Source organism: Pongo abelii, chromosome 11 (genome assembly GCF_028885655.2).
Source record: "Pongo abelii isolate AG06213 chromosome 11, NHGRI_mPonAbe1-v2.0_pri, whole genome shotgun sequence".
Lineage (NCBI taxonomy): Eukaryota > Metazoa > Chordata > Mammalia > Primates > Hominidae > Pongo > Pongo abelii.
This window is the reverse complement of record NC_071996.2, coordinates 16,923,302-17,061,527: the sequence shown is the minus strand read 5'-3', so window position 1 is coordinate 17,061,527 and position 138,226 is coordinate 16,923,302. Positions and strand designations below refer to the sequence as shown.

The window sequence follows — 138,226 nt, the reverse complement described above, 5'->3', positions numbered from 1 at the left end:
TATATTTATGTGGTTATATATGTATTTACTTTTATCCCAGATATTGGGCAATATCCTATTTTCCCCTGATGAAGTTGGGACTTTGGTGCCCTTTCCAGTTATAGTAAAAATAATGGCTAACTTGTTTATAGCACTTATGAATCACAAGGCACTGTCCTAAGTATTTGACAAGTATTAATTCATTTAATTTATAACAGTCCTATTTTATTATCTTTTTTAATAGTTGAGAAATCTGAAGCACAGAGCGATTAAGTAGCATGTCCAATGTCAGCCAGGAAGTGATACAGCTGGGATTTACGCTGGTCAGGTTCTAACCACTCTGCGGAGCTGTGGGCTTAAAGCAATGCAGCTGAACTGCAGTGGAATACCCGAACACCACAGGCTTTCAAGTCAAATGACCCCTGTGATGAAATTCTGATCCAATCTATAGACCTTTCTGCAGCTGATTTTTCATCCATATAACATCAAGGATCTTGATCATTACTTCACAGATTTAATAAAGTAAAATAATAATATGTGTGCATAAACAACTATGACAGTTCCCTGAGCATGTGTACTCAGCACATGTGAGTTTCTGTCCTTATGAGAAGAAATCTTCAGAACAAAGAGAGTATTCTCTTTGCATTCTCTGGTCCCATATATCTAGGTGTTCTGTTCCATCCGTAGAGGCACTGTGGCTGAAGATGAGAACATCCCTTTTGTCCTGGGGCATCCTATGTTTGGAGGAGTTGTTATTCACACACATACACATTTTGCCTGAGTCACTAAAATTGCGCCTAAAAGAGACAAGAAGGAAGCTCTCAACTGAACTGAATTTTCCAGGATTTTCCTATGGCAGAGAGGCATGGTGACATTTTAACTTTTACCTTCCCCAGGCCCCAGTGAACCAAACCCAAAAACTTTTCAAAAGCTGCAAAGCAAAAAAAAAAAAAAAAAAGACAGGGCATCAAGATTCAGATGCATGCATGCTTCCAGGATGAGTTTCTGCCAGCCCACAACAACCCAGGAAGGAGATAAGCCTTGGTGAGTCCAAGCTCAGATGGAGTGGGAGGCTCCAAGGGCCATTGGCCAGCAACTCACCGTTGAATGCCCAGCGCCCTGGGCTCTGCGCGCTGCCCTGCCCCAATGCACTGCCTATCTCCTAGTAGACTTGGAGGCTTGCAGACTTTGCCTGAAAACGGTGGAAGGAAAACCAAGGTGGAATGGTACCCGCCTGTTGAAACATCTACATGATCCAGGGATGCTGTGCACAGGGCACCATTGCCACACTTGCCACTAGGGAGTGGTTCTAAGGAGAGCAGGTGAACTGAAAGGCATGATTTAGACTGCTTTGTCTGATGAAGTCAGGGCTTGCCTGTGTCACTGTTCTAATATGAGAGCTGATACTTCCTGGGGCACCGTTCTGAGAGTACTGTATGAAATGACTCTTTTATTCTTCACAATGGTCCTTATTATCATTTATTATGAGACAACTGAGACTCGGAGAGATTCATTGACCTGCCTGGTTTCCACAACCAGTAGCCCTCTCTTCAGGATCGTGCTCAGTCCTCTTTTTGCAAATCTTTAATGGCATCCCCCTGCTCTGTGAAGGAAATGCAATCTCCATCACAGCTGCAGGCAAGACCCTTCAGAATCCAGCTCCTGCATATCTCTCTAATGTAATTATGATTTTTTTTTGCCCCATTCTCATTCTGCATTTAGCTGTGGTGAATTGTGTTCACGTCTTCAACTGTATTATATTCTCTTTCACCTTAGGACTTTTGCATGTGTTTTCTCTGCCTGAAACCACCTCTTTCCTGTATCCCTGTCCAGGAAAGCCACTATTCAGACTGCAGGATAAACTGAGATCTAGTGTTCTCCCCAACAAGAAGTGGGTAGCTACTCGTATAATCTGCTATATATAGTACATTACTCTTTTCTTATCATATTTGCTTTATTGTATTAACTGGTGGAACCATTGGTTTCTTCACTAGACACAAGGCTCTATGTGGCCAGACTTTGTCCACAGAGCATGGAGCCTGCCTCCAAGTGGGTGATCAGTAAATATCTTTGGATGAAAGAAAACTCAAATTTCTTTTGCTTTGCTGTCTCCTTCCCACCACTATCCCTCCCCTGACTCCGAAAATCCTAAAGTTCTTGCTGATGATTAGCATCATCAATTTGACTTAAGACTTTATTGTCTCCATACTTACCTATCGAGAACAAAAATTCTTGTGTACAAAATCCTTAGAGAGTTCAAAAGAAGTTATAATAATGCCAAAAATAATGCAGAGCAGTATTTTTTTTTTTTTTTTGAGATGGAGTCTCGCTCTGTTGCCCAGGCTGGAGTGCAGTGCCGTGGTCTTGGCTCACTGCAACCTCCACCTCCTGGGTTCAAGAGATTCTCCTGCCTCAGCCTCCCGAGTAGCTGGGATTACAGGTGCCTGCCACCATGCTCGGCTAATTTTAGTATTCTTAGTAGAGACAGGGTTTCACCGTGTTGGCCAGGCTGGTCTCAAACTCCTGACCTCGTGATCTGCCTGCCTCGGCCTCCCAAAGCGCTGGGATTACAGGCGTGAGCCACCGTGCTCAGCTTAACTTTTTTTTTTTTTTTAAAAAACTCTTCTCTAGTTTCCCTTTAATCCACTGACACGCACGTAACCCCGGTCTTGCTGTACCTCACAGCCCAAGAAGCCACATATCATGTGCTTTGGCTCTCACGGGTCACTCAGAGGTAGGGCAAGAATGGAAAAAGCACTGATTTCAGGGTAAAAGAAAATGCAGGTCCTATTCCCAGCACAGCCTCTAGATGTGTGAATTTCTGCATGACTTTCAATCTCCCTGGGCCTCTATTTTCATTTATTTCATAGAGTGGTTATGAGGATTCAGTGAAGTAATATATGCCAGGTGCTTAGGCAAGGGCCAAACATGTAGCAAATAGTAGCTGATGCCAATTTTCTTCTTTCCTTTTCCTTTATCCTGGGGGATTTTAGCTTGGAAATTTTATAGCACCTTTGATGTTATAAGATGAGGAACCTGGGCCTCAGTGGATCTGTGAACACCTGAAAATTGCATGCAAAGTTGGGTATGTTTTCAAGAAATTTTATTTCTAGAGAAAGTGTCTCTGTTAGCTTCCTGGGACTGCTTTAACAAACTACCATAGACTGAGTGGCTTAAACAACATAAATTTATTGCCACACAGTTCTGAAGGCTAGAAGTCTGAAATCAAGTGTGGGCGGGACTGGTTCCTTCTGAGGGCTGTGAGGGAGAACCTGTTCCATGCTTCTCTCCTAGCTTCTGGTAGCGCCAAGCAACCTTCAATTATAGATAGTGATCTCCTTGTGTCTTCTCCATACATATTCATCTCTGTGTCCAAATTTCCTCTTTATATAAGGACATCAGTTATATTGAATTAGAGCCCAGTTGAATGACCTTATTTTAACTTAATCATCTGCAAAGATTCTATTTCCAAGTAAGGTCACTTTCATAGGCAGTGGGGTTAGAACTCCAACATCTCTTTTGGGGGGAAACAATTCAACCCGTAACAGAATCTAGCTTTCATTGGATTTGTAAAGGTGTCTGTGGCCCTTCCAAAGACTAAGAACTATTGACTGTAAAATCTTCTTAATGGCTTATCCTATACCAATCTAACCAACAAGCTGGTAGACTTGAGATGGGCCATGGTATGTCTTGAGTGCCAAATCATGGAGAAACACCAAAGCAATTCTGATGGGGTTGTTTAGGCATGTACTAACGGGAAGAAAGTACAGGAAGTCTTTTCTCCATCAAACTTTATTCCAGTAGGAAACTTTATTCCATTGCTGTTTAGTTAAAATCCTGCTGTGCTAAGAATGTCTCAAGTCTCACTCTAATAAAGTTTACAATCCAGTGGATGAGATATGCTCACCAAAAAACACATATGCACGCATAATTATAAATTGTGAAGAGTGCTAGGATAGAACGAAGCATGATTCTATAAAATTAAAGAATTTGGCTTGGCCAGACGTGGTGGCTCATGCCTATAATCCCAGCATTTTGGGAGGTCGAGGCAGGTGGGTTACCTGAGGTCAGGAGTTTGAGACCAGCCTGACCAACATGGTGAACCCCCATGTCTACTAAAAATACAAAAATTAGCCAAGGCTCTGTGGTAGGAGGGAACATGGCACATTGGGGAACGAAAAGAAAGTCAGTGATACAGGAACAGGGACTTAGTGGTGGGAGAATGAGAATGATGTGAGATAAGGTTGAAGGGCAATTTGGCCATTGTGAGATATTTAGGAACTTATCCTAGGAGAAATGGGGCACCATTGAAAGGCACCTCCCTCGTCCTCAACCTGTATATCAATCTATACTTCTAGCTTGCTAACCCTCCAACATCTTGACATTCTTAGACTTGATTCTTTAGAGATACTACTTTATTCTGGCTGTATTCCCATTACTCTCGCTATGCTTTTTCAATCTCGTTTTTCTCTGTCTGCTCCTGTTTTTTTTATTTTTTTTTCGAGATAGAGTTTTGCTCTTGTTGCCCAGGCTGGAGTGCAGTGACGCGATCTCAACTCACTGCAACCTCCGCCCCCTGGGTTCAAGCGATTCTCCTGCCTCAGCCTCCCAAGTAGCTGGGATTATAGGTGCCTACCACCATGCCCAGCTAATCTCCATCTGCTCCTTAAATATTGCTGTCCACTGAGTGATCTCACGCTGATCACTTTCCCTGAGTGATCTTACCTGTTGCACGGTTTCAGCTATCACCCTCTTGTAGATACCTCCAAAACTTTTCCCCTAGGTTGCAGTTGCCTTTTTCATCTGCTTACAAAATAAATGTTGCACAACTTTGGTCACATGAATATTTATATGGTCTGCTTAAGCCCTGTTTTGTAGCTCTATAGGTAACTGCTTTTTTGAGGATGTTTCCAAACTGGTATCATTTTAGCTATTAAGACAAATTTGCTACAGGGGAGAGGGGAATGAGTCACCTCTGAAGAGGCATGAACAGTGACTGGTGGGGTGCTGTCAGCAAGGCCTTCCCTGTTCACCCCTGGAAACAGTTGACCGATAGTCTGTCCTTGTGTGCTCTCCTGATATATGAAACACATGCTTTGAATTTGCTGAGGTTTCCACTCATCTTCCCTGAGGCACCCTGACTCAGGGCTCCAGTCGCCCTCTGCTTATGTCCATGTGGGCATAGAGCACCCCCCAGCTGAGACGGTGTGGAAGGAAACCAACAGATTAATGCACTTGAAGTTCACTGTGGCAATGTCAAAAAATCAGACTGCAGTGAACGGCTTAGTGGGTATGCTTCTCAGGTAGGGATGCTTCTAAAGTGTCTACTGTGGAAGATAAAGAGGAGAAATAGAAAAAGAAAGGGAGAAAGGGAAGAAAAGAGGCAGGGAGAAAAGATGCCAGCAAGTATTTGCTAAACACTGTGTGATTTACTTTCACAGGTATAGTTTGTTTGATCCTCACAGACAGCCTGGCAAGGTAGGTGTTTTCGTTTTGTTTTGTTTTGAGACAGAGTCTCGCTCTGTCTGTCACCCAGGCAGGAGTGCAACGGTGCGATCTCTCTCACTGCAACGTCCTCCTCCTGGGTTCAAGCAATTCTTCTGTCTCGGCCTCCCGAGTAGCTGGGACTACAGGTGCCTGCTACCGCGCCCAGCCAATTTTTGTATTTTAGTAGAGACAGGGTTTCACCGAGTTGCCCACACTGGTCTCGAACTCCTGAGCTCAGGCAATCCACCCACCTCGGCCTCCCATAGTGCTAGGATTACAGGCGTGAGCCACCATGCCTGGCCTAAGGTAGGTGTTTTTTACATTTTGATTTGAATAGGCTCAGAACCATGAAACAGGTCTCCTGAACTAAAAAAAAAAAAAAAAATAGTAATTTGTTCGACAAGTTGGGAATCAATCATTTTTGCTTTCTTATGAATTTGATGTTCTTTCGACTATATCACAAAGCCTTGGTCATTGATTCGGTGAATTAGCCAGAACTTTTGAATCATTCTGGGTTCTGTCACTCTCATGAGGACTCAGCTACCATTGAGTCCTCTGTGCTTTTTCTTTGCACAGCTTGTCCTGAACCTGTACGTTTAAATTGAACCAACACAGCCAGAAACCAAAACCAAATGGCCGACAGCAAATATGTTTAAGCCTGGGACCCATCAGCTTGACTGAGACAATCTCCTCTGTCCTATCCTCTGAATTCCTCCCATTTTATTACAATTCTTTTTTCTTTCTAGTCTAGGTTTCTCATCCTGATTTGGCTCAGCTCATACTCCTGGACATGTGAACTGATTTTTTACTGGCTTTAACTCATTAAGGATTTGCCTCCTGGGCCACCCTTTGGTCTCCCTGGACTTATTTCAGGTCCTTGAATGCTTTATGACCCTACCTTAAAGCAAAATCCTCATACTTGTCTACCTGGCCGGCACTCAGATGCTCCAATGCTGAAGCCCTCTAGGGAAGGGGAGAGTTCAGAGAGGACATGGAGAGGAGAATCCAATTACAGATCGGCCTTTGGGCACTTACAGCAATGGATCTCATAAGCAGGTTGTCCTTATCCTCTAGTAGGAATGTTATACTGAGGAATTTGAAGGAAAGTTTGTTTAGCAAGAACTATCTGCTCTAGTCATCATTAATGGACTATACTGGGCAAGCGGTCATTTGACCAAATTCTGGTATGTAGGGTGAATTCCTTTCTGTTTGACCCAATAAGTCATTCTATCCCGGGGGACTCCAAAATATTTTGTACAAACCTACATTAGCATACAGTAATCAGTCCCCAACAGTGAGTTTCTGTGTTGGGTAATTCCAATAAATGTATATCTGTACTTCTGGATTTTTTTCCCATAGTGCCCAGAATTTTGCCTCCATTACCCATGCACTGTGAATTATTGGAGAGGTTAACGTTCTCATAATCACCTCCTGCTGTGACTTCCAAACACTGCCGAATCATTCTCTGCTCCGTGCTTGCTGTTATTCCTTCTTATTCACACCTTGGCACTGCTTGAACATAGATCCAACCCCTTTGTATTATTTTTACAAAGAAACAAATTACTCAAGGTCTTTGCTGCAGTTTTAGGCAGGTAGAAGGAGCTTACAGGCAGCACAGAATGCACCAGAAGATTGGACAGAAACATTTAAGATTCTCATGGAAATTGTCTGCCTGTGGCTTTGGCATCTCTTTCAAAAAATCTCTTCTTTCTTTTATACTCTCTGGTTCCCATATTCCTGTGTTTTTCTAATTGAGAGCAGTTGAGCTCTTTCTTTTACGCCCTGTTCTTTTCTAACCAATGCTCTCAGTGACTCAGCTGCTAATCTCAAGTGGTTTGTTAAGATATTTTGCTAATTAAGTCAGTTGTTTCCATGAGAGCTGACTTCTAGTATGATTTTTTAATAGAACATAAACATAAAAGTATTTATTGTTACTAGGGTAGTCATTCACCCAAATAGATGTAACACAGATCTTTCTTTTACCCAACTCTGAAGGTATTTTGCTTTTTTTTTTTTTTGAGATGGAATCTCGCTCTGTCACCCAGGCTGGAGTGCAGTGGCAAGATCTCGGCTCATTGCAACCTCTGCCTCCTGGGTTTGAGTGATTCTCCTGCTTCAGCCTCTTGAGTGCTGGGATTACAGTTGCGTGCCACCACGCCCAGCTAATTTTTGTATTTTTAGTAGAGATGGGGTTTCACCATGTTGGTCAGGCTGGTTTCGATCTCCTGACCTCGTGATCCGCCAACCTCGGCCTCCCAAAGTGCTGGGATTACAGGCGTGAACCACTGCGCCCAGCCCCACCATTTTTTTTACTTTTTAGAAATATACTCCAGTCTGGGCATTCACCATCTCCTTGGCAGAAGCATATTTATAGGTCACCCCACACCTCCTTCCAGGCCCCGTGAGAGGGAGAACGCAAATGGACTCAGCTGAGCATCTCACATCTGGATCCTCAGTGATAAGCAGGAAAATTCCCCACTTGTCATCAGTGTCATCCTGTACCCTAGGGATTAGGCAGAGCTGTATATAAATTCATTAGCCTAATAAGCAAAACCAAGTTAACCAGTTATTAAAAGAGTCTTTTTTCTCACCCTCCACACCGACATTCAAGCCACTCTATGCCTCTGGAAACTCAGTGAAACACAGAGTTTAGTCAGAGGTAGTCATGAACTTGGAGTTTGGAAATAGGAAAAGCAGTGAACATTTTATTTTGGTTATTGTAAGTAATAAAAATATGCAGAGTTTAATAGGCATTTAGTTATTGGTTATTGTAAGTAATATTAATTATTGGTTATTGTAAGTAATAAAAATATGCAGAGTTTAATAGTTCAAAGCACCCTTGTGATTTATGCCTTTAAGCACTTAGTTTTTTTCCCCTTGAGTGTTTTGAGAAATCTGACCTTTATGATTGATGAGGGGCTGCTGTATCTTTCTGAATTATGATTCTTTCCAAGGCTTCCCTGGTCTGTTCTCGAAGCTTCTTTTTATTATTATTATATATATTTTTTGAGATGGAGTTTCACTCTTGTTGCCCAGGCTGTAGTACAATGGCCTGATCTTGGCTCACTGCAACCTCTGCCCCCCAGGTCCAAGCGATTCTCCTGCCTCAGCCTCCCAAGTAGCTGAGATTACAGGCACCCACCACTAGGCCCAGCTAATTTTTGTGTTTCTAGTAGAGAAGGGGTTTCACCATGTTGACCAGGCTGGTCTCGAACTCCTGACCTCAGGTGATCCACCTGCCTTGGCCTCCCAAAGTGCTGGGATTACAGGTGTGGGCCACCACGCCCAACCTCGAAGCTTCTTTAAGTGCTAGTGAATGTAGATCAAAGGAATGAATGGTAGGTAAACAAAAACATCTGAGAAAGAAGACAGAAGGAAAAAGGAAGAAGAGATAGAGGAAAATGGAGGAGACAGGCAGGGGGAGAGAGAGAGAGAGCTGATTGCTGTAATAATTTTATTAAAAAACATTATCTAGAATAATTAGTATCACCCAATAGAAATGTGTTATTTAAGGGGAACACTCAACCCATCAACAATGAAAAGCAGCTAGGACACTCAGATTGATATTCCATATCATAAACTAGGTCAATATATTTTATTAACATTATTTGATTGATAAGTAGCTTTTCTGTTTAGATTTTGGGGAGCTAGTGCAAAACAAATGCCACTGTTTACTGTCCGTTCAAGCCCTGTGCTCATATGTTTTAATTTTAGTGGGAAAAGGGAAAAATGATTCTGGATCATGACATTCCTCATTTCTATGACAACACTCTCTCAAAGTTCTCACAGTACAAATAATACTGTTTTAAAGACCCATTGATCAAATACTTTCATCTGAAACTGAACTAGAAAATATTTACAGAGAACTGGCAGCAGCCAAGATGGCTGAACAGGAACAGCTCCGGTCTACAGCTCCCAGAGTGAGCCACGCAGAAGACGGGTGATTTCTGCATTTCCATCTGAGGTAACAGGTTCATCTCACTAGGGAGTGCCAGAAAGTGGGCACAGGTCAGTGGGTGCAGTGCACCATGTGCGAGCCGAAGCAGGGCGAGGCATTGCCTCACTCGGGAAGTGCAAGGGGTCAGGAAGTTCCCTTTCCTGGTCAAGGAAAGGGGTGACAGACGGCACCTGGAAAATCGGGTCACTCCCACCCTAATACTGCGCTTTTCCGACGGGCTTAAAAAACGGGGCACCAGGAGACTATATCCCACACCTGGCTTGGAGGGTCCTACGCCCACGGAGTCTCGCTGATTGCTAGCACAGCAGTCTGAGATCAAACGGCAAGGCGGCAGCGAGGCTGGGGGAGGGGCGCCCACCATTGCCCAGGCTTGCTTAGGTAAACAAAGCAGCCAGCAAGCTCGAGCCCACCACAGCTCAAGGAGGCCTGCCTGCCTCTGTAGGCTCCACCTCTGGGGGCAGGGCACAGACAAACAAAAAGACAGCAGTAACCTCTGCAGACTTAAATGTCCCTGTCTGACAGCTTTGAAGAGAGCAGTGGTTCTCCCAGCACGCAGCTGGAGATCTGAGAAGGGGCAGACTGCCTCCTCAAGTGGGTCCCTGACCCCTGACCCCCGAGCAGCCTAACTGGGAGGCACCACCCAGTAGGGGCAGACTGACACCTCACACGGCCGGGTACTCCTCTGAGACAAAACTTCCAGAGGAACGATCTGACAGCAGCATTCACAGTTCACGAAAATCCGCTGTTCTGCAGCCACCGCTGCTGTTACCCAGGCAAACAGGGTCTGGAGTGGACCTCTAGCAAACTCCAACAGACCTGCAGCTGAGGGTCCTGTCTGTTAGAAGGAAAACTAACAAACAGAAACGACATCCACACCAAAAACCCATCTGTACATCACCATCATCAAAGACCAAAAGTAGATAAAACCACAAAGATGGAGAAAAAACAGTGCAGAAAAACTGGAAACTCTAAAAAGCAGAGCACCTCTCCTCCTCCAAAGGAGCGCAGTTCCCCACCAGCAACGGAACAAAGCTGGACGAAGAATGACTTTGACGAGTTGAGAGAAGAAGGCTTCAGACGATCAAACTACTCCGAGCTACAAGAGGATATTCAAACCAAAGGCAAAGAAGTTGAAAACTTTGAAAAAAATTTAGAAGAATGTATAACTAGAGTAACCAATACAGAGAAGTGCTTAAATGAGCTCATGGAGCTGAAAACCAAGGCTCTATGTGAAGAATGCAGAAGCCTCAGGAGCCCACGCGATCAACTGGAAGAAAGAGTATCAGCAATGGAAGATGAAATGAATGAAATGAAGTGAGAAGGGAAGTTTAGAGAAAAAAGAATAAAAAGAAATGAGTGAAGCCTCCAAGAAATATAGGACTATGTGAAAAGACCAAATCTACATCTGATTGGTGTACCTGAAAGTGACAGGGAGAATGGAACCAAGTTGGAAAACACTTTGAGGATATTATCCAGGAGAACTTCCCCAATCTAGCAAGGCAGGCCAACATTCAGAATCAGAAAATACAGAGAACGCCACAAAGATACTCCTCGAGAAGAGCAACTCCAAGACACATAATTGTCAGATTCACCAAAGTTGAAATGAAGGAAAAAATGTTAAGGGCAGCCAGAGAGAAAGGTCGGGTTATCCTCAAAGGGAAGCCCATCAGACTAACAGCGGATCTCTTGGCAGAAACTCTACAAGCCAGAAGAGAGTGGGGGCCAATATTCAACATTCTTAAAGAAGAGAATTTTCAACCCAGAATTTCATATCCAGCCAAACTAAGCTTCATAAGTGAAGGAGAAATAAAATACTTTACAGACAAGCAATGGCTGAGAGATTTTGTCACCACCAGGCCTGCCCTAAAAGAGCTCCTGAAGGAAGCACTAAACATGGAAAGGAACAACCAGTACCAGCCGCTGCAAAATCATGCCAAAATGTAAAGACCATCGAGACTAGGAGGAGACTGCATCAACTAACGAGCAAAACAACCAGCTAACATCATAATGACAGGATCAAATTCACACATAACAATATTAACTTTAAATGTAAATGGACTAAATGCTCCAATTAAAAGACAGACTGGCAAATTGGATAAAGAGTCAAGACCGATCAGTGTGCTGTATTCAGGAAACCCATCTCATGTGCAGAGACACACATAGGCTCAAAATAAAAGGATGGAGGAAGATCTACCAAGCAAACGGAAAGCAAAAAAAGGCAGGGGTTGCAATCCTAGTCTCTGATAAAACAGACTTTAAACCAACAAAGATCAAAAGAGACAAAGAAGGCCATTACATAATGGTAAAGGGATCAATTCAACAAGAAGAGCTAACTATCCTAAATATACATGCACCCAATACAGGAGCACCCAGATTCATAAAGCAAGTCCTGAGTGACCTACAAAGAGACTTAGACTCCCACACATTAATAATAGGAGACGTTAACACCCCACTGTCAACATTAGACAGATCAACGAGACAGAAAGTCAACAAGGATACCCAGGAATTGAACTCAGCTCTGCACCAAGCAGACCTAATAGACATCTACAGAACTCTCCACCCCAAATCAACAGAATATACATTTTTTTCAGCACCACACCACACCTATTCCAAAATTGACCACATAGTTGGAAGTAAAGCTCTCCTCAGCAAATGTAAAAGAACAGAAATTATAACAAACTATCTCTCAGATCACAGTGCAATCAAGCTAGAACTCAGGATTAAGAATCTCACTCAAAACTGCTCAACTACATGGATACTGAACAACCTGCTCCTGAATGACTACTGGGTACATAATGAAATGAAGGCAGAAATAAAGATGTTCTTTGAAACCAATGAGAACCAAGACACAACATACCAGAATCTCTGGGATGCATTCAAAGCAGTGTGTAGAGGGAAATTTATAGCACTAAATGCCCACAAGAGAAAGCAGGAAAGATCCAAAATTGACACCCTAACATCACAATTAAAAGAACTAGAAAAGCAAGAGCAAACACATTCAAAAGCTAGCAGAAGGTAAGAAATAACTAAAATCAGAGCAGAACTGAAGGAAATACAGACACAAAAAACCCTTCAAAAAATTAATGAATCCAGGAGCTGGTTTTTTGAAAGGATCAACAAAATTGATAGACTGCTAGCAAGACTAATAAAGAAAAAAAGAGAAGAATCAAATAGATGCAATAAAAAATGATAAAGGGGATATCACCACCGATCCCACAGAAATACAAACTACCATCAGATAATACGACAAACACCTCTACGCAAATAAAATAGAAAATCTAGAAGAAATGGATAAATTCCTTGACACATACACCCTCCCAAGACTAAACCAGGAAGAAGTTGAATCTCTGAATAGACCAATAACAGGCTCTGAAATTGTGGCAATAATCAATAGCTTACCAACCAAAAAGATTCCAGGACCAGATGGATTCACAGTCGTATTCTACCAGAGGTACAAGGAGGAACTGGTACCATTCCTTCTGAAACTATTCCAATCAATAGAAAAAGAGGGAATCCTCCCTAACTCCTTTTATGAGGCCAGCATCATCCTGATACCAAAGCCAGGCAGAGACACAACCGAAAAAGAGAATTTTAGACCAATATCCCTGATGAACATTGATGCAAAAATCCTCAATAAAATACTGGCAAACCGAATCCAGCAGCACATCAAAAAGCTTATCCACCACGATCAAGTGGGCTTCATCCATGGGATGCAAGGCTGATTCAATATACGCAAATCAATAAACGTAATCCAGCATATAAACAGAACCAAAGACAAAAACCACATGATTATCTCAATAGATGCAGAAAAGGCCTTTGACAAAATTCAACAACCTTCATGCTAAAAACTCTCAAGAAATTAGGTATTGATGGGATGTATCTCAAAATAATAAGAGCTATCTATGACAAACCCACAGCCAATATCATACTGAATGGGCAAAAACTGGAAGCATTCCCTTTGAAAACTGGCACAAGACAGGGATGCCCTTTGTCACCACTCCTATTCAACGTAGTGTTGGAAGTTCTGGCCAGGGCAATCAGGCGGGAGAAGGAAATAAAGGGTATTCAATTAGGAAAAGAGGAAGTCAAATTGTCCCTGTTTGCAGATGACATGATTGTATAACTAGAAAACCCCATTGTCTCAGCCCAAAATCTCCTTAAGCTGATAAACAACTTCAGCAAAGTCTCAGGATACAAAATCAGTGTACAAAAATCACAAGCATTCTTATACACCAATAACAGACAGACAGCCAGCCAAATCATGAGTGAACTCCCATTCACAATTGCTTCAAAGAGAATAAAATACGTAGGAATCCAACTTACAAGGGACGTGAAGGACCTCTTCAAGGAGAACGACAAACCACTGCTCAATGAAATAAAAGAGGATACAAAGAAATGGAAGAACATTCCATGCTCATGGGTAGGAAGAATCAATATCGTGAAAATGGCCATACTGCCCAAGGTAATTTATACACTCAATGCCATTCCCATCAAGCTACCAATGACTTTCTTCACAGAATTGGAAAAAACTACTTTAAAGTTCATATGGAACCAAAAAAGAGCCCGCATCACCAAGTCAATCCTAAGCCAAAAGAACAAAACTGGAGGCATCACGCTACCTGACTTCAAACTATACTACAAGGCTACAGTAACCAAAACAGCATGGTACTGGTACCAAAACAGAGATATAGATCAATGGAACAGAACAGAGCCCTCAGAAATAACAGCGCATATCTACAACTATCTGCTCTTTGACAAACCTGAGAAAAACAAGCAATGGGGAAAGGATTCCCTATTTAATAAATGGTGCTGGGAAAACTGGCTAGCCATATGCAGAAAGCTGAAACTTACATCTTATATAAAATTTCCTTACACCTTATACAAAAATCAATTCAAGATGGATTAAATACTTAAATGTTAGACCTAAAACCATAAAAACCCTAGAAGAAAACCTAGGCATTACCATTCAGGACATAGGCATGGGGAAGGACTTCATGTCTAAAACATCAAAAGCAATGGCAACAAAAGCCAAAATTGACAAATGGGATCTAATTAAAGAGCTTCTGCACAGTAAAAGAAACTACCATCAGAGTGAACAGGCAACCTACAAAACGGGAGAAAATTTTCACAACCTACTCATCTGACAAAGGGCTAATATCCAGAATCTACAATGAACTCAAACGAATTTACAAGAAAAAAACAAACAACCCCATCAAAAAGTGGGTGAAGGACATGAACAGACACTTCTCAAAAGAAGACATTTATGCAGCCAAAAGACACATGAAAAAATGCTCACCATCACTGGCCATCAGAGAAATGCAAATCAAAACCACAATGAGATACCATCTCACACCAGTTAGGATGGCAATCATTAAAAAGTTAGGAAACAGCAGATGCTGGAGAGGATGTGGAGAAATAGGAACACTTTTACACTGTTGGTGGGACTGTAAACTAGTTCAACCATTGGGGAAGTCAGTGTGGCAATTCCTCAGGGATCTAGAACTAGAAATACCATTTGACCCAGCCATCCCATTACTGGGTATATACGCAAAGGACTATAAATCATGCTGCTATAAAGACACATGCACACGTATGTTTATTGTGGCACTATTCACAATAGCAAAGACTTGGAACCAAGCCAAATGTCCAACAATGATAGACTGGATTAAGAAAATGTGGCACATATACACCATGGAATACTATGCAGCCATAAAAAATGATGAGTTCATGTCCTTTGTAGGGACATGGATGAAATTGGAAATCATCATTCTCAGTAAACTATCGCGAGGACAAAAAACCAAACACCACATGTTCTCACTCATAGGTGGAAATTGAACAATGAGAACACGTGGAAACAGGAAGGGGAACATCATGCTCTGGGGACTGTTGTGGGGTGGGGGGAGGGGGGAGGGATAGCATTAGGAGATATACCTAATGCTAAATGAGGAGTTAATGGGTGCAGCACACCAGCATGGCACATGTATACATATGTAACTAACCTGCACATTGTGCACATGTATCCTAAAACTTAAAAGTATAATAATAATAAAATTAAAAAAAAAAGAATTGATAACATTGATTGAGACCAGGAATGGAAGTTGGGGGTTGGAAACAGAGATACTTCATGATATTCCCTTATAAATTTTAACCATATGAAAATATTATCTTTTCAAAAAACAATCAATCAATGTAAATTCTACAAATATGGAATGAGCATAAATACATACTTCTTGCAAATCTTTGGTTTTATAACTGAAATAATTAACAGTGATTATTGAATTCTTACTACATGACAGAGACTAACTGCAAAAAGTAGGATGGAGAACAAGATAGTAAGTTTCTTGATTCTATAAAGACAGATGAAATTATCGATGAGCACATAAAAGTTATAAGAATATCCTAGTGTCATTTGCACAGGAGAGCAAAAAATTATCATTACTATATTGATTAAGCTAACCATTACTATTCACTATCAAAGCTTATTTTATATATTATATAAATTATATTTATATAAATATGTTTTATATAATAAAATATTCATATATTGTATGTAATATAGTTAATACCTACTGATAAGCAACATCTTGGTTATTTTAAGGGATTAATAACGTTTCTAAATATGTTCACTTTATAAGTACAAATAAAGTTTTGCATAATCTTTGTCAATCAAAAAAAAAAAAAGAAAATATTTACAGAGAACTAAGCCAACTGGTGGTTTTATCCTCATCATTTTCTTTTCCTTCATCCCTTCCTTTTTTCAAAACCCTACCAAACGGCATATGTAGAAAAGAACCATGTCTAACCACAGGTTTTAATTCAAGGAAGACAGAAATTTCCCTTCCCAAATAAACCCCAAAATAATGAAGCCAGTAATTCAATAAAGGAAAGAAAAATAACATTTTCTTGGAGGAAAGTTGCCTGCTAATGGGGCACCACAGTTTTCAATCTAAGCTGCCCCCAAGCCTTGATAGTGGCCAAGAGGATGGATTTCCCAGAGAGTTTCCAGAAGAGGAGTCACCAGGCACATTTTCTTTTTTCCCTGCTTTATGATTGTATCTCGTATGGTCACCAGGGAAAGTCAGGCCTTCAGCTAGTTTTGAACTGTGTGAGCTAAGCCCTGTTTCAGCTGAGACCAGCCTAGACAACATAGAGAAACCCTGTGTCTACAAAAAATAAATAAAAAAAAAATCAGGCTGGGCACAGTGGCTCACGCCTGTAATCCCAGCACTTTGGGAGGCTGAGGCAGGTGGATCACCTGAGGTCCGGAGTTTGAGACCAGCCTGACCAACAAGGAGAAACCCCGTCTCTACTAAAAATACAAAATTAGCCGGGCGTGGTGGCACATGCCTGTAATCTCAGCTACTTGGGAGGCTGAGGCAGGAGAATGGCTTGAACCCGGGAGGCAGAGGTTGCTGTGAGCTGAGATTGCACCATTGCATTCCAGCCTGGGCAACAAGAGTAAAACTCCGTCTCAAAAAAAAAAAAAAAAAAAAATCAGCTGGGTGTGGTGACACGTGCCTGTAGTCCCAGCTACTCAGTGGGTTGAGGTTGGGGGATCACTTGAGCCTGGGAGATTGAGGCTGCAGTGAGCCAAGATCGTGCCACTGCACTACAGCCTGGGTAACAGAGCGAGACCTTGTTTCAAAAAAAAAAAAAAAAAGACAAAAGAAGGGTCAGTGAGTTGTTGTTAATGGTTATACAGCTGATCATGACTAACTTAGATATTACTTATAATGGGTGTGATAGCTATTACTGATTATCATAGCCTAAATTGTGTCCCCTCTCCAAAAAATATTATGTTTGATATCCTAACTCTCAGTGTCTAAGAATGACTGCATTTCAAGATTGGGTCTTCAAAAAAATAAATAAGGTTAAATGAGTTTGTTGGAGTGAACTCTAATCTAATATAACTGGTGCTCTGATAAGTAGAGGAGATTAGGACACAGACAGGTACAGAGGAAGGACCATGTGAAGGTGCAAGGAGAAGATGGCCACCTACTAACCAAGAATAAAGGCCTCAAAACAAAACAAAACAAAAGGCCTCAAGGTGTCAGCCCTGCTGACACCTTGATCTTGGAGATCTGGCTTCCAGAATTGTGAGAAAATAGATTTCTGTTGCTGAAGCCACCCAGACTGTGGTACTTTGTAATGGCAGCCCTAGCAAAGTATACACTTGAGTAATAAATTAGTAGATTTGATGACATTGATATTTCCATTATTTATTTTATTCAACTAATACCTCTAATAACTATTATTATATTAAACACTTACTCTGGATTAAGTATAGCATGAAACATTCTACATACATTATCTGTTTTATTCTCTCAAGACAATTCTGTCATGTAGGTACTACTTTTTTCCACATTTTGTATATGAGAAAATGTCATCGTGGCTAGAAGGGTTTGAGAAACTTGCCTAAGTTGACCTGCAGGTGGGGGGCTGTGGTCTGATCCTCAGTCATCTGATTCCAGAATCAGCTTTCTGTCACCACCATCAAAGGTCACTAGGATATTTTGTAGTGTTTATTAAAATCAAGAAAGTTAAGAGAATATAAACATGGAGGTCCATGATGCCTGTCTTGAAGAGTTCACATTGAAGTTGACAAAACAAGAGAAGAAATAAGTATAATTCTAGAGAAGATAGGGTAAATGTCATGCAAAGTGCTCTGTCCGGAACTGATCTTTATAACTTGGATGAGGGAAATGATGGCACAATTATAAATGTTGCTGAGGATGCAGCTGGAAGAGGCAACATTATTCCTTGGATAACAGACTCAGAATGCTTAAAAAATGATTTAAAAAAAAAACCTACCTTGTCAGGCTGGAATGATTGACCAAATCTAGAGAAATGATGCGCGATGAACGAATAAACTTCCAAGTACAAAAAAAAGCTGGATCAGAACAATAACAAAATAACGTAGCCTGTTGTGTGAACAAAGGTCATTTTAGTTTTATATTAGTCAGCTGTGTCACTCATTGTGGACTGAATGATTCAATAAACATGTATAAGGTGGCTCCTAGGAGCAAGTGGAAGGAAGTCACTGCTCTCAAGGAGCTGTCAGTCCAGTAGGGAAAGAGACAAGAGGAAACCATGATAAAAGAATCTGACGGGGCTGGGCACGGTGGCTCACGCCTGTAATCCCAGCACTTAGGGAGGCTGAGGCGGGCGGATCGCAAGGTCAGGAGATCGAGACTATCCTGGCTAACACGGTGAAACCCGTCTCTACTAAAAATGCAAACAATTAGCCAGGCGTGGTGGCGGGCACCTGTAGTCCCAGCTACTCCGGAGGCTGAGGCAGGAGAATGGTGTGAACCCAGGAGGTGGAGCTTGCAGTGAGCCAAGATCATGCCACTGCACTCCAGCCTGGGCGACAGAGTGAGACTCCGTCTCAAAAAAAAAAAAAAAAAAAAGAATCTGACGGATGCTTTTAGATGAATCTGAATAAAGCACCTCGGTAAGTGAGAAAGCAAGTAACTTTTTATAGGGTCATGGTAGGAGTTGAGTTGGGAAGGAGTTTTTGCTGGGCAGAGAACGAAGTTCATGATAATCTAGGAGGAAGAACCAGTGAGTAAATATTCAACTGTATGAAAAAGCTCTGCCCTGTTTGAAACGGCTAACATTTAAGTTTAAACACTGGCAGAGGCATAGGTTGAGGCTAAAATTTTGACTGCGACTGGGTTTTGAAGGGCAGTCCAGTTAATGCTGCTGAGTTTGGCCCTCCTCTTGTATGCAACAACAGGATAATAAAGATTTCTAGGGAGAAAACATGACCACATTTGATTTTTTGGAAGGTAACTGTTGCAAACAATGTACAGAAAAGACTGGAGGGTGGAGAGAACAGTTTCAGGGAGATCAGTTAAGAGGCGGTTGCACTTTTCCAGTAAGAAAAGTTGCAGCCTGAGGAAGGTAGGCTCTGCTAAAAGTACTGATACTAATGGAACAGCTGTGGCTCTTTCCACTGTCCTGGCTCAAAGTGCAGTTTTGAACTGTTTTGGTTTTTGTTTTTTGTTTTTCCAAAACCACCCAAGTTGAGCTGCTGGTTCTCTCTGCACTACGCAGTCCCGTCGGGTGTCCACGGTTCTACCTTTTCTTTTAGGGGCCTTAAAAAGTGCTGGATTATTGAAAAATATTTATAGTAGAGTTGAGATGGGCTGACTGAAACATCAGGATGTATACGGGTCACATTTCTCCTGGGTGCTCATGGAGTGAGGTGCAAGCAGCGATCAGAGGAGGACCTTCACGGGGGGCAATGAAGGCAATGCTAGCAGTTCTTCTGGCAGGACGGGGAACAGCACTCCCCTGAACAGTGGTGGACAGACTTCAGCGTGGCTTGGTTCCATCACCTGCCCGACTGCCCTTGGTTTGGCCGTATTGGTCTTCTTTAGGGCAGAAACTGAGTTCTTTCCAAGTATGATCTCTGCTCTTCTCTGTGTGATCCCTCCAAGCCATGCAGGTCACCCTGACCTCGTTCTTGTCAGGTTCTCTATCATCCTATTGACTCTCTGGAAAACCGCAACCTTAATTGTTTATTTATAGGCTAATTTTATACCTTTATCTTTCAAATCTTTGCCTTTTGATTTTCAAAAATTGTTCTTTCAAAAATCTTGGTTCTTATAAACTAACAGCTTTCCAAACTATCATCTTTTATGTGGACTTCAAAAAATTGACTCTCTTTGTTTTTCTTTACTTTTTTTTTTTTTTTTTTTTTTTTGAGACGGAGTTTTGCTCTCGTTGCCCAGGCTGGAGTGCAATGGCACGATCTCTGCTCACTGCAACCTCTGCCTCCCAGGTTCAAGCAATTCTCCTGCCTCAGCCTCTCAAGTAGCTGGGATTATAGGCATGAGCCACCATGCCGGCTAATTTTTGAATTTTTAGTAGAGATGGAGTTTCACTATGTTGATCAGGCTGGTCTCTAAATTCTCACCTAGTGATCCACCCACCTCGGCCTCCCAAAGTGCTGGGATTACAGGCGTGAGCCACCGCACCCAGCCGACTCTCTTTTTCTTTGTGTTTGACTAAATAAAATTTAAACCTCTGTTCTCACATTCCCCTTAAAAATATCTCTCAACAATTTGCATTCTCTTTGTGTTTGAGCTAAATAAATTTTAAACTTCTGTTCTCTCATTTCCCTTAAACTAAAGATATCTCTAGCAGTTTGTATCCCTATATAGGGACATACATGATCAGACAGGTATGGAAAAGAAAAGCATACTAAATTATTTCCTAAATGTAATTTATTAGAATAATTATTTTAAAAGCTAACTAAAATTATGATATCCTAGGAGGATAAAAATTACTAAAATGGACACAAGAAGAAACAGAAAAAAGAAAAGGTTAATTCAAATGATAGAAAAAAAGCTGAGAAAGATGTCAAAGTACTCAACTATTTCATAATAGAGATGCCCAGTTTTATGCATGTAGCCTTTGAGGATTATATATAATGCCTATGATTATTTTTTAAATTGCTCTGAAGCATTAGTTTTCAAAATATTGGCTGGGCATGGTGGCGCACTCCTGTAATCCCAGCATTTTGGGGGAGGCCAAGGTGGGCAGATTACTTGAGATCAGGAATTCAAGACCAACCTGGCCAACGTGGTGAAAACCCATCTCTACTAAAAATACAAAATTCAGCTGGGTGTGGTGGTGCACGTCTGTAGTCTCAGCTACTTGGGACGCTGAGGCAGAAGAATTGCTTGAATCTGGAAAGTGGAGGTTGCAATGAGCTGAGATTGTGCCACTGTACTCCAGCCTGGGCAACAGAGCAAGACTCTGTCTCAAATAAATAAATATATATATGCACAATAATCACTTGGGGAGTTTATTACACATATGAATTCCTTTCTCCTCTCTCCCCATCTTCTCTTTGGGACTTTGACATAGTAGTTATGGGATGGGATCCGAGAATCTGAATTTTAAACAAACAGATGCTTAGAGAACCATACTGTCCTTAGAGAAACCTGTTCTAAAGCCTTAGTCTTTTTAAATATGAAGTTTGCACAAAAAATTCATTAGGATGGATTAAAGAAATAGAACTTTAGTTATTTTTCCTAATAAAATAATAAATTTCAGTTTCACTTTAATAGCATTTAACTGCTTGAGCTGGCCCCCTCTCTGAGTTCTTATGTCAAATGGCCAATTCACATGCATGGTCCAACAGATATTCTTTTTTTCATTATTATACTTTAAGTTTTAGGGTACATGTGCACAATGTGCACGTTAGTTACATATGTATACATGTGCCATGTTGGTGTGCTGCACCCATTAACTCGTCATTTAACATTAGGTATATCTCCTAATGCTATCCCTCCCCCCTCCCCCCACCCCACCACAGGCCCCGGTGTGTGATGTTCCCCTTCCCGTGTCCATGTGTTCTCATTGTTCAATTCCCACCTATGAGTGAGAACATGCGGTGTTTGGTTTTTTGTCCTTGCAATAGTTTGCTGAGAATGATGGTTTCCAGCTTCATCCATGTCCCTACAAAGGACATGAACTCATCATTTTTTATGGCTGCATAGTATTCCATAGTGTATATGTGCCACACTTTCTTAATCCAGTCTATCATTGTTGGACATTTGGCTTGGTTCCAAGTCTTTGCTATTGTGAATAGTGCCGCAATAAACATACATGTGCATGTGTCTTTATAGCAGCATGATTTATAGTCCTTTGGGTATATACCCAGTAATGGGATGGCTGGGTCAAATGGTATTTCTAGTTCAAGATCCCTGAGGAATCGCCACACTGACTTCCACAATGGTTGAACTAGTTTACAGTCCCACCAACAGTGTAAAAGTGTTCCTATTTCTCCACATCCTCTCCAGCACCTGTTGTTTCCAGACTTTTTAATGATTGCCATTCTAACTGGTGTGAGATGGTATCTCATTGTGGTTTTGATTTGCATTTCTCTGATGGCCAGTGATGATGAGCATTTTTTCATGTGTCTTTTGGTTGCATAAATGTCTTCTTTTGAGAAGTGTCTGTTCATATCCTTCGCCCACTTTTTGATGGGGCTGTTTGTTTTTTTCTTGTAAATTCGTTTGAGTTCATTGTAGATTCTGGATATTAGCCCTTTGTCAGATGAGTAGATTGCAAAAATTTTCTCCCATTCTGTAGGTTGCCTGCAACAGATATTCTTGAAAGAAAGTATAGGTGCCACCTGGTCCCCTCACCAGTGTGTTTGCTCTTTAAACACTGCATGGCAATTTCCAATTATGTGGGTTATACCATATAGTTGTCACTAAAGGAATCCTCATAAAATGAACAAGTGGCATGATTATATTCCTGAAGAGAAGCCACAGATTGAAGATAGAGCACTACTAGATGATGCTTTTCCTATTTGTAGTTCAAGGAAAAGATTTCATCAATCACATTATGAGTCAAACACAAGGATGATCTAATCAGATATGAAAAGCATTGGCTCAGTTATTTTAAGTGATCAGAAATGTTACCAGAAAATAGAGATCCATACACAGTATCAGCAACAGCAAACCTTTTCTTAATTGGATATTGTACCTGCGAATTAACTAATAAAAGGATGAGGTCGGCCGGGCGCGGTGGCTCAGGCCTGTAATCCCAGCACTTTGGGAGGCTGAAGCGGGCGGATCATGAGGTCAGGAGATCGAGACCGTCCTGGCTAATACGGTGAGACCCTGTCTCTACTGAAAATACAAAAAATTAGCCGGGCATGGTGGCAGGCACCTGTAGTCCCAGCTACTCGGGAGGCTGAGGCAGGAGAATGGCGTGAACCCGGGAGGCGGAGCTTGCAGTGAGCGGAGATCAGGCCACTGCACTCCAGCCTGGGCGACAGAGGGAGACATGAGACTCCATCTCAAAAAAAAAAAAAAAAAAAAAAGATGAGGTCTTTAGGATGCTGAGCACTTAAAATCTAAGCATCCAGAATATTATTAAAATAATTTTAATTAGAGATATGATTTGTAAATAAATGAAAATTCACATATTGTGGTAATATTTCAACAGCATTTTTTTGCTGATAAATGTGCATCATTAAACATATTAAGCGTCTTCTTTCAAGCAGCACTATTCAAAGTGTGGTCCGTGGGCTTCTGGTGGTCATGAACTATTTGTTACAAGTTCATGATAACTATGGCAATGAGAGTCAGCATTTAGTTAGCATTACAGCAATTTAGTGTCTATTGAATGCAATCATAAAGAAATTAAACTTTTATTTCGATTGTTTGTGGCTTCTTATTTTACTTTTCTACTAATTGCTTTTTGTTTTGTTTTATCCAAAATAGCAGTACATGATGGATGGGAAACTGCAAAAAAGGATTTCACACAGATAATTTGAAAAAGATTGTTTTAAAGCATAGAAATCCTAATTTTTGTATAATGTATAATATCCTAATTTATTTTATAAATTAGCTTAGCCCTGAAATAAAAACCTGACAAATATCCCACAAAAAAACCTACAATTACGTTATGAGTAAAATATTAGCAAATCCATCCAGTCTCAAATTAAAATACTAATATGCTATGACCAAGTTGAATTTCGTTTTTTTTTCTTTAACTTTTAAACTGCAGTGATGGATTAATTTTTAATAATGTGTTATTTATGTTACAGTATTGGCTTAAAAGAGACAATAATATAATTACATTGCTAAATATTCATGAAAAATTATTTCATCAACAAAACAGGATATTAAGCAGTAATGAGTACAACTTTTCATAATCATATACTTAGTAGAAAAAAATCTGAAATATTATAAACTAAAACATTTACAGTGGCTGTTTTTGTTTTGATTTATATTTTCTTCTTTTGTTTATTGCTATGTTCTAAACTTTCAATAATGCCTTTTTTTTTTTTTTTTTTGAGACGGAGTCTCACTCTGTCGCCAGGCTGGAGTGCAACGGTGCGATCTCGGCTCACTGCAACCTCCACCTCCCAGGTTCAAGCGATTCTCCTGCCTCAGCCTCCTGAGTAGCTGGGACTACAGTTGTGTGTCACCATGCCCAGAAAATTTTTGTATTTTGAGTAGAGACGGGGTTTCACCATGTTGAAGAGGTCAAGAGATCATGAGGTCTCCCAAAGTGCTGGGATTACAGGCTTGAGCCATTGCGCCTGACCAGTACTTTTTTTTTTTTTTAAGAGACAGGATCTTGCCCTGTCACCTAGGCTAGAGTACAATGGCATGATTATAGCTAACTGCAACCTTGAAGTCCTGGGCTCAAGTGATCCTCTTATCTCAGCCTCCCAAGTACCTGGGACTACAGTTGTGTACCACCACTCCTGGCTAATTTATTTATTTATTTTTTGTAGAGGTAGGGTCTTGCTATGTTGCCAAGTCTGATCTCAAAATCACAGCCTTAAGCGATCCTCCTGCCTTGACCTCCTAAAGTGCTGGGACTAGAAGTGTGAGCCACTGTGCCTGGACTATAACATATATAATTTTATGTAATAAGTTAAAAAATGTATAGTCATTATCGGTATAAAACATTGTGTGTGCCTGGAGTCTAAATTCCTATAAAACATGTCAGAATTTAATACTACTCACTTACAGGTTTACACGTTTTCCACCAGCTTGTTTTGGAAGTAATTTACTCAATGGCTCATTTTAGTTTCATCATCAGGAATGAGCAATTTGTAATTGACAAAGAAAAGCAATTAAAAAAACCCATTAGCATCTCTCAAACTACTGTGCATTACATGCATTTGCATTAACAAAGACAGACTTTTTGTTCTCTGAAAAGTATCAAGTCTTTTTTCCTTCCCACCCTGTGGCCTTACTTATTTCCCAGGTAACAGGGTGGTAGGTCCAGTCTTCTTCCCTTGAAATTTCCCTCCCCCGATGGGTCTGCCTTCTAGATAGTTCCTTTCTTTGTTTATGTGATTACTCTGAACTTCCCACCCATCTTTACTGCCTACCTGTCGAGTGCTTTTTCTAATAGTTCTAGTCATCGATAATCATCCTTGGGTTTGACTCACATTGTGATAGATGAAATATTTTTTTTGAACTACAAATAGGAAAAGCATCATCTTTTTTCTTTGAACACTTAAATCACATGATAGTATTATTTATTATAAAATCACTAATACTCTCTAAATGTCTTGCTGAAATAATTTAGTTCAGTAGTCCCTTTAATGTGTATTTAGACTAGATTCCTTAAAGAAGTCAAAACTTCTTTTAGAAGAATACTTGTCACACACACCAAAAAACAACTCAAAGCGATTGTGTTGAGTGAAAAGAACAAGGTGAGAAATTGTGAATGTATTCAATAGTATTGCATCTTCATTCATTCTCTCAAAAGAATATTTGCTGAATATTTACTATGTGACAGTTACTGCTCTAGGAGCTGGTGATATGACAAGGAACATACAAGATGGGATCTTTGCCATCAAGTTGCACGCATGTATACGTACATGCATATGTGCATATACATAGACATAGAATAAAACATCAGTCTGCAACAAAACAGATTAAGAGGACAGAGGGTGTATACTGGTTATTCTTCATCATCTATCTAGATCCATTCTCTGCCCTTTGCTGCCTGGCTCTTCATGGCTCCTGTTTTCTGTTGCTCATGAAGAGTGAATGCCCTGTTCTTTAGGAATACATTGTTGGGCTTTTAGACGGTGGGCCAGGAAGGCAGATCCCATTCTCTGTTATGTGACATTTCATCAGAAGTGAGTGGAGACTTGCAACTAATGGGACTTTTGCAGATTACTGACAGTTCTGGGGACTCAACAAAGATGGCAGTGGTGTGGCATGGTCCACGTTCAGGAGAGGGGTGCCACCTTTTAAACAAAGGAAACAGTCAAGGGAAGCTGAGATTTATGTTCAGTACAGAAGGCTTTCTGAGGAGGTGCCATGTAAATTGAAGTCTGATTGAATTGAGAAAGCGAGTCATTCAAATATCTGAGTGAAGAGTGTTCCAGACAGAGAAAACCACAGCGCGAAGGAAAGTGAGGAGCAGCAAGAAAGCCAATGTGGCTGATGAAGTGACTGAGGGGGTAGTGACAGGAGCTGAGGGTGGAGGGGTAGCCAGAAGCTTGCTACACAGAGTTTTTTAGGCCATATCTTGAAGACTTAACAAAAAATTATGAGTGAGATTGGAAGGCATTCAAAGGTTTCAACTTTGCGATTTGAAAGTGACAAACTATGACTTACATTTTAAAAAGATAACTGATGGCTGTGTGGCAAATAGACTGTCAAGGGCAGAAGTGAAAGCCAAGAGGCCTATGACACTAGAAGACTAGGTGACTCAGGACAGAAACTTGTACCAGGGTTGCAAGTGGTGAAGGTCGTGACTGGTCAGATTTAGGAAATATTTTGAAGGTAGAGCTTGTAGGATTTGGTGGATTGAATGTGGAATGTGAGAGAAAAGTGCGAAGTTCAGGATGGCTATAATGATTTTGATCTGAATAACTGGAAAAATGGAGTTGGTATTTATTGACATGGGGAAAACTATGGGAAGAATTTGGGTAGGAAATGAAAGTTCCATTTGGGACATATTGAGTGCATTTCATATATTCAGTGCACATGGAGAATAGAGAGTTGAATATTTGAATCTGAAGTAAAATGGAGAGATTGGTGTTGAAGGTAAGATGTGAAGCTTGTTGCCGAATGTGGCATCTAACGCCAATTGGGTTGGACGAGATCATTTACAGATGAGCACTGAGCAGGTGCTCTGCTGCATTCTGAGGATGGGAACAGGGCTTCATGGGCACAAGATCTTTGCAATCATGCAAGACCTCTTGCTTAGAAGGGTCCCATGTTTCGCTGAGTGCTCTGCTCTCACTATCTTGAAATTTTTAATAATTTTTGAATAAGAGTCCTGCATTTTCATTCTGCACTGCACCCTGCAAATTATGTAACAGGTTCTAGTTGGGAACATAAAGATCCAGCCAAAGAAAGAGCCAATGGAGTAGACTGAAAACCAAGCAAGTGTGAGGAGGTGTCATAAAAGCCAAGGGAGTAAATTGTGTGACAATGGACAGCAAGACCCACAGACTCAAAAAGATGCTGCAAGGTCAAATTACCTCAGGACTGAACATCAATCATTGGATTTAGCAACTTGGGTGTGCTTGTTGCCCATGTTGGAGTGGGTTGAAGAGAGAAGAAAAGAAAAAATGTTGAATGTGAACAACTATTTTTTTTTTTTACAATGGCCCTGCCTCCCACAGCTTTATTTCTTTCAGTTTTGAATGCAAAACAAAAAATTTTAAAGGAAAATGTGACTTCAAAGGAAAGGAACAAATTTCCAAAGACTTGGGGGAGTGAATGCAGAGCCTGGTGCGGATGGACGAGGTCTGCAGACAGAGGGCAGAGGTGATGGAAGGGGCCAGGGACCTGCAGGCCTCCCCCTGGAACTGCGGCTCATCTTGGTCTGCTGAAGTCAAGGTCAGCTCCCCCGCAGAGCTGACTTCAACAGCCCACAGCTGTGGGGCTTCAGCAGCCATGCCAGCCCAGCCCAGCTCTCGGTACCTTTGGTCTTTCATGCTGAAAAATAAATAATAAAGCCTGTCCCCTGTCTACTGCCTCCCCCAACTGCACAGACACCAGACTCTAGGCCTGACTGCCGGAGAGGTGGAAACACTGGCCACCAGCCCGGCAGCCCCTACAGGCCCCCCAGATGGGCTGCCTCATTCCTCCTCTGAGAGCTGCAGATCCTCCAACTCATCCTCCGGCCCCTGGGCCAGCCGCTGCAGCTCTCCAGGGGCCAGCCCCACCTCTGCGTCTGGGTCTCCATCCTCCGAGTTGCTGCTGTCCTCCTCGCCCTCCTCCTCGTCCTCTTCATCCTCTTCCACCCCATGCCGAGTGCTCAGGGGCCCCAGTATCCCTCTCTCCGAGAATCCCTCGGTGTCCTCCTCTTCAGAGCTGTTCAGGTCAAAGAGGTCTTTAAATTGCTTCCTGTCCTCATCCTTCCTGTCAGCCACTTTCCTTCGTTTGATCTCAGGGAAGTTCAGGTCTTCCAGCCGCTCTTTGCCACTGATGTCCAGCTGGATCTCCCGGTCACGCAGCTTGCATCAGTGGCTGTAGTACAAGGTCAGGGGGGTCCCCTCTTGCCGGGTCAGCTTCTCCCAGGCTTCCATGCCTGCTGGTCAGAGACACCAAAGGAAAGCCTCTGGCGGCGGCTGCAGTTGTGTTCTGAGTTCTCCTGAACCTTCCCAAGCAGCTGCTGCACCTGCCGGCAGTAGTTGGCCACTTTGCACTCCTGGAGGAACGACTTCAGCTGCAGGACCACAGGCAGCGCCAGCTCCGGGAAGCTGATGCAGTGTGCCTGGCTGTGCAGGTACTCCAGGGTGAGGTCGTACAGCTGCTCCACCAGGCCGTCCCGGTATGCCTTCTCCTGCAGGTTGACATTCGACAGCTTCAGGATCACAGAGAAGTTGATGGGCTTGGAGCTCATGCATCCCGGCTTCCTGTTCAAGTCGACCTGCTGCAACGTCTCCAGGATGAAAGGCAGCACTGGAATGAAGGCCCCTGAGATCCCCGAGAGCAGCGTCAGGGCACAGATGCAGTGCATTCGCAGTGGGTAGAAGCGGGCAGTGGGGATGAGCTTGATACAGCCAACGATGACCTGGGCAAGGGGGTAGACCAAGGGCTAGAGGGCTTCGCTGGGGCCCGCAGTGCTCAGGACCCGGCACCACAGGAAGAGGCAGTGCACGTACTGCCAGTTGTACGCAAACTGGTACGTTTCCTTCTTGCGGGTGGTCATGGTGTTGCGCAGGTGTATGGCGAGCTGGTGGATGTAGAGGAAGGCGTGCTGGTAGGCCACACCCGGCTCCAGGGCCAGCAGCTCCGTCAGGGTCCGCTGCATGAAACTGATGAAGGGGAGGGCACTAGGCGAGGTGAACTTGCAGTTCCTCACATACATGATGTACATTTGCTTGAGGACGGGGCCAAGGAAAGTGTCCTTCTTGTGCAGGCAGACTCTGCTGAGGACCAGGAAAGCCAGCACCCGCAGGGACTCCTCCCCTGTGCTCCATACGACCACCATTCTCTTGAGCAGCATGCAGCACTGCTTGGGGAAGGCCAGGAAGCAGGGCACCAGCACGCTGATGTGCCACAGCATGGCTGCCAACACTGTCGTCTCCGCCAGACAGGGCACCAGCTGTATGACCGAGGCCAGGTACGCCTTGATGTCCACACGGAGCTTCCCCCAGAGCAGGCTGCTGGACGGCTGCAGCATCCTGCTGCTGTCCTTTGCCGCCTTTCCAAACAGCAGCTTCTGGAGACAGCCAATAAGGTCTCTGATGCAGAAGGTGACCAGAGCATTGAACACAGCACTGTCTGTGACCTGGAATTTGTTGGCCTCAGCACTTTCCTGGTCCCCTTGGGTGGTGGCCACAGCTGCTCGGAACACGTGTACCACTTCATGGAACAGCTTTGGAATGAGGCGTTGCTTTGCTGCCTGCTTCCATCTCTCAACCATGGCAAGGGTCACAGGAACACAATTCTTCTTCCCCTTCAGCCCTCTGGGGACTCTGTCCCCATCTTCCCCCTCCTCCGCTCCATCCTCCTCCTCACTGGCTTCCTCCAGTACCTCTGGCAGGGAGTGGAACGGCTCCTCTTCCTGCTCAGAGCTGTCCGGGTAGCTGAAGTTTAGCAGGCTCTGGTCATTCTCCTGCAGGAACTTGCAGAGCTCGGGGTCTCTGTCCTTCAGCCGAGAGAACTGATCTTTGTGCTCAGAGGCACGGCCTTTACCCCGGCTGGCAGAGGGGCTCCCGCCCGGCTCATCCGGACTCCGGGCAGCCTCGCGTGCCTCCCGCGTCTCCGCTTCTGGGTAGTTTTCGGACTCGGAGTCAAAGCCAGAAGCTAGGAACTCGTCCACCGTCAGCTCCGCCAGGCCCTTCTTGCGGCTCCGCGTAGCTGCCATGACACCAGCCCGCAGCACGCGCCCCACTTCCGGCCCCAGAATGCCGCGCGGCTGCGCACTTCCACCGCCCAGGCCCCGCCCCAATCCCCGCCCCGGTCCTCGCCCCTCCGTGCCACGCCCAGCCGAGTGGCTCTATGGTTCTCCCACCGCAACGCCGGAGGCCTCCGGGCGGGAGGGCGCGTTCCAGTGCTCGGTGCGGGCAGCCCCAGTGGGGCCGAGATGCGACTCCCGCTCGGCGCCCGGCTCCGTAGGACGCGGCGACGCCGGTGTCCGCCCCGGGGAAGAGAGACCAGGAGTCCCGCTGCGCCCGCAGCCCACCCGGCGTTCCGAGGGTATGCGCCTGCGTGGTCGCCAGGCTGCGACGGCAGGGCCCCTATGCAAAGCGCTCCCACAAATCAACAATAAAAAGCAGAGGGTCCAGTAGAAAACGCGAGTGGCGGTGGGAACCGCACTGATGTCGCCAGCTCGACAAAAGACGGGCGACCTGAGGGCCAGGCTGGCTTCGCCTCCGATCCGCGGAGACCGGGCCAGCGCTACGAACACCATGCAGGGTGCTCCCCGTCCACGGCCCTCTGGGTGCCGACGGCGGCTCTTCCTCGGCCCTTCCCGGGGAAGCCACACCGGGCGAAGGCGGTGGGGAGGCCGGCGCCCTCCTTCCCGCTACCAGCCTGACACCGGAGGAGAAGGATGGCGGGGCCTGGGGAGCTTCTTGGAGGAGGAGGCGGACCCAGGGCACAGCGCTGGAAGGATCCGCGTCCAACGTCTAGTCCCCGAAGCCTCTCGGGAGGCGGGGCGGGCGGCGCCGAGCGAATGTGAACAACTCTTGCAGGCACTTTTCTTGGAAATGGGAAGCTTAAAATTGGGTAGGAGCTGAGAAAGATATAGGTTCAAGAGAGGGCTTTTTTAAGATGGAGGTATGTGTTATAAATGAGGGATTAAGTATCCCTCGTGGAGTCCTTAAGGAACATTCCAATAGGCTGTGTAGATGACATTGGGAAGGCATATGAATAAAGGATTTACTGTACTCACAGGTTCCAAAGAGGGAGGCACGACACACCTTGTGGGGATCACCTGGGCAGAGCACCAACAAAGCGGGCTCAGCCAAGCAGGTGGGGAGCCAAAGGCAAGCAGGTTCCTGTGGACAGTTGCCCTTATTGGGCATCAGGGTGGGGTTCACCAGCAAAGGCAGGAGGGGATATCACGGGTGTGCTTAGATGTCCCTAGGCCATGGTCAGGGGAGAGCAATAAGGGGGACTTGTGACAGGGACCAGCCTTGTCACATTGGTGTACCTGGTCATCTGGGAAAGGTGCCCACAGCTTGTTTGTGGAGATATTGAGGAATCAGGAAAATGGGAAGTTTTTAGAAGTTGCAATTCAAGATGTTACGGTGCATCGTTTTTCTTGGCAATGATTCATTAAAAAAGAAGAAAAAACTAATGAGGCAGGAATGGAAATAATTCCAGGAGCGAAGTCCTTTAGGAGGAGTGGGGAACAGGATCCAGTGCAAAGTTGGGGGTTGGCCCTAGGAGCCAGGGAAAGCCGAGTGCATGGAGACAGATGTCTGTGCCTGCTGCATTTTGTAGAATGATCCATTCTGATTTCACCTGTATCAAAATTGAAGCGTTCAGCTGAGAGTGAGAAGCAGAGAGGAAATGTTGAGGTTTGAAGAAGAGAAGAATATGGAACGGTCGTCTAGGAGGATGGGTAAGCAAGGAGACCAGAACTGGCAGGCAGCGCAAGGGCTGCTGCACAGCCTGAGCAGTGAAGTGGCTGAAATAGGAAAATCAGGTGTCTCTGGTGATTATTTCTTTTTTGTAGTTTTCTGATTTTCCAGATGTTCCCTAATAGGCATATCTTACTTCCACAGTTATCCTTTTTAGACTGTTATAGAGAGGTGAAAAATAGAACATATAATGTATGAGAGAGGACTTAGGATTTGGGGAGGTGAGTGGGGAATCAGAAGGAGATAGAAGACCTCATTCTGTTTGCCTATAAAAACAATGCCTGCAATAGATGAAGAGAAGTCCAGTTTTCTGCAGAAATGTACAAAATATTTTTGACCTTTTATTCAGGCCAACAGATTTACTCCATTTCTAGGTCTGAGCCACCAATTGGGTTTCTTCGTTGAGTCTGAGTGTTTGATAGGCCAAGTGGTGGAAACTGTTCCCAAGTTCTGAAACTAGGGGAGCCTCCATTCTGGGCTCTGCAGTGGTGAGGTGCACTCTCATCCCTGCCACATTTTAGTGGGAAACCTGATGAGGCTCATTCAGGGACTATGAAAACATCTCTTACACCAGAACCTCACTAATCTTGTAAAGTTTGCTTATTTGTTAAAATGATTAAAAGTAAACATTGGAAGTTGAGGTCCTTGATATCTGTTTTCAGAGTGTCTTAGCCACTCTCTATTTATTTTTTATTTTTATTTTATTTTTTCTTTTTTTTTTATGAAGTATTTATTGATGATTCTTGGGTGTTTCTCGGAGAGGGGGATATGGCAGGGTCATAGGATAATAGTGGAGAGAAGGTCAGGAGATAAACACATGAACAAAGGTCTCTAGTTTTCCTAGGCAGAGGTCCCTGCGGCCTTCTGCAGTGTTTGTGCCCCTGGGTACTTGAGATTAGGGAGTGGTGATGACTCTTAAAGAGCACGCTGCCTTCAGGCATCTGTTTAACAAAGCACATCTTGCACCGCCCTTAATCCATTTAACCCTGAGTTGACACAGCACATGTTTCAGAGAGCATGGGGCTGGGGGAAAGGCCATAGATCAACAGCATCCCAAGGCAGAAGAATTTCTCCTAGTCAGAACAAAATGGAGTCTCCTATGCCCACCTCTTTCTACACAGACACAGCAACAATCTGATTTCTCCTTCCTTTCCCCACACTTCCCCCCTTCTCTTCAACAAAACTGCCATCATCCTCATGGCCCGCTCCCGATGGTCGCTGTCTCTTAGGAGCTGTTGGGTACACCTCCCAGACAGGGCGGCCGGGCAGAGGCGCTCCTCACCTCCCAGACAGGGCGGCCGGGCAGAGGCGCTCCTCACTTCTCAGACGGGGCCGCTGGGCAGAGGCGCTCCTCACTTCCCAGATGGGGCGGCCGGGCAGAGACGCTCCTCACCTCCCAGACGGGGCGGCCGGGCAGAGGCGCTCCTCACTTCCTCCCAGACGGGGTGGCAGCCAGGCAGAGGTGCTCCTCACCTCCCAGCCCTGTCCCCAGACAGGGCGGCCGGGCAGAGGCCACTCTCTATTTATTATGTCTTAACAGATTTGCCTGATTTTTTTTAAAATTTCAAATCAAGGTCACTGTTGTGAAAGGGAATTTCAGAGATAATACATTGTTATGAAGGGCTGGGCGCAGTGGCTTACACCTGTAATCCCAACACCTTGGGAGGCTGAGTTGGGTGGATCATGAGGTCAGGAGTTTGAGACGAGCCTGGCCAACATAATGAAACCCCGTCTCCACTAAAAATACAAAATTTAGCTGGGTGTGGTTGTGCACACCTATAATCCCAGCTACTCGGGAGGCTGAGGCAGAAGAATCGCTTGAACCCCAGAGGTGGAGTTTGCAGTGAGCCGGGATCATGCCATAGCACTTCAGCCTGGGCGACAAAGCCAGACTGTGTCTCAAAAATGAATAAATAAATAAGTTCCTCTGAGTTATTTACCCTCATCTTTCTGTTGAAATCTTTATTGGAATTATAAATCTCAGCTTTCAGAACAAGATGTGGGAATTAAATCCTATGACTGTTAAAATACCACATGGAGCTCAGCTGTGTGGACGCAGAGTAACTCTGCATGGGGTGTGAGGTAGGGTGTGTGTTTGGAACTCTAAGGGTGGCAAGTTGAAGATTTCAGAGACAAGGACAGCTGCAGAAGTCCTGAGTTTTATACTAGGACAAAAGAGAATAGATTTTTCTCTTATGATGGAAAGACCATTTAACCCAGCAATATGTATTTAGATGATGTCATACTTTCTTCTTGAAATATACAAACCCTTTGATGAATTTCTTTCATCTTTAAACTCTTTCATAATGAATCTCTTAAATAATAAATCTTTCTAATACATTTTTCAGTCTTTGTATTCATACACCAATGTAAATTCTTTATTTTATTTTATTTTTTTTTTGAGACAGAGTCTCGCTCTGTCGCCCAGGCTGGAGTGCAGTGGCATGATCTCGGCTCACTGCAAGCTCCGCCTCCCGGGTTCAAGCAATTCTCCTGCCTCAGCTTCCTGAGTAGCTGGGACTACAGGTGCCCACCACCACACCCAGCTAATTTTTAGTAGAGTCAGGGTTTCACCATGTTGGCCAGGATGGTCTCGATCTTCTGACCTTGTGATCCACAGACCTTGGCCTCCCAAAGTGCTGGGATTACAGGCGTGAGCCACCACACCTGGCCATAAATTCTTAAAAAGACAGCATATTTATTCTAAGTTCATGTGTTATTACTATTGGAAACAAAGACACAGTAGATAAGGAGTATTGCATGAGCACTGGATCTGAGTTGAAAACTATGCTTGGAAGACACTAACAGAACTATCTTCAAGTCCGTTGAAGGGAATTATTTGCAGCCAGGCATTTTTTTTCCCTGAAGTAATATCTATGACTTCTTAGTAGATGGTCTGAAGTGGCAAGGTAGGAACTTCAGTTATTGTAGGTGAAAACCTCAAGCTATGGCTGGGCACGGTGGCACATGCCTGTAGCCTGTACTCAGGAGGTTGAGGCGGGAGGATCTCTTGAGTCAAGGAGTTTGATGCTATAGTGCGCTATGATCACTCCTGTGAATGGCCATGGCACTCCAGCCTGGGAAACATAGTGAGACCCCCATCTCTAAAAAAAATTGAAAATTAAAAAAAACTTTCAGATATGCTTAGAAGCAGATTTTTCAAATCCCATGGGGAAGGGCTTTAAGAACAGTATGATCAGTAACCAGCTAAACAATGATGAAAGCATCGTCTTTAGAAGATGATGAACTAAGGGAATCTAAATCTTATTGCCTGAAACTCTTTGCAGTCAGGCAGCTTAATTGGGTGTCTTTGAGAAAATTATTGTCTCATTTATCATATTTGTGCAATGAAAATAATACGTACATTGTACGCTTGTGGAATTTAAATAACAAAATATTTTACATATCTACGTATCTCCTGGATATAGTACAAGTTTAAAACATTGTAGTTTATTATCAGTTTCCTGAGAGATGGGACCAATGACAAAATGGTCACCAAAGCTATTCCTTTAGAATTAGAGGACAGTCCCCACTTCATGGACAACATGTGAGTCTAAGCACCCATAGCATCCGTCAGCCTGTCCTCTCTCCTTTTTTAAAGAGCAAAACAGGAATTCTGTTGTGATTGAAGGACTTTCTATCCATCCCTGGAATCCTAGATGCTTTGAGATACCTGTATAGAAGTTGCAGACTTTTTTCAAACACTGATGGAATAAAATACTGTCATTGCCTCTCTTTTTTCATAGCTAGCATAGAAGACTGATCTTTTGCGGGGGGTGGGGGGGGGATTGGGTGGGTGGCAACCTCATCCAAGGATGGAGCTACATAAGTCACAGAAGACCTTGCCAGTCCAGTCAGAGTGAGCTATACCTTGACAAACTGTCATTCTCCTGTCTAAGTTTGAATCAGCTTCCAACTATTTATTCTTTGTGCTTTCAATGTCATGAAATACCTCTGATAATTCCTTTAATGTGAGTTTTGTTTGTTTTGTTTTGTTTTGCCAGTGTCACTTTCCTGGGACATCTTTATCCTAAAATGAATGAACACATCTATTTTCATTTATGTTGTCAAGTCTGCCTTCCCTAAGTTCCTCTGGAATGCCTCAAACAGCGGCAAATTACCTCCGACAGCTATTTCTTCCATAACTCCATTTACACTCAATTTGAATTTCACTTTCAGAGTATATTAGTCAGCGTTCTCCAGAAAACAGTATACGCACACACACAGAGACATAAATATTTATTTTATCTTATATATATGAAGATTTATAAGATATATAAAGATTTATATAGGTATATATGAAGACTTATTTTATTATGGAAATTGGCTTACACAATTAGAGAGGCTGAGAAGTTCCACCATCTGCCTTCTGGAGAACCAAGAAAACCAGTGGAATAATTCAGTCCAAAGTCCAAGTCCAAGGCTGGAGAACCACAGTGCCAGTGTCCAAGTGCTGGAGAAGATGGATGTCCCAGCTCAAACAGGGGGAGTACATTTGCCCTTCCTCCACCTTCTTGTTCTATCAGATGATGCCCACATTGGTGAGAGTGATCTGATCTTTACTCAGTCTACTCATTTACATGGTAATGTCTTCTGCAAACACCCTCACAGACACACCAGAACTAATGTTTTACCAGCTGTCTGGACATCCCTTAGCTTAGCCAAGTTGATGCATAAAATTAACTAGCATTCAGAGTTCTCTCTTTTTGTTTATTTGCCGTGCTTTTATCTTTGTGACACTTCACTGTTGGCCAATTTTCTCTTTTGATTAGCCATTTTTGAAAATGTTATGCAGGTTTATCACTGGAAGGAAAGGAAAAAACACAGCCACGTGGTTTGCCGCCAGTGTGTGAATTAAATAAAAGATGTGGGGCCGGGCGCGGTGGCTCACACCTGTAACCCCACCACTTTGGGAGGCCGATGTGGGTGGATCACGAGGTCAAGAGATCGAGACCATCCTGGCCAACATGGTGAAACTCTGTCTCTACTAAAAATACAAAAATTAGCTGGGCATTGTGGCACCTGCCTGCAGTCCCAGCTACTCAGGAGGTTGAGGCAGGAGAATCACTTGAACCTGGGAGGCGGAGGTTGCAGTGAGCCGAGATCATGCCACTGCACTCCAGCCTGGCGACAGAGCAAGACACAAGACTCCGTCTCAAAAAAAAAAAAAAAGAAAAAATTGTGTGGTGACCAGTCACCAATAGATATTGAAAGAAGTGACATGATTGGTCACGGATCATAATGCGCCTCTGGTATACATGTAGCAATTTATGGGTTGAAGGTCTAGCAGTGAAGTTTCTCCTTTACGCAATTATTCATAGCTAATAGACCATAGCAACTGATACCAGAACTGTGTTGTTGGGAGACTGGTGTCATTGGACTTAACTGTGGTAACTGAAATCTGTGTAACATTGGAGCTGTGCTAAGCAAGGATGGACTGATTATTCCTAGGACAACTTTCTGGCTTCTCTTTTTATTTTTAGTGCATCTAATTCATCTGACATTTAATCAATCCAGATTTTCTTCCAGGATGACTAATACCTTAGTCATCTAACGACTCAAGGACCTCACAATATCTTACATGTAGTTTTCACCTAAACTAGGGTATAACAATTATAACCATCTTCCTAGTCATCCTAAGCATGTATACTGCAGTTATATCCTAAGATTTCATCTCTATTAAGCTCCAGGGAGTAATAGGTGTTCTTTAGCCTTCTGCAGGATTAGAGAATTGAGGCTGCTTTGTTATGTTGTTGCTCACAATAAACTTCCATAGGAAGTGAGTTACAAGACTCTAGACCTTTGTTAATCCTGAACTTTCTGGGCATCTTGTCTGAGTGATATATCTTCAGTAAAGTGTATCCTAAGAGCTGTCCTTTCTGTTTCCTTGGCCTTTTTCACAAGCTGGCTCTCCAAATATCCCCACATCTGGGAGACTGACTAGCTCCCAAGTTGGAACACAGAGTTCTCAAGCTTGTTGCTTTGTAGGTGACACCAACAGAAGAACTTCTGCCTGATGTTCTATCTGCTAACTCCCAAATCAGAGTCTGGAAAGAGTAATCTTGCCTTGCTTATTTAGTCAAGGATATCTCTCTTCTTCGTACTGCTATAGAGGGATGGAAATGCCTCTTCTTCACAGTTGACTTCGGTAGCTGGGAAATACGACAATATCTCTAAATTTTTATTTGTATGTAACACAAAACTCCTGCAAAAGAATAAGAGATAAACAGGCAGAGGCTGTTCTGCCTTTTTATTCTGAGCCCCCAAAGAAAAACCTGTAGTGTCATGCTGGGCAGAGTTTTGTAACTATTTTGACCAATAGAATATAATGGAAGTAATGCCATGGTGCCCTCCAAGCTGGTAAGAACGCCTTGCACTTCTGCCTTGCCTACTTAGGACATTTGTTCTTAGAACCCATCTGCTATACATGCTGTGAGGAGGACAGAATAACCCATGTGCAGAGGCAGTTTGGCCAGTAGTCCATCTGAGGTCCCAGCCAATAATCAGCATCAACTACCAGGCATGTGAATGAAGATACACACAGGTGATTCCTGTTCCCAGCTGCTGTCACACCTAAACTTTGAGTCTTGCAAGCAAACGCCCCAGATGTAGCATAGCAGACATTTAAGCAGTCTGCCCTGTGTCCAGACTTAAACTCCTGACCCATAAAATCTGTGAATACAAATGTTCTTATTTTAATACAATTGTATGGCACTGAGATTGGGGTGATTTGTTATGCAGCAATTATAACTGGAACAAGAACACTTGACCCTGTAAGACACTTGAAATTATATGAGTTATGACACCAGTAAAGTATCTTTTCTTATCTATACTTTCTATCGTAACCACAATGCATATGGATAATTTGTGAAGTCAATAAGGACATGATGAAGGACTGATTCCATGTGGCTGGGAGAGGGAAGGGTATGCTGCATAGATTTCATGTCCTTAGATGCTAGTGAGAAGAGGCTGTAACACATTAATCACTCCCCTTCTCTCACTCATATAATGGTAGCACTAGTAGCACATTATCTTTTCTTGTGAAAGTGTTGCATTAAGAAATTTCATTTGGAGTAGTCCCCAAACTGTAACAGAATGTGACATGATAATTTCCCACCGTCTTCAAGTACTGCCAAGATGTGGAAGTCTCCTTACTCCTTGTAAAAAAATGGTTGATCCTTGGAGGAGCCTATTTGAATTTTTTTTTGTTTTGTTAGTCATTTTTTTTTTAAGACGGGGTCTCACTCTGTTGCCCAGGCTGTAGTGCAGTGATGCAACCACAGCTCACTGATGCCTCCACCTTCCAGGCTCAGATCCTCTCACCTCAGCCTCCTGGGTAGCTGGGAATACAGGCATGCACCACAAAGTCTGGGTAATTTTTTGTGGTTTTTCATAGAGATGAGGTTTCCCCATGTTGCCCAGGCTGGTCTTGAACTCCTGGGCTCAAGCTGTCCACCCACTTCAGCCTCCCAAAGTGAGCCACCTTTCATCTTCCCATCTCATCTTATGACTCTGTGCTTGAACTGGTGTATTTAAAGATTAAGGACCTTTCTGACCAATGTCAAATGAGCCATCCAGATGGTTCTGGCTCTCAGAAAGATCAGGGGCAGTCTGAATAGCAAGTAAGGATCAAGTCAACCACCAGTTCACCAAACAAAGCCAAAACATTGGCATCAAGGAACAAGCCAATTGCTGACATAAGTACCTGCTGCGCCAGAAGTTACTTGTTTCAACTATTTGAGTTCAGCACATCATTGCAATTCTAAATACTTAAGTTATCTTCAGCAAGTGAATGCAACTTATAACTTATTCTTCCATCCTCGGGTAGATGGGGGAACCATTTGCCATTTTCAGAGTAAATTCATCTGAGTTAGAAGGAAGCCCCCATAACATCAACAGAAAGCAAATTCTATAGTCAAGTCTCTCTCAACCATTAAATTTTAGGATTATATTCTAGTGGTACTTCTTAGAAAAAAGAAAGAAGTAAAGTTTGACCTATGAGATAAATTAGAGGACAAAGTGTTACTTCCTGTCTTCTTGCAATCTTGGCCGGGCGCGGTGGCTCACGCCTGTAATCCCAGCCCTTTGAGAGGCCGAGGCGGGCGGATCACGAGGTCAGGAGATCGACATCATCCTGACTAACACGGTGAAACCCCGTTTCTACTAAAAATACAAAAAAATTAGCCGGGCGCGGTGGCAGGCGCCTGTAGTCCCAGCTACTCCAGAGGTTGAGGCAGGAGAATGGCGTGAACTCAGGAGGCGGAGCTTGCAGTGAGCCGAGATCGCGCCACGGCACTCCAGCGGGCGACAGCGAGACTCCGTCTCAAAAAAAATAATAATAAAAAATAAAAAATAAAAAAGTTGTCTTGACCATCTTGGGATGAAATAGCTGGAGATTAAAGGAAGAAATGGCCGCCGGGCACAGTGGCTCACGCCTGTAATCCCAGCACCTTGTGAGGCCGAGGCGGACAGATCCCGAGGTCAGGAGATTGAGACCATCCTGGCCAACATGGTGAAACCCCGTCTCTACTAAAAATACAAAAATTAGCTGGGCATGGTGGCGTGTGCCTGTAATCCCAGCTACTCGGGAGGCTGAGGCAGGAGAATCGCTTGAAGTAGGGAGTCAGAGGTTGCTCTGAGCCGAGATCGCACCACAGCACTCCAGCCTGGTGATAGAGCGACACTCCAAAAAAAAAAAAAAAAAAAAAAGCAGGGGCGGGGAAAGAAATGGCAAGGCTCTGGGAGGAATAAAAAGAAAAAAAAAACAAAACAAAAGAAAGAAAATAACCAGAATTATATCTTTGTTAAACGAGGGGCCAAAACCAGAAAGCTTTATACAAGGTTTTGTGTCTTGGCAGCAAGCATTGCCCTTACAACATAGCATGTCACTGCAATCATATGGTATCAGTAACAAATGAATTACGGCCAGAACACCTAGGACCTGTTCTTCTAGACTTTAGATGTGAGTTCTCCTTCTCACAAATCTCAAATGCATGTTCATTCTGAGCACTGGCTGGTTTTTTGACCCTTTTTGCTGACCTGAAAGGGTTATATAGCTAGAGTAAGACTGAAACTATTGCCTGGAACATCCCTCAGAGTGGCCAAAATATTTCCTTTATGACCATAAAGCAATTCCAATTCACATTGCTTTCTGTAATAGAGCTTTCCTTTTCTTCCTTCCTACCTTCTTTCCTTCGTTCCTTCCTTCCTTCCTTTCTTCCTTTCTTTGTTGACAGAGTCTCACTCTGTCGACTAGGCTTGAGTACAGTGGCGCTATCTCAGCTCACTGCAACCTCCGTCTCCCGGGTTTAAGTGATTCTCCTGCCTCAGCCTCCGCAGTAGCTGGGATTACAGGCGCACGCCACCATGCCGGGCTTGATTTTGGGGTTTTTAGTAGAGACGGGGTTTCACCATGTTGACAGGCTGGTCTCAAACTCCTGACTTCAGATGATCCACCTGCCTCAGCCACCCAAAGTGCTGGGATTACAGGCATGAGCCAGGCATAAGCCAGTGCCCGGCCTATAATAGAGCTTTCTGGACTACTGAGTTCTAAAGTATTTTCCTGTATGATTATTTTCAATTTCTGTCTCAAGACTTATGTTAGGCTCTTTCAATAAGGCCTAAACACACTACCAATTAATAGCATTATGCTGAGCTTCTGAATTAAACTTTGGTCCCAGAACTCAGAAATGGGAGCCCGTGTCTATTATCTATCTCATTTTTAGTGGTCTTTGTGGTCTGCATGGTGAAGATGTAAAAACTTTAAGAAGTAGGAATGGAGAAAAGAAAACCAGGAGAGGACTTGCTTACATTCTAAAAGTGGATTGTAGGGGAAGAGGAAGCAAAGCTGAGACTTCTGAGTAACTGGACTTACGCTAAGATGCCTAACTGAGGTGGGGGATGATTTAGTTTTGGATGATTACATGCTAAACTAAAGAAAAAAAGTATTGAAGTGAGACAAACATCTAAAAACTTTATAATATCTTAATTTGATTTTTAAAAAATTATACTTTAAGTTCTGGGATAAATGTGCAGAATGTGCAGGTTTGTTACATCGGTATACATGTGCCATGGTGGTTTGCTGCATCCATCAACCCATCATCTATATTAGGTATTTCTCCTAATGCTATCCCTCCCCTAGCCCCCCACCCCCTGGCAGGCCCCAGTGTGTGATGTTCCCCTCCCTGTGTCCATGTGTTCTCATTGTTCAACTCCCACTTATGAGTGAGAACATGCGGTATTTGGTTTCCTGTTCCTGTGTTAGTTTGCTGAGAATGATGCTTTCCAGCTTCATCCATGTCCCTGTAAAGGACATGAACTCATCCTTTTTAATAGCTGCATAGTATTCCAGGGTGTATATGTGCCACATTTTCTTTATCCAGTCTATCATTGATGGGCATTTGGGTTGGTTCCAAGTCTTTGCTATTGTGAATAGTGCTGCAATAAACAAACATGTGCATGTGTCTTTATAGTAGAATGATTTATAATGCTTTTGAAATTTAAATCCTTATAATCCCAGTAATGGGATTGCTGGGTCAAATGGTATTTCTTGTTCTAGATCCTTGAGGAATCGCCACACTGTCTTCTACAATGGTTGAACTAATTTACAGCCTCACCAACAGTGTAAAAGTGTTCCTATTTCTCCACATCCTCTCCAGCATCTGTTGTTTTCTGACTTTTTAATGATCGCCATTCTAACTGACGTGACATGGTATCTCATTGTGGTTTTGATTTTTTAAAGAATTCTACATTAAACATCTTAAAGAATTACTCAAGGAATTTCTGTTGGTAAGAGGAAAAGCATGACTACTTTCACTGAGAGTATTCAGTACTGTTCTGGTTTTATTCCCAGTGCAATATGACAAGAAAAATAAAATATACATATTAGAATTAAATATCAATTACACAGCCACTGATATAATTTTCAGAAAATGAAATTAAAAATTAATAAAAACAATGAGTTAAGAGGACAGATAAAAGATAAAATGAAACTCAAAAGAATTCTCATGAATCAAACTGAATCAAATTGAATTTGTACAAGCAAAAAGTTTCTATTCACATTGAGAATTCTAAAATATCTTGATACACACTTAGAAAAAGTGAGTATTCCCTATGCAGATAAATCTACAGAATGTTACTTGGACTACAAGAGTTAATTAATGGAGAGACATCATCTGACTAGATGAGAATATCCAGCATTATTTATATATTGATTATCTCAGCCTCCTCCAAACTAAATATGTTTAATAAAATTTTAATCAAATTATTGGTTTTTTTTTGGAACGTCAGTGCTTGACTTCAGATTTCTTTTGGAAGAAAAATGTATATGAATACCTTATATTCGATAAGAATGTGAAAAGATTTGCTCTACTATGTATCACAAAATGTAAAGCTAATCGAAACAAAATTAAGGGAAAAGCTATATTATAAATATTGATTAAAATCATTATAAAAAGCTTCTGCAATGGAATAGTAGGCAAAGCATTTCAACAGACAAGTCACAAAAAAAGAAAGAAAAGTAGGCTCTTCAAATGAAAAGCTGCTCAACTTTCTTCCCACAGCAAAGATGTGAAAAAGATAATTAGGGTTTGATCATTGGTTCTTTTGTTTTGTTTTGTTAGTTTTTCTTTTACATATAAGAGGTTTAACAATTTGACACCCAGTGTCTTTAAGACAGAAATGTCACTTATGTCAGTGGTAATGTAATTTTGGAGGAACAAATATTGGGCTGTATCTATAAAGTGTTCTTAGTTTTTTTGTTTGTTTGAGATGGAGTTTCACTCTTGTTGTCCAGGCTGGAGTGTAATGGCATGATCTCGGCTCACTACAACCTCCGCCTCCCGGGTTCAAGTGATTCTCCTGCCTCAGCCTCCCCAGTAGCTGGGATTATAGGCGTGCACCCTCACGCCTGGCTAATTTTTGTATTTTTAGTAGAGACGGTTTCACCATGTTGGCCAGGCTGGTCTCGAACTCCTGACCTCAAGGTGATCTGCCTGCCTCGGCCTCCCAAAGTGCTGGGATTACAGGCGTGAGCCACCGTGCCTGGCCAAAAGTGTTCTTAGTTTTTGACCTAGCAATTCCACCTGTAGAATTTTTTTTCTATAAAATAGACATATAAAAAGATAAAAGATAGGCTGGGCACAGTGGCTTATGCCTGTAATCCCAGCGCTTTGGGAGGCTGAGGTGGGCGGATCACCTGAGGTCAGGAGTTTGAGATCAGCCTGACCAACATGGAGAAACCCCATCTCTACTAAAAATACAAAATTAGCTGGAAGTGGTGGCGCATGCCTGCAATCCCAGCTACTTGGGAGGCTGAGGCAGGAGAATCGCCTGAACCCAGGAGGCGGAGGTTGCGGTGAGCCGAGATTGTGCCATTGCACTCCAGCCTGGACAACAAGAGCGAAACTCCACACACACACACACACACACACACACACACACACACACACACACACACACACACAAAAGATGCTTATGATCAGGCGGATCCTCCTGGGGAGGCGGGGCCGGGGAGAAGGCGCGGGCGCCGAGTGGCGGGGGCAGCGGGCGGGCGCGGCGACCAGGGCCGGGGCAGGGATCCGGGCCCGCCGCCCCCTTCCCTCTGGCGAGGGGAGCCGCTGCATGGGGCCGGTCTGGAGGCAGCCCTGCGGCGCAGAGCAGCGGCGACGGCGGCGGACCCCCCAGGCGGGCTGAGGCTGAGCCCGGGGCCGGGGCGGGAGCTCCGGGGGGACCATGCCCGGAGGCCGGCCGGCCGGCAGCAGCATGGCTCACCGGCCCGGCGCGCTGATGCTTTAAGTGCGTGGTGGTCGGCGACGGGGCGATGGGCAAGACGTGCCCACTCATGAGCTATGCCAGCGACGCCTTCCCGGAGGAGTGGGTGCCCACGGTCTTCGACCACTAGGCAGTCAGCGTCACCGTGGGGGGCAAGCAGTACCTCCTAGGACTCTATGACACGGCCGGACAGGAAGACTATGACTGTCTGAGGCCTTTGTCTTACCCAATGACCGACGTCTTCCTTATATGCTTCTCGGTGGTAAATCCAGCCTCATTTCAAAATGTGAAAGAGGAATGGGTACCGGAAATTAAGGAATACGCACCAAATGTACCCTTTTTATTAATAGGAACTCAGATTGATCTCCGAGATGACCCCAAAACTTTAGCAAGACTGAATGATATGAAAGAAAAACCTATATGTGTGGAATAAGGACAGAAACTAGCAAAAGAGATAGGAGCATGCTGCTATGTGGAATGTTCAGCTTTAACCCAGAAGGGATTGAAGACTGTTTTTGATGAGGCTATCATAGCCATTTTAACTCCAAAGAAACACACTGTAAAAAAAAGAATAGGATCAAGATGTATAAACTGTTGTTTAATTCCGTGAAAAACATCTTCAGTGGCCAAGGAAACTGTCCATTTCTCTCAGAAAGCAAATGAAATGCTACAGCTATACCCAGAACTTTTATAGGTAATGAAGCAGTTCAAAACTTGAAAGAAAACAAAACCTATCCTCAGAATTCTATAAAGTTTATTAAGAATGTTCCTTAAAGGTTTAAGAAGCAGTAAGCAGCATCTGAAGCCACAATCTATTATAAATACTTTATTTCAACTAGAAGGTACAATCTCTCAGGGGTTTCATAGTTTAAAAAGCTACAATCACATCATGTTGTAACTACATAAAAAACAGAGCTGTAAATGGAACTGCTTGGCTTTGACCATACACATTTCTGCACAGCCCTTACAGAATCTGCACAAAGAAATATCTCCCTTTGCTCCAGTTAGTTGTTCTTGTATGTAAGTTGCTTTCTATTCCAGTATATCCAGAGTGGTGAAATAACAAGGCCAACCACGTAGCCAAAGGTAGCTCCAAGCGTACAGGAGTTGGGCCATACCTCAGGAGAGAATGTATGAGATCAAAAAAGAACAAATGTTTTATTATTACTTAAGCACAAGTGTAACCTAAATATTTCTATATTAAAGCTTAATGTGCTTTCTTAGAGAATGCCAAAAGTGTAATAAGGTCATAACTGCATTTATCATGAACACTAAAAATGTACACATTTTTGTTAATGTGCATTAAACTGTAACAAGGCTTCTGGCAATTGTAGATTTAGTTTGATGCTCCCCAAAGTGCATGAGACACATGCTAAAATTACAAAATAAAATTTTGGGTCAGACTTTGCCATAATGCTGGACTCAATTTAGCTCTCTGAACTAGTTAGTAATTTTTTTTTTAATTCCCACTTTGGCTGTGTACATCAAATGAAATGAGAAGTGTGTATGCTGACCAAACCACAGGAAACTTTCTTTAAGTTGTGTTAAAGAGGAAAGACCTAGAATCCAAGCATGTTACATGAAAATTGTAACAGAGCAGCTGCTTCCACCTTTCAAATATAGATGCTGGAACCACAGCAGAAGTTATAGAGCGACAACTTATATACACACCTAGAATGTAAGTTAAACAAAATACTGGCTTCTGGAGACCCATTTTCTCCAGCCATAATACATTAGGCTAGAAGTAATTAATGTTGATTTATTTCATCTACAAGCAGTTGGTCCCTAAGTGAAAGGCTCTGCTTAAAAAAAAAAAAAAAAAAAAAAAAGTTGGAGAAAAATTTTCATGTTCTTCTTTGAAGTTTATTTGGTACACTGGAGCCATTTCTAATCTTTCTCTGGGGGGAACAGGCCGCAGAACTGTGTTAGAGGTGAAGCATCTTAATTACTAGTTCTATTACCTAATTCAGCTTCCTTGTTTGGTCTGCTGTGGATCTGCCTTATTGCATATGCCATGCATCAGATAATGGTGTTAGACAAAGCTTCATTGTGAACAACCTAATGCATTTTACAGAAGCAATCTCATCTACACATTTTTTTCTAGCCTTTCCTACATTTAAACTTGATGTTGCCTAAATTATAATTTTTTAAATGTCTTTGGTGGGCTTCTGTTAATTCACATGACTTGAGCTTATAGCTATGTCTACTGCACAGATTGGGTAATGGAACACTAAACTTTTATACTTGAAAATGACAGCCTTAAATGCTCATATCAGTCACGAATCTAGAATGTACTGTCTTGTTGTATGTGAGCTTTGTAGAGATTTTTAAAAATATAAGCATCACCTTCCCATTGAAGAGTGGAGAGAGTCTACTGGATGACTGGCCAGGAACTTTTTCTCTGAATCAGACATTTGGATGTCTTCTTTCTTCCAAGAAATGGTGGTTCACATTAAAGTATCATGGCTTTATGTATGCTCAAATGGAATCTTATGTAACTTTTTAATTTAATTTTGGTCTGCTATTTTTAGATAAAATTGAAAGGAATTGTATAAATCAATTAACATATTAGCTAAGTTGTCCAACACGTTATAAACGAATTACAACAGTAAACTATTATACATTTCCAAAAAGAAGATATATTGCACAATGTTCACTGCTATATAGTGTACAATATCAAAAACTGGAAACTAACTTGTATGTTATAATTTATTTCAGTTATGAGTGGTAGAAAAACCATTGTAGCTCTTGTCAAAACCTGGATAGGCAGTCTAAGGTAAATACAACACTTGATTTTATCAGGGCCCAGGTTCCTTCTGTCTTGTGGCCACTGTATGAGTCACAACCCCAAGGTGGAAGATGGCAGCATGTGTTTATACACAGCAATGAGGAAGGGAGATAGGAAAGCAAAGTGTGTCCCTTTAGGAAAGATCTTGGAATCTGCCATGCCGTATTTCTACTACATCCTGTCACTAAGAACTTAGGAACATGATTGCACCTTTATTGGTAGTCTTTATTCTGGGCAGCCATCGGCCTAGCTTAAAATGTGGAGGGCCCATTACTATAGAGGAAAGGGAGAATGAATTTTAGCAAACAACTAGTGGTTTCTGACACATGACTAAATGACCAACAGGGAAACATATTACAAGACATCATACAATTAAACTCTATTCAGTTGTTACAGACTCAAGCAACTCTACATGAATTGGCATGTGAACTTCTTGCAAAACAGGGTGTTTATTAAACAGTTTTTAAAAAGTGTGCAAAAAGCCTGCCTATGTCCACCGAAAGACATGTAAAAATGCTTATTCCTTTATTGTTTGTAATATGCCAAATTTTGAAATGCCACAAATATTCACCAGAAGTACAATGGATAAGTAAAGTGTAGCATATTTATCTAGTAAAATATCATAGGTTATGGGAATGAACAAAGTGTTGCCAGATACAGTAATGTGGATGACTCCTAATGTGCAGCAAAAGAAGACAGGCACAGAACATATAATTTACAATCCCACTTACATAAAGTTTAAAAACAAGTAAAATTAACCTACAGTGCTAGAAAGCAGAATAAAGTCAAGGAATGCTAGTGTCAGGAAAGGAGAAAGCAGCCTTCTGACGGGCTTCTGAGGGGCTGCTAATGTTCTATTTCTAGAACTGGGTGTTGGTTTTTGGGGCATATTCACTTTGTAAAAATTCACCAAGTTACATGCTTGTGATTTGTGCAATTTGTTGTATGGATGTTACACTTCAGTATGATTGCAGAAGCCTAGCTTATCTAACTGAGGTACTGACAGTAATTCTCAAAATGGAAGGTGGGCTCTCGTGCCTGGACAGATGTCCTCACTGCAAGCTGGCATGCAGGGACCAGGTGAGTGGCTTCTGGTCACCAAGGGCAGCTATGTCACCTGGACACGAGGGCAGACCCCAGGTGAGAGCATCAGTAGGACAACGCTGTGTTACTTCCTGTGGTTCTGTGCTTGCAGCCACAGAAATTGATGGGGACGCTTCCAGCTTCAGTGCTTGTGTTTCTTGCTCACTAGCTGAGCTGGTCTGTAATAACAAAGAAATGAATAGTGGGGTGAAGACATATTCCACAGGATTCAGACTCTACTTACAAGTTCTTTACTTAAGAAGTGCACTCTGGGCCAGGCGTGGTGGCTCATGCCTGTAATCCGAGCACTTTCGGAGGCTGAGGCAGGAGGATCATGAGGTCAGGAGCTCGAGACCATTCTGGCTAACACGGTGAAACCCCGTCTCTATTAAAAATACAAAAAATTAGCCGAGCATGGTGGCACGTGCCTGTGGTCCTAGCTACTCGGGAAGCTGAGGAAGGAAAATCACTTGAACCTGGGAGGCAGAGTGAGCCAAGATAGCGCCTCTGCACTCCTGCCTGGGCAACAGAGTGAGACTCTGTCTCAAAAGAAAAAAAAAAGTGCACTCGGTCTGGCCCAGAGGTTCCCGTGGTTCTTACTCCTGGATCCTATCACCCCTCCTGTCTGTACACAGACCCCCACTCCACTCCCAGCTGGCCGCCTACCCAAGCACCACTGCCCTTGGCATCCCTGGCTAAAGTGGTGACTGCATGGGCAGGTGGAGTCTGACAAGTCACAGTGACCACCAGCAGTGGGAGGTCACTTGGCCTCACCTGTAATTCACAGCCTTGACCACACACCCTCTGGCATGTGAGTTTATCCACAAGGAACAAAGCTGAGATGAGACAATTTCACTACGTAACTTATTCATGTGGCATCCTGTGGTATGCTGGCATTATTAACACTGGAAGTTCTTTTGAAGATTTTGAAAGTTTAATTGTCATGAGATTTTTCCAAACTAAGTTCATGATATGGATTTTTAAATTGTATCTAATTTAAGTGACATTTCAATTCAAATCTAAATCTAAAACTGATAGACCTAGTGATTTCAGGTAATTAATTCTTTTTTGTTTTTGTTTTTGTTTTGTTTTGTTCAAGATGGAGTCTCGCTTTGTCGCCCAGGCTGGAGTACAGTGGCGCAATCTTGGCTCACTGCAACCTCTGCCTCCCAGGTTCAAGTGATTCTCCTGCCTCAGCCTCCCAAGTAGCTAGGACTACAGACACCCACCACCAAGCCTGGCTAATTTTTGTATTTTTAGTAGAGACAAGTTTTCACCATGTTGGCCAGGCTGGTCTCAAACTCCTAACCTCAGGTGATCCACCTGCCTTGGCCTCCCAGAGTGCTGGGATTACAGGGGTGAGCCACCGGGCTGGCCTAATTAGCATCTTTTAACTGAATAAAAACATCCTATTTAAAAGACCAAATATATTACTTCATTTGAAAATTAAAATATAGGGTTGGGCATGGTGGCTGACGCCTGTAATCCCAGCACTTTGGGAGGCCGAGCCAGGTGGATCACCTGAGGTCAGGAGTTCTCATGAGATCTGGTTGTTTAAAGGTATGTAGCATCTCCCCGCTCTCTCTCTTCTCTGTAATCCCAGGCTGGAGTGCAGAGGCGCTATCTTGGCTCACTCTACCTCCCAGGTTCAAGTGATTTTCCTTCCTCAGCTTCCTGAGTAGCTAGGACCACAGGCACGTGCCACCATGCTCGGCTAATTTTTTTGTATTTTTAATAGAGACGGGGTTTCACCGTGTTAGCCAGAATGGTCTCGATCTCCTGACCTCGTGATCCTCCTGCCTCAGCCTCCGAAAGTGCTGGGATTACAGGCACATCTCTGGCCACGTAAGATGTGCCTGCTTCCCCTTCCACTATGATTGTTAAGTTTCCTGAGGCCTCCCCAGAAACAGAAGCCTGTATAGCCTGCAGAACTGTGAGCCAATTAAACCTGTTTTTTTTTTTAAATAAATTACCCAGTCTCATGTAGTTCTTTTTTTTTTTTTTTTTTTAAATGGAGTCTTGCTCTGTCACCCAGGCTGGAGTGCAGTAGCGCAATCTCGGCTCACCGCAACCTCCATCTCCCAGGTTCAAGCAATTCTTCTGCTTCAGCCTCCTGAGTAGCTGGGATTACAGGCGCCCACCACCACACCTGGTTAATTTTTGTATTTTTAATAGAGACGGGGTTTCACCATGTTGGCCAGGCTGGTCTCAAACTCCTGACCTCAGGTGATCCACCTGCCTTGGTCTCCCAAACTGCTAAGATTACAGGCGTCGGCCACCGCGCCCGGCCTCAGGTAGTTCTTTATAGTAGTGCGAGAATGGACCAATACACTTGGCTATCAAAATGAAAACAATCACTAAGGCAGGGTCCCTCCCCACCTCTCCACATCCCTGTCTTGTCTGGAACTGCCTTGGGTAATGCTCAGCCAGGACCAGCACATTATACAAGGCAATGTCCACGTGCTGGGATCAGCAAGGATGAGCTTTCTGTCTCAGGGGTAAGAGTAAAGACTCTAACCCAGCACCACCTCGAGGGCTTCAGGCTCACTTTCTGTTTGCTTGAAGTCCGCGATGTACTCACGAAGTCTGCACTCCTTTGAGGCCTCAGCAACAGTGTCCTTGAGCTGAGCTTCCAGCTACAAAATGAAGATGCACTTGTCATTAACACAAAGTAAGCACGGCCTTACCAGTTAGATCTTCCCCAAAGGACTTGTAAGAGAACAAGACCTTAAAGGACCTTTGTATTTTTTCACCCTTTATCAAATCTTATCACAAATTAAAGTTTCAGAAATACACGCAGGGCTCAGCTGAAGTGGTTGGTTAGTAATAAAACAAGTTTAAATTCGAATTTAAGCTGATATTTTGAGATGAGATTTCAAGAAAGGGTACTGATTTGTGAAAACAAGTACTTCTGATTTCTGTAGAACACTGATTCATTTTTTAAATGGACAATTTCAGACACACACAGAAGAACAGAAGAAGAGAGAGTAATGAACCTCCTGTGCCTGGCACCCAGCTTTGACAGTGAGGAGAGGACCCTTTTTTTTTTTTAGACAAGAGTCTTGCTCTGTCGCCCAGGCTGGAATGATGCAGTGGTGTAATCTCAGCTCACTGCAACCTCCACCTCCTGGATTCAAGCGAATCTTATGCCTCAGCCTCCAGTTTAGCTGGGATTACAGGCACACACCACCTCGCCCAGATAGTTTTTGTAATTTTTTTAGTAGAGATGGGGTTTCACCATTTTGGCCAGGCTAATCTCAAACTCCACCTCAGGTGATCCACCCACCTCAGCCTCCCAAAGTGCTGGGATTACAGGCAAGCCACTGTAGTCGGCTGACAGCGAGCAACTTGAGCTGAGCTCGCTTCATCTCTGCCTACGCACAAACCATTTGAGAGCAAATTCCAGGCAACGTATCACTGCATCCGATGTGGAATGAATCTTTAGTTAGGGGTTTCATTAACTTGAGTTGTAACTGGTTGCAACTACAAATATATTTAGGTTGCAAAATAAACTAAGAAGAAAACAAACAGATATCTTGTGGCTAAACAGCAAAGAGCCCTGAACTTGAGCATGTGCTTTCAGACCTTCTCATTTGTGGGATTCATTAAGTAAATTTTAATAGAATTTTTTTGAGACAGATTCTCACTCTGTCGCCCAGGCTGGCACAATCTCGGCTCACTGCAACCTCCACCTCCCAGGCTCAAGTGATCCTCCCACTAAGCCTCCTGAGTACTTCATACTAGATGTGCATGCCACCACACCCAGCTAATTTTTTGTATTTTTGGTAGAGATGGGGTTTCACTATGTTGCCCAGACTGGTCTTGAACTCCTGAGCTCAATTGATCGGCCCACCTCGGCCTCCCAAAGAGCTAGGATTAGAGGTGTGAGCCACTGCCCCTGGCCTTTAATCAAATTTTAAAGTAAGCATTGCTTAAAACATGTCACTTATCGACAGCAGAACATTCAGAATACCTAGGGCAGCAGTTCTCAAATTGTGGGCTGAGAACCTTGGGATCCTGAGACATTGTCAGAGAATGAATACCCTCTACTTACTGAAAAGGGAATTTTTAAAACTTAGTACCACAGGAACCTCTTTTAATAATTAATTAGCCATCTGTGGGAACCAGGAGTTCTTCATGTACTTCATCCGGAACAGTGTATCAAAACAGATTGAGTGCAGAAACAGACATGAGAACCCGAGCACATTCTATTAAGCCAGATATTAAAGAAACATTAAAAAATATAAAAATGCGGCTGGGTGCGGTGGCTCACGCCTGTAATCCCAGCACTTTGGGAGGCTGAGGAGGGCAGATCACCTGAGGTCGGGAGTTCGAGACCAGCCTGGCCAACATGGTGAAACCCCATCTCACTAAAAATACAAAAATTAGCCGCATATGGTGGTGCATGTCTGTAATCCCAGCTACTCAAGAGGCTGAGGCACGAGAATCGCTTGAATCTGGGAGGTAGAGGCTGCAGTGAGCGGAGATTGCGCCACTGCACTCTAGCCTGGGTGACAGAGCAAGACTCCATCTTAAAATAAAAAAAAATGTAAACATGCCATTCTTCTCACTAGATTTTTAAAGAAATAGTTACTTTTCATTACAAATGTTACGTTAACATGTAATGGATTTTTGTTGTATTGAAAGAATTCTCAGTTTTGATTTCTGCCATGGTGCATATTGAGAGCTGTAATCTACATAAGTAGAAGTTCTTTGGGATCCCCAATAATTTGTAAGAGTATAAAGGAGTGCTTAGGCCAAGACGCTTCAGAAGCACTGGTCTAAAGCAAGTGGCTTGAAGCATCCTAGACTATGATTTGCCTTTCTACTGCCACTGGCCCTTTATGGACTGCAGGTGCTCTTATTCAATTAAGCTGGGCCATATCACAGCTCAGCATAAATACCCTCTACTTACTTAAAAGGGAATTTTAAAAACTTAGGAATAGGAACCTCTTTTAATAATTTCACAAATAGATATTGAGGGATGAACACGAAATAAATGCTTGGCAGATCAACTTACTTGGGTTCACATAAAACTTAAGATGATTTTAAAGTAATTTATATAATGCAGCCTAAGTTTTCAAAGATGTTTTATTAAGGTCATACAAAAGTCCAATCAATGCTATCTCTGAAATATCTAAACAGCTTCCTCCCCTTTTTTTTTTTTTTTTTGAGACAGAGTTTTGCTCTTGTTGCTCATGCTGGAGTGCAGTGGCACGATCTTGGCTCACTGCAACCTCCGCCTCCCAGGTTCAAGCAATTCTCCTGTCTCAGCCTCCCACCACCATGCCTGGTTAATTTTTGTATTTTTAGTAGAGACGGGGTTTCACCATGTTGGCCAGGCTGGTCTCAAACTGCTGACCTCAGGCCATCCACCCACCTCGACCTCCCAAAGTTCTGGGATTACAGGCGTGAGCCACCACGCCTGGCTAAACAGCATCCTCTTTCTGAGCTTCTTGGATCTTCAGATCTCCTGCCTCATTGTGTCAACTTTCTGCATGGCTACTTCCATCTCCTCCTCCTTGTCCCACACCTTCTGCTTCTGGGAGTAGTGCTCTGCCATGAGCTCATTGAGCTCCAAGAACTCCTGCAGGGCCAGCTTTTGCTGCTGATGGGCATCGTTCAGTTCTTTGGCTTGGGATTTCAATATCTCTGAACCTTCAACCAGTTGCTGAAAAAAAAATGGATGTTTTATGTTTGCTTAACAAAGGTCTGGAAGGCTGGACATTTAGTCTTACACTATATTAAAGAGTTACAAGTGATAGCCAATGCTGGTTACGGATTAAAGCCACAGATGGGAGAAATCCCCTGCTTGGAAAAAACCCTGTGCTCACCTCACCCCAGCCAAACATTCAATGGGAAGACCACCTGGGCTCAGGTGCTGAGCAACAACCCCACACCAAGAAAGACCCTGCAACTGCATGGAGTAGCTTACAGCAGGACAGCTGGCTCTGTAACGCCAACCTCTGCCCGAGGTCTTCTACACAATTGCAAAGGTGAATAAAGCATTTGGGCACTCAATCTAGTTACTTAAACACAAGCAGAAGCAGAAAAAAATACATAGGCAAAGTGCTGAAGATTTAAATCAGGCCAGGCACTCATGCCTGTCATCCCAGCACTTTGGGGAGCTGAGGTGGGAGGATCACTTGAGCCCAGGAGTCCAAGACCAGCGCCTGGGCAAAATAGTGAGACCTCATCTCTTAAAAAACTAAAAAAGAAAGAAAAGAAAATTAAGAAGAAAGAGATTTAAATCAAAGACTCCCTGGGTGGAGGGCCACAAGTAGGACTTACCACAAGTTCAGCTGCACTGACAACCCAACCTTACCACTTGCTGCACTGATGACCCTGACCTCCCTGCAGCTGATCTGGCCAACAATCTGGCTGTTTAGTCACTGTCACACTTGCTGGACTAAGACTGGAAGTGACGAGACCTGGAGCAAGCTGGCAGGGCAGCTCCCACAGGGGGAGGAAAGGCCTCCCCAGGCCTCTCTGGGTCCAGCTCAGAGTCACTGTGACTGTGTTAAGCAATGAGACGCCGCCCAGCCCACACTGCACTCCCAGACAAGTCATGCAAGAAGATGATACCACAGATGATCTTAAGAAGCAATTTGGGTTTAAAATATGCCCCATTTTAGAGGACAGATCACAAACTACAGGTCCAAGGACTTCAGTGTATAAATGAATGTATTTTAGAAAACAGAGCCTATGCAGTGAACTGAGATTGCATGACTGCAGCCTGGTGACACAGAGAGACTCTGTCTCAAAAAAAAAAAAGAAAAAAGGAAAAGAAAAAAGAACCTAATTGTGTTATTACTATACTTAACGACATTTGAATATAAAGTTCATGCATCTTACTAAAAACCAAATTTAAAAGGAGTTATGGCCACATTTTAACATATGTCCTCTTTTGCAGTTCCCTGTCATTACTAAGATGCCCCTTCTAAGAGCAGGGGGCATGGTGTAGAGAGAAGGGCAAGGTCACTGGTGTCAGGCGCAGCGTGTCACTGCAGATAACACAGTGCCCTCTGGACATCGTTCCTCATTCAGAATGGGCGGGGTGGGGGAGTTGTTGCTTACTTTGCGGGGTTGAACTGGAGATGGCAGATGATGACTGTGAAATGGGTGCCTGCTGCAGGCAGCACGCTGAAAGGCACCCATGGCAGGGAGCCAAGCCCAGCTAGCTGACATGGGCTGTGTAGCAACTGGGCACAGCAGGGGCCCTAGAACCAGGCTTGGCCCTGGTGTCCTGCATGCAGCAGGGACAGTCCATGAGCGGGAGTCCCAAGGAGGTGTTTAAACATCTGTATGAACTGAACCTTACAAAACTCTGCAAAGCCTCTTAAGCCTTTCTCACCCAGAACCGAGCTGCCTACCTTGTGCAGGTCCTCCTCCTGCCACACCATGCAGTGCTGCTTCTCTGGCCCCCGTAGCTGCTGTGTGAAATCTTGTCAAGGTGCCGCCTTGTCCTCAAGTTGTCACTCAAGCCTGTTTGAATATGAGCAAAAGAGGAAATAATTTGTGTTCCTTTCTGTGTAGCAACTATACGTTAACGTTGTTAGCTGACTTATTGAAATGACTTAATAATTCACAGGACTCTTTTTTTAGTGCTGTATACTAAATAAAATACACAAGGCAGCAATACTTAGGGGCCAGAAACACTGTTTACTACAAGTCAGTTATGGAACCATAACTTACAGTAAAAATGGGCATGTCCAAGGCTCAATTTTTCTTTTGTCATTTACAGTAGAATAAACAGTTTGTTGCTAATTTTCTACACTCTCTACTGGGAATATGTGTTACTTTTATATTCAGAAAAATAAATATTGCAGTCATGTAGCATATAATGATGTTTCGGTCAACAACGGACAGCATATATATAACAGTGGTTCCATAAAGTTATAATACCGTATTTTTCCCATAGCTTTTCTGTGTTTAGATACATAAATCCTTGCTGCACAGGTCTGTAGCCAAGGGGCAATATGCTATACCATGTGGCCTAGGTGTGCAGTAGGCTGCACCACCTTGGTTGGTCTAAGAACACTCTGTGATGTTCTCACATCAATGAAATTACCTGCATTGTCGAGAACGTATCCCAGCCGCTGAAGGATGCATGGCTGGACTGAAGAGCACCGTGTGATGTGGGCTACAGCTGAGTTCTGTGCATGATGTGGTTGGAGCCCTGAGGAAGGGGGGGCTATGGACTGAATGGTGTACCCCCACTGCCAATATTAGACGCTGAAGCTCTAATCCCCAATGTGACTGTAGTTGGGGACAGGGCCTATAAGGAGATGATGAAGGTTAAGTGAGGTCATAAGGGTGGGCCCTGATCCAACAGGATTCGTGTCCTTTTAAGAGACCAGAGAGCTTGGGTGCTACCTCCCTGTGGGAGGACATGGTGAGAAGGTGGCTGCGTGCAAACCAGGAAGAGAGGCCTCTGGGGCTTTTAGCCTCCAGAACTGTGAGAAAATAAAACCCTGTTGTTTAAGCCACTCAGTCAGTGGTATTTTTTTAGGGTGCCTGGGGCTAATACAGAAGGATTACCTGCCTCCTGGGGAGAAGAGGCAGGGGGCCAGTGGCCGCCTCTGATTTTCCCGGCTGTCCGCAGAACTCTGTCCCTGCCCCTCCGCCTTTTGCCAAAGCATCTTTCTAAAGGAAGACCTGATTGCACTGTTCAGAGGTCCCCAAAGGCCACAGAAAAGTCTCAACTCCTGGACCTCGTGAGTCCTATCCCACCGGGGGAGCTCCCTCTCTCTTCTCTGCTCTCCGCTCAGGAGGGAAAGTTAAGGGCCTGCTGGCCACCCTCCAGGGAGATGCCATGATGGGATGCTGCATCCTGGTGATGAGCTGGGGGTAAGCCAGCACGTCTCCTCCAGGGCTTTTCCCAGAACTGAATACACACTAAGATGATCTTTAGGGATGGAAGAATCAAACTGGGAAGAATCACACACCTGTAGTCCCAGCCTACAAGGAAGGCTGAGGCTTGGGGATCACTTGAGCCCAGGAATTTGAGTCCAGCCTGGTCAACATAGTGAGAACCGATGTCAAAAAAATAAATAAATTAAAAGGAAGAATCAGGTGACTGTTCCAAACTCCTCCAAAATGGGTATTGGGTCCCGACTCTGCTCTTCCCGGGACAGGGGTGTGCCTTCCCCTTTCCTGTTGGCCATAAACCCACTCCCTCTCACTAAAGAAATAAGAAAAGAAAAAGTGTTCACAGCACTGTGAGTTATGTGAGGTGTGCAGAATTTATCAGGCCCAGAGAGACAGGAATATGGACTTCAGTCACACGCCTTGTACTCATGCCCTGGGGTGACTGTTTAAAGGCATTTTGTTCCTGACTAGCTCAACCCATTATCTTCCTGTTCCTGGAATTTGTGATATGAAAGACAATGTAGACAATGTAGAGACAATAAATAGCTTTTTTTTTTTTTTTTTTTTTGAGACAGAGTCTTGCTGTGTTGCCCAGGCTGGAGTGCAGTGTGCTATCTTGGCTCACTGCAAGCTCCACCTCCCGGGTTCATGCCATCCTCCTGCCTCAGCATCCAGAGTAGCTGGGACTACAGGCACCTACCATCACGCCCGGCTAATTTTTTGTATTTTTAGTAGAGACGAGGTTTCACCGTGTTAGCCAGGATGGTCTCGATCTCCTGACCTCGTGATCCGCCTGCCTTGGCCTCCCAAAGTGCTGGGATTACAGGCGTGAGCCACCATGCCCTGCCTTCTTTTTTTTTTTTTTTTTTTTTGAGATGGAGTTTCACTCTATTGCCCAGGCTGGAGTGCAATGGCATGATCTCGGCTCACTGCAAACTCTGCCTCCCAAGTTCAAGTGATTATCCTACCTCAGCCTCCCAAGTTGCTGGGACTACAGGTGCTCACCACCATGCCTGGCTAATTTTTGTATGTTTAGTAGAGACAAGGTTTCATCATGTTGGCCAGGCTGGTCTCGAACTCCTGACCTCAAGTGATCCACCTACCTTGGCCTCCCAAAGTGCTGGGATTACAGGCGTGAGCCACCACGCCTGACCCAATAAATAGCTTACGTTATTTTAATATAAATTCCTCAGGCTAGGCCAACTGAGGTGGGAGGATCCCTTCAGGTCAGGAGTTCAAGACTAGCCTGGACAACACAGCAAGACTTCCTCTCTAATTTCAAAATTCTTGGTAAACAACTTAGGAACTGCCTCTTCTTTTCCTTTAAAAACCCACTTATAACTGCTGCCAATATATTAAGACAACTTGCATCTCCAGGGTTGCAATTCTCAAACTTGGCCCAAATAAACTCTTTTTTTTTTTCAAGATGGAGTTTCGCTCTTGTCGCCCAGGGTTGAGTGCAGTGGCGTGATCTCAGCTCACTGCAACCTCTGCCTCCCGAGTTCAAGGGATTCTCCTGCCTCAGCCTCCTAAGTAGCTGGGATTACAGGCGCGCCCCACCATGCCTTGCTAATTTTATTTTTTGTATTTTTTGTAGAAACGGGCAAGGTGGGACTCACCACGTTGCCCAGGCTGGTCTCGCACTCCTGACCTGAAGCAATCCTCCTGCCGTGGCCTCCCAAAGCACTGGAATTACAGGCATGAGCCGGTGTGCCTGGCCCAACCTCTCCACTTACGTTAATTTTGCCTCCTTTCTTCTTCTTCTTCTTTTTTTTTTTTTTGAGACGGAGTCTGGCTCTGTTGCCCAGGCTGGAGTGTGCTGTGGCCCAATCTCGGCTCACTGCAACAACTGCCTCCCAGGTTCAAACGATTCTCCTACCTCAGCCTCCCGTGTAGCTGGGATTACAAGTGCCTACCACCAGCCCGGGTAATTTTTGTATTTTTAGTGGAGACGGGTTTTCACCATATTGGCCAGGCTGCTCTCGGGAACTCTTGACTTCAGGTGATCCACCCGCCTCGGCCTCCCAAAGTGCTGGGATTGCAGGCGTTAGCCATCGCGCCCGGCCCGTTTTCTCCTTTTGGGTCACAAAAGTGATTGAATCCTGCCACTTCCCGGGTGCTGGGTGGGAACAGGGAAGAGGGGGATAATTGCGGTGCTGCTGTGACTTGGGTAGATGGCGGGAAGGCCTCTCAGAGGCGGCCTTGTTTGCAAAGATCTGAATTAGGCAGGGAGAGGAGCAGGCCTGGGGCAATCAGGGAGGGGGCAGTGGCACACTGGGAGCAAGGCAATGTTCCGCAACCCACAGAGGCAGCGCAGTAGCAGTCCCAACCCTGGTCAGAAGACACCCCGGAAATGCCTCAGCAACCGCGCAGCCTTTGATGACCCCGCTGCCTTCCCGCCAATCCTGCATCCAATCAGAGAGCGTCCCCACTACACGTGTTGAGCAACGGCCAATCAGAACTGGGACCCGGCCCCCGGCCCGCCTCCGAGGAACTCTGAGCCAATAGCAGCCTCGCACCGGCAGGCCAATCCCTGTGCAGCGCGCGCGGGCAGGAGGTTGCAGTTGGGCGCTCAGCAGCTGTGGCAGCCGGTTGAGGTCAGGAAGTAGCGTTGGGCTGAAGCAGCGGAGTTCGCCATGGTAAGGCCCGGGTCACTCCCGCCCCGCAGATGCCCAGGCAGACGAAGTTGGCCTCGGGTGGACAGAGGGACGTTGTTGCGGGCCTGGGCGCTGAGAGGAGGCCAGAGAAGGACGCAGGGTCTAGTGCGAGACAGGAGGACACGGGATCGTCTCCTGGATCTGCGGGTCCCAGGGCAGGGACGGCGGCTTTTGTTTTAGATGAAGCTGCCGGCCTTTAGTGGACGGGGACCATTGACGGTGTCCCGTCCCCCAGAGAGCAAATAGTGGTGTCGCCTCCCGACGACGGGAGGGCGCTGCTCCTGCTTCACACGTCTTTGTGCTACTGGAAACGACTGAGGAGCCCCAGGAGCCTTCGCTGACGGGGTTGGGGCTGTGGACATTGGTCGGATGAGGAATTAAGGCTCAGACGCTGCTGCAACATTGCCTCGTCCACCTAAAGGCAACCGTTAGGCCAGGCGCGGCGGCTCACGCCTGGAATCCCAGCCCTTGGGGTGGTGGAGGCGGGCGGATCACCTGATGTCTGGAGTTCAAGATCAGCCCGACCAACATGGCGAAACACAGTCTCTACAAAAAAATACAAAAATTACCCGGGCATGGTGATGCAGGTCTGTGGTTCCAGCTACTCGGGAGGCTGAGGTGGGAGGATCAGCCAAGCCTGGAACTTTGAGGCTGCAGTGAGTCGTGATGGCGCCACTGCACTCCAGCCTGGGCCACAGATACCCTGCCTCAAAAAACCAAACAAGAAAAGCAACCCATTAACATAACAGATTCCCAAGTCCCAAGTCTGAATAGCTGTGGTTTGTCAGTTATCCTTTTTTCCTTTCTTTTTCTTTTCTTTTTTTTTTTGAAACAGCACTCAACAAATGCTCTGTTGCCCAGGCTGGAACACAGTTGCAGGATCACGGCTCCCTGCAGCCTTGAACCCCTGGCTTCCAGCAGTCCTCCCGGCCTAGCCTTCTGAGTAGCTGGTACTACAGGTGTGTGCCACCACACCTGGCTAATTTGTAAATTTTTCATAGGGACAGGGACTCACTGTGTTACCCAGGCTGGTCTCAAACTGGTCCCAAGCGATCCTCTCGCCTCAGCCTTCCAAAGTGCTGGGATTACAGGAATGAGCCACCACACCCGGCTTGGCAGGGTTTAAAGAAATCACCAAAGGGCAGTGCAGTGTCCCAGCACTGATGACGTCTGGGAGCCATTACACCCGTAGGCTTCAAGGGGTAGAGAGAGGGAGTGGTTACAAGAAATTGAGAGGGTAGTTTTATGAAGAGGGCAACCTGCCAAAAGTGTGGCCTTGAGAGGGATTCAGGTCACCCACAGCAGTTGAGCAGGAAGGGGCCAAGGAGGGAGTACCCTGGCGCTGCTTTCCTCCAGCTCCCCAGTATCCCACTGATGCCTGCCATTGACCAAACCAGCAAGAAGCCAGAGGGCGAGGAAGGCCTCTGATGCTGTTCTCAAGGGTCAGCCTTCTAGAGCACAGAGCAGGTGGTGAATGATGGAGGGGGTAGATCTGGGGGGCAGAGAGAGGACACACACTGAGCACCTGGGCTTGGACCATGGTGACCTGGGACCTACTCTGTATTTCCTTACCCAACCCAACTACCTTATCCTTTGATCAGGACATAATCAAAAACTGCTATATATTCTTCAAAGAATTACTGCGACTGGCTATAATGTGGGGTTGATTATTGACATTACATGGCTTCCAAGTTTTAAAATAACCTAATTTTTGTGTAGTGGCAAACAGGTTCTAGGGCTACCTCTAGAACTTAGTAGCTAGTATGGTTTACAGCAAGTTAGTTTTCACAGGGATAAAGGGATCAGTCACCTAACCCTCCTAGGAAATATCAATTGTGAAAGCGCCAGATACTGAAGCACTATATAAATATTAAATTAGAATATTTTGCATGCCATATAGTTTCAAGTTGCCTTGAAATGAATGGGTTCACATTTATGTTCCGGTTCACAGCGCGAGTGTATCTCTATCCACGTGGGGCAGGCGGGTGTCCAGATCGGCAATGCCTGCTGGGAACTCTACTGCCTTGAACATGGAATTCAGCCCGATGGTCAAATGCCAAGTGATAAAACCATTGGTGGCGGGGATGACTCCTTCAACACGTTCTTCAGTGAGACTGGAGCTGGCAAGCACGTGCCCAGAGCAGTGTTTGTGGACCTGGAGCCCACTGTGGTCGGTAGGTACCTGGGCACTGGATGGCAGCTTTCCTGAGAGGGTGGGAGAGCATTGGTAAAGCCCTGTGTGGGCTCCTTTGAATCCTGCTGAAAGGATGGGATAGACAGGCATACGCCCATGGCATTGTTAGGAGAGAAACTGAAAGGTTCGTGATGAAAGTGTCTGTGAGACTCGACTCCTCATTTAGGAAAACCTGACCTACAGGGAAAAGCTGCTTTGCCAGCAGTAAGATGGGCTGTGAAGAGATTCCCTTGTGGCTGCCTCAGCCCTGGCCAGGTGGCCCTGCCTGCAGGGTGCAGTGGCATTGGTTCCCTCCCGAATGCTGTGTACTCTCTTATGCTGGTGCACGAGAGTCTTGACCTCCATCTTAGGCATAGAAGGTAAGTACAGAACAGTCATTTGCTTCCTTCAGATTAGCAGCCTGAGTTAGTTTCCAAGGAGAGCTACAAAGAGGCAGCACCTTTCAGCGGCCCCCCAGGAGATGACAGCATCACCTGAAAGCCTGTGGGACCCAGGTCATCCATGGTGCCCTGATGGGACTGCCCTGCAGAAGTCACACTGACCTGGTGACTGCCCAGGTTGTAAGAGTTTTTAACTTATAGCCTTTGATGTAGCTACACGTAGGAAAGAATTATGTACCTGCGTAGGAGTGCAAGAGCTTATTTCCTTTCACTGGGAACTGGTCGTGCTGACATTTATACCACAAGCTGAGTTTAACTTCGTAGAGTCATAAATTGCATATGCAGTTTGGTTATCACACAGAGACATTTTCTACCAGACACTGCCACTGTTGACCTATGACATGTAGGTCATGTACTTTGAACAGCATGTACTCTGTAGAAGTGCACAGTCCTGGAATGTGTCCATCTTGGTGAGTACAGGCCTTAAAAATTCACAGCACACACTGTCTCTTTTGTAGATGAAGTGCGCACAGGGACCTACAGGCAGCTCTTCCACCCGGAGCAGCTGATCACCGGGAAGGAAGATGCAGCCAATAATTACGCCAGGGGCCATTACACCATCGGCAAGGAGATTGTTGACCTAGTCCTGGACCGGATCCGCAAACTGGTAAGAAGAGAAGGTTTCATGTGGCCATTGTCTTGCATGGGAGGGTAGTTCTTGGAATGTGAAAGGGAGGTCATTTTATCAACACTTAGACCAGCATCTTGGCCGGGCACGGTGGCTCACACGTGTAATCCCAGCACTTTGGGAGGCTAAAGTAGGTGGATTACCTGAGGTCAGGAGTTTGAGACCAGCCTGGCCTACATGGTGAAACTCTATGTCTACTAAAAATACAAAAATTAGCTGGGTATGGTGGCACACACCTGTACTCCCAGCTACTTGAGAGGCTGAGGCAGGAGAATTGCTTGAACCCGGAAGGCGGAGGTTGCAGTGTGCTGAGATTGCACCACTGCACTCTAGCCTGGGCAACAGAGCAAGATTCCGTCTCAAACAAACAAACAAAAACTTAGACCAGCATCTTGAGTCCTACTGAGTCTGCAATGGCGATTTGTCCATAGATCTTTGCTTATCTTTGCTTCAAAGTGTACTGCGTGTTTATTATGGATGATTTGAATCCATATCAACTCTTTAGAGGCAAAGAGAAGTGGCCCTGGCTTGTTGGAGGTTGGTGGTGTGGCTTCCACGGGCATTGGCTCACTTTGTCTGGTTTCTTTCAGGCGGATCTGTGCACAGGACTGCAGGGCTTCCTCATCTTCCACAGCTTTGGGGGTGGCACTGGCTCTGGGTTCGCATCTCTGCTCATGGAGCGGCTCTCAGTGGATTACGGCAAGAAGTCCAAGCTAGAGTTTGCCATTTACCCAGCCCCCCAGGTCTCCACAGCCGTGGTGGAGCCCTACAACTCCATCCTGACCACCCACACGACCCTGGAACATTCTGACTGTGCCTTCATGGTCGACAACGAAGCCATCTATGACATATGTCGGCGCAATCTGGACATTGAACGTCCCACGTACACCAACCTCAATCGTCTGATTGGGCAGATCGTGTCCTCCATCACAGCCTCCCTGCGATTCGACGGGGCCCTGAATGTGGACTTGACGGAATTCCAGACCAACCTAGTGCCATACCCCCGCATCCACTTCCCCCTGGCCACCTACGCCCCAGTCATCTCAGCCGAGAAGGCCTACCACGAGCAGCTGTCTGTGGCCGAGATCACCAATGCCTGCTTCGAGCCAGCCAATCAGATGGTCAAGTGTGACCCTCGCCATGGCAAGTACATGGCCTGCTGCATGTTGTACAGGGGAGACGTAGTCCCCAAAGATGTTAACGCGGCCATTGCCACCATCAAGACCAAGCGCACTATCCAGTTTGTGGATTGGTGCCCGACTGGATTTAAGGTATGACTGGGTGATGTGGAGGCCTTTCAGCAAGCAGCAGACGCACAAAATAACACTGGCCCTGAAGGCCCGCATCCTTTGGGGAGACTATCCCTGTTCCATGGGCTAGGCATGTGGGCATCAATTAGTGAACCAGAGTTGATAATTGATTCAGTTATTTTTTTTTTTTTTGAGACAGCCTTGCTCTGTCGACCAGGCTGGAGTGCAGTGGTGCGACCTCAGCTAACTGCAACCACTGCCTCCCGAGTTCAAGCAATTCTCCGGCCTCACCCTCCCAAGTAGCTGGGATTACAGGTACCCGCCACCACGCCCGGCTAATTTTTGTATTTTTAGTAGAGACGGGGTTTCGCCATGTTGGCCAGGTTGGTCTTGAACTCCTGACCTCAGGTGATCTGCCTGCCTCAGCCTCCCAAAGTGCTGGGATTACAGTTGTGAGCCACTGCACCCAGCTCAGTGATGTCTTTTGAACTCCCTTTGTGAGTCATCACACTATATATCTGTGGTGAGCTTTATTTATTTATTTATTTTTTGAAACAGGGTCTTGCTTTGTCCCTCAGGCTGTAGTAGCGTGATCTTGGCTCACTGCAACCTCTGCCTCCCAGGCTCCAGCAATTCTCTCACCTCAGCCTCCCAAGTAGCTGGGACCACAGACATGCACCACCATGCCCGAGTAATTTTTTTTTTTTTTTTTTTGAGACAGTTTTGCTCTGTCACCCAGGTTGGAATGCAGTGGCGTGATCTTGACTCACTGCAACCTCCACCTCCTGGGTTCAAGCAGTTCTCTGCCTCAGCCTCCCAAGTAGCTGGGATTACAGGCACCTGCCACCACGCCTGGCTAATTTTTGTATTTTTAGTAGAGATGGGATTTTGCCTTGTTGGCCAGGCTGTTCTTGAACTCCTGGCTTCAGGTGATCCATCCGCCTTAGCCTCCCGAGTGCTGGATTGGATCCCAAGTGTAGGCATGAGCCACTGCACCCAGCTAATATTTGTATTTCTAGTAGAGATGGGGTTTCGCCATGCTGGCCAGGCTGGTCTCAAACCCCTGGCCTCACGTGATCTGCCCGCCTCAGTCTCCCAAAGTGCTGGGGTCACAGGCTTGAGCCACCACACCTTGCCTGATGTTGTCATTTATAGAACAAGTTTGCTGATCCCTGCTCTAGTTGACCCTGTGCACTGCTGCCAGGACCTCAAGTCATGTTATTCCTGAGTTCTGAAACTTGGAATGCTTCCCCTTTGGTTACTACCTTGGAATGTCACCCCCTACTTAGGCAGGCACATGGACCACTTCGACCACTTCCTGCTGCTGTGGTAGCAGCATTCATATGACTCTTGACCCATTATTTGCTATCTTTGCATATCCACAGTGGCTTGTTTTGTGGGTCGGAAGTGGGTATGATGTTCCTTGTGATAGCATGGGGAAGAGTTGTGTACTCTGAATCTATCTGGGTGGAAAAAGCTTAGCTACAGAATTTAATTGTAATCTACAAAGAAGACAAGCAGCATACATTTTCAGGGGGAAGACTGTCTTCACCTGGGCACCTATCACATGTCACAGGTACCAGGACACAGCCCTATAGGTAGCTTGGGATCCCACCAGGGTAGCTACCTCTAAGGTTCCTTTCTCTATTCCTTGTCTGGAACTATCACCCTGCCTGGCGCAGAGAAGGGCTTAGTGACGTTTGTGAGGTGAACTGAGCATTCTCCTTGTCACCTACGGGGTGTCTTCTGTTTGAGGAAAAGTAGCTACCATTTCTAGGTTTGATATAAGCTTCACAGACTGCTTTCTTTCCCTTCTCCGGCAGGTGGGCATTAACTACCAGCCCCCCACAGTGGTCCCCGGGGGAGACCTGGCGAAGGTGCAGCGGGCCGTGTGCATGCTGAGCAACACCACGGCCATCGCAGAGGCCTGGGCCCGCCTGGACCATAAGTTCGATCTCATGTATGCCAAGCGGGCCTTTGTGCACTGGTACGTGGGTGAAGGCATGGAAGAGGGAGAGTTCTCTGAGGCCCGCGAGGACCTGGCAGCTCTAGAGAAGGATTATGAAGAGGTGGGCGTGGATTCAGTGGAAGCTGAGGCTGAAGAAGGCGAAGAATACTGAGGGGAGGGTGTGGTGAGTTCTCTCCTGCCACCTCCAGGATGGCTGCTTTCAAGTTGTTTGCAATTAAAGGTTCTGTATAAAATCAAGACCTCTGTGTGTCGTGCAGCTTACCTCTGCCTACAGGAGCCGGTGGGACCCCAGAGCCTGCGTGGACAGCGGTGGGGTGCCAGCCTGCCCTGCTGGCTTGGGGTTGGGTGCAGCAGGACTGTACATAAGCAGCTGCCACGGAAGTAACCTGACCAGGGGAAAACAGTGTTTCTTCAAAGCCAGGCATTCAATGTATAGATTTCCTCAATTCTAGGAAAGCAGAGTCAGGGTTTTCAACTGAATTTGCAATTTTTCGGGCTTCTTTATTGATGGGTCATGCTGGCTAAAAGGGAGACTAAAAGTGTTGGAGGTCTGTGGATGGGGCTTGTCCATGAAGTCTCTAAAGCTGTGGGTCAAATACGTAAGGTCAGGACATTTTAGAGGGGGAAAGAATATTAACCGAGTTCCGCACAGCATTCGTGACCCACAGAAGGTCACAACACACCCATGCTGACCCCAGTGCCCCACGGTAACCTGGAAGGCAGCGTTTGCCCTCTGTGTGCACACACAGCCACCCTGTCCCTCAGCACTCTCAACTGTATTGGTAGAAAACCTCCCATGAGGTGGGAGATAGAGACCATCCTGGCTAACACGGTGAAACCCCGTCTCTACTAAAAATACAACAAAATTAGCCAGACGTGGTGGTGGGCACCTGTAGGCCCAGCTACTTGGGAGGCTGAGGCAGGAGAATGGCGTGAACCCAGGAGGCGGAGCTTGTAGTGAGCCAAGATCACACCACTGCACTCCAGCTTGGGTGACACAGCAAGACTCCGTTTCAAAAAAAAAAACCTCCCACATTTCACCTCAAGTGAAGCTTGTTGATGTCTATTTATAAAAGACCTGGCAATCCAGATACCTTTTCTCAGAACCCAAATCAGGTTCAGGAAGTTGACCCGTGGTGAAGGGACCTGGTTAGTTCACTGTGGCACAACCAGGACCGGCACAGAAACTTCATTCTAAGTGTGCCTTAATATAAAAAAAAAATGGTAGAGAACATCTGACCTGGACCCTCTGCATCTCAGAAAGGTTTATTATCAACTGAAGGAGATAACACGTAGACTTTGCTGGGGACAAAGATGTGACAAGTCTGCCCCATCCTAGGTGCTGCCCCGCGTAGGGCTCTTCCCAGGCCCGCCCCCCTTGGGCAGCCTGGTAGCGCTGGGCTGGCGTGGCATCCTCTGGCTGGATCCTTCGCGGCTGCTGCGTTCCGCCAGGGCCAGTGCTCCCCCGAGGGCAGCGCTGCCTTTGTTTCTCCCTGAGGAGACACAAAGCACAATGATTAGGAACGGGCACGCCCCGTAACTGCAGCACCTGCTGTACTCGTGCTTCTTGGGCAACATTTGTGTCTACACATTTCCATCAAAGCCACTTCAGCTAGAGGCCCTGCGTCAGCCCCAAGTCCTGAGACTCAGAACCACTAAAGACAGGTCACGCCCCAGAAGCCCTTGGCAGTGTGCAGGGGACCCTTTAGGATGTGTCCTAGGAGCGAAGCCATGCAAGGAGCACACTGCCAAGGGAACATTTTGAAAGGACACATGCCACGGGCCCACTTAGGGAAAGGTAGGTGTGGCTGGTCCACACCTAGCCTGGTCAGCAAACCTAGTCTGCCCTGATGGTGCCATTAGCAGCAGCAGCAGCAGGGACGCGCTGCCTCATCCTCAAGGTGTGTTCACGCTGGACTGTACATCTGAGCTGCCCCAGATGGTGACAGGCAGGAAGTACTGCAGTCACCAAGTCCTGGAATTGGGTTTCTGATTTTGATTTTGGAAGCTCTTTCACTGTTTTCTACCTACCCAAGTGTTCTGCAGTGGTCAAGCCTCTTGCTTTTGGGTTTAGCTGCCGGATTCCATGATAGGGTTCCTGCCACGGTCTGAATGCTAAGAGACTTTCCTTCTGACCACCAGAGGCTCTCTCAGATGAAGATCACTGGTTCAGAGTTTCTTTGATTTGTAATTTGCTTACTTTACTCTTTAAGATAGCCAAGAAAAATCTGCAACCACACTTGGGCCAGAGCTTTATTTTAATGGGATGGATTTCCCTGGGCTCAGGGTGTTGACAGCATCAGCAAGACTGAGAGGACCCTCCAAGGTACAAATGTGCCCGGGTAGCAGGCTTGCCTGTGGGATCACAGCCCCCCATGTGGAGTGCCTTGGCCAGGGCTCTCCCCTGCTCTGGCCTGGCAGGGTCTGGCCCATGGTGTCTAAACAGGGCATGTGTCCCCTGCCTGACTCAGTGTTGGGTCCCCCATTTCGTCCCCCCAGCGTTTCCTTTGTCCTGACTGAGGGAGTGCCTTGACCACTCTGACCTAATCAGCTACATGTTCCCCCTGCAGGCTCAAACCCTGGCTGGGGCTTGCATGTTCCCAGACACTGATACACGTTTAGGTTGTTGCCTGGAACACTGAAAGATGTGACATGTTGCTAAGCACGTGGAAACTGGTCCCACCCCAGCCCAATTCCTTGCACCCTCATAGAAACTCCACACCCCACCCCCTCAGTGCGGCGTGCCTAGGCACAACCTCTTTCCTGGCTGTCCCTCCTGAGGACACACTGCAGCCCCCTCTGTATGTAAGTTCCCTAACAAATGCTTTGGACTGACCACCCTGGCATTAAGTGTTTCTTCCTTTGGAATCCCAACTGGCTCTCATCCTGGAAAGGTTTGGGGCGGTCCCTTGCGGGAACTCCCCTGCCACCACTTTTAGGGTGACTCCAGACAAGGGTTCAGCCAATAGAACACCCAGCCTCAATCCTGGTCCTTCCCTGGCCTCTTATCAAGTGTAGTCAAATACCCTGCAATGGGAAACTGGATTCCTGGAGAAAAGATGCAACCGGGTGTCTAGGGATCCATTAGGTCATTTCTGTTTCACCATCTGTCACCTTGAACAAGCAGAGACTCCTGTGTCTGAGATGCCGTGGACCCTGGCTCTTCCAGAGGTACCTCCAGTTCCCTTTCTATGCTAATACCACAAAATTCTCCCCATACCCTGCAGCGATAGGATGGCCCTCCTTATGAGTTTCCGGGGAGTTCTTCCTCAGAGAATGAGATATTTGCTCATTCTTGCCTGGTGGTGGTGAGGGTTACAGCAGTGTCATGCTTGGAACTCTGTCAGCTTGGCACACTTGACTCAACAAAGATGGAGTCAGGGTTGCCCTGAGCCAAGGAGCGCAGTCAGGAACACGTGAGGTGGGCCACCTCAGCCCAGCAGTGACTCGTGAAAAAGGCACAAAGCAGACAATGGCCACCACACATCTCTTGTGGTACAAACTGCCATTATTCTAGTCCCCACTGACTGGTCAAGGGGCCAGGATTCTGTCTTCCATGAGCAGACGGGCCCCGCCACCCTGCAGCAGCTCCCACACTGGGCCAGCATCCTCCTCTGAGGCCACAGTCCCTCCGCAGGCCAGGCCAGACAGAGTCAGATCTTCTGTAGCCGCGGCCTAATCTGGGTGCTTAGGTGCCCATGCGCTCTCAGCTCCCCACAGCACGCGGCATGGCAGACCGCAGACTTGGGCCTGACTCAGAGCCGGCTTCCCTTCAGCTTGCCGCCATCTGAGCTTCCTCTCCTCTCCTCAGTAATGACCCAGTCCCTTCTAGAAACAAGGATGAGAGGGAAGCAGAAAAGAGCAAATAATGCTTTTTTTTTTTTTAAGAGTGGTGGGGGAGGGGGGTTTAGAGACTGAGTCTTGCTTTGTCTCCTGGGCTAGAGCAGTGATGCAATCACAGTTCATTGCTGCCCCAAACTCATGGTCTCGAGGGATCTTCCTACCTCAGCCTCCGATGTAGCTGGGACTACAAGCGTGGGGCCACACCTGGCTAATAATGCTTATCTTTAAATCTGACAGAGTTGACAAACCCTGGAAATGTGAAACCAACATAACTTTAAGCCATAACTGATATTAAGAAAATCCTGGAAATCTTCAGGAATTGCGTGCTCTTGGGGTTAGTGGGGAGCCCTGTTCAGGCCTCCTCACTTTATGAAGGATGAGAAGGCCCAGAATAGAATGGCCTGCATTGCCTTGCAGTGGGAAGACCAGCTTTGCTTTGCCCTGCTCCCTCGGGAGCAGCTACAGAGTCAGACGGGCTAGACAATGGGATTGAACCAAGTGTGGCTGCAGGTTGAGGTGTGAGGGCGGGGTGACTGATGCCCCTACGCCTGGTCCCTGGAGGGCCCTCCTAAGCGCCAAGGATAGTCAATGACCATTGAATGTTAAAAACAGCCTGGCTCAGCAGGGGTCAGTGGCTCATGCCTGTAATTCCAGTGCTTTGGGAGGCCAAGGCGGGAGGATCCTTTGAGGCCAGGAGCTAGAGACCAGCTGGGACAACATAGTGAGACCTCCATCTCTACAAAAAATTAAAAAATTAGCCAGGTGTGGTAGTGTGCACCTGCAGTCCCAGCTACTCAAGAGGAGGTGGGAGGACTGCCTGAGCCTGCGAGGTTGAGGCTGCAGCGAACTATGAGTGTGCCACTGCACTCCAGCCTGGGTGACAGAGCAAGACTGTCTCAAAAATAAATAAATAAATACATAAAAAGTAAAAGAAAATGCAGAATTAGCTCAAATACTTTAATTCATCTAAAATATCCAACGTATTATTTCAATATGTAATCACTACATAAGTTATTCATAAGATGTTGCATTCACCTTTGTTCTTTTTCTTGTTTGTTTGTAGAGATGGGTAGGGTTTTGCTATGTTGCCCAGGCTGGTCTCAAACTCCGAGCTTCAAGTGATGCTCCTGCCTCAGCCTCCCAAAGTGTTGGGATTACAGGTGTGAACCAATGCCCAGCCTCATTCACTTTGGGGTTTTTTGTTTATTTTTGAGACAGGGTCTCACTCTCTCACCCAGGCTGGAGTGCAGTGGTGCAGTCACAGCTCACTGCAACCTCAACCTCCCAGGCTCAAGCAATCCTCCAACCTCAGCCTCCCAAGTAGCTGGAACTACAGATGTGTGCCACCATGCCCTGCTAATTTTTGTATGTTTTGTAGAGATTGGGTCTCCCTGTGTTGCCCTGGCTAGTCCTGAACTGCTGAGCTCAAGAGATCCAGCAGCCTCGGCCTCCCAAGGTGTGGTGGGTTTTTTGCATTCCCTTTTGCACCGGTCCTTTGGCATCTGCTGTGCATAACAAATGCAGTGCAATGACCACGCCAGCCATGTGTGGCTCGAGGTTCCTGTATCAGGCAGCACAGCTCAGGTAAGACTCACGGCTTCCACACTCCAAACGTCATCTTACATGCATGCTCTGGACAACTTTTAAAACATATAGTTTCCCTAAACTTAAATAGAATGCTTGACTGAATTTATTTTTCCCTCAATGACTCCAGACTCTCACCAAGACAAGCATCACCCCTCTGTGCTTCTGGGGTTTTCTGTTTCCCCTTCCCTGTTGGTATGAGTAAATCTGGTGGTAGTTGTCCCCACAGGCCGTCTGGATGGCTGGGGGACAGGCATCCAGAGGACCCAGGGTGCCTGCTGCAGCTCACAGAGGCAAGCTCGAAAAGGCCTGGCCCACAGCCTGGAGAACTCCACACCCAAGTCCTGTGGGAAATCTATGGCCTCCATGCCCCCCAGCCGGATCACTCTGACAACCCCCCTTATGTCCTCCACCCCAGATTCTGCCATTACCAGGGCAGCCGGAGCTCTGTGTGGTCAGATGCTGTAACATGTGGGCCTGAGAGCTCTCAGCATTCCATCTGTGGCCTCTGCCTCTCACTCAGCAGCACACTCCTGGTGTGGCCCCACGTCTGCCCCATTCCCCTCCACCTCCTCCTCAGGTTCCACTCTATCCCCACAGGGCCTCTGTGCCCTCATGTCCTGGCTTTCTGCCACCCAGCCTACAGGACCTGGGCTATGCTTCCAGGACAGAGCCCTCAAGGAACAAATGACCCTGAGAGGCCCAGCACTCCAGGCCACTCCTGTCCTCGGGTAAATTTTCTCGGAGCCCCCATTTGCTCACACGGCACCCCCTAATCCTCCCAGCTCCTCTATGCCTGCATTTCCAGTGCCACAACCCCCACGTACATCTTGACTGTGCCCCCCACCTGCCTCCTCCCGCCCCGGGCCTACCAGCACCTGGACAGCACTCTGCCTCTCCCACCCCCTCCCACTGCCCCAGCTCACACCTGTGGGGCTCTGCCGACCCCCTCCCACTCCGCTCTGTGTAACCCTTGCTGTTCTCTGGGCTCTGAAGCCTCCTCCCATCTCCATTGCTAGCGGTGTTTTTCTTTTTTTTTTTTTTTTTGAGACAGGATCTTGCTCTGTTGCCCAGGCTGGAGTCCAGTCACAAGCTCTCGGCTCACTGCAACATCCCCCTCAGGCTCAGGCGATCCTCCCACCTCAGCCTCCCAAGTAGCTGGGACTACAGATGGGCGCCACCACCACGCCCGCCTGGCTAGTTTTTTTTTTTGAGACAGAGTCTCGCTCTGTCCCCCAGGCTGGAGTGCAGTGGCGCGATCTCAGCTCATTGTAAGCTCCACCTCCCAGGTTCACGCCATTCTCCTGCCTCAGCCTCCCAAGTGGCTGGGACTACAGGCACCTGCCACCATGCCCGGCTAATTTTTTTTTTGTATTTTTAGTAGAGACAGGGTTTCACCGTGTTAGCCAGGATGGTCTCGATCTCCTGACCTCGAGACCTGCCCGCCTCGGCCTCCCAAAGTGCTGGGATTACAGGTGTGAGCCACTGCGCCCAGCCCTGCCTGGCTAGTTTTTGTATTTTTTGTAGAGATGGGGTCTTGCTATGTTGCCCAGGCTGGTCTTGAACTCCTGAGCTCAAGGGATCCACCTGCCTTGACTTCCCAAAGTGCTGGGATTACAGGTGTGAGCCACCACACTGGTCTCGCTGGTGGTTTTCCTCACTGCCTCTCACTGGACTGAGTGTGATCATCTCATTTCCCTGCCACGCCCTCTGCCCTGAGAGCTGGGCCTGGCACCCAGAGCCCTGAGTGAGTGCTGAGTGAGCAGCAACATCCCCTGGAATGACAAGGACTCTGTTCCCAGCTTCTACTTCCTGCTGGACACTTGCCCCTCAATTGCTCATCTCAGCCTGCAGTGCATACACCCCCACTTCAGGCCTGTCCCTCAGCCCCTCTCCACCCTCTCTTGGGCCTGAGTTCTGGGTGGCAGTGAGGTGGGTGCTGTCTGGAGGCTCATGCAGGAGGTGCAACCAAACACCCCTGGGCTCTCACAGGCCCCTGATCACACCTGGTGACACCTGGAAAGTGTCCCAACTCAGGAGTGAGGCGGGCAAGGGGGCTGAGTGCTGGAGTGTGGCCATGGGACCAGCAGATGGCATCTGTGTGGCACTGCCCAGGAGACTCTGGGAAGGTGGGAGTCTCTGTTTCAGCCTCCAGACTTCCTGTCCAGATAGGGGACAACTTCTAAGAGGCCGAGGTGTTTGTCACGCCTGGGGCTGTGCTCTCCAACAGAGCACACCGCACCCCGGCCGGCTGTCTTCCCCTGGGGTGGGGCTCTTTACACTCACCACAGTTCGCCTCTGGGGTGTGGGGGTGCTGGTCCTGTCCCCAGATGCCAGCCCGCCTATGGGGTCTAGAGACTGCCACACCATGTCTCTAATAAACCGAGTCAGAAATCGTGCCCTGTTGCTAAGCGACAGGGCAGCGGTGGCCTACATGGTCCTGCCCTTGCAGCTCAAAGCTGCTTGGGCTTCCTGGGGCCAGGCAGTTTCCATGGAAACAAGGGAGAGCACCAACCCCCAGAGATAAGCCAATAAACGCAACCTGCAAAAGGAGAGAACAGGCAGCAAGAGAGGCGGAGGGAACCCGGGGGGCCTGGAGAGAGAGGCGAGTGTGTGGCAGCCGGGCTGTGGAGCAGAACCGGAGACGCCGCAGGCTGCGGGCTGGAGGAAAAGGAGGGCCTTGCAGGGGGGCTACTGTTTCTGGCAGAGAGAAAGGATGCCTCTGGAGGTCAGAGAGAGACACAAAGAGAGCAGACAGAGCGAGGGTCAGTGAAGAGGCCAGCACACAGGTGTCCGGGCCCTCTTGGGTCAGGGGGCGTGGGTGCCCAGGCCCTGGCACTCCCCCCACGAAGGCAGCCTGCTCTCCACGCCTTCTCCGGATGCCTGTGCGGGTCTCCTCGTGCTTCCAGGCAGGGAGCCAGCTCTGGGCCTTCTTCCATTGGCCTGGGAGGTTGTGCTGCATTTCAGAGAGAGCCATTGGGAGCAGAAGCAACATGCGGAGAGGATGAGCAGGGACGGAGGCTCCACCATGACACTCTCGGTCCCAGCATCTCCTCAGCCCAGTCACCACACTGGAGAGGGAGGAGGCCCTTCAGACCCCGCAGGCCTCTGCACCTGGAAGTTCTGCGTCTGACTCTCTTCCTGCAATCATCAGAGGCAGGAACTGGGCCCAGGTGGGGTAAAGGCAGGAAGACCTCTGCCTGCCCTGCTCCCTGGGCACTTCCCTGGATGCTGTATACCACAGGACAGAGATCGAGACTGTCTTTTGAAAAACACATTTAGAGACGGGATCTCACCCTGTCACCCAGACTGGTCTCAAACTCATGGTCTCAAACGATCCTCCCGCCGTGGGGTCCCAAAGATCATAGGTGTGAGCCACGGCGCCCAGCCCCAAACCGTCCTGATTCCCGACTTTATAGGACGAAGGCCTGAGTGAAGAGGTGGGGAGGAGCTAAGCGGAGGAGCCCTACCCAGCCTGGACCACCCTGGGGCACGCACTCTGCGTCCACCTGACCTGGACGTGCCTCCTAAGGCTGGCAGCGAAGCCCGGGAGCAGAGCCCACGGATGGGCCCTGCAGGTGCTGGGCCTAGACCTACAGACAGGCCCGGCCACTCAGGGTCACGCCGCCGCTGTGCCGCGCCTGCCCCCTCCCCGCCCCCCACCCCCGCCACTGGGGCAGGGACAGCGGGTCTAGCTCTGACCTCGGGTCTCGGGCACGCTCGACGTGGGGAGAGACACGGCCGCAGGGTCCTGGGGCTCGCTCGCTAGCCTCTGCCCGGCACACATGGACTTGAGCATCTGGAAGACGGCGAGGGGGGCCACGTTCAGCTTCAGCAGGTCCACCAGGATCCTGGCGGGGACAGACGCGGGGCCGGTGAGCCCTCTCCGCCCGGCGCGGCCACCTCCCTGAAGACCCGACAAGGACGGGGGCGGGGGGCGGGGGGCGGGGGGTCCTCCCGACCAGCGGGCCGGGCGTACCCGGAGAGCAGAGGTCGGGGGTGTCTGGCGAGCATGCGGCCCCCGCCCGCTCCGCTCACTTGAACACGTCGGGGTCGATAGCACCGCCCGCCGCCTGCGCCAGCTCGTATAGCTCCATCTCCTCGGTGCTCAGCACCTTCTTCCGCCGCAGCGCCAGCTTCTGCCGGGCCGCCTCCAGCCCCGGGGGCGCCGCCGACCCCGGCCCAAGCCCTACGCCCTGCGCCGCCATCCGCGCGGCCCGCGGAAAGGTGCGCCCCGCCCCGCCGCGCCCCCTAACGGCTGCGCCCATCGCCGTCTCCCTGCAGCGCCAGCGTCTGGCCTCCCGGGCTGCACTAGCGGGAGCGGCGGGCGCGGCGGGCGCGGTAGGCCCGGCGGGACGAGACCGCCTCCGCGGCGTCATTGGAGCCCAACAGTTATTGGGCGTTCACGGTGTGCTGAGCGGCGTTCTAGGCGCCGGGAGTGGCATGGCGGACTGCAGGGGCCCGCTGCTTGGCGATCTGGGCCACCCTGATAGACTGCATTGGTCGTGCTCGCTTAGGTGGCAGCACCTAGCCCAGTGCCAGGCATACATTGGGCGCTCAGTAAATGCCTCTTTCAAGAAAGCGTGCAATTTTCTGGTCCGTCCCAGTGCACCACTAGGGGTCGCTTTTCGGGGCGGGAAGGGGGGAAAGGGGAGCATTAATCAACAACCCTGCTTACGCGCACGCGCATTCCTTGCTGGGGAGAAAGTGCGTGATCCCTACCTTGGGGCGCCAGAGGCCGCCACAACGCAGGCGCATTCAGCTGCGGACCACCCCCGCCTCCTCCCGCACTCCTGCCTAGCCACTTCCCCTCCCCGCCCGGCCGGCCTTCGCTTTGCGCACGCGCCTTTTGAGGTAACGGCCCAAAGAGGTAGAGGCGCTTTTCCCGCCTGGCCGCGGGGCGTGGCTCTGCGCGCAGCTTGATGACGACGTTTCGGCGCCGTGGCGGAATGGCGGCTTCCACCTCTGAGGCGGGCGATGCTATGGGTCCCACAGGTGAGTGGCGCGGGACGCGCTCGTGAGACGGTCCGGCGCCCTGGGGGCTTCCCCGAGCCCCTGCGGAGGCCATCTCCGTTCCTCCGCGAGCCCCAGGACTCCGGCCGGCCCGGCGGCTCTGCCCAGGCCGGGCAGGCTGGGGACTGGAGGGCCCCGGTTGAGTCTTCTTGCCACTCCTCTGGGCCATGCCTTTGTGCCACCTTCCCGCGCGGCTCGTACATTCAGTTCCGGTCCGGTAGGTGTTCGTTGAAGGTTAACCTTCGTTGAAGGAATTGAGGGAAGGAGAGCTTTGTGTTGAAGTTGAGCCTTGGGCTTAACAGGCGGTGTGGGAGGAAGAGCCGGGTGTGGGTCCCAGCTCGACCCTTCCCCTGTGTGCTCGACTTCTCGGAGCCTTGGTTTCGGAGGCTCCTGAAGCCCAGTTGCCAGGAGAGTTGGGAACCAGTGGGCGCGTGCTGCTAAGGGAGGTCTTGGCATGACAGAATTTGCTTGGAATGATTGGCCTTGCCCAATGGCTGTCGCTGTCAGAAAAAACAAAACAAAACAAAACAAAACAAAAAAAAAAACGGGGTCCGAAGCAGCTCCTGGAGAAAATAGGTGTTGGAGAGTCGCGATGAAGTGGACTCTAGGTGCATGGCACGCAGAGACCTGTGACGGGGGAGGGTGGCCATGGCAGGATCAGAGAACAGGGGTGTGGGAGACACCTCTTGGGAATTCTCGGGTTTGAATTTCCTCTCTTGGAAAGTTCCTAGAAATTCCTCTGGGCCTCATTCTTTCAGTCGCTGCCCATGAAAGCTGCTTCTGAGCAGAGATGCTGTCCACTTCATCATCTCTAGAGCTCCGCACTTATCCAGCAGTACACAGTTTAATGCTGCTTTGATCATTTTGCAGTAGTGCAGTGTTTTCTTGACCAAGTGCCTTAGGACTGAGGCGTTTTTCTTTAACACTGCAATTGATAGCTAGGTTAAGAATTGAGGCCGGGCGCGGTGGCTCACGCCTGTAATCCCAGCACTTTGGGAGGCCGAGGCGGGTGGATCACGAGGTCAGGAGTTCAAGACCAGCCTGGCCAAGATGGTGAAACCTCGTCTCTAGTAAAAAATACAAAAATTAGCCGGGCGTGGTAGCGGGCGCCTGTGATCCCAGCCACTTGGGAGGCTGAGGCAGAGAATTGCTTGCACCTAGGAGGCGGAGGTTGCAGTGAGCTGAGATCGCGCCAGTGCACTCCAGCCTGTGCGACAGAGCGCAGAGCGAGACTTCGTCTCAAAAAAAAAAAAAAAAAAAAAAGAAAAAGAGAAAGCTGGCCGGGCGCGGTGGCTTACGCCTGTAATCCCAGCACTTTGGGAGGCTGAGGCGGGTGGATCACGAGGTCAGGAGATCCAGACCATTCTGGTTAACACGTGAAACCCCGTCTACTAAAAATACAAAAAACAATTAGCCGGGCGTGGTGTCAGGCGCCTGTAGTCCCAGCTACGCGGGAGGCGGAGCTTGCAGTGAGCCGAGATCGCGCCACTGCCCTCCAGCCTGGGTGACAGAGCGAGACCATCTCAAAAAAAAAAAAAAAAAAAAAAAAAAGCGGCCGGGCACGGTGACTCACGTCTGTAATCCCAGCACTTTGGGAGGCCAAGGCGGGCTGATCACGAGGTCAGGAGTTCGAGACCAGTCTGGCCAACATAGTGAAACCCCATCTCTACTAAAAATACAAAAATTAACTGGATGTGGTGGCATGTGCCTGTAATCCCAGCTACTTGGGAGGCTGAGGCAGGAGAATTGCTTGAACCAGGGAGTCGGAAGTTGCAGTGAGCCAAGATCATGCCATTGGACTCCAGCTTGGCAATGGAGTGAGACTCCATCTCAAAAAAGAATTGAAAAAACCTGCACTTTGGGAGGCTAAGGCAGCGGATCACTTGAGGCCAGGAATTTGAGACCAGCTTGGCCAGCATAGGGAAACCCGCCTCTACTAAAAATAGAAAAATTAGCCAGCCATGTTGGCAGGCCCCTGTAATCCCAGCTACTTGGGAGGCTGAGGCACGAGAACCATTTAAACTTTGGAGGTGGAGGTTGCAATGAGACGATGGAGTGAGACTCAGTCAAAAAAAAAAAAAAAAGAGGCTGGGTGCGGTGGGTCATGCCTGTAATCCCATCACTTTGGGAGGCCGAGGCAGGCGGATCACGAGGTCAGGAGATGGAGACCCTCCTGGCTAACGCGGTGAAAGACAAAAAATTAGCTGGGTGTGGTGGCCAGCGCCTGTGGTCCCAGCTACTCGGGAGGCTGAGGCAGGAGACTGGTGTGAACCCAAGCGGAGCTTGCAGTGAGCCAAGATAGCGCCAGAGGACTCTAGCCTGGGCGACAGAGTGAGACTCCGTCTCAAAAAAAAAGAAAAAATAATTGAAAAAACTTGGGAGATGTTCCTATTGCCAAGTGGCAGAGACTCCTGACTCCTCTCACTCTACAACTGCCTACATGGCCTCTTTACACCCAGACTGTCTTCCTCCACAGACTGCCAGGTGCCACCCCAGTGCCTTTACTTGTGCAGTGGGCAGAGCTGGGCCAGGAAAACTGTAACTAGCCCACCAGGGGGACTTGACAGACTTCCTGTCTGTGAAGTCTAGGTCTGAGCATTTTTCATTTCTGACCTGGGTGAGCTGAGAGGTAGGAATCTGGAAAGCTGATCTTAGTTTTCTTTTTTTTTTTCTTTTTTTTCCATTTTTTGAGACAGAGTTTCCCTCTGTCACCCCGGCTAGAGTGCAATGGTGTGATCTTGGCTCACTGCAACCTCCGCCTCCTGGGCTCAAGCATTTCTCATGCCTCAGCCTCCCGAGTCGCTGGGACTACAGGTGCCCGCCACCACACCCAGCTAATTTTTGTATTTTTAGTAGAGATGGGGTTTTGCCATGTTGGCCAGACTGGTGTCGAGCTCCTGGTCTCAAGTGATCTGCCCACCGTGGCCTCCCAAAGTGCTGGGATTACAGGTGTGAGCCATGGCGCCCGGCCTTTGGTCCTGGTTTTCTGATGGCTTATTCAAAGGCTCCCTTGGCAGAGCTTGCTCTTCCCCTCCGTTCACTGCATAGTGCACAGGTGATATGGAGTGGATTTGCACCTGTCTCAGAGTTTTGTGAGGTGGTCTTTGTATTGGAATCTTGGTTCTGCCACTTACTAGCTTGGTGGGGGTAAGTGAGTTATCCCATTTCTGCCTCTCCTTCATCATCTGTACTGACCTGCAGTAATAGTACATCTGTACCCGTCGGGTTGTTGTGAGGTTGGTTTTTCTATTCTTGTATGACAAACTTAGCAGCTTAAACCAGCACCTGTTTATTACCTCATAGTTATGTATGCAGAAGTCCAGGCAGGCTCAGCTGTGCATTACAAGATTAAAATCAAGGTGTTGGCAGCTTTGCTCTTATCTGGAAACTCTAGGGAAGAAGCTGCTTCCTGGTTTATTTAGGTTGCTGGCAGAATCCAGTTCCTTGGAGTTGTAGAACTAAGGTCTTTGTTTCTTTGCTGGCTGTCAGCTGGGGACTACTCTGTAACTTAAGGTCCACTAACTTAGGACTCTAATTGGATGTGCAAAATGCCATCACAGCAGTACCTAGATGAGTATTTGATTGAACAAACAGGGGTCGGGAATCTTGGGCTGCTATCTTTAGAATTCTGCCTACCACTGAGGATTAAATGAGGAGATATATAGAAAGCATTTAGAGCAAGTCCTGGTATATAACAAATGCTGTACAAGCATTACCAAGGATTCAGTACTGCAAACTTGGCTCTGAAGCTGGCCACTGTGGGCTGCAGGAGAACAGTATTTCTTTTTTTTTTTGAGATGGAGTCTTGCTCAGCCTCCCAGGCTGGATTGCAGTAGTGTGATCTCAGCTCACTGCAACCACCTTCTCCTGGGTTCAAGTGATTCTCTGGTCTCAGCCTTCTGAGTAGCTGGGATTATAGGCACCCGCGATCATGCCCGGCTAATTTTTGTATTTTGGTAGAGAGGGGGTTTCACCATGTTGGCCAGGCTGGTCTTGAACTCCTGACCTCAGGTGATCCTCCCGCCTCAGCCTCCCAAAGTACTAGGATTACAGGCAGAAGCCACGTGCCCGGCTGAGAACAGTGTTTCTATAAAAGATGGGAATTGCTGGCCAGGCGTGGTGGCTCATGCCTGTAATCCCAGCACTTTGGGAGGCTGAGGCGGATAGTTCGCTTGTGTCTGGGAGTTCAAGAGCAGTCTGAGCAACATGATGAAACCCCCATCTTTACAAAAAGTACAAAAATTAGCTGGGCTTGGTGATGTTTGCCTGTAGTCCCCGCTACTTGGGAGGCTGACGCAGGAGATCACTTGAGCTCAGGAGTTTGAGGTTGCAGTGAGCTATGATCACACCACTGTACTGCAGCCTGAGCGACCAAGCAAGACCCTGTCTCTTATCAATAAATAAGACATGAGAATTGGTAATGTAGTGTGTGTTGCGAATTGGTAATGTAATGTGTGATATTCTCCTGGGCATTGTGAAACTATGTAATATTTTGTTAGGGCCAGGTGCAGTGGCTCACACCTGTAACCCCAACACTTAGGAGGGCAAGGCAGGAGGATCAGTGGAGGCCAGGATCCTGGGCATCACAGCCTGACAAACTAGCCTGGGCAACATAGCGAGACCCTGTCTCTAAAAAAAAAAGAAGAAAATTAGCCAGGCATAGTGGCATGTGCCTGTACTCAGGAGACTGACATGGGAGGATTGCTTGAACCCAGGAGTTTGAGGTTGCAGTGAGCTATGATCGTGCTGCCACATTCCAGCCTGGGCAACAGAACAAGACCCTGTCTCTAAAAAAATAATACAAAAAGATTCTGCTGTGTTACAGATGTTGAGATTTTGTCTTTGTTTTTCCACAGTGGTTTGCTAAGAAGGCCATTTTCAACTCTCCACTGGAGGCTGCTATGGCGTTCCCTCACCTGCAGCAGCCCAGCTTTCTACTGGTAAATATCAACTGCTTGCATGAGTGTCAGCGTGGCCATAGTTCTGTAGCTGTGGGACTTGAGTGTCCTTCCCATTGACTTGAAGAACTCTGTAGTGGTTGTTTTTTAGGGGCATGTGATGGAAACAATGGCAGACTCCTTAACTTGACTGTGCCTCCTTATTACTACAGGACCTTGGGGTTACTCGACCTCTGGGCTCTGGGTTTTCTCATACGAGTTCATTCAAATTCTATTTTCTCTACTTCCCAAGGATATGAGGAGGAGGAAGAGCAAGTGAGAAGGATGTATATTAGAATGTTCATGACTTGTAAATTCTTGAATAGATACGAAGCATTCTAATAATCAGTCCTAACTGTCATCAGTGAAAAATGGAGACACTGTTGTGCTGGGGGCTGCTAGGTTGCACTTTAAGTATTAAACATGATGCTGAGAATTGGGTGCAGTGGCTCATGCCTGGAGTTCCAGCTACTGAGGAGACTGAGGCAGGAGGATTACTTGAGCCCAAGAGTTTGAGACCAGCCTGGGCAACATAGTAAAGACTCAAAAAGAAAAAAAAAAAAAATGATACTGAGAAGTGAGAAGTTAGATATGAGGCAAGTATTGGTGATGAAAGTTCCTAATTTTAGTTCTTAGGAGGTGTTTTTGTAAACATTTATGTGGAAGGACATTCTTCCTCAGTGCACCCCACTAGAGTCAACAAGTCTGGCCCATGGCCAGACAGCTCAGGTCTCCATCTCTGTCTCAAGCACTGTGAAATCCACCCTCGTTTGGAGGTGGACAAGGCCTTAGATATCCTTTGGCAAAGCTGTCTAGGTTGAAATTCTAGCCGTTTCTCCTGATCTTAATCCATTCGCACAGACGCCCTTTTTCTCCTTGTAGTCAGGGTGCTTTCCTCACATCCCACGATAGGTAGATTTCATTAGTCCTTGTCCTGAGTCTTTTCTGGCTTCTCCATTACTTTCATGATTAGTGTCTACTTGGCTGAAGCCATCTATAATGTTTGTCTGCCCTGTGTTTTAAGATCATTGGTTTAGTGGTTCAGTGTCTCCTGAATAAAGGACAGCTCATTTAAGAGAGCTTCTGCCATAGCCATGATGTTGTTAGGCGTTCTTACTGATGATCACAACGGTGTATTCATGGTGGTCCATCAGGCTGGAAATTTCCAGTTGATGGGTACAAACTCAGTGGTACTTTGTGGTTTGTGAGGGGTGCCCTTACACAATCAAGATCCTCTTCTGGCTTTGGGGCTGACTCTGGGACCAACCCCTACTTATGGATTGGTAGAAGTCAATCCTGTTCTGATCATGTGCAGCACTCTGAGGGGGTACTGGGAAACAAGGCTGATAGTTCCTGGTCCAGAGAGCATAGAACTACGGCCTCTCCTAGTAGTACTCTTTGGGCCACTGACACACATGAGGGGCTGGGGAACCAGGCCAGTGGTTATGGGTCTGACTCATAACCTATTACTTGGATTTCTGTTTGACTCCAGTCAGTATCACTAAAAGCTGCAGAGTGAATGTCCTCGTGATTTTTTCGCTTTGTTCTGTCTTCTAGGCTAGCCTGAAAGCTGACTCTATAAATAAGCCCTTTGCACAGCAGTGCCAAGACTTGGTTAAAGTCATTGAGGATTTTCCAGCAAAGGTATAGCTCTGCTAACGTCTCTCTTTGGAGCTTTTTTGTGGTGGCTCATGCCTGTAATCTCAACACTTTGGGAGGCCGAGGTGGGAAGATTACTTAAGCCCAGGAGCTCAAAACCAGTCTAAGCAACATACTGAGAACCTATCTCTACAAGAAATTTAAAAGTTAGCTGAGTATAGTGGTGTGTGCCCATAGTCCCAGCTACTCAGGAGGCTGAGGTGGGAGGATTGCTCGAGCCCAGGAAGTCAAGGCTGCAGTGAGCCATAATTGTGCCACTGCACTCCAGCCAGGGCAACAGACTGAGACCCTGTCTCAAAAAATATGTATTTTGTTTATTTTTTTATTTTATATTTTTTTATTTTCTTCATTGTTTCTGGTTTTTTTTAAATTTATTTATTTTTCTTAATTTAGTCTTCTATCACACACAAAAAATGTATTTTGATTGGCAGCTGACTTACTTAACTGGCCCGAGTCTAAAGCAACACTGCTTGGTATGCCACGTACCCCATTGGAAGAACCCAAAGCTACTCTTGTCGTTGGCACCATGGCACCAGGCTTCCTTTGGGTGCAGGGCTGATCCCGTAGGTCTCAGCCAGGGCGTGGCCTCCTCAGAGGGAGCTGGGCGGCAGGTGGTGCAGGACTAGAGCCGGGGCAGGAGTGGGTGCTGGTCCTGCCCGCGGCTTCACCACACATTGTTTCAGGAGCTGCACACCATCTTCCCATGGCTGGTAGAGAGCATTTTCGGCAGCCTAGATGGTGTCCTCGCTGGCTGGAACCTCCGCTGCTTACAGGGGCGCGTGAATCCCGTGGAGTACAGCATCGTGATGGAATTTCTCGACCCTGGGTAGGTAGGTTGGTCACCGGAGAGAGGCTGGGTGATTCCTCATGGTGATTCCACCTTTAACCACTCTCTGAATTTCTCAAGATTAAGAAACAATCAAAGCAAGATAATTTGCAGTTCATTTGCCCTGTTTTTGTTTGTTCAATTTCATATTCAGTGGCCCAATGATGAAGTTGGTTTATAAGCTTCAAGCTGAAGACTATAAGTTTGACTTTCCTGTCTCCTATCTGCCTGTAAGTAAACCACAGTGGCGAGAGTGGTGCTTGGGGCAGTGGGCCTTGCACAGCCCTGTGATGATGGGCAATCTCCTCCAGTCCTCTGAGGGCAAATTGAGGAGCGATTCGTTCCAGGGGTATAAGAGGCAAAGGAAATGGGTATTGCATGGCTGCTACCCTTGCTGTCTGCAGCTTTTTATGAGATGGTAGGAGAAGTTCTAAGCAAAGACACTTGTTCGGGCACTGCTCAGAGTTAGGGTACTGTCCCCACAGGTGGGTTCTGTGTGTAGGTCTCTTCCCCAGCAGCCTTCCCAAAGTGCTGCTGTGCATGTGGGGCACTGCGTATCGGGCACCACGCACCAGCACCTGCCCGTAAGCCTCACTGCCTCTCTCTGCAGGGTCCTGTGAAGGCGTCCATCCAGGAGTGCATCCTCCCTGACAGTCCTCTGTACCACAACAAGGTCCAGTTCACCCCCACTGGGGGCCTTGGTCTGAACCTGGCCCTGAGTATCCTTTGGTGGCCCTGAAGTAGGGAGGCTGTGGGTGGCCCAGCACTTGACACTGGGTAGGGGGTGGCTCATCAACCCTGCGTGTTTGCCCCTGACACTGCTCTCAGATCCGTTCGAGTATTACATATTCTTCTTTGCCTTGAGCCTCATCACTCAGAAGGTAGGGAAGGGATGCCTTTTGCTGGGAGAGGTGGGGCCACGGCCCAGGGCTTTCCTGCCCTTGTTGGTGCTTGGTGGCCTGGCAGTGTCCAGAGCCCACGCTAACAACTAGCTTGGTTTTCCAGCCACTCCCTGTGTCCCTCCACGTCCGTACTTCAGACTGTGCCTATTTCATCTTGGTGGACAGGTACCTGTCATGGTTCCTGCCCACTGAAGGCAGTGTGCCCCCGCCACTCTCCTCCAGCCCAGGGGGGACCAGCCCCTCACCACCTCCCAGGTAAGGCTGCCCTTTGTTAAGACCTGGCCCTTCCATAAGGGAGTGGCGTGGTCACTTGCATCGCCCACAGGGACAATGTTGCTACCCTTTGTCCAGGGTTCCCAAATTTTTCTTATGCCTCATTCCCCACCCCCAGCTGTCTTAGCACAGACTGGAGGGTGGAGGTGTGGAGGGCAATCTGTCGTTAGTGTTCGGTGTCTTTGGCCATCACTGAAGCTATCAGGTCCCTGGAGGCCTCCATGGCCTGCATGGGAATGGGCCGTGTTGTGCGTGGAGCAGCTCTCCCCATAGGCGGTGTCTGAGGCAGTGAGCAGGGTGGAAAGGTCCTATGAGCAAAAAAAATGGAAATCTCTATGGGCCCCAGGAGCAGGTATTGAAGGGGAGGCCCTTGTCCAAAGAGCCTGTTTTGCCAGTCCAAACAGGCTAAGCCTGATGCATGCCTGCACAGGTCGGGAGTGTGAGCCAGGGGCTTTCATGCCTGGCTATCCTGGGTCCTCAGTGGACACTAACGCAGGGCCTCTTGGCCGACTTCCCAGGAAACCCTTTTGCCCCAGCAGCAGCTGCCTGTGCACCTCTGACCCTCCTTAATCTCACTGGCCTATCGCCTTCCCCAGGAAGCTGCATGCAGGCCCCTTCCTGCAGATGCTGGCCCACCCCAAATCTGCTGGCATGTGTAAGGCAGGCCAGGCCTTTACCTACAATTCACGTGTGCACAGATTCCCCAGAGGGTGGAGGGGAGAAAGGGAGCGGCAGGGAGGAGACGCTGCCCAGGTGGTGGCAGTGATCAGTGACCCTGAAATGTTGCTGATCCTGTGGAGGACTTGGAGGTGAGGCGGATTCACATCCCCTTAGATGCAGAATTCAGCTGCCAAGCAGTTTTTGATGCCTGGTTTTTTTGCTTATTTTAACTTTTTGGGTTTTTTAATTTTTTCTATTAGAAATTATATATGTAGGCTGGGAGTGGTGGCTCACGCCTGTAATCCCAGCACTTAGGGAGGCCGAGGTGGAGAGATCACCTGAGGTCAGGAATTCGAGACCAGCCTGGCCAACATGGTGAAACCTTGTCTCTACTAAAAATACAAAAATTAGCTGGGTGTGGTGGTAGCCTCCTGTTACTCGGGAGGCTGAGGCGGGAGAATCGCTTGAACCCAGGAGACGGAGGTTGTGGTGAGCTGAGATCGCACCACTGCACACACACACACAAAAAAAAAGAAAAGAAAAGAAATTATGTATGGTTTGGGTTTATTTATTTATTTATTTTATTTTATTTTATTTTATTTTTGGAGATGGAGTCTCGCTCTGTCGCCCATGCTGGAGTGGTGCAGTGGCATGATCTTGGCTCACTGCAACCTCTGCCTCCTAGGTTCAAGCGATTCTCCTGCCTCAGCCTCGCAAGTAGCTGGGATTATAGGCACAGGTCAGCATGCCCGGCTAATTTTTGTATTGTTAGTAGAAATGGGGTTTCACCATGTTGGCCAGGCTGGCCTCAAACTCCTGACCTCAGGCAATCTGTCCACCTCGGCCTCAGACAAAGTACTGGGATTACAGGTGTGAGCTACTGCGCCCAGCATTTTTTTTTTTTTCTTTTTTTTTTTGAGACAGGGCCTGGCTTGGTTGCTCAGCCTGGAGTGCAGTGTTGTGATCACAACTCACTGCAACATTGACCTCCTGAGCTCAAGTGATCCTCCCACTTCAGCCTCCCAAGTAGCTAGTACTATAAGCATGCACCCCCACACCTAGCTTTTATTTTATTTTTTTGTAAGGTGGGTCTTGCTCTATTGCCCAGGCTGCTCTAGAACTCCTGGGCTCGAGCAATCCTCCTGCCTTAGCCTCCCAAAGTTCAGAGATTACAGGCATGAACCACCACACTGGTCCATTGTGGGCTTTTTTTGTTTTTTGTTTTTTGTTTTTTTGACAGGGTCTTACTCTGTCACCCAGGCTGGAGTGTAGTGGCGCTGTCTCTGCTTCAAGTGATTCTCCTGGCTCAGCCTCCCAAGTAGCTAGGACTACAAGTGCCTGTTGCCACGCCCAGCTAATTTTTGTATCTTTAGTAGAGACAGGGTTTCACCATGTTGGGCAGGCTGGTCTTGAACTCCTGACCACAAGTGATCTGCCTGCCTCGACCCCCTAAAGTGCTGGGATTACAGGTGTGAGCCACCACTCCCGGCCTAGCCATTATGTATTTTTAAAGACGGTCTTACTCTGTCACACAGGCTGGAGTGCGGTGTCAGAATCATCACTTGGTGGCACAATCATCACTCAAGCCAGCCTGTCACCTCAGTGACTATAGGCATGCATCACCACAGCCAGCTAATTTAACATATTTTTTTTTTTGCAGAGATATGGGGATGCCTTGCTGTGTTGCCCAGGCTGGTCTTGAACTCCTGGCCTCAGCAGTCTTCTGCCTCAGCTTCCCAAGTAGCTGGAATTACAGGTGCAAGTCACCACACCTAACTTTTTATTTTGAAATAACTTCAGACTTACAGATAAGTTTCCACGCATAATAAAAATAACTTGCAGGCTGAGCACAGTGGCTCACGCCTGTAATCCCAACACTTTGGGAGGCCAAGGCGGGAGGATGGCTTGAGGCCAGGAATTCGAGATCAGCGTGGGCAACGTTGGGAGACCTCATTTCTACAAAAAAAAAAAAAAGCCAAGTGTGGTAATATGCAGCTATGGTCCCAGCTACTCAGGAGACTGAGGTGGGAGAATCACTTGTGCCCAGGAGCAATGAGCTGTGAGCTGTGAGTGTGCCACTGCACTCTAGCCTGGCGTAACAGAACAAGATCCTGTCTCGGGGAAAAAAAAAAGGAACTTTCATAGACCCTTCACCCAGATTTCCAAATTGTTAACACTTTGCTGCATCTGTTGTTTTCCACCTCTATTGTATGTGGTTTTTTTTTTTTTCCTCTAAGCCAATATGAGTAAGCTACAGGATATGACACCCCTTGACCTCTTAATATTTCAGTGTATTTCCTAGAAGTGAATGCATTATCCTATATAGTCACAGTGCCTGTAACCACACCAGGAAGTTAGTATTGCCACCAGGCCTCACGCTGTGTGCAGTGATGTTTCACAGGCTCACCCAGTGTATGCAGTGATATTTCTAGTCCCCTTCAGTCAGGAATGGTCCCTTGCCTTTCTGTCTTTCCTGACCTCGACCCCTCCAGAGCATGCGGCCGCCCCTTAGGCTGTCTGGTATTTGCTGGTGACTAGGCCCAGTGTGGGCTTTGTTGGGAGGAGCACCGTAGTGGGACACCTGGTCCTTGCCAGGTGCCCTTTTATCACTGGGTAAAAAAGGTGTCGGTCAGGTTTTTCCATTGTAAAATAATTACTTTGTGCCCAGATTAAATAGTAATGAGGCTGGGCGCGGTGGCTCATGCCTGTAATCCCAGCACTTTGAGAGGCTGAGGTGGGCGGATCACTGGAGCTCAGGAGTGTGAGACCAGCCCAGGCAACATAGCAAAATCCCATCTCTACCAAAAATTTAAAAATTAGCCAGGCATGGTGGTGTGCGCCTATAATCCCAGCTACTTGAGAGGCTGAGGTTGGAGGATTGCTTGCACCCAGGAGGCGGAGGTGGCAGTGAGCCAAGATCATGCCCCTATACTCCAGCCTGGGCTACAGAGTGAGACCGTATCTCAACCAAAAAAGAAAAAAAAAATTAATAGTGAGTGCCTGGGCAACATAGCACGACCTTGTTTCTACTAAAAAGAAAAACATCAGCCAGGCATGGTGGTGTTGGTCGCAGCTACTTGGGAGGCCTAAGTCTAGGAGGTTGAGGTTGCAGTGAGCTGTGATTGCATCAGTGCACTCCAGGCTAGGCAACAGGGTACGATCCTGTCTCAAAAAAAAAAAATGATAACGAGAATTTACCGGGAAGATGTATGGAGACTATGCAATTATCAGTAGTGTTACCATCCACTTTTGATTCTCCCCTTTTTTCAAATTGATTTTATTTGCAGACGGGTCTTGTTCTCTTACCCCAGGCTGGAGTGCAGTGGTACGATCTCTGCTCACAGCAACCTCAACCTCCTGGGCTCAAGTGATCCTCCTGTCTCAACCCCCGAAGTATCTGGGACTACAGGCAGGCATCACCACACCTGGCTAATTTTTGTATTTTTTTGTGGAGACAGGGTTTTGCCATGTTGCCCAGGCTGGGAATTTCTTAATTTTTTAGAAACAGGGTCTTGCTCTGTCACCCCAGGATGGAGTGAAGTTGGTACGATCATTTGTCACTATAGCCTCAACTCGTGGGCCCAGGCCATTCTCCCTCCTCAGCCTTCTAAGTAGCTAGGACTACAGGCACATGCCACCAGGCCCAGCTGTTTTATGTTTCAATGTTTTTGTGGAGATGGGTTCTCACTTTGTTGCCCAGGCTGATCTCAAATGCCTGGCCTCAAGAAATCCTCCTGCCTTGGTCTCCCAAGGTGCTGGGATTACAGGTGTGAGCCCCCATGCCCAACCTCACTGTTGATTGTTGACCAAATCAGCTATTAATAGGGCGGTTACCAAATGGTGGTTCTCTAACTTCATCCCTCCTTCATTGATTAGTGGGTCAGTGGTCACTCTGTGGTAAGGAAGACTTCTCTCTTTGCTATTTATTTATTCAGGTATATCAGTGTGGATCAGGGGGCTGGGGGGAGGTGTGCCTTGTGCTGTTGAACAACTTGTAATCTGTCCCTGCTCTCGTTGATTTTGATATCCAGATTGCCCCTGGCTAGGCCAGCGGGAGCCTGTAACTCGGGCCTGTTTCTGTGTCTCCCTCAGGACACCAGCCATGCCCTTTGCTTCCTATGGCCTCCACCACACTAGCCTCCTGAAGCGACACATCTCTCATCAGACGTCTGTGAATGCAGACCCCGCCTCCCACGAGATCTGGAGGTCAGAAACTCTGCTCCAGGTGAGAGTTGAGCTGGTCAAAAGAAACCATTCAGCCAGCCAGGCACGATGGCTCATGCCTATAATCCTCAGCACTTTGCGAGGCTGAAGTGGGCAGATCACCTGAGGTCAGGAGTTTGGGACCAACGTGGCCAACATGGTGAAACCACCTCTCTACTAAAAATATAAAAATTAGCCGGGCATGGTGGCAGGCACCTGTAATCCCAGCTACTCGGGAGGCTGAGGCAGGAGAATGGCTTGAACCCAGGAGGTAGAGGCTGCAGTAAGCTGAGATCGTGCCATTGCACTCCAGCCTGGGTGACAGAACTAGACTCCATCTCAAAAAAAAAAAAAGAAAAAGAAAAGAAACTGTTGCCATCTTCCATCCACTATGTGGGACAGAGTCCCAGAGGCGGCCCCTCAGCCAGGGGCTGATTCTAAATTGTTGGTATTTTCCTGCTATGACATTTAGAAAACATGAAAATAAATCTGCCCACCCTTCTAACTTATATGTCATTGATGGTGTTTTTCATCCCAGGATCGCCTGTCCATGGAAGTTGTTCCGTTTTGCCTGTGGTGATATAATTGTTGCAGAGTCTTTTGGTTTCCATGACACTGAATGGTGAGGGGTCTGTGCAGCCTCCACAGGCCTTCCATTGATTCAGGGGATCCAAGTAGTAGGTGGCAGATTTCCTTGTCTGCCCAGAGGGGCTGCAGCCTGTCAGGATGGTATGGGCTGGCTCACTTCCTGAGTGCTGGCCAACTCGCAGATCCTGGCTGTGTCTTCTAGGCACACATCAGAGAGATTCAGCAGGTGCTGCTTCTGACACTGGATCCTGGGGCTGACTTGGTAGCCACAGCCTTGCTTTTGACAGCCTGGCATGTAGATAAGATAGGTTTCTATCTCCCATCTTGTATATAACTCCTAGTATTTGGGGTGCTGCACTTTTTGAAGCCTCCATACCATTTCACAGCATCCTCGCAGGGTGGAATGGTAAGAACCGTTGCGCCTGTTCACAGAGGGGACCATGATGCCCAGATGGCTCTTGGCTGTGTGGACTGTGGGCTGTGCTGGCCATGAAGAGGGCACAAGATCATGACACAGGGCTTATAGGGCAGAACTGGAAGGTTCTGCTGTTCCCTGGACCAAAGGTTTTTTTTTTTTTTTTGAGATGGAGTCTCCCTGTGTTGTCCAGGCTGGAGTGCAGTGGCACAATCTTAGCTCCGTGCAACCTCCACCTCTCAGGTTCAAGTGATTCTCCTGCCTCAGCCTCCCGAGTAGCTAGGATTACAGGTGTCCACTGCCACGCTCAGCTAATTTTTGCATTTTTAGTAGAGATGGGGTTTCACCGTGTCTCACACTCCTGACCTCAAGTGATCCATTTGCCTCGGCCTCCCAAAGTGTTGGGATTACAGGCGTGAGCCACAGTGCCCGGCCCTTTTTGTTTTTTTAATTAACAAAAAAAATTTAATTATAAGATATACATAACATAAAATTTATTGTCTTAACCATTTCTAAGTGTACAGTCAGTAGTGTTAAATACAGTCATGTTGTTGTGTATCCAGTCTCCAGAATGCTTTTCATCTTGCAAAACTGAAACTGGACCAGCCCGGGCGCAGGGGCCTCACACCTCTAATCTTAGCGCTTTGGGAGGCCAAGCAGGAAAGGATTGCTCAAGGCTGGGAGTTCAAGACCAGCCTGGCCAACATAGTGAGACCACATCTCTTTTAATAAAAAACAAAGAAATCAAACCATTAAACAGTTCCCCACCCAGCACCTGGCAACCACTATTCTGCTTTCTGTTTCTATGGATTTGACTCCTAGATCTCATACCCAGAGTATTTGTAGCACATAGTACTTATTTGTGTGTGACTAGCATGCTTCACTTAGCGTAATGGACTAAAGATTAATCCATGTTACAGCATGTGTCAGAATTTTCTTGCTTTTTAAGGCTGAATAGTGTTCCATTGTGTGGATGTACCACATTGTGTTTATTCATTCATCTCTCAGTAGACACTTGAGTTGCTGCTTTTTTTTTTTTTTTTTTTTTTTTGAGACTGAGTTTTGTTCTTGTTGCCCAGGCTGGAGTGGAGTGGCGCGATTTTGGCTTACCACAACCTCTGCCTCCTGGGTTCAAGTGATTATTCTGCCTCAGCCTCCTGAGTAGCTGAGCTGGAATTACAGGCGTGCACCACCATGCCTGGCTAATTTTGTATTTTTAGTAGAGACACGGTTTTTCCATGTTGGGTCAGGCTGGTCTCGAACTCCTGAGCTGAGGTGATCCACCTGCCTTGGCCTCCCAAAGTGTTGGGATTACAGGCATGAGCCACTGTGCCCAGCCCCCGCCTTTTTTTTTTTTTTTTTTTTTTTTTAAATCAGAGTCTTTGTTGCCAGGCTAGAGTGCAGTGGTGCAGTCTTGGCTCACTGCAGCCTCAAACTCCTGGGCACAAGCAATCCTCCCACCTCAGACTCCCAAGTAGCTGGGATTATAGGTGTGATGCCCCACCACACCCAGCTAATTTTTGTATTTTTTGTAGAGACAGATTTTCACTATGTTGGCCAGGCTGGTCTGGAACTCCAGGCCTCAGGTAATCCACCTGCCTCGGCCTCCCAAAGTGCTGGGATGACAGGGTTGAGCCACCATGCCCGTTGGTTGCCTTTTTACTCTATCAATAGTATTTTTTTCATGCTCAAGAGTGTTGATTTTGATGAAGTCTAGTTGTCTATTTTTTTTTCCTTTTGTTGCCTGTGCTTTGGGCGTCATATCTAATTAATCATTGCCAAATCTAGTGTTATGAAGTTTTCTCCCATGTTTTCTTCTGAGAGTGTATGGTTTTAGTGCTTATCCTCAGGTCGCTTACCCATTTTGAGTTATTTTTTGGCGATGGTGTGAAGGAAGGGCCCAGCTTCACTGTTCTGCACATGGGTATTCTGTGTTCCCAGCTCTGCTTGTTGGAGACACTGTCCTTTCCCCACTGGATGGTCTGGCACCATTGTCGAGAATGGTTTGACTAGCTAATGCTTTTTTGCAGGTTTTTGTTGAAATGTGGCTTCATCACTATTCCTTGGAGATGTATCAAAAAATGCAGTCCCCTCACGCCAAGGTATGTTTCCACAGTTTTTCTTCCCACCTTCTGCTTCTGACCCTGCTCAGCCTGCTGCTTCTTATCCTGCCTCTGAGTGAGTTTTCACAGGCTAGATGGTGGGAAGCAGAAACCCACCACCCACCTGTCACTCAGAAGCCGAATAATAAGTGGGCATTGTTCTCTAGTTTCCGGTGGGAGGAAGCGGGTGTTGCACCCTGACGTGTGGACACTTGTGGCCTGGAAGTCTGGCCTCTCTGGGGCCTTCCCTGTGCAGCTTCCTGAGCCCCCTCCCTGGCAGCGGGAACAGATGAGGTTGTGGTGCTCTTGCTCTGGGGGTGGGGGAGCTGCCATGCCTCTGGGAGCCACTTTCTCGTCTGTCTCCTCGACCATCAGCAGTGCCTTTGTGCTTTCCCACGAAGGGGTGGCCTGGAGCCTCCTTTGCCTGCTCCCCCTACCCCCCCACCTCCTCCAGAGCATGAGCAAGCAGCCCTTCTAGTGGCGAGTGGCACCTGGTGCCCCCCTGCATGCAGCCTGGCTTGCCTCTTCTCCCTCCGCCTCGCCTGTCCCCGCTCTCTCTCTCTGGGCAGCACGCTGCTTTCAGATGCATGGAGGTGGCGGAGGCCCTGGGTCGTTCCTGCTGTTGCTGTTCCTGGAGCTAGCACCACCCCTGGACTGGTCAGAGTGAGAAAGCAGCTAGGTGAACCTTAGATCTCCAGTCAGTCATCCTCCATTGGAGCAGCTTGACTCATGCCCATCCGGGCCCCTGACTGAAGTGGCATCAGCCACGTAGTCTGGTGCCTGTGGTGTCTGTGCATCAGTATGCTTGGGAAACTTTGGCTTTGTCACTGACAGATTTATTGAGGGCTTCCTCCAGAATGTGGGTGATGGAGTTAAACTTCAGAAGAGCATCCAGTCATTTTTCCTCTGGTTCTGGCGAAGAGCTGTGGGTCTGTTTCTGCCACAGTCTCTGCGGCCAGTTCCATGGCCCCATGCTTTGCCATGTGGAGGCTTTCTCAGAGCATAGGGTCCCCCAAATCCTAACCCTCAGAATCACATGGGCGGAGAATGGGGAAAAGCTGAGGACCCCATCTTGCGCCTCCTGAGTCACAAAGAGCCCGCAGTGCCCTTCCTGCTTCCAGAGCAGACTTGCTGCATGTCTCTGGCTGGTGCCTGGGGGCCTGGTTATTCCCCAGGCCCGCTCCTCCCGTGGGGCTCTGGGACACTCACTCAGCACTCATGCATGTGGCGTGGCATGGCCTGGCAGGGGCAGGGACCACTGTACTGCATTGTGTTCCTATTGCTCCTTTTGCCTTCTGAGGGAGTGGAAACACACCTACTTTCAAGAGTCAGCCAGAAAGGCTCTTTGGGGCTGTCACCTGTGAGGATTCTGTGTCCTCACGGGCCAGAGGAAGGGCAGGGGGCTGTCCCTGTGGCTGGCAGGAGGTGCAGTTCCCTTCTTCCCCACATTCGCTTCCTCTTGGCCAGACCTTGGGGTGGGTGGACCCTGCTCAGAATGCCTTGCAGTGGCCGGACCAAGTACCCAGAGATGCTCCACTCTTCGCCTCTTCCAGTTCAGGCAAAACACAAAATGCAAGAAAACTTGGTGGGTGGGAGCGAGAAAAGGCAGCTGTGGAGGTCTGTGTCTCCCAAGGCTTCTTGCCGCTCGTCCAGGCCTGTGCTACACGTACTGCCATGCAGAAATCCCTGCCCATCCCCACTAGCCCTTATTTTCAGATGCAGGAAGTGAGGCTCCTGGGGTCATCCTCCTCACCCTGCTTGAGTCCAGGATGCGTGCTTGCTCCCCAGTGGCCCTGTGGGCAGTAAGGATGGCCATGGAGCTGTAGGCCACTGTGTTCCTGCAAGCAAGGGCAGAGCCACGCTGGGGAACTATGTGTCTGATTCCTCCCTGAGCCCCAGGTCTGGCACAGAGGAATGCTGTGGGGGGCAACACCTCCCTGCCCTGCTCCTTCACTCCCTGCTCTGCGTGTCGTGGCGACTGGCTTGTGTTCTGATTTCTCCTGTGTGGAGCCCAGTGGGTGTGCTGCTTGGGCAGGAGGCATGCTGCTGGCGGGGCAGGATGTGCGCCAGGCCGGCTCTGGCTGCACTGGGCTGAAGGGGTGCTTCGGCAGGCCGTGGTGCTGCAGGGCAGTAGGTTGGAGGGTCCTGGCTAGGAGCCAGCTCAGCCTCAGGTTCCTGCTGCCTCTGGGTGTGTGTGGCTGTGGCCAGATCCTCGGGGGCTCCCGCCCTTGGGAACCCACTCTATCTGGAGGGTGGGAGTTTCTGGTGTGGTAGGAGAGGCTGCCTCCAGGAGTCAGAGCTGATGTGCACACCACCTTAGCTGACGTCCGGACTGTGAAGGTGGAGGGCAGGGCCTGGTGGCCTGAGCCTGTGCTCCTTGTGTCTGTGCTACCCTTGGGGACCTGTCCTCGTCCTCTGTTCTCAGAGAGCCAGTCATGGAGGGGACATTGATTGAGTTTTAGACACATAGGAATTGATCATATCTTATACCAATTTGGTACATTTCTTAAGGCAACCCAGGGAAATCCAGTCAATTCCACATGTGTCTTTTCTGGGCAGAGTCCTCCTGGAACGTGCTCCACTGGTTTCTTTTCTGAGCCTCAGGATCTTGAGGTCTTGGTGGCTGGCAGCGTGTCCCAGCGAGGGCCCTGGGCTCTTGGAGGGCTCTGGTTTGCATGTGCCACACATAGTGTGACCTCAGAGTCACTGGGGAGAGTGGGTTCCATCTTGAAGGGCAGTGAGTTGGGCCCTTCCAAGGAGCTAGAGAGGCCTTTAGGCCCCAGCAATACTGAGGGGCCACCCAGGTGACCTGGAGGGTCCCTCTGCCCGGGCCTCCAAAGCGAGGAGAGTGTGGCCACAGCCCTGGCCTGGCTGCGGAGGGGGGTGCTGCGCTGGTCCGCGGCTGCTGGGACTGCAGTTGTTTGGATTGTCACTGACTGTGCTTTGTTTTTGTTTTTTTCTCCTCACTCCTGGGCTCCTTCTCATTGCTTTCTTTTTCTCTCCGCTTCCCCCTCCCGTGTCTGGTCCTATCTCTCCCCTTCCCCACCCCATCCTCTTGTCCTCTGCTCTTCTGCCTCTTCCGGCATCTCTCTGTTCCTTGTCTCAGCTGGAGGTTCTGCACTACCGACTCAGTGTCTCCAGCGCCCTCTACAGCCCCGCCCAACCCAGCCTCCAGGCCCTCCACGCCTACCAAGTACTGGCTCATTCGTTCCCTTCCCCCTGCCCAGAGTGCATGTCCATGCCTGGCAAAGCAAGGGGCCGCCGGGGCCAGCCGCTGGTGACTCAGAGGCTAGTTCCAAGCAGAGCGAAGCCCCTGTGTCGGGGGGAGGCAGGGGTCAGCCTCCAGCCTGGCTTGGCCCCTGGCTTTGTAGACTAGCTTGGTTGGGGGTGGGGGTGGTGGCTGTGTGGCAGAATGAGGCATGTGGGCATGTGGCCCTGGCTGTCCAGGCTCCCAGCCAGTGGAGGTGTCACAAGCTCTCCAGTGTTGGAGGCCCTGTGCTTGGCCCTGGTTTGAAGAGCTGGAGTCTTCAGGCCTCAGCAGTGGCTGGGTTCACTGCACTCTGCAGGGTCTGGCGCTCAGGAAGGAGCTGAAGACGCAGAGGCCTGGGACTTACGGGTAGTGTGGGTTCTGCCTTGTTCAGAACTGTCACCCAGCCTGGAGGTGCTGTGACCCAGAGCCTGCGTGTGAGGCAGGGGGGTGGGAAGGACCTGGGGCTTGACCCTATAGCCCGCAGAAGCTGTCAGTCCTTGACAGCCCAGCCAGGACCTGGGCCTTCACTCGGGGAGCCCTGGCCACTCATATACACCTCCAGAGGCGGATTAGAGTGGGTGGTGACCTCACAGAGGTTGTGGCTGCCTAGGCAGAAATGACAAGTGTGTGGATAGATTTGAGGTCAGTGAAGCAGAGTTCAGACCTGTAGGGGACTTCAGGGATGACAGAGGAATCTGTGAGAGCCGGGGGAGACGGGTTGTGCTCACAGCCAGTGATCTGTCCCATTCACCTGGGAAGGAGCACACATGATTGAACAGGAATTTAAGCATAAGATGAGAAAATGTGTTGGCCCCTGAGCACTGGTAGGCTGGATGGCGGCCACAGCACACGGGGGCACCTCATTCCACAGGAGCCACTGCAGAGGAGAGGAGGGACCTGAGGGTTTGTGCCAGGGAGGGAGGACAGTGTCCAGAAAGCATCTGGCAAACCCCATGGTGGGATGGGTGACCAGCGAGACCCAGGTGGGGTGAGCTGAGGTGCTGTGAGTCTCAGCCCAGTGGGAAATGTGCGGCTTTGGGGACACATCCTTAAGAAGCAAGCAGGTGTGACTGTGGCCAGGGACTCCATATGGGAACATGGCCCAGGAAGGGTGCAGAGCTGAGGGAGAAGTTTGGCTCAGCAAACCTGTGGGAAAATAGCCTGAGAGGGTTCCATGTGACTGCCGGGGGCAGGGGCGGACAGTGGGCCCTCCAGACTCTTCGGAAGGACCAGGTGAGGTGGGGCAAGTGCGCCAGCAGGGGAAGGCAGTTTTCCAGTTCCCATGTGGAGGTCATCCCCTCCCCTGAGCTGCAGGGAGGATGTTACGGCTCAGGATCCCAGGCCAGGATTGGAGGGAGGGCCTGGGCTGAGACTGGAGGAGGAGAAAGACCCTGGTCTAACTTCCCACCCCACTGGTGCCCTTCTAGTTGGGCAGTATAGGTACAGGTATTATGTCTCATACTTTTCTCCTTCTGTCTTTTTTTGTTTTTTTGAGATGGAGTCTCACTCCATTGCCCAGGCTGGAATGCAGTGACATGGTCTTGGCTCACTGCAATCTCCACCTCCCAGATTCAAGTGATTCTGCCTCAGCCTCTTGAGTAGCTGCGATTACAGGCATGTGCCACCCACCCGGCTAATTTTTGTATTTTTAGTAGAGACGTAGTTTCACCATGTTGGCTAGGCTGGTCTCAAACTCCTGACCTCAAGTGATCCGCCTGCCTTGGCCTCCCAAAGTGTTGGGATTACAGGCGTGAGCTACTGCACCCAGCCCTTTCTTCCAAAAGAATGCAAATTCATTGTCCAAAGACTTAACGATACAGATAGAGAAAAACAGCCAGCCGCGATGGCTCACGCTTGTAATCCCAGCATTTTGGGAGGTTGAGGCAGGCGGATTGCTTGAGCTCAGGAGTTTGAGACCAGCCTGGGCAACATGGCAAGACCCCTGTCTCTACAAAGAAATACAAACATTAGCCTGGTGTGGTGGTGTGTGTGCCTGTGTTCCCAGCTACCCGGGAGGCTGAGGTGGGAGGATCCCTTAAGCCCTGGAGGCAGAGGCTACAGTGAGCTGAGACCACGACACTGCACTCCAGCAAGGGTGACAGAGTGAGACCCTGTCTCAAAAAAAAGAAAATGCCTCCCACCCCATAGCTGCATCTTCAGACTCAGCCACTGATCTCTGGGGTGTGTCACTTGGACCTGTGGGGACAGTTTCCTGACGGGGAGACTTGAGTGGGTAGGGATATGGGCAGTGGCCCGTGCGGAGTCTACAGCATCCCAGGATATACCCGGAGGCTGGGCCCTGCACCAGCCTCAGCAGCACAGATGTGTTAAGGCCCAAAGGGCTAGGGGACAAGTGTGGAGAGGCGAGCATGTCCACTCAGACTCAGGGTCCTGCCCTTAGCGCCCCCACTTCCCTGCGCTCGTCTAATCTCGATGCTCCCACCTGCCCTCCCAATGCTAAGCAACCAGAGGAAGCCCATGGCCACCAAAAAGGCTTTCCTCTCCGGCTAGATCTCCAGGATCCTGCTTGTATGTTACAAATCAAAAGTTTGGCCTAGGCTGGACGCAGTGGCTCATGCCTGTATTCCCAGCACTTTGGGAGACCTGAGGTCTGGCCAACATGGTGAAACCCCATCTCTATGAAAAATAAAAATTAGCTGGGCATGGTGGTACACACTTGTTGTCCCAGCTACTCAGGAGGCTGAGTCAGGAGAATCACTTGAACCTGGATGTGGAGGTTGCAGTGAGCTGAGATCACGCCACTGTGCTCCAGCCTGGGCGACAGAGGGAGACCTTGTCTCAAGAAAAAAAAAAAGTTTGGCCTAATATGCTTGACTGTGCTTTTGTCTTGGGGTTTTCCTGGCCACAGGTCCCTGGGCAACAGAGGAAGTGACGCCCGGGGCTTCTACTGGGCCGAGTTCTCATCTGGCTGTGTCCAGGATGAGGAGCAGGTGGAAGGAATTGGGGAGGAAAGTGAAGACATGGGTTTCTTATTTTTGAACAAGGTCTTACTCTCACCCAGGCTGGAGTGCAGTGGCACGATCCTAGCTCACTGCAGCCTCAAACTCCTGGGAGCAAGTGATCCTCCCACCCTAGCTTCCTGAGTCATTAGGACTATAGGTGTGCACCACCACACCCAGCTAGCTTTTAAAAATTTTTTGTAGAGACAGGGTGTGCCTATGTTGTCTAGGCTAATCTCGAACTTCTTCTTAGCGATCTTTCCGCCTCGGCCTCCCAAAGTGCTGGAATTACAGGTCTGAGGCACCACACCTGGGTTCCATGTGCTTTCTGCACACACTTGGGAGGCAGGTGGGAGACCCTGGATCCAGAGCTTGTGGGTGATGCTGGCTTTCTCCTGCCCCAGGCACCAGTGCCCAAGGGCACAGCCTGTGCCACCCGCTGCGGGTGCAGAAGCGGGGCTGGGAGGCCCTCTGCAGATGTGTCTGTCTTAGTGAGGCCTCCCCAGAGTGGGCTGTGTGGGCGCTGGGCCAAGCACTTCCCTACCACAAGCTGATCACAGTTCAGACCAAGCAGTGCAAGGCATGTCCGCAGGGTGCCAGGCACAGTGGTGCCCCAGGGGGTGGCCCCACTCCCGGCCTGGCTCGTGCCTCCTGTGGGGAAGCAGAGCAACTGGCTCGGAGAGGGATGTGGTCAGACCTGGAGGCCGAGTGCTATGGGTGCCGCGTTCCTTCCCAGGCCCTCACCCCTCCTTCTCCACCTAGGAGTCGTTCACGCCTACTGAGGAGCATGTGTTGGTGGTGCGCCTGCTGCTGAAGCACCTGCACGCCTTTGCCAACAGCCTGAAGCCAGAGCAGGCCTCACCCTCCGCCCACTCCCACGCCACCAGCCCCCTGGAGGAGTTCAAACGGTGGGTGGCCCTTGCGGCTTCCCACCGCTGCCGTCTCCCCCACTTTCCCTCCTAAGGTGTTGCCCACAGTGACCTCTCCCCAGGGTATGGAGGGCAGGGTGAGGGGAGTCCCTTTCTGCTCACAGAGCACGTGAGGCCTCTCCAGACTGGCCAGAGAGGCCCCATTGTGCTGCCATCTCTTGCATCTCATATTCTTCAACCCTGTCAGAAGAGCTGGGGTGGCCCTGACTGCCAGGCCCACCAGGGCCAGCAGAGTGGGCTGTTTGTATGGGACTGAGATGAGGTGTGTGCAGGAGCTGCACTGACTCGGCTGCCTGCGTGCTGTGTGTCCTTGGGATGTTCCCTAACCTCTCTGAACCGTGGTTTCTTCCTCTGAAGAATGGGGCTGAACCTCCCGGAGGTGCCCAGTGCTCTTCCCCGGCAGAGTCGACCCTCACTGATGGGAGCCCTGGGGTCATCTGTGAGCAGGGCCTCCTTACTGGGCAAGCAGCAGGTGACCCTCCCCATCCCCTGCAGGGCCGCTGTCCCGAGGTTCGTCCAGCAGAAACTCTACCTCTTCTTGCAGCATTGCTTTGGCCACTGGCCCCTGGACGCATCGTTCAGAGCTGTGAGTGTTGGCCCCGTCACACGTGTGCCTGTGTCCTCTGTGTGCCTTGAGGTGGGAGGTCCTCTGGGGCAGATAAAGGAGGAGAGCAAGTGTTATCACAGAGGCCTTGGCAAGGAGGGGGTCTTGGAGGGCCACATTGTTTTTTCTGTTTGAGTTTCCAAAGCCAACCCTCAGGAAAGCCCTGCCCTGTCCCACCTGTCTGGTGCAGGGCAGGTTCCCGCCCTTTCCTGACCAGGGAGCATTCTGCCCCCTGGGCTGGGAAAAGCCCACCTTGGCTTCTGGAGGGCCAGCAAGAGAGCCAAACCTCACAGGGCTGTGCGCGTCTCTCCTGTGCCCTCTGGGGGAAGTGGGAAGAGTCAGTCCCACCCAGCTGCCGCCTGGTACCCGGGCTCCAGGCCCCCGGAGGATTTGGCCCCCAGCCACTGAGCCCTTAGCACACACCTCCCCCACAGGTCCTGGAGATGTGGCTGAGCTACCTGCAGCCGTGGCGGTACGCGCCTGACAAGCAGGCTCCGGGCAGCGACTCCCAGCCCCGGTGTGTGTCGGAGAAATGGTGAGCCTCAGCCCCTCTCACAGACATGCCACTGGCTGCCCCAGGTGGATATTGCTCCAGTGGGTGGAGGCCAAGCCAGCAGCCTGTGCTGGGGTCAGCCTGGCCCTGGCCCCCGTGGCCTCCTGAAGTCCTCTCCCAATCCCTGCTGAGTGGAACACAGACTAGCCCTTTCTAGGCTCAACTTTGCCAGGCCCTAGAATTGGTTTCTCATGGAAGCTGTGGGTGACCCATCCTGCCCTGTCCCCTCTCCCTTCTGTCCCAGATGAGTGTTCAGCCACCCCCAAACTATCCCTTGACCTTCATCAGCACAGAGCAGAGCAGCAGTGATCAAGCAGGGGATGAGGGAGGCCGTCTTCCCCTCATCCCCTGCTCGATCCTCACAGCAGACCCCCAGGCTTCCGTGGCACCTGGCATGGCCACTGACCCCTCCCCTCCTTGCCCAGGGCATTCCCCTTTGGACCCTCTGGGGGATCCTCCCTCAGCCCCCCCAGGCTCTGGGCTGGCCTCTGCCATGGTGGCCTCCATCCACTTGGAAAGGGGCCTCAGCCTTGCTAAGGATGTGGTGTCCTCAGAGGGCCTGGGTCTTACCTGCCTCTGTCCTGCCCTCCCTGCCTGCTGCCCGTGGCCCCCTGAGCTGTCATCTGTGACAGCTTGTCACCTTGGCCAGGGAGAGTCTGAAAGCCCAAGGGTGAGCAAGGGCATTAGGGGCATGGACCGGCACAGACCCCGCCTCCAGTTGGAAGGCTGGCCCCAACCTGCCACCTCGGTCCCCAGGGCGCCCTTTGTCCAGGAGAACCTGCTGATGTACACCAAGTTGTTTGTGGGCTTCCTGAACCGTGCGCTCCGCACAGACCTGGTCAGCCCCAAGCATGCGCTCATGGTGTTCCGAGTGGCCAAAGTCTTTGCCCAGCCCAACCTAGCTGAGATGATTCAGAAAGGTAAGTCCTCAGCCTGGGCCAGCCGGGTAGATGTTGACCCAGCCAGACCAGGGCCAGGCCCTTAGCTGGCGGTGGCTGGTCTTTAAGAGGGACCCACATGCCCAGAGTGGGCCCCGGCACAGGGTGCTGTGGAGACTCCTGGGACACATCTGTGCGGTGAAGTCTGAAACCGGCTGGATCCTGCCTGCCCTGCAGCCACCAGGCACTGGGTGGGGGATCGCAGGTGTGTCCACAGAGCGGGGCTGCACGGTCCAAGCCGCGTCCCCGTGACCCCGCTGTTTCTCCCTGGCAACTCGTGGTGGCCGCTTCAGGAGGTGAGCCTGGTCTCTGCCGTGCATTCATCCTGGCTGGGTTGCGCGTTGGTTTCTGTCGATCCTCCTGTTGTTTACCTCCTGCAGACACTGCTAGGGGCTCTGTGAGCCACCAGCTCCCCCATCCGCCCTCCCCATGTCAGCCACCTACTGTGTGGGAGATGCTGCTAGGCAGGGCCTCAGGAGGACACCCCTGGGTCATGGCTCCCCAGACACCTCGGAGGCACCCCAGAATCCTAAGGGCAGCAGTCGGGTACTCTGCCCCCGGGAAGTGGGTGCCAGGTTCGTCTCCTGCCTTCTAGGTGAGCAGCTATTCCTGGAGCCAGAGCTGGTCATCCCCCACCGCCAGCACCGACTCTTCACAGCCCCCACATTCACTGGGAGCTTCCTGTCACCCTGGCCACCAGTGGTCACTGATGCCTCCTTCAAGGTGAAGAGCCACGTCTATAGCCTGGAGGGCCAGGACTGCAAGTACACCCCGATGTTTGGGCCCGAGGCCCGCACCCTGGTGAGTGGGTTGGTGGTGTCTGTCCTCAGGGCCCCTGGAGCCATGGGGCTGAGCAGAACCCAGGAAGTGCTGTGATCCAGCAGGAAGGAGGGAGGCTGGGTGTAGATTTGTCGCCGTATCTCCTTCCCCCGTTTTAGTAAAGTCTAATTTTTTCCTGATAACGAAGGCAGTGTTGGGAAATTTCAAATGTAGAAGATCATCCTTTAATCTTTAAAAGTCCTCTGGCAGAAGCCACTCCTCCTGACGCTCAGCAGTCTGGCTGTGCATTGCTCTTGGGGCTGCCTGAGTGGCAGCACAGGCCTGTCCTGCTGGTGACCTGCCCGCGCCTCCCTTGCAGGTCCTGCGCCTCGCTCAGCTCATCACACAGGCCAAACACACAGCCAAGTCCATCTCTGACCAGTGTGCGGAGAGCCCGGCTGGCCACTCCTTCCTCTCGTGGCTGGGCTTCAGCTCCATGGACACCAATGGCTCCTACACAGCCAACGACCTGGACGAGATGGGGCAAGACAGCGTCCGGAAGACAGATGAATACCTGGAGAAGGCCCTGGAGTACCTGCGCCAGATATTCCGGGTACGAGCTATGGGGCCTGCCCCACGGCCATCAGGGTCCCCTTCCCTGAAGGATCCACTCCACCCAGCCTGTGGTCAGCCACGTACCAGTCCCAGGCCCCACACATATGGACCCAGTGTTGTGGGAGGCAGGCCCACACCCCGAGCGTCATATCTGGGTCCCCTTGTTGCCACTGTTGTAGGCTGGTGGGGTGAAGACTGGTCCCCTCCCTTCATCTTGATGCTGAGGGCAGTGGCACTTCTCTCTGGCAGCTCAGCGAAGCTCAGCTCAGGCAGTTCACACTCGCCTTGGGCACCACCCAGGATGAGAATGGAAAAAAGCAGCTCCCCGACTGCATCGTGGGTGAGGACGGACTCATCCTTACGCCCCTGGGGCGGTACCAGGTGAGAGGCCCGTGTCTCAGAGGCGCATGGGCTGGGCCCTGACCCGTCCACAGCTCCCTCCTCCCTCGTGAGCAGAGGCCATCAGGCTCCTCTGAGTTGTGTGCGGGGCTGTGTTTTCTGACCCATCCCTGTGGCCTGGCTTTCTAGATCATCAATGGGCTGCGAAGGTTTGAAATTGAGTACCAGGGGGACCCGGAGCTGCAGCCCATCCGGAGCTATGAGATCGCCAGCTTGGTCCGCACGCTCTTCAGGCTGTCGTCTGCCATCAACCACAGAGTGAGTGGGCAGGAGGGCCGGCCTGGCCTCTTCGGAGAGGGTTCTAGATGCTCCTGCCTGGGGTGCAGTCCCGGGGTGGCCTGTGAGGGTGGGGTACTGCTGTCCTGAGGCCTGTGGTGCCACCACCCCACACCCCCGTGCCTCTGTCTGTGCTTCAGTTTGCAGGACAGATGGCGGCTCTGTGTTCCCGGGATGACTTCCTCGGCAGCTTCTGTCGCTACCACCTCACAGAACCTGGGCTGGCCAGCAGGCACCTGCTGAGCCCTGTGGGGAGGAGGCAGGTGGCCAGCCACACCCGCGGCCCCAGGCTCAGCCTGCGCTTCCTGGGCAGTTACCGGACGCTGGTCTCACTGCTGCTGGCCTTCTTCGTGGCCTCTCTGTTCTGCGTCGGGCCCCTCCCATGCACGCTGCTGCTCACCCTGGGCTACGTCCTCTATGCCTCTGCCATGACACTGCTGACCGAGCGGGGGAAGCTGCACCAGCCCTGAAGGTGTCAGCTGCTTTCAGAGTAGGCTGGAGGGATTTGCCACACAGCCCCACCCTCGGGCCTGAGAGGACCTGGGAAGCCCCTCCAGGAGGGAACACGGTCATCCTCGGGTTTCTGGAGTGGGGTTCCTGCAGCCGCAGAGGCATCTAGAGGAAACGCAACCAAGAAGGGAAGGCAGGTGGGCCCCAGCAAAGGAGTGGCTACCAGGGCTCAACAGCCACGCTCTGTGACAGCGCAGAGCTCAGCGCCGGCTTTTCCCTCCCTCTGCCAAGGAGTCATGGCCAAGCTAGCTCTCGGGGCCTTTTTTCCAGTGCCCATTTGGGTACTCTGCTGCACCAAGCTAGGGAGCCAGCCTGCCAACAGCCCCCTGGGCCTGGCCTCCCCACTGGCTGGCCTTGAGGTGGGCAGAGTGGGTTGTGGCGCCTCCTCTCCCTGTGTGGGACCAGGACGGTGGCTCAAGTCTCCACTCCAGGAAAGAATCAAAGTTTCTAGAGTTGTGAGAAAACTAGAGAGTGGCTCTCCTGATTCTTCGCTGTGGGGGGCATTCTTCATGTTCTCCCAGCTGTTCCAAGACTGGGCCGTAGAATTCCATGTTTCAGGAGCCTAAGACCCTCCCAGAGCCCGGGTGCTTCACCGCCAGACCCCCAGCCATTGAGCACATCACCCAAAGCAGTGGCCAACATCGCGGACCCCTGTGCCTTGTCACAGATGGGTGCTGGTCCTCAGGCGTTGGGGACACTGCTGGATCGATGGGGTCGGATTCTGCCAGTTTCTGCTCTGCATCCAAAGATGGTCAGAAGCATTCTCACTTCACTAACATCAAGTGCTCAAAGACATGGCAACCGTTCAATGGTACTTAAGTATTCAAAATAGACAACTACAGATTCTCTGACAGAAACCAGCACGGGGTCTTCACCTTCATTCACCCCACAGACGACACGCGAGGGAGAACAGCATCTCAGTGGTGATTTCCAAACCAAGCCTTCGTTTTCGGTGTGGGGTTTTGGGGGTTTGCTTTAATGTTTTTAAAATTGTAAATGTTGGGCTTTGTATTTTGATGTAAACTGAGAATAATGGCATTTTAGGGCCTGGGACCAAAAATCAAGCTTGTCACTCGACCATGGATCTGAATAAACCTGTCCTTGCTTCTGAGTCTTCTGGCACCTGGGCTCAGTCTCTAGGAGGTTCACCTGTACAGAGTCCCTGAGCACACGGGGGCTGCAGAAACAACTGGGCACCCTGTTGGCCCCTCCCCCCAGTGTCCACAGGCCTGGGCCTCTGGCTTCCTATGCTTTCCTCTCTCAGAGGCACAGTAGACTTTGCCCCGTCTTTACAAAAGATTCAAAAAGTTAGGCATGGTGGTTCACATGTGTGGTCCCAGCTACTTGGGACGATGAGTTTGGAGGATCGTCAGGGTCCAGGAGGTCAAGGCTGTAGTGAGCCTTCATCACGCCACTATACTCCAGCCTGGGTGACAGAGTGAGACCCTGTTCTCAAAGAAAAGCTGACCACCGGGAACATGTGCCGCCAAGTCTACGGCTTCCAGAAGCTCCGAGGATTGCGGGAGTTGCTGGGGGCTGAAATGTCTGGCCAGGAGCGGAGGGCAGACAAAAACGCATTGAGAACCAAGAACAGCAAAGCTGAGTGAGGGGTCAGGGTCTTGGTGGCTGGGACCTGGACAGCGATGGCCACAAGGCCAGCTGGTGCTCAGTGGCTTCTGCCTGAGGAGCGAGGGCAGCAGCGGGCAGCTAGGTTCCAGCCACTTCCAGGTAGGGGGGTAGGGACCTCGCCAATAAAATGGGATTTAAATTTTGCCAAGAACTCTCACTGTAGAGAAAATGGGACTGCTGGGACGAGAGCAGAAGCAAAATGCAGTTGGGGGGCCCGGCCAGGAGGCACTTGTGAGGGACTTCTGGGGAAAGACTGGAGTTGGAGCAACTCAGGGGAAGCAGTTCTGTCTGGGGCACAAGGAGGAGGGAGGCCAGGCTGGAAGCAGGAGCTCCTGCACATTCTTGTCTCCACCCCGGACGCTTCCAGAGTGGTTTGCCCTAACTGCCACCGCCACCGCCGCCTCAGCTCCTAGGATGCCCTTGACTTTTTGCCATTGGGCCATACTCCCCTGCTAACAGGCCAAATCCAGATGCTTTTCTGACCACGTGGCCCAGAGCCTCTGGCAGCGCAGCTTCAGGCTGTCCTGACACCACCCCTGCCCCCTGCACCTCTGCATCATCCTTGCCCCGAGACAATCCTGTTCCCTGGATCCCATTCGTGGCCTACTCCCTTCCACGACCAACACATTCTGCTGCTAGGATATACCAGCGCCTGAGGTAAGTCAGATTCTGATCATCTTGTGCAAGCAACTCTCAAGCAGAGGCCCTGTGCGGTCAGGAGAAATCTATACCTTTCCCCTTGGACATCCAAGAGCAAGTTAGATCCCCTAAAGGCCAGCTCTCACCAATAACCCTGACATTTCTAATATAAATGAGAGAGAACTCTCTTTTTTTTGAGACAAGGTCTTGCTATATTGCCCAGGCTGGAGTGCATTGCACCATCACGGCTCACTGCAGCCTCTAACTCCTGGGCTTAAGCAATCCTTCCGCCTCAGCATCCCAAGTAGCCAGGACTACAGGCATGCGCCACCGCACCCTGCTAATTTTTAATTTTTTTTGTAGAGATGGGGTCTCACTGTGTTGCCAGGCTGGTCTTGAACTCCTGGGCTCGAGTGATGCCACCGCCTCCGCATCCTGAAGTGCTAGGGTTACAGGTGTGAGCCGCCACGCTGGAGAGAGGACTCTTAATGTAGCCTTCACGGTAAAAATTAAGCTGGCTTCCCTGGACTCCCAAAACCAGAATTCCTAGCATAATTTTCTCAAGTCACAAGGTGCCAAAATATATCAAATTATTTCCCAGTCAAGAATTCCTACTTTTGGCCAGGCACAGTGGCTCACGCCTGTAATCCCAGCACTGTAGGAGGCTGAGGCAGGAAGAGCACTTGATGTCAGGAGTTTGAGACCAGCCTGGCCAACATGCTGAAATCCCATCTCTACTAAAAATACAAAAATTAGCTAGTGTGGTGGCGCATGCCTCTAATCTCAGCTACTTGGGAGGCTGAGGCAGGAAAATCACTTGAACCTGGGATGTAGAGGTTGCAGTAAGCCAAGATCGCACCACTGTACTCCAGCCTGAGTGACAGAGACTCCTCCTCAAAAAATAAATAAATACAAAATGAAAGTGATAAATTGGCAGCTGGCGCCAGGGAGAGGCCATTTCCTGATGGGCCACACCTATTTCACTAAAGTGTTAATTGAATGCAGATTCCAGGGAGAAGCAACTGCCCAGGCATGTGCATTAAGAGACAAAGCGGTGGAGTATGACCTTCGGGGGGCACCCCACCCGAAAACCTCAGATGGGCATGCATACAGTTTCCTAAACACACTGCATGTGCTCAGCTCCCAAGGGTAAGGAGGGTACTGAGGCTGCCCTAAGGGGCAGCCCACCCTAAGGGAAGGATCATGGGAAAGGGGCCAGTCTAGAAAGTCCTAGGATCAAGGTTAAACACCACACTTGACTTTCATGTGCCCACTTAGGTCTCTTCCAAGCGTATTTTCCTTTCTTTCCTGTTTTAAAGCCTTTTAAAATACACTTCCACTCCCGCTCTGAAACTTGCTTCGGTCTCTTTTTCTGCCTTATGCCCCTCAGTCGAATTCCTTCTTCTGAGGAGCCAAGAATTGTAGTTGCTGAAGACCCATTCGGATTCACTGCCAGTGACTTGGACACCTTCCACTGCTAACACTATTAACTCAGACACCTTCCACTGCTAACACAATAACACTTGGTTATTGTATTTGGAGAGTAAGTATGGTTTAAGGAGATGTGTATGGGTGCCAGGTTGACAAGGGGTGGACTTGTGATGGTTAATTCTATATGTCAACTTGTCTGGGCCACTGGATGCACTCATATCTGGCTACGCATTATTTCCTGGCAGGTCTGTAAGGGTGTTTTCAGAAGAAAGTGGCATTTAAATTGGTGGTGCAAGCAGCCATGCATGCATTTCTGGAGTAGCTTCCCTATAGCTTGCAGGAACCAGAGCGGGCAATAAGAGCCCCATCCTTCAAATACTGGGGATCTGTGCTCTGATTGATGATGGCTGCTGTTGATTGTGAAAATGCAGACAAAGAGGCAGGCAGCCACTGCTGCTATCTCCACTGCTATGTTTGCAACCTCCCTCCTCAACCCTCACCGCCTCCCTGGGGACACACCTTCCAGGAGGTTTTTATGGATCAGCACCTCCTCCTGCCTTCATTTTTCTTTTCTCCTTCTTGGGAATCAGATGTTTAGGACTAGGACATTCAAAAGCAACCATATACCAGGCACAGTGGCTCATATCTGTAATTTCAATACTTCTGGAGGCTGAGGCAGGAAGACTGCCTCAGCCCAGGAGTTTGAGACCAGTCTAGGCAACATAGCAAGACAAAAGAAAAAAAAAATTAGCCAGGCATGGTGGTGTGTACCTGTAATCCCAGTTACTAGGGAAGCTGAGGCAGGAGGATGGCTTGAGCCCAGGAGTTCCAGGCTGCAAGTGAGCTATAATCGCGCCACTGCACTCCTGCCTGGATGAATTTCTCTCCACTCAGGACATCCTCCCTCCCAGCAATAATATTGCTGCCATTCATTCCAGCTATCCATAAACCATAATTACTGAAAACATGTTGCCATGATTTTTTTGAACAACCTGTCATCTGTTAAAAATAATACAAGATTATATTTTATCTTAATTTATTCCTTCTCTAATGCACTTCCCTTTTTTTAGATCCAAATTTCCTATATCATTTTCCTTCTTTTTTTGAAACAAGGTCTCTGTTGCCCAAGCTGGAGTGCAGTGGTGCAGTCACGGCTCACTGCATCTCAGCCTTCTCAGTAGCTGGGACTGCAGGTGTGCACCACCATGCAGGCAAATTTTTTGGTTTTTTGTGGAGACAGGGTCTGGCTATATTGCCCAGGCTGGTCTCCAACTCCTGGGCTCAAGAGATGCTCTTGCTTTGGCCTCTCAAAGTGCTGGGATTACAGGCATCAGCCATGCACCTGACTTTTCATTTCTGTTATGTTTTTGACTTCTTACATTTTCTTTTTGTTTTTTGAGACAGAGTCTCACTCTGTTGCTCAGGATGGAGTGCAGTGGCAGGATCTCAGCTTGCTGGAAACTTCACCTCCTGACTTCAAGCAATTCTTTGGCCTCGGCCTCCTGAGTAGCTGGGATTACAGACATGCACCACCACGCCTGCCATTTTTTTTCTTTTTTTTTCTGAGATGGAGTCTTGTTCTGTCGCCCAGGCTGGAGTGCAGTGGCACGATCTTGGCTCACTGCAAGCTCCGCCTCCCAGGTTCACGCCATTCTCCTGCCTCAGCTTCCCGAGTAGCTGGGACCACAGGCGCCCGCCACCATGCCCGGCTAATTTTTTGTATTTTTAGTAGAGACGTGTTAGCCAGGATGGTCTTGATCTCCTGACCTCGTGATCCGCCCGCCTCGGCCTCCCAATAATTTTTGTATTTTTAGTAGAGATGGGTTTTCACCATGTTGCCCAGGCTGGTCTTGAACTCCTGACCTCAAGTGATTCGCCCACCTTGGCCTCCCAAAGTGTTGGGATTAGAGGTGTGAGCCACTGTGCCCGGCCAACTTCTCGCATTTTCTTTCTTTTTTCTTCTTCTTCTTTTTTTTTTTGACATGGAGTCTTACTCTGTTGCCCAGGCTTGAGGGCAGTGGCATGATCTCGGCTCACTGCAACCTCCGCCTCCTGGATTCAAGCAATCCTCCCACCTTAACTTTCCAAGTAGCTGGAATTACAGGTGCATGCCACCACACTAGCTAATTTTTGTATTTTTTAGTAGAGATGGGGTATCACCACATTGGCCAGGCTGGTCTTGAGCTCCTGACCTCAAATGATCTGCCCAACTCGGCCTTCCAAAGTGCTGGGGTTACAGACATGAGCCATCCTGACTGGCCTTCACATTTTCTTTAGATTATTTCTTAGAATGTGTACCTCTCTGTTCCCATTATCAGTCTGTAATCTCATGTTGTCCACTTTTTCCATTAGAGCCCTTAGCATATTAATCATAGTTGTATTTCATTTCTTGGTCTGATAATTCCAACATCTCTGCCATATTTAAGTCTGGCTCTGATGTTTGCTGTGTCTTCAAACTGTGTTTTTTTTATTATGCCTTGCAAGTTTTTGTTGAGGGCTGGTCATGCTCAACCAGTGAGAGGTAAATGGACTTTCTGTGTGAAGTTTTATGTTGGTCTGGTTAGGGGTTGCGCCATGTGTGCGGTTTGTTAACTGGAGGTGTCAGAGGCTTAAACCTCCTCTAGTGTCTTAGTTTTTGCCTCCCTGTTGTCTTTATGGTTTCCTAGAGATTTCTTGAATAAGCTCTGAGATGAGCAGTTCTTTCACTTGTATCCCCTGTTATTATACAGGAGCCCCGTTGATGTGGCAGTAAGATGTGGGGAAGGGGAGTCAGAGCAGTCTGGGGTTAGCTATGTTCCCTTCCTCCAGGTTTGTTGGTATCTGGCAAAATTACGATTGGCCTGGCTGTGATTTTTTTTTTTTTGAGGGCAGGCCTTGTAAAAAAAAAAAAAAAAGACTTACTTCTTTTTATTTTTATTATTTTTAAATTAATTAATTAATTAATTAATTTTTTTTTTTTTGAGATGGAGTCTCACCCTGTCGCCCAGGCTGGAGTGCAATGGCGCGATCTTGGCTCACTGCAACCTCCACCTCCTGGGTTCAAGTGATTCTCCTGCCTCAGCCTCCAGAGTAGCTGGGATTACAGGCGTGAGCCACTGCGCCCGGCCTCTTATTTTTAGGCAGCATCTCACTGTGTCACTTAGGCTGGAGTTCAGTGGTGCCATCATAGCTCACTCCAGCCTTGACCTCTGGGGTTCCAGCAATCCTCCTGCCTCAGCCTCCCGAGTAGTTGGGACTACAGGCACAAGCCACCATGCCCGGGTTTTTTTTCTTTTATTTTTTATAGAGATGGGGTCTCACTTTCCATCCAAGCTGGAAAGGATGCCTGGATACCATTTATTATTATTATTATTATTATTTTTTAGACAGAGTCTCTGTTGCCCAGGTTGGAGTGCAGCGGTGCGATCTCGGCTCACTGCAACCTCTGCCTCCCGGTTCAAGCTATTCTCCTGCCTCAGCCTCCCGAGTAGCTGGGAATACTGGCTCCTGCCACTACGCCCGGTTAAATTTTGTATTTTCAGTAGAGTCGGGGTTTCCCCATGTTGGTCAGGATGGTCACGAACTCCTGACCTCAAGTGATCCGTCCGCCTCGGCCTCCCAACGTTCGGGGATTACAGGCGTGAGCCCCTGTGCCCAGCCCTGGATGCCTTGTAAATCACTACTCACCCAGGAAGAGCCAGCGACAGGCCCCGCCCCCGCCAACCGCCTCGCGCCCTCCGTCGCCCGGTTTCCATGGTGACGGGGCGCCAGGCTAGGGCGGCCTGGCCACAGAGCCGGGGTGCAGTGGCAGCGGGAGGGTACCTGGCGATGGCGATATGAGCTGTGCGGGGGTGGCAGCTGGGACGCGGCCCCCCAGCTCGCCGACCCCGGGCTCCCGCCGCCGGCGCCAGCGCCCCTCTGTGGGCGTCCAGTCTTTTAGGCCGCAGAGCCCGCAGCTCAGGCAGAGCGACCCGCAGAAACGGAACCTGGACCTGGAGAAGAGCCTGCAGTTCCTGCAGCAGCAGCACTCGGAGATGCTGGCCAAGCTCCATGAGGAGATCGAGCACCTGAAGCGGGAGAACAAGGGTGAGCCGGCGCGGGGCCCTAGGCCGGCCCTGCCTCCCCAGGCACACTCAACACTGCGGCTCGCGCAGCCCAGAAACACAGCCACGAACTCCAGCACACGCCTGGGCTCAGGGGGAACACAGGACAGCAAGCCCGCCCTGGGTCCTGCCACGCTGAGCTGTCCCCTCCTCCCAGAGGGAGACCCGCGTGGCCCCCGGGCAGTGCCGACCCTGTCTGCCTGTCTGGTGGGGCAGCATCATTTCAGATGCTGACTCCGCCAGTCCTCTCCTCTCCAGGCAGGGTCAGACACACCTCTGTTAAAAACTTTATAGAGGGGGCCGGGCGCGGCAGCTCACTCCTGTAATTCCAGCACTTTGGGGGGCCGAGGCGGGCGGATCACGAGGTCAGGAGACCAAGACCATCCTGGCTAACACGGTGAAATCCCGTCTCTACTAAAAATACAAAAAAATTAGCTGGGCGTGGTGGCGGGCGCCTGTAGTCCCAGCTACTCCGGAGGCTGAGGCAGGAGAATGACGTGAACCCGGGAGGCGGAGCTTGCAGTGAGCCGAGATCGCGCCACTGCACTCCAGCCGGGGTGACAGAGCGAGACTCCGTCTCAAAAAAACAAAAACAAACAAACAAAAACTTTATACAAGGAAATGTGCCCAAGTGCGAGTGCGCAGCTCAGTGAATTTCTTCCAGCTAAACACACCGGATCAGGAGCAGGCATCCCCCCGCCCCCCACCCCGTCCCCGCTTCGCCTGTGCCCATGCTGTCCTCCGGCGGGGCCTTGCCACCTGCACCCTTAGCTGCTCCTCACCCCCACGCCCCTCCTTCTCCCTCCCTCCTCCCCCATCCCTCCTGCCCCGAGCAGAAGTAGGGCCCGCCAGGATGTGGGATGTGGCTCCACTCCTCGCTCCTGCTTCAGGAGGGCTCCAAGCAAGGGCACCAGTGCCCGCGGCCTCCTCTCCCGCCCCGTTCCCTGGTGCTGCCTTACCTGAGTGCCGCGTATCCCATCACCAGGCGTCTGTTTTGTCAGGACCTCCCTTCCTCATGTCTTCCTGAGCCTCAGGACACCCCGTTCCTCATGTCTTCTTGAGCCCCCACCCAGTCCCTGATGCCCACGGGATCATGACACCGCCATAGCCAGGGGTTCCGGAGTTCACCTCTGTACCCCTAAAGCCCACGTCCTGCCTGGCAGTGTGGACGCCCTCCAGTCATCTCAGATGGATGAGGCCGATATGCCGGGTGGGCTCTGCCTAGGGAACAGGCAGGGCCATTCCTGGCCTGCCGCCCACGGTAAAGGCGTGGTGGAGAGCGGGATCCATGGGGCAGGGCCCAATCAGCCAGTAGGGAGCCAGGACTCTCGAGCTCAGCAGCGGGGAGAGGACAGGCCAGGCTTCTTCTCTCAGAATGGCTGTAGTTTCACAAGTGCTGAGGAGAGCGTGTGCTTGCTTTCAGATCTCCATTACAAGCTCATAATGAATCAGACATCACAGAAGAAAGGTGAGAACTGGGCCCTTCAGTGCCTGATGGGATGCTCTTGCCACCCGGGGGAGCCCCTCCAAACTGTCCTTGCCCACCTGGCTGTACTGGCCCCTGTATGCCAACCCAGTGGGGACAGGTTCTGGGGGACCCGGCCAGATGCCGCTACCTCTAGCCGTGGCTGGACAATGTTATGCAGCCAAGCACAGCACGTGCTGCTCTCAGTAAGCCCAGGGCCTGAGGTCATTGCAGTGGGGAGGTCGGTACAGGGTGCTTCCCAGACCCTCCCTCCTCCAAGTAGAGCTGAAATGGGAAGGAACCCCTGGGACAGCCCCTGCCCTGCTAGGTCTTTGCCTCAGATTGCTGCTGTGGCCAGGCCCAGGATTTCCAGCCCCATGGCTCTGAGTCCTGACATGCTGGGGGCCCAGGGGCTCTGGACACACTCCATCCGGGGATCCCTTCCTGCCATCTGGGCAGCAACCATGGGGACAAAGGGAGGAAGCACAGTCCTGTTTCCTTGCCGCTTGTCCAAGGCACTTCCCCATTCTGACAGTGGCCCCCACCCAGCCCAGGATTCTGGGTTGTGGTCTCGAGCTCACTTTCCGTTATCTTTGGGGCCAGGGCTGACATCAGGAGGACATCTGACTGGTGGATGGAGCCAGCCTGGGAACATTGCAGCTGGGGCAGTGCCTAGGGCTCTCCCTTCCCAGGGAGACATGGAGAATGGGGTCGAGGGAGGGCCCTTCCCTAGTCGCTGTGGCAACTCCAGTGAGCTGTTCTGGGCAAAGTGTGGCCCAAGTCAGCAGCCCCAGCCCTGCAGTGCCGGGGACCCTGACAGGACACGGGAAGAGGCCATGCTCTCCCTTGGGACCTGCTGTTTCATGTGTCCCAAGCCCTCCTGCTTTCCAGATGGCCCCTCAGGAAACCACCTTTCCGGGGCCTCTGCTCCCTTGGGCGCTCGCTGGGTCTGCGTCAACGGAGTGTGGGTAGAGTCGGGAAGACCCAGCCCTGCCAGGCTGAAGGAGGGCTCCTCACAGACACACAGGCCAGGAGGCAAGCGTGGGCATCTTGCGGGCGGTAGCGCCGACACTGTGCGCTCTCCTGCAGACAGCCTCTCCACGTCAAGCTTCCAGTCTGTCAAGTCCATCTCTAATTCAGGTGAGCAGGCTGGCGTCCATGTGCTCACAGGGGTGAGTGCCCCACGGGGACTCCAGCCTGGATGGCCTTTAGGGGTGCTGACCAGGCACCCTCTGCTGGGCCAAGCTCCAGGATTTGGGGGTGAAGGTGCAGCTGAAAAGAGCCCTGCAAGCTGAAGCCACCGGGAGAGGATTAAGGGGGGGTGGGCAGGACCAGGGACCAGTCACAGGGCAGTAAGGCCTCACAGCAGGCACCCCAGGGCGGGGCAGCAAGCAGGCAGGAGGGGCCTCCCCGGGTGGCCTTCTAGGGAGGATGTACCCTGGCTACCCAGCAGAAGCCCTGCTTGGCCGTGTCCCTGCCACAAGCAGGCAGGACACAGGAGGGATGGCACTGCCCACGGAGCCCTGGGCTCATGGCACCTTCTGCAGAGTGAGCCGGGAGCAGAGAGCTTCTTTTCCCCACTCTGAGAGGCCGGGCATTTTCCTCAGCCCAGCCCTAACCCCCACCATTCCTGTGATGGGCCCAGGCGCTAGATGGGCCTTGTCCTTGCCGAGGAAACCCATGCAGGCTGGGTCCCAAGCCTCTCATGCAGTTTCATTTTACCCAAAATGGGGCCAGCTTCCACCATCTTGATTGTTCTAGAGTGTTCACAGACACCACCCATGGGCTTCACCCTCAGAACCTCATTGATTCCCCCCAGAACCCTCCAAGGCAGGCTTCCCTTTACAGAGGAGGAAACTGAGGCAGGGGCAGGGGCTTCTTAGGTACACACAGCTGATCCTGGAAAACTTGGGCAGTGACTGTTGGTGCCTGCAGTGACCGGCCTTGTAGGGTCTGACTTGCAGCCAACTCTCAAGGCAAGGCCAGGCCCCAGCCCGGCTCCTTCAACAAGCAAGATTCGAAAGCTGACGTCCCCCAGAAGGCGGACCTGGAAGAGGAGCCCCTACTTCACAACAGCAAGCTGGACAAGGTTCCTGGGGTACAAGGGCAGGCCAGGTAAGGCTTGGGTGTTCCTGGGGTGCAAGGGCAGGCCAGGTAAGGCTTGGGTGTTCCTGGGGTGCAAGGGCAGGCCAGGTAAGGCTTGCCTGCACCCTAAGGGCCCCATGACTACATTTACTAGGCTCACGCCCTGCAGTCAGCCAACTGCTCTGCCCCTAGCTCCAGGGGCCTGTCTCCAGGCCTCATGATAGCAGATAACGGCCACGCTCTACCCATCGGTGGGTGCTGTCTTCCTCCCCTCCCCTGGGGGTCCTGCAGAGTACCTGTGCTGACCTGAGCCCACAAGGGGGGCCAGTAGCAGCCCCTAAACCACTTCCTCAGAGAAAAGTAAAGTAATATTCTTACCAAGAAAAGTGAGTTGCATGCCTGCTGCCCCTGGCCACAGCCTGCCTTTGGAGGGCACTAGGCCAGCAGGTCAGAGCAGGACCAGGTTCTGGTGATCCCTGAGTTTCTGGGACTGCCCTGGGATGCTACAGAGTGCACACTTTCAGCAGCACAACCAGCAGGACAGGCTTCTGCGTCTGCACATCCCGAGACCAGGCATGGAGTAAGATGCCCCACTGGGTGTGGGGTCACGACTGAGAGCAGCCTGGCAGCTAGCTGGTCACCCACTGAAGCCCATCTGACCCTTAGGGCACCTTCAGAGGGGAGAGAGGGACAGGCCCCAGTCCCAGAGACCCCCACCTGGTGCCCCGAGCACCCTGCTCAGTGGGAGAGGGGAACCAGGCCCTCTTCCCCACATTGGCCTGGGCGCTGCCTGGGAAGGTATGCTGGGTGGGTGGTTAGATGCACCTGGGCAGGTCACCTCTGGCTGCTGCAATGACTGTTTCAGAAAGGAGAAAGCAGAAGCCTCTAATGCAGGAGCTGCCTGTATGGGGAGCAGCCAGCACCAGGGCAGGCAGATGGGGGCGGGGGCACACCCCCCAATGATCCTGCCCCTTCCCCTGCGAAAGCCCACCACACTTAAGCAGTGCGAAGTGCTCATCCGCGAGCTGTGGAATACCAACCTCCTGCAGACCCAAGAGGTGAGGCCCTGGGTGGTGGGGGTGGCCCTGGGTGGTGGGGGTGGCCCTGGGTAGTCTGGTGCCGCCATAGGCCCCACCATGCCCCTGCCCCTGCCTTTCAGCTGCAGCACCTCAAGTCCCTCCTGGAAGGGAGCCAGAGGCCCCAGGCGGCCCCAGAGGAAGCTAGCTTTCCCAGGTGAGTGCCTGGTACACCCCTGCCCCATCCCTGGGGGCCTATCCACAGCTCATTGCTGACTCTTCCTTCACCCAGGGACCAAGAAGCCATGCATTTCCCCAAGGTCTCCACCAAGGGCCTCTCCAAGAAATGGTAAGTCCCACAAGCATGGGGACAGCGGGGCAGCCCTGAAGCCTGGGCCCCAGGGAGGGAGTCGGGAAGGGAGGGTGGCGGCGAAGAAGCGGAGCTCGCTGAGGCCTCTCTGGGCCCCCGTGAGGGCCATGCAGGCCCCACTCCCTGAACACTCCACTCCCGGGGATGCTCACGGTGACAGTCCCTCTACCCGCCTCCAGCCTGCTTCTGAGCCCACCTGTGGCAGAGCGTGCCATCCTGCCTGCACTAAAGCAGACCCCGAAGAACAACTTTGCAGAGAGGCAGAAGAGGCTGCAGGCAATGCAGAAACGGCGCCTGCATCGCTCAGTGCTTTGAGCCACCCGCATCTGGTCAGTGCCAGGCCCACCAACCTGCAGCTGGAGACGGGCTCTCTATAGCATTTCCTGATACTTCCACTACTTTTAGGCCTGGCTAAATTCCAAGATAGATGACACTCAAGATAGATAAAGTACTTGATCTCCAAACTGACAAACTGTTTATTTTCTAGCTGTTATTTTGCTATTTGGCATTTACATAAAAGCACATGATAAAGTTGGTATCGCCTTACCTGTTGAAACTGAAAATAAAGCTTGTTTATTTCCAAGTTGTGTGCCTGGTTCCTCACTGGCTATCAGGCATTGCGTCCCTTCCCAGCCGCCGCTGTCTGCAGGGACCTGCCTGGGCAGCCCAGTCTTGCTCATCCTGGGACCTGCCAGCGGCCCTGGGAGAGAGGCATTGGCAGAGCCCTGCACATCCTCCCTGGAAGCAGGAGGGCTTTTCTGGTCCCCTGGCTGGGCTGGAGCTGTGTTCCAAACATATGATCACTCTATCTCTTGCCCAGACTGCACACTCCTGGGGGCAAGACGCTGTCCTCTCCTGCCCTGACACAGCACCGCAGACAGGGGGTCCAGCCAGGCTCGCCCTCCTCCTCGGAGGGCTGTCTTGAGTGCCGTGGCCATGCCCGCACCACCCCTTCTGCCACAGCACAGCCATGTCCACTGTTGGGGGTGGGGTGGCCAGCTTAGTGCCCACCCTCAGCCAGCCACACAGTCTTCCCAGGCCCACGGCCCCACTTCCTTGGCATTAATCTGAGCCTCTTCCTGCTTCAGGGAGCAGGAACTTTGCCAGGAAGCTGGGGGATGAACCAGGCCAAGGAATGGGACAGTGTGTCAGAAAGGACAGCCGAGGCCCGGGGGCTTACAGTATCCTAACAGGACAGCAGGCCCAGTTTCATGGAGCGGGGGACACAGTGACAAGTCCTGACAAACACAGGAATAACAAGATTATAACAATCACAGATGATGGGGTGGTATGCATTAAAAGGGGGGACTCTTGTCACCAAAGGGCTGCTGGCCGGTGCCCAGGGTAGTGGGAAACATAGGGAGGCGCTCACTGCACGGCCCCACCCACCGCCAGGCCCGCTCTCTCTGGGTGGCGCAGCGCATAGTGTTCTGAGGACGCGGGTCCAGAGGGCCTCACTCTTCATCCTTCACAATGGGGACACGGCCCTCACACGAGTGACACAGGGGTGCCAGCAGCAGGATCCCTCCTGCCCCTGCTCCCTGGGGGCCCCACAGTGCTCAGCAGGAATGCCGTGAGGGCTGAGGCCCAGCTGGTGGTGGGGAGCTGGCAGCAGCCATGGGCCAGCCCTCCCTCCGACAGGCAGCCTGTGCCCTGGACTTAGGGGCTTCCCTAGGGGGAGCCCCACCTGCCCAAAGCAGCGCAGCCTGAACCCAAAACTGTGAGCAGAGAATCCGATGTGTGTTTGAAGGGTTTCCTATGTCCTCTGTGTTCTCCTATAGAAAGGAGCAGGGGTGTGTCGAGCACACACAAGAAGCTCTAACAACACCCTGAGTGCGCACCCTCATGCTGCTGAGACGGACCCGGACCCTGGACAGGCCACGGCGAGCAGCCCGCTCCACCGCGCCTGTGGGATTTCATTTGGCAGATCCCCAAGGCAGGAGAGAAAAGGAGGAAAGCTAACCTAACTCCAGGCTCTCCATGGACGCCAACACCTAGAAGTGTCTGACAGGAGGCATGCGTCCTTGGCCCTGATGAGGCTTTGGGCCATCCCTGCAGTCCTGGCTAGGCAGCCGAGAGGCAGGCCTTGTGGATGCTCCCGGCACAGCTGTTGAGCAAGGTGGTAACCAAGTGCTTGTCTGGGAGCTGCAGCTGCTTGGAGGTCACGCAGTGGTGCATTGACCTGAGGAAGGGGTTGGTGCCTGCAACAGAACAGTGGGCATGAGCCTGAGGCAGCCGGCGCTGCACCCACGCCCTGCACACCCGGCAGTGCTCTGGGAAGTGGCAGCCCCAGGACTGGCTGAAGCACCAGGAGGAGCCCTGCATGCTGCCTGCCTGGCCATCGGGCTCTCCTCCCAGAGCCTCGTCAGTGAAGAACTGAATCTGAACGGGATTTGGAGCCCAGGGCTTTGCCTCTGACAACCTTGGGGACCCAGCCCTGGCTCTGCTGTGTGCCAGCTCTGGGCTCAGGGAGACTGACCCCTGTCAACATGACTCTCTCTGGAGCCACATCACCCAGATGGGGCCTTGTGTGCCCAAGCTACTGGTAGGACCTGTCAGCCCCGCTGAGCTCCCTGGTGGCCTCTGGGAAAAGCAGGGTCTGTCCTTGAGCCATAGGCTTTCTCACCCCTCAGCCACTGAACACAGGCACCCTGGACAGCTGACCTGACAGAAGATGAAGGGGCAAAGGGACACAGAGGAAGAGCAGAGACCCCTATCTCTCAGTTGACCACTGGAAAACCCGCTCCTGCCTGCGCAGGGGGAGTCAGAAGAGGGGAGGGAGGGGCCTGAGCTGGGAGGGGCTGGAGTGCACAGAGGCTGTCCCTGCAGCACTGGAAGCCTGGTTTTCCAGAATGACCGCTGCCTGCCCTGGGCCCCCAGACAGCTCCCTCTGGGTCTGCCCACCATACAGCCACTGCCAGTCCATCCACAGTGGACTCTGGGTAGGGGAGTCGGTGGGCACATGGTGGCACACTTGGGAGGTCCTTGTCATTTGCAACACACAAGGCTGTACCGGTGACCCAGACAAGTCCTGGCCTGCCCTGCCTCACAGCCCTGCTCCCGAACAGGACTCTTCACACCCCGGGAGATTCTGATGAGGCTTGTGGCAAAGCCTGGATGTCTCTCTGACTCTCGGACTTCCAAACCTGAAGCCCAGAGTGCCCTGCATCGATGGGTGCCCACAGGTCCTGCCTGCCACCTCTCTAGGGCCCCAAGCAAGCAGAGCCACATCTGTGTTGGGGAGGTGAGGGTGTGTGGGCTCCGGGGGTCGGGGCAGAGGCATGGCCAGTCTGTCCTGGGCCCGGTGTATGTGAAGACAGAGCAGACAGCCTGCCGGGACATGAACACAGGGTGGGGTCCGGACACTGTGCCCTCCGGCTTGGACCGCTGCTAGGCCTGGGGCTGCGGTCGGGGGTTGCTCTCCTGCACCAGGCTGGCCCTCCTGGACACTTACCCAGCTTGCAGATCAGGCGGATGGTGCCATTGTTGCTGCAGTGAGAAGGGTCCAGGTTTATCATGCACTTGGGGTCCAGCCTGGCCACCAAGCCCTGGAGCATGCTGGGGATGTTCTGCTGCTCATCATCCTCAAGCCTGTGCTTCCGGGTGCATACCACCGGGGCCTTGGGGAGGCAGGATGGTGACCACAGTGGGCACACATGGCCCAGGGCCAGGCAGCCATCCTCCGCGAAGCCCAGCCCAGCTGGATGTATGTGATGGGCGGGCTGTGGATGGCAGTCATGGTTGGAATGAATGTGCGGTACAGGGAATGGTTGAAGAGGGTGAGCGGATGTTGGCCAGGACAGCATCCAGGAGCTGCTGGCATGGGTACTGCTGTTTGGTCAGTGGCACCGGGGGCAGTGGGGGAGTGGGCTGGAGGCAGGATGGGCATGGTCAGCAGCCCGGAACCCGAGGGTTCCCCATGTAGGGGGCTTTCCCACCCCAGGCCCGTCCTCACAGCCAGATTCCCGAGGCCTCTCTCTCAGCCTCCACCCTTGTGCAGATAATGTTGGCCGATCCTGGGTATAATCCCCCATCCCCACAGCCTTGTCCTCCCCAGAGTCCCTGTCCCCTCTGGGCTGGGTGGCAGAGGCACCGATGGGGACCGCAGACAGAGAGTGACTTCTCCCACGTTCCCACCCAGTACAGCAAACCTGGCCTGGAAGAGGCCTGGTGGGCAGGGTCTCAGGTCAGGCCCAGCCCCTACCCAGCCACCCTAACCTTGAAGGCCCCTCCCAGCGGTGCTCCCAGGAGCTCTTGGGGGAGCCCCAATTCCCCCAGGGATGCCCAGGATCCCACTCACCACTGCCATGTCATTCTTGAGTTTTTTTTTTTTTTGAGACGGAGTCTCACTCTGTCACCCAGGCTGGAGTGCAGTGGCGCCATCTCGGCTCACTGCAAGCTCCACCTCCTGGGTTCTTGCCATTCTCCTACCTCAGCCTCCCGAGCAGCTGGGACTACAGGCGCCCGCCACCATGCCCAGCTAATTTTTTTTTTTGTATTTTTAGTAGAGACGGGGTTTCACCGTGTTAGCCAGGATGGTCTCGATCTCCTGACCTTGTGATCCGCCTGCCTGGGCCTCCCATAGTGCTAGGATTACAGGCATGAGTCACCGCGCCCTGCCAATATTTTTAAATAAAAAATTACAAAGCTGTTTTTCTTAAAATGTTACAATAAAATTGTATCTGTGTGTAAAATGTATCTATTTTATGTGTACGAGCGTGTGTGTGTGTGTGTGTGTGTGTGTGTGTGTTTGTGTGTGTGTGTGTGTGTGTGAGAGAGAGAGAGAGAGAGTTATGAATTAGGAAGCATATGTACCAAAACATTAGTAGTAGTTATATTTGGGTAATGAGATTATGACTGATTTTCACTTTCTTCTTTATACCTTATCAATCATCATCTCAAAATTTACAATCAGAATTCATTATAAGCTATTGTTTGTTTATTTATTTATTTATATTTGCAGTGGCGCGATCTCAACTCACTGTAACCTTGGCCTCCCAGGGTCAAGCAATCCTCCCACCTGAGCCTCTGGAGTAGCTGGGACAAATCAAAGTTAAGTCTTCTTCAGTTTAAAATAACTTGTTATAATTACGTTGTTTGCCTCATGGTAACCAGAAAACAAAAATCAATAATAGACACTCTGAAAATGAAAGCAAGCAATTAAAACACACTACCAGAAAAAATTACCTCACTACAAATAAAGACAGGAAGGAAGGGAAGGAAGAAAGAAAAGAAAGAAAGAGAGAGATCAGAGAGAAGAGAAAGAGGAAAGAAGGGATACAGAAGAAAAGAAAAAAGAGAGAGTAGCAAAACAACCAGAAAACAAGTAAAAAATGGCAGTAGTATGTTTTTACCCGTTAATAATAACCTTGAATATAAATGAATTAAATTCTCCAATTAAGACAGAGTGGCTGAATGGATTAAAATACAAGACCCAATTATATACTGCCTACAAGAAACTCAGTTCACCTATAGACATACATAGACTGAAAGTGAAGACATGATAAATGATATCCCATACCAGTGGAAACCAAAAAAAGCAGGAGTAGCTCTACTTAGATTATACAGACTTTCAGTCAAAAAAAGAAAAAAATGAAGATAATTATATAATGAGAAAAAAGTAAACAGCAGCATAACAATTATAAGTGCATATACAACCAGCACTCAAGCAACTAAATACAGAAGCAAATATTAACAGACCTTAAAGGATAGACTGCAATACAGTAACAGAATATCTCAACGCTCTGCTATAATGAACACCCCACTATTGTCAATGGACAGATCATCCAGACAACAAAACATCATCAGTTAAACTGTACTCTATACCAAATAGACCTAACATTTACACAGCTTTCCACTCCGCAACTGCATAATGCACATTCCACTGAATAGCATATGGATTATTCTCCACAACAGACTATGTGTTAGGCCAAAAAACAAGTTACAACGCATTTTTAAAAACTGAAATCATGGCCGGGCACGGTGGCTCATGTCTGTAATCCCAGCACTTTGTAATCCCAGTCTTTTCGCAAAGCCTTCTCCCAACTCCTGCTCACCTCCCTCTTTTCCCCCTCCATCTACCCCCTAGAATATTCCCCACTGTCTTTTCAGTCTTCCCCCCTTCCCACTTGTCCTCTTCTTTGCCCTATCCTGCTTGCCACTCTCTTTTTTGCCTTCCATCTACCCCAAACTATTTTCCCATTTTTTTTCCCAACTCTCTTTCCCTGCTCCCTCTCGTCACCCTCTTTCCTCCTTCTCGTTACCCTCTTTCCCCCCTCCATCTACCCAAACACTTTTTACCCACTGTCTTTTCTTTCTCCACCGTCTTTCTTTTCTGCCCACTATCTTTTTGCAAAACCTTGTCTTCCTCCCCCTGGCTACCCTTTTCCCTTCCCCCACCCGTTACCCTCTTTTCCCTTCCCCCACCCATTACCCTCTTTTCCCCCTCTATCTACCCAAAACCTTTTCTCCCCACTGTCTTTTCACAAAACCTTCTCTCCCTACTGCTCAACGCTGTTTCTCCCCTCCACCACCCTCTCTTTCCTCCTCCATCTACCCATAAACTTTTTACCCACCATCTTTCTGCAAAACCTTCCCTCCCTCCCGCTCCCCACCCTGTTTTCCCCCCTCCATCTACCCAAAAAGTTTTTTTCCCACCATCTTTTCCCCACCGTCTTTTTGCAACGCGTTCTCCTGCTCGCTATTCTCTTTTCCCTTTGGCACTAACCACCCTCTTTACCCCCTCCATCTATCCCAAAACTATTTTCCTCCTCTTACAGCTCCCGCCACACTGCCGTCTCGGTCGCGGTTACCACCAATCGCAGCGAGGCGAGCCACGGTGGAGCGGCTCCAGCCTCCAGCGTACGGCTGGTGATTACCCATTCCCGGTCCTCTAAGCCAGGCACTGAGCAGCTCCATAGGAAAATACGGGAACCTGGAAGAGCCTGACTTCCCTTCAGCAACAGTCATATACCGAAGTTATATAGAGGAGGATTCCTGACTGCATGTTCTGATTGGATGAGAAAAACCCTCCAGGGTTACTCGGATTGGACTTTATTATCATGTTCTGATTGGATGAGAGCAAGTCTAAAGACAACCAATCACAGCATGAAAATAAAGTCCAATCAGAGTAGAGGTTTTTCTCTCATCCAATCAGAACATGTAGTCCGGGAACTGCATGTGCGCAACCTGAGTACGTAAAGCATGCTGAGGCGGCGTCAGGTCATTTCAGGTTCTTCAGCTTTGCGTGTGGAATCCGGCCTGGCTGCCACCTGTTTCTGGCTGGAGCCCCGGACACTGGCTCACTGCAGTTGGTGGTGTCAACAGAGCAGTAGGAGGGCGGCCGGCAGCGGGAGCTTCTCCTGCTGGGCAGGAAGACGAGTAGAAGGGAGCGGCACAGACGCATGCTGGAGGCTGGAGCCTGAGCCACCCCGGCTCGCCTCGGTGCGGTTGGTGGTGACTTCGGACACTGCAGCTCGGCCAGAGTGGTAGAAATGTTCCGGTGTAGGTAAGTTATCCGGGGATGCACTGCCCGCCTGTGGGGGCAGGGGTTGGGTGTCCTATTGGGGCTCACTGCACGAGACTGCACTGCCTGTGTCAGGGGGCTGGTTGGGGGCACTCTCCGAGATTGCTTTGCTGGCAGTGGGGGGGTGTTGGCTGGCTATCGGGGGCTACACTGCTTGCGGTGGCGAGGGTGGTGGGGGGGAGGCAGGTTGTGTGCACTAACGTGTACTGCCAGTGGCGGGGGATGGGTTAGGTTAGGGGCGCTATTTTCTGCTGCACTGCCCGGGGCAAGGAGTGGGTTGGGTGGTTATTCGGAGCTGCAATGCTGGCAGTGGGGGGTGGTTTAGGAGTGTTGTCGGGTGCCCTAACTCAGGGTGCACTATTAGGAGCTGCGCTACCCGTGGCAGGGTGGGGGCGGCGATTTTGGGGTGCTGTCTTGTGCAGCAACACCTGTGGCTGGGTCAGGTTGTGGGCACTATCGGGTGCTACACTGCCTGTGGAGGGGGTGGTTGGGGGGGTATTGGGGTTACACTGCCTGCAACTGGCACAGGGTGTGTTGGGTGTGCTGTCCGGGGGATACACTGCCGGTGGCAGGGGTCAGGTTAGGGGTGCTATGGGGGCTATACTGCCAGTGGTGTTGGTCGGCTGCCGAGGTGGTAGCGACAGCAACAGCCATGGTCTCCTTGCTCCTTCGGGTGACTCTTCTCCTTTCCGGACTCCAGACTCTAGAAAGTGATCTCTTCCTGCTAGTGCAATCTTGAGTACAGCAGGGCCCCCACACCCACTGTGGTTCTCCGGCCTGTACCTCCTGCCCACACCCCATGCTCTGTGTTGGGGAGACCACCTGGGACTACCGGGTGGGGATTGGTGGGCATCACGGGGGACTGTGGGAACAGGGCACTGTGGGTGGAGGTGTCAGGAACGGGAACCAGCAGTTGAGTAGGGAGGGCTGGCTGGGTCTGAGTTTCTCCTACTTCTGCTCCCCAAGGAGTGCAGCCCCGGTGGGCCCAGCAATTTCTGGCCAGCTGCACCCGGATGGGGATGGTTTCAGCGAAGGCACTCACACCCACCCCAGGCCCCAGTTCCTGGCCAGCTTTTGCCAGAAAGGGAGGCTGGACTTTGGAGGGTGGGTGTGAGTGCCTTAGCTGAAGCTGGTCCCTGCCACCCAGTGGCCAGCGTCACAAGGTGGGGCTCTAACACTACCACTCCCTGCATCCCATTCTAGGCTTTTCTGGCTTTGCCCGTCTAGCTGCTCCAAGCCAGGCTGGAGGAGGAGGAGAAGGAATCACCTGTGGTACGCTGGAGCCTGCATATGGTGTGACTCTGCAGCTTGCCTCATGTGATTGGTGGCAGCCACGGAGACTGCAGCTCGGCAGGAGTGGTAGAGGGTGCCCGTGGGGGCAAGGTGGTGGGAATCTTGTAGGGTGGGCTGCTGCATTGACGGCGACAGCAGTTGTGTTGGCATTGGTGCTGGTGGTGGTAGTGGCAGCAAGTCTGGGGGCCGGAAAGGGGGAGTAGGAGCGCTGCAGGGCCCGGCCCGATCTGGGGTGGGGAGGAACCTGCGGGTGCTGTACCGTGGGCCTCGGTGGCAGTGGTGGGTGCGCACTTAGGGAAAGGAGTCCTCCCCCTTCTTTTGCAATCTCTGGAGGGTGCCCTCCTTCTGAGCCAGGCGTGAGTGGCAGCATTGTCTCATTCTTAACAAAATTTGGGGGGTGACTGTGTGTGCGTGTGTGTTTTTGAGACAGAGTCTCGCTCTTTTGCCCTGGCTGGAGTGCAGTGGCACGATCTCGGCTCACTGCAAGCTCCGCTTTCTGGGTTCACACCATCCTCCTGCCTCAGCCTCCCTAGTAGCTGGGACTACAGGCGCCCGCCACCACTCCCAGCTAATTTTATTTTTGTATTTTTAGTAGAGATGGGGTTTCACAGTGTTAGCCAGGGTGGTCTAGATCTCTTGACCTCATGATCCGCCCACCTTGGCCTCCCAAAGTGCTAGGATTATAGGCGTGAGCTACCACACCTGGCCATTTTTTCCTTCTTTTTTGTTGTGATAGTCTTGGACTTTTTCAAATTTTGTGAATTGAGGAGGGGATAAAAGGTGTCATAATAGGCCTTCTAATTCCTGCACTTGTTCTTTTTGCTTTTTCTAGTCTGTATATTCTTCTTATCTTCTTATTCCTCTTCATTTTCTTTTGCTGCTGCTTCTATTTCATGTTTCTATTTTTGTTTCTCCTTTTCTTGTTTTCTTTATGCCAAGCAATGGCCTTAACAAACAACAAGCCAAAATTGTCACTGTGTTGTATTTTTAAAATAACTGGTTCCTTACTATGTTTGAGGGATGAGGAAAAAAAATCAGTTGTATAATTAGTTACTTGAATAGCTATGCTTTCATGATCGTGTTAACCCACTTATGCTTAGAGTTCCATTATTGGAACGCTAAGGATGAGGGAGTTACATCCTACTGCTCAAGGTTATTGACAAGGTCTGATTTTTCACTCATGCAAAAATTGAAAAAATTACAGCGTCTGGCATAAATGGGCTAATGTGTTATAAGTAGTTATTCAGAGAATCAAAAAATGAAGCATCACATAAAATATTGGTAGCAAACAGCCATTTCATGTCTCTCACATATTTGGAGCTATGCAAGAGTCACGGGGTAAGTTCTCATTAATGAGATTACTAAGTGAACCGTATTGCCTTCATTTTCTTTCTCTGCCACCATTTCCTTTCTTTCTTTTTTGAGATGGAGTTTAGCTCTTGTTGCCCAGGCTGGAGTGCAATGGGGTGATCTCGGCTCACTGCAACCTCCGCCTCCCGGGTTCAAGCAAGTCTCCCGAGTAACTGGGATTGCAGGCATGCGCCACCATGCCCAGCTAACTTTGTGTTTTTAGTAGAGATGGGGTTTTCTCTATGTTGGTCAGCATGGTCTTGAACTCCCGACCTCAAGTGATCCACCCGCCTCAGCTTCCCAAAGTGCTGGGATTGGAGGTGTGAGCCACCGCACCTGGCTCTCTGCCACCATTTTCAAGAGTATTGTCATCTGCCTGAGCAAACCTGGTTCATCACCACCTCTTTGCAAGAGAAAAAGGAAGTGGGGAGAATCGTGTGTAATTTTTTTTTTTTTTTTTGAAATGAAGTCTCCCTCTTGTCCCCCAGGCTGGAGTACGATGGCCCGATCTCGGCTCACTGCAACCTCCGCCTCCTGGGTGAAAGCAGTTCTTCTGTCTTGGCCCCCTGAGTAGCTGGGATTATAGGTGCCTGCCACCACGCCTGGCTAATTTTTGTAGTTTTAGTAGAGATGGGGTTTCACCATGTTGGCCAGGCTAGCCTAGAACACCTGACCTCAGGTGATCCACCCACCATGGCCTCCCAAAGTGTTTGGATTACAGGCATGAGCCACCGCGCCCGGCCGTGTATGTTTTAAGGCAGAGAGTCACAACCAAAAACAAGGCTTTATTAACTTTTGTCTCTAAGAACCTGTGGTGTTGAGCCGTCTTTTATTCCTAGTATTACTACTATCGGTGTGAACTTTTTATTTTTATTTTACTGATTCCTCTAGAAGTTTATGCATTTTCTTGACTGCTTTAAAGACAATCTATATTGTATCATTTTTCAAGCCCGTAGAAATGTGTAAGGCCTATAATTTAGACACTTGTTATTTTTAAGGTTATGAGCATGTAAGATACTGTTGATACATGGAAGAATATGTATAAATACCACTAGATAGCTTATATGGAAGAGATAATATCTAAATTTTTGTCCACAGTTGATTGGGTGCAGTTTCGTAAGTGTGTTTCTCAATACATTGTGTCCATGTTTTAAAGCGTATAGAAATTTGAATACTGTTTAACCTCATATAGACCTTGTTTATAGGTTTAATATTTCTAAAGACATCACAGCTCCCTTTAAGATTCAGTAATACTAATAAAATTTGAGATATACAGGGTTAGAATCCAACAAATTCAAAGGAAAATTGTTAAATTATATAGCTGTAGAGCAGGAATGAAACCCAAGTTCTAAGTTCCAAGGGGGCTATGAGCTGCCATACAGGTACATCAGTGACTGGGCATAGAGTTGGCAAAATTATGTTAAAGAGTGAGCTGTGGATCCTAGTTATGTGAACATGAATTTTTCAACTGCATGGTGCCTCACTTTATCCATCATTACAGTGGGGACAGTAGTAAGTTATTTTTTTCTGCTCAGTTGTCTGAATTATTACACTAGTCTGTCTTGTTGCCACTCTTGATGCCCACATGAGAGGATCTAAGATAATTTCTGACACCTGGGACTCCTTAAGGAAAAACAAGGTTCCACAAACCCCATTTTAGGAGAAACCTCTGTTTTCCCCATGGAACCCCAATAACTTTAAGCAGACAGTTCCCTTTCAAAAATCTCAGGCTCTCCTCTGTTTTGCCTTGCATTGTCTGACCTTTTTGGTTTGGGTGGGCATCAGAAATTAGTAGGGGAGAGAGATCTAAAGAAAATTGTGGTTATGAAGATGTATTTATTTTAAGAAATGTTATGAAGGAAAGAAATGTTATATGAGAGAGGATCTTATATGGCAAATTGTTATCCTAAAGTAGAATGACTAATTACAAAAGAGGGAAATACAGGACAGGTCAGATAAATTTAATCATGTTGTAGATGGTCTGTGGAAATTGTGTTATGGTTCATAAAATGGGAAAGAAAAACTTAACAACTGCTAGATCTTTTCTTGTCTAGAAGTGTTGTGTATGTGATGTATATATAATGACTGGGCTTAAAAGAAAATGAAAGCTCTTAAATATTTTGTCAGAAAAATAGAAGCTCTAATACCTTTTATTTCATGTGACTTCAGTAATCTTTGGGAAATAAAGATGGTGTTAAAATCAGTGGTAAAATAAAAATATCTTCAAAATTTATCCATTTGGTCTAATTGAAGTCAGAGGTTAAGTTTTAGAAGTGCTTTAATGTCATAAATTGATTCTTTGACTTGGGAAAATAGTTTCGTTTACTTGGTTTGGAGCCGTTAGATTTCTAGGTAAGGTCTCCAGACAGGTGAAGTTAGCCATGTCTCCTAGCTATGCTGGAAAGAGTCAGATTTTATCTGCAGTTCTGTCTTGTATTCTAGACTCTGCGCCTGGTATGCAATTAAAACTTACTGCTGCTGCTAATCTCTGGGTTCCATTTACAATCCTTCCATCACATGAATACTATCCCCTGTACTAAATTTTTCCACAGTTAAATACTTAGAATCATTTTTGCTGACTTGACCCAACCATTAGTGATATATTTTAAAAATGCTTATAACGTGTTACAATATATTTAGCAAATGTAGGGGATGACGTTTTTACTTTTGTCAGCATTTACATAGCATTTATGTAGCAATGCTATCTCAAGTATTTTTAGTCATTTAAATGTTAGATAATAGACATGCTTTTGATTCCTTTGTTTCTATGTAAATAAATATGAGATATTTAGTAAATAGTATCAATTACATGTTTCACTTATAGAACATACTAATAAAGTTAGGATTATTTTTATACACTACATCATATTGTTGGCTTTACAATAACTTAAAAATAATATTCTGGATTAACGGTGTGACTCATGAGAGAGGGAGTTTGTGCAATTATATAGTCTTTTCAAATTTTTACTAGATTTTTCAAGACTTATGCTAGAACTGTGAGAACAAGGTAATAAATAAGCATATCTGTTAATATCACCTTTGGTCAACTCTTGGCTAGACCCAATGGTAATGTAGGAATTAACATAATTTTTCCTACTAAAGGTGTTGGATTTGTTCTGAGAGACCACAAAGTCATTGACAAAGTTTAAAAATCATTAGATTAAAAATTTTAGTGTGTTTGAAATTGTTTTGTAGAAAAATATCCTGGTTTACATTGATAGGTTTTTTTTTTTATAAGAACTAGATCAAGAGAAAGGGAGAGTAGTGATAAATGTCCATGTTTTCAAGTTGAAAAGTAACAGTGTATTACAACAGATGGATTTGATGTCAAATTACAAATGCTGAGAACATTATATGTGATTGACCTGCCAGAGTAATTATACAAGGCAAACAAAGGAAAGGCATCTAAATAGGAAAGGAAGGGGTGAGATTGTCTGTGTTTTAGACTCCACAAAAAACCCATTAAAGCTGATAAACACTATATTCAATAAATGAGTGAGTTAAATAATATATAAATTATATCTCAAAGAACCTGTGAAAAAAGTTAAAAAATATGTGGTATGCATAAACAAAAAGTTCTTTATTTTATTTCCATAGGGTTTTGGGGAAAAGGTGGTGTTTGATTATGTGAGTAAGTTATTTAGAGGTGATTCCCGAGATTTTGGTGCACCCAACATCTGTGTAGTATACACTGTATACAATTTGTAGCCTTATATTCCTCACCCCCTCCCACCCTTTCTCCCAAGTCCCCAAAGTCCGTTGTAGTATTCTAATGCCTTTGCATCCTCATAGCTTAGCGCCCTCTTACTAGCGAGAGCATACGATGTTTGCTTTTCCATTCTTACGTTACTTCACTTAGAATAATAGTCTCTGATCCCATCCAGGTTGCTGTGAATGCCATTATTTTTTTCCTTTTTATGACTAAATAGTATTCCATAAGATATATGTATGTATGTTTGTATACGTGTATATATATATATCACAATTTTTTAATCTACTCGTTGATGGGCATTTAGGCTGGTTACATACTTTTGCTATTGTGAATTGTGCTGTTATAAACTTGTGTGTGCAAGCATCTTTTTTATATAATGACTTATTTTTCTCTCTGGGTAGATACCCAGTAATGGAATTGCTGGATTAAATGGTAGTTCTACTTTTAGTTCTTTAAGAACTATGTTTAGCATAGTGGTTGTACTAGTTTATATTACCACTAGCAGTATAGAAGTGTTCCCTTTTCACCAAATGCCCACCAATATTTTTTATTTTTTGATGTTTTGATTATGGCCATTCTTGTAGAAGTAAGGTGGCATGGCATTGGGGTTTTTTTTTTTTTTCTTTTTCTTTTTCTTTTTTTTTTTTTTTGAGATGGAGTCCTCTCTGTTGCCAGGCTGGAGTGCAGTGGTGCAACCTTGGTTTACTGTACCTTCCACCTCCTGGGTTCAAGTGATTCTCCTGCCTCAGCCTCCCAAGTAGCTGGGACTACAGGTGCCTGCCACTATGCCCGGCTAATTTTTGTATGGTTTTCACCATGTTGGCCAGGGTGGTCTCGATCTCTTGACTTTGTGATCCACCCACCTCAGTCTCCCAAAGTGCTGGGATGTCAGGTGTGAGCCACCGCTCCTGGCCTGACATTGTGGTTTTGATTTATATTTCCCTGATCATTAGTGATGATGAGCATTTTTTCATGTTAGTTGGCCATTTTTTATATCTCCTTTTGAGAATTGTCTATTCAAGTCCTTAGCCCATTATTTGAAGGGATTGGTTTTTTTTCCTGCTAATTTGAGTACCTTGTAGATTCTGGATATTAATCCTTTGTCAGATGTATAGATTGTGAAGATTTTCTCCCATTCTGTGGGTTGTCTGTTTACTCTGCTAATTGTTTCTCTTGCTGTGCAGAAACTTTTTGGTTTAATTCTCACCTGTTTATCTTCATTTTGTTGTTTTCACACTTGCTTTTGGGTTCTTGGTCATGAAGTCTCTGCCTAAGCCAATGTGTATAAGGGGTTTTCTAATGTTATCTTCTAGAATTTTTATGGTTTCAGGTCTCAGATTTAAGTTGACTTTTGTATAAGCTAAGAGATCGGGATCCAGTTTCATTTCTTGGCATGTGGCTTGCCAGTTATCCAAGCACCATATGTTGAGTAGGGTGTTCTTTCCCCACTTTATGTTTTTGTTTGCTTTGTCAAAGACCAGTTGGCTGAAAGTATTTGGGTTTATTTCTGGGTTCTCTATTCTGTTCCATTGGTCTATGTGCTTATTTTTATACCAGCATTATGCTGTTTTGCTGACTATGGCCTTGTAGTATAGATTGAAGTCAGGTAATGTAATGCCTCCAGATTTGTTCTTTCTGCTTAGTCTTGCTTTGGCTATGTGGGCTCTTTTTTGATTCCATATGAATTTTAGAATTATCAGGAGTCACCAGACGCCACGGCAGCTTTGGGATAACTTGAGGGCGCATCCTGGGGAAGAAACACCTCCTGTCCGTGGCACTGACTGCTGAGGACAACGCTTCGGTCTGGCTTCTCCGTGGCCCAGCTTCTTTGGGGCATTTTTCTTTCATGGTGAGTACAGAAGCTTTCATTTTCTGGGATGTTCTGTGTATTTCTGCTAGATTCTCACTCCTTTTCCTTTTTCTCTTCTCTCTTGCTATTTTACCATTAATTTTACAGTAGTACTTACTCCCTGAGGGCTTTTGAGGTTGGAACGTGTGGGAGGCTTTAGGGCTGTTTCTGAGGGAGACTCCCCATATAGTTGGAGAGAGAGGAAAGCTCTGGCTGTGGGAAGCCTGGCCCAGGTGGGGTGTAGGGGCCAGGCCGCAGTTTGGCTGCCTTGCTTTCAAGCCTCAGATGGAAGGAAAGGATCCAACTTAGCCTCCAGGGTTTGCTAATTTTTTTAATTGTTTTTATTTTTTTTGGAGATACAGTCTTGCCCTGTTGCCCAGGCTGGAGTGCAGTGGTGGATCTCAGCTCACTGCAACCTCCATTTTCTGGGCTTAAGGGATTCTCCAGCCTCAGCCTCTCCAGTATCTGGGCCTGTGCCACCATGCCCAGCTATTTTTTTTTTTTTTTTGTATTTTTGATAGCGACAGGGTTTCACGATGTTGCTTGGGCTTGTCTCAAACTTCTGAGCTCAAAGCAATCCTCGCGCCTCAACTTCCCAAAGTGCTGGGATTACAGGCATTAACTACTGCACCCGGTCTGGTGAATTTTTAAATCTGTGTCTCTGCCATCGGGACGTAGGGGGTCACATTTCTCCACTTCCTGCAGTGCCTGCCTAGCTCTGTCCCTCTAGTCATGGCTACCTGACTGGGGGAAGGGACCTTGCGTGTGGTTTACTGTCCTCTTTGCAGAAATGTCTATTCAGGGTCCCTGCTCAGTTTTGGGTGGATCATTGGTTTTTTTGTTGCTACTTAGTACTGTTAATGTGTTGCATATTTTCCATAACAACCCCTTAGCCCATACATGATTCCTCAAAACGTTCTCCCAGCCTTCCTTTTTGGGTTCATTGTTTCCTTTTCCTTGCAAAAATTTTTCACTTTGATGTAGCCATGCATATTTTCTTATGGCCAGGCATGATGGCTCATGCCTGTAATCCAAGCACTTTGCAAGGCCGAGGTGGACAGATCACTTGAGCCGAAGAATTTGAGACCAGCCTAGGCAACATGGCAAAACTTCATCTCTACAAAAAATACAAAAAAATTAGCCAGGCGTGGTGGTGTGTGCCTGTAGTTCCAGCTATTCAGGAGGCAGAGGTGGGAGGATCACTTGTGCCGGAGAGGTCAAGGCTGCAGTGAGCCATGATCATGCCACTTGCACTCCAGCCTGAGTGACAGAGTCTCTGTAGTTATCACTTCTATGTTTCCCTCAAATTTTCTAACAATTTTTTTGAGACAGAGTCTCATTCTCTCACCCAGGCTGGAGCACAGCAGCATATCAGGGATTGTGAGTCCTCTAACTTAGTTTCTATTTCTCAGGATTCCTTAGACATTCAGGGCCATTTGTGGTTCCATGTGATCATCAGCATTGTGTATTCACATTTCTTAAATTTCTGTGCATGATAAAGTATATAATTAAAGAGTATGCCAGGACTGTTGTTCCTCTGGGACATTTTGATTCATGTATATTTTTAGTAATGATCAAATCAGGATACTTGGCATATCTGTTCTCTCATACAGGTATTATTCTTCTTTTGTGACAACATTGGAATTGCTCCCTTCTAGCTTTTTTGAAAAACGTAGTTAACCAGATAACAAAATAGTTAACCAGAATCACCCAGCTGTGGTATAGAGCACAAGAATGTATTTGTCCTAACTGCAACTTTGTTTCCATAACCGATCCTCCCATTCCCTTCTTCTCCTCTCCTCAGAAAACCACTACTGTGCCTTCTACTTATCAAAGGCAAAGTTTTCTGGATTCCATGTAAGTGAGATGAATCTGCTTGTTTTTCTATGCCTGGCTTATTTTATTTAACATATTTTCCAGGTTCATCCATATGGCTCCACATGAAAATTATGTTAGTTTGTTATGGATGAAGAGTATTGCGTTGTGCAGTTATACTGCAGTTTCTTCATCCCTTCATCTGTGGGTGGACAGGTAGGTTGATTCCATATCTTCTATATTGTGAATAGTGCTTCATGAAACATGGGAAGGCAGGTAACTCCTTAAGGTACTGGTTTCCTTTGCTTTAAATGCATACGCAGTGTGAGGAACATCCAAACTTTTTCACAGCATATTCACTAATTCACATTGGCATCAATAGCGTATAAGAGTTTCCCTTTCTGTAAGTCTACGTTGGCTGCTACCTTCCAAAAATGTTATTGCTGTTTTTGGTAATATTCATTCTCAGTGGAGTTTGATGGTATCTGATATTGGAGTATGATTCAGACTTACGTGTTTGGAGTAGTGATGTTGAGAAACTTTTGTTTCACCTGTGAATCAGTTTCATGTCCTTTGCAGAAGTGGTTGTGCAGGTCCTTTGCATATTTTTAGCTTGTGTATTTTTTAAAAATCTTTTCTCCACTTAGTAGCTTTAGTGCTTGAATATGTTAGATAACAACCCCTTCCAAAATTACGATTTTCCACAATTTTAACCCAATCATCCTTTCTGCCAAGGTGTAAGATGGCTTTCTCTTTGGGTTCATTGTTTTCTCCCCAATGCAGGAGCTCTAAAGTGTTGGTCTCACAGGTTTTTATTTGCTTTTGTCAGCAGGGATTTCTGTGTCCAATCAAGAGAGGAAAAATGAGATCACAAAGTCATTGTATTGTGTATAGGTATTTTCCCCGTAAGTGAGAGCATGTGGTATTTGGTTTTCTGTTATTGTGTTAGTTTGCTTAGCATAGTGACCTGCAGGTCCATCGTTATTGCTGCCAAAGCCATTAATTTTTTTTAAGCTATGTAGGATGTTGTGGTATCTGTGTACAGCACTTTTAAAACATGTAATCAACTGTTAAGGGGGGACATAGGTCGATGTTATTTTATATTTCCATGTGAATAGCACTTCCAAGAACATACACATTCCTGTGTCATTTTGAAAGGAGGATTTATGATTTGTTCTCCTTTGTGTAGATACCCAGTTATGCGATTGCTCATTTGGATGGTAGTTCTAAGTTCTTTGAGGAATCTCCAAACCACTTCTCATAGTGTGAGAACTAGTTTTTATTCCCACCAAGCATGTAGCGGGGTTTGCTTTCCTCTACTACCTTGCTGCCATGTAAATATTTGGACTTAGGACAAATGGCCGTTCTGACCGTTGTGAGATGGTGTCTCAGTGTGCGTGAGAATTGCATTTCTCTAATGATGAGTGATGTTGAGGTGTTTGTTCGTGTTCTCTACCCATTGTTTGAATGGTTTGTGTTTCTGCCTCTTGATTTTTTTAAGGTCATGTTAGAGTCTGGCTATCAGACCTTGGTGAGAAGCATAGTTTGGGAACATTTTCTCCCATCCTGTAGCCTGTGTGTTTTCTGTGCCGGTGATTTATTTTGCTATCTGGCAGTGTTATAGTTTCTTAGGCCCAGGTTGTCCTTTTGGTTTTTCTTGCTGTTGCTTTTTGTTTAAATGCTTTCCAAAGCCCGTACTGAGAAAGATATGTCCTAGGTTTCCTTGTAGGACTTTTATAGTTTGAGGTCTTCTGCTGAAATCTTTCATTCACTTTGGGTTAGTTTTGCATCTGATGAGAGTTAAGGCTCCAGTGTTGTGTATCTGCATGTGGCTAGCCACCTAGCCTAGTGCCCTTCACTGCATAGTGAGCCTTTTGTCCATCTGACCTTTGGTGTTTCAGCATGGCTTTGGAGTTTCAGGGCATTTTGTGGTCCCACGGGAATTTTAGCATTGTTTCTCTATGTTGCTTTCAAGAAACACAATTAGCCCTGTCCTAAAGATGTACAGCTAGAGGGTAGAGTGGGACATTTGGGTCCATGCATGCGTCGCATAGGGATGAAATCAGGGTATTTAGCGTCATTTTTTGCCTTGTAGAGTTTTCACGTCTTTGAGTGAGGAGAGTGAGAAACCTCCTTTCTGGCTGTCTTGAAAACTACCCTTTGGTAAAGTTTTCTGTAATCATCCTGCTGAGGAATAGAACAGCAGGTTTCATTCCTCTTATGCAATGTGTCACTTTGTACCTGTTTCCTATGCCCACCCATGCCCAGCCTTCTGTTCCAACCCTGGCAAGCACGATGGTGCTTTGTGGGTCTGTGTGAGATAAAGTTTCCTAGATTCCTCATGAGGGAGGTGATGCAAGTGTTGTCTTTCCCTGCCTAGTGTGTTTCATCTACCATAATGTCCTCCAGGTTCCACAGTGTTGCTACGGATGACCTGATTTCAGTACCCGTGTCTGGCTGAAGAGTATCTGGTTGTGACTGGATACTGCAGTTTCTGGATCTCATCCTCTGCGGGTGGACAGGTAGGTTGATTC

At 48.6% G+C, this 138,226-nt stretch overlaps 6 protein-coding genes and 2 pseudogenes across 20 annotated transcripts; 4 read left to right on the top strand and 4 right to left on the bottom strand.

Moving 5' to 3' along the window:
* Positions 1–24,291: 24,291 nt before the first annotated feature.
* Positions 24,292–30,299, bottom strand: LOC100443413 (nucleolar complex protein 2 homolog). The gene is given in 2 exon segments (XM_063712662.1): positions 24,292–28,471; positions 28,474–30,299. Coding segments are annotated over 2 exon segments (2,235 nt in total). The 5' UTR covers positions 30,260–30,299; the 3' UTR covers positions 24,292–28,022.
* Positions 30,300–44,714: 14,415 nt separating this feature from the next.
* LOC129057922 (rho-related GTP-binding protein RhoQ-like) lies at positions 44,715–47,364 on the top strand (annotated as a pseudogene).
* Positions 47,365–53,698: 6,334 nt separating this feature from the next.
* Positions 53,699–56,335, bottom strand: LOC129057921 (uncharacterized). The gene is made up of 2 exons (XM_054549080.2): positions 55,998–56,335; positions 53,699–54,295 (listed from the first exon to the last, which is right to left on the bottom strand). The coding sequence occupies exons 1-2, from the start codon at positions 56,025–56,027 to the stop codon at positions 54,089–54,091; spliced, it is 237 nt and encodes a 78-aa protein (XP_054405055.1). The 5' UTR covers positions 56,028–56,335; the 3' UTR covers positions 53,699–54,088.
* Positions 56,336–59,964: 3,629 nt separating this feature from the next.
* Positions 59,965–66,870, top strand: LOC100439587 (tubulin alpha-3 chain). Its single transcript, XM_024243883.3, has 5 exons — positions 59,965–60,134; positions 62,104–62,326; positions 63,245–63,393; positions 64,005–64,685; positions 66,488–66,870. The coding sequence occupies exons 1-5, from the start codon at positions 60,132–60,134 to the stop codon at positions 66,782–66,784; spliced, it is 1,353 nt and encodes a 450-aa protein (XP_024099651.2). The 5' UTR covers positions 59,965–60,131; the 3' UTR covers positions 66,785–66,870.
* Positions 66,871–67,883: 1,013 nt separating this feature from the next.
* On the bottom strand, positions 67,884–77,276 carry LOC100439961 (mitotic-spindle organizing protein 2B). Of its 4 annotated transcripts, XM_054549079.2 has the most exons (4): positions 76,099–76,439; positions 75,763–75,911; positions 74,603–74,782; positions 67,884–68,126 (listed from the first exon to the last, which is right to left on the bottom strand). In XM_054549079.2, the coding sequence occupies exons 1-4, from the start codon at positions 76,437–76,439 to the stop codon at positions 67,969–67,971; spliced, it is 828 nt and encodes a 275-aa protein (XP_054405054.2). In that variant the 3' UTR covers positions 67,884–67,968. The 4 variants fall into 4 exon arrangements, with proteins under 4 accessions (XP_054405054.2, XP_054405053.1, XP_002832742.4 ...); XM_054549078.2 differs by lacking the exons at positions 74,603–74,782; positions 76,099–76,439 and adding an exon at positions 76,783–77,276; XM_002832696.6 differs by lacking the exon at positions 74,603–74,782.
* On the top strand, positions 76,924–106,543 carry SMPD4 (sphingomyelin phosphodiesterase 4). 6 transcript variants are annotated; one of them, XM_024243000.3, is made up of 20 exons: positions 76,924–77,055; positions 81,930–82,013; positions 83,568–83,654; positions 84,353–84,495; positions 84,650–84,725; positions 85,106–85,214; positions 85,324–85,376; positions 85,501–85,652; positions 90,423–90,555; positions 93,567–93,638; positions 96,745–96,831; positions 100,611–100,756; positions 101,273–101,363; positions 101,816–101,916; positions 102,691–102,854; positions 103,468–103,673; positions 104,011–104,244; positions 104,496–104,627; positions 104,775–104,903; positions 105,062–106,542. In XM_024243000.3, exons 1-20 carry the CDS (start codon positions 77,038–77,040, stop codon positions 105,389–105,391), a joined length of 2,547 nt encoding a protein of 848 aa, XP_024098768.2. In that variant the 5' UTR covers positions 76,924–77,037; the 3' UTR covers positions 105,392–106,542.
* A 6,273-nt stretch (positions 106,544–112,816) lies between these two features.
* Positions 112,817–118,731, top strand: CCDC74B (coiled-coil domain containing 74B). Of its 7 annotated transcripts, none has more exons than XM_054549077.1 (8): positions 112,817–113,195; positions 114,636–114,680; positions 115,767–115,817; positions 116,654–116,792; positions 117,628–117,820; positions 117,922–117,995; positions 118,071–118,127; positions 118,328–118,731. In XM_054549077.1, the coding sequence occupies exons 1-8, from the start codon at positions 112,946–112,948 to the stop codon at positions 118,461–118,463; spliced, it is 945 nt and encodes a 314-aa protein (XP_054405052.1). In that variant the 5' UTR covers positions 112,817–112,945; the 3' UTR covers positions 118,464–118,731. The 7 variants fall into 7 exon arrangements, 6 of the variants coding, with proteins under 6 accessions (XP_054405052.1, XP_054405049.1, XP_054405050.1 ...); XM_054549074.2 differs by having other exon boundaries at positions 115,569–115,817; XM_054549073.2 differs by having other exon boundaries at positions 112,848–113,195; positions 115,281–115,817.
* A 1,433-nt stretch (positions 118,732–120,164) lies between these two features.
* Positions 120,165–125,117, bottom strand: LOC100937172 (mediator of RNA polymerase II transcription subunit 15-like; annotated as a pseudogene).
* Positions 125,118–138,226: the final 13,109 nt, after the last annotated feature.

What these genes read in the sequence shown, in the direction of transcription:
- CCDC74B (XM_063712660.1), top strand. Translation starts at nt 114,707, where the DNA reads ATGGGATGCTCTTGCCACCCGGGGGAGCCCCTCCAAACTGTCCTTGCC. An exon ending in CAAGTCCATCTCTAATTCAG is followed by an intron (nt 115,818 to 116,653) that starts GTGAGCAGGCTG and finishes CCAACTCTCAAG; the next exon opens with GCAAGGCCAGGCCCCAGCCC. An exon ending in AAGGGCCTCTCCAAGAAATG is followed by an intron (nt 118,128 to 118,327) that starts GTAAGTCCCACA and finishes ACCCGCCTCCAG; the next exon opens with CCTGCTTCTGAGCCCACCTG.
- SMPD4 (XM_024243000.3), top strand. An exon ending in ACCTGCGCCAGATATTCCGG is followed by an intron (nt 104,245 to 104,495) that starts GTACGAGCTATG and finishes TCTCTCTGGCAG; the next exon opens with CTCAGCGAAGCTCAGCTCAG. An exon ending in CGTCTGCCATCAACCACAGA is followed by an intron (nt 104,904 to 105,061) that starts GTGAGTGGGCAG and finishes TCTGTGCTTCAG; the next exon opens with TTTGCAGGACAGATGGCGGC.
- LOC100439961 (XM_054549079.2), bottom strand. Translation starts at nt 76,439, where the DNA reads ATGACGCCGCGGAGGCGGTCTCGTCCCGCCGGGCCTACCGCGCCCGCC. An exon ending in ATCGACCCCGACGTGTTCAA is followed by an intron (nt 75,912 to 76,098) that starts GTGAGCGGAGCG and finishes TGTCCCCGCCAG; the next exon opens with GATCCTGGTGGACCTGCTGA. An exon ending in CCTGTTCTCTCCTTTTGCAG is followed by an intron (nt 68,127 to 74,602) that starts GTTGCGTTTATT and finishes GTGTCTCCTCAG; the next exon opens with GGAGAAACAAAGGCAGCGCT.
- LOC129057921 (XM_054549080.2), bottom strand. Translation starts at nt 56,027, where the DNA reads ATGGTGTGGCAGGAGGAGGACCTGCACAAG. An exon ending in AGGAGGAGGACCTGCACAAG is followed by an intron (nt 54,296 to 55,997) that starts GTAGGCAGCTCG and finishes TTTTTTTTTCAG; the next exon opens with CAACTGGTTGAAGGTTCAGA.
- LOC100439587 (XM_024243883.3), top strand. An exon ending in TGGACCGGATCCGCAAACTG is followed by an intron (nt 63,394 to 64,004) that starts GTAAGAAGAGAA and finishes GGTTTCTTTCAG; the next exon opens with GCGGATCTGTGCACAGGACT. An exon ending in GGTGCCCGACTGGATTTAAG is followed by an intron (nt 64,686 to 66,487) that starts GTATGACTGGGT and finishes CTTCTCCGGCAG; the next exon opens with GTGGGCATTAACTACCAGCC.